Raw genomic sequence first — 121,896 nt, forward strand, 5'->3', positions numbered from 1 at the left:
GTGGCTTAATATGGCTTCTGCTTGGGAGCCAGAGAATATTACTTTATAGCTCTTATTTCAGTGGGAGTTGTTCAAGGGCCATCCATCAACCAAAAAGCAGTTTAGAGAAGTCACCCCTTCATTTTTTTTAGTTACTCATTTTAAAACATATTGTTCAGGAACTGTTATGAATTATTCCGTGACTATATTGAAACAAACAAGAATAGGGAGTCAGTATTTATAAAAGTGAATAAAACAAATAAAGACAATAAATTAGTAAATGAATAAAGTCAAGAGTTTAATTAATGTCTGCCATGCCTAATGTATCACCACTATTTAATTTTTTCATATACAGTTGTGCCCAAAACTTTGCATGCCCCTTGTAGAATCTGCTAAATCTTTTAAATACTGTTAACAAAATAAGAGGGATCATAAAAATCCCATGTTTTTTTTTATTTAGTTCTGTCCTGAATGAGCTATTTCACATAACAGATGTTTGCATATAGTCCACAAGACAAGATAATACCTGGGGACTCTTGAAAAACCATCACAAAACAAAAAAAAACAGTCTTGAATCCTCCAGGTAACAACACACAGTATTAAGAATCAACGGTATGTAAACTTATGAACGGGGTAATTTTTATAAATTCAGCTATTATCTTGTCTTGTGGACTTTATGTAAACATCTGTTATGTGAGATAGCTTATTCAGGACAGTTCTAAATAAAAAAAATAACTTGGGATTTTTATGATCCTCTTATTTTGTTAACAGTATTAAGATTTAGCAGATTCTGCAAGGGGTATGCAAACTTTTGGGCACAACTGTACATCCTGCAGACTCAAAGAATTCCTGGGTGTGTGGAAAAAAGATATATTATACTGTACAGTATAACATAAAGCTCTTTGTGTAAGAATAACTTTTCAAATACTCTGCTAAAAAAGCACAACTGGACCCACTGCTCAAATCCATACAGAGAAATAAACAAAGCCCATAGTGCTTCTATACCAAAGTCATCCTGCTGCATCCTCAGTTTATATTTAGATGCAGCCGTATATTACCTCTGATAATGTGATTTCAGAAACTAGATTGGAATTTCTCACTGTCCTTTATAAAGATGGATTGTTCTGTCAATAGCCAGTGGACAGCTTCCATTAGAGTGTAGCATTGTACACTGTCTATGACTTTCTAGACCCTGAATAGAAATGCTATTTAATGCCCTTCCTAGTGAATCTGTGGGTCCTGGCTGTGACCATTAGCCTGTTAACAGCTCTAAAAGCAGGATTTATCTCCCTAAATTAGCCCAAGTATAACAGGCGTGTACCCTGGATCATAAAATCTAAGTCAATACAAGGCAGGACAGACCGCAGAAAGAGACAATCACCTGACCCTCCTTCACTTAGACACCATTTACAACATGTTCAATAATTATTCGTTTTTCAAATGACATCAACTGATAAAGATATGTTAACAATTAATATTCTACTGTGATGCTTTTTTAACATCTATTTCCAGTGTGGAAGCAGGTAAATGAAGATGCATGATCATTGTGTAAGTAATAACATAAGGAAAATTATTATGGTTTTTTTTTTTCGTTCTTTTTTTTCCCTTTAAAATAGACCAGATTGACTGAGTGGATACGATGATTATTCACCTGACATAATTTATCATCCTATTTATTATACATGACCCCGCTTATTCTACTTGCCAAATTAAGTTTTAAATGATTATCACAACATTCTACATTTCCCTAAATAATCCAACAAATATCCTTATTCTGACAAAAAACCACATGACAACTGCACTGCTTCAAATCATCTCCTAAATCCAATCTAGTCTGCCATATCAGACAGTGAGCCCTCTATTCTAATTTGAACTGCCAAATTAGACTCATATACAGTGTACCATCTGGGGTATTGCACGGTGTTATTTGATAGACTATGGTCATGTTTTCAAAAGACCTAATTCACCATTGATTTTGGCTTCTGTAGCTTGAGCTATTTTGAGAAAATAAATCCAGCAAAGTAGTTTGCAAAAATAAATGTATAAATGTAATGATCAAAAAGATCCCATTGAATCAATGCAACACTTTATTGAGAGAAGATCTTCCTTCCCATAGACACCATTTACATGTTCAATTCTTATCTATTTTTCAAATCACATCAACTGTTACCAAAGATACTTTATAAATTAAAGCACTACTACTACCACTACCACCACCACCACTACTACTACCACCACCACTACCATTACTACTACTACCACCACTACCACTACTACTACCACCACTAGTACTACTACCACTACTACAACTACTACCACTATTACTACTACTACTACTACCACTACTACTACCACTACTACCACTACTACTACCACTACTACAACTACTACCACTATTACTACTACTACTACCACCACCACTACCACTACTATCACTACTACTACCACCACTACTACTACTACTACCACTACTACCAGTACTACTACTACTACTACTACCACTACTATCACTACTACTACCACCACCACTACTACCACCGCTACCACTACTACTACTTCCACCACTAACATTACTACTACTACTACCACTCCCACTCCCACTACTACTACTACTACTACTACTACTACCACTATTACTACTACTACTACCACCACCACTACCATCACTACTACTACCACCACTACTACTACTACCACTACTACTACCACTACTATCACTACTACTACCACCACCACTACTACCACCGCTACCACTACTACTACTTCCACCACTAACATTACTACTACTACTACCACTCCCACTACTACTACTACTACTACTACTACTACTACTACTACTGCTACTACCACTACTACTACTGCTGCTACAACACCAACAAAATATTATACATGAATTTTTTGGCTTGGCAAAAAAATATTAAGCTTATGTATTAATAACAAATTGAGTCTTGGACAATAAACTCTGTTTATTATACTTCAGGAAAGAAAGATAAGCTATATTTAAGTTTTGCAAATTAAATTTATTCATACAAAGAAAATGGAAACATTAAATTTAAGTAAAATTATTTACATGTTGGTTAAAAATACAGGTGCCTGTGGGCAACAGCATTCCTTGGGGAAAGTAAAAACTTGTTGACTCTGTCTTTGATACACTTTCAGTCAGATTTGGTCATGTGGGGGAACCTCTTGGAAACAGTCTTCAAGCTAAAGTACCTTAGGTTCATGGGAAATGCAGTTTTGCCCCTCAAACAATCTCAGTTGGTGGTCAATGGCCACTTTTTAAACCGCTTCTCTGTTAAAATGGTACGGAACAGCAAGTAACCATATCGACCCGGCAGTCCCAGATTCTGCATCATTAGGATCTCTAGCTGCTCTGGTGAGGGGCAAGAAAACCGGAGTTCCAGCTGCTGTTGTTGGCATTAGACCCACGGCGATGACAGAAGATAGGCTTTGCCTATTGTCTGCAACTCCACTCAGGCTAGCAGCGACCTCGGTCGGACGGTCTGATGTTGAAGGGCGGGCACAGTCAAGCGGAGTCCTGCTTTGAGTAATGCTTTTTTATTCCCATCATGGAAGTGACTACATTTTGTAAAGCATATGATAAGCACAATGAATTGTTTTCACAAACTTCACCAGATTCTTTAAGTAGATAAGATGTTATTCATTATTTCAAAAGACCACATTTAGCATGGGTTTTTCCTACAGTAGCTTGAGCTATATTGAGTCATTTTTACAAAAACAAATGCATATATGTACGACTGAATATGTATGATCCCATTGAAGCAATACAGTAATTATTTGAGAACCAGACAAAATGAGAAAAGAACAAAATAATAACTAGCCATTCTCTGCATAGACAAGCTGTGAGGTGAGTGGTAGAACTCAATATTCAGACTTATTATACAAAACTAGTGTTCATTAAAAATGACCACAGGAGGAGCAACGTGTTTTATGCATCTCGTCGTGATGTTCAGTGCTGCCAAAGTGAAATGATGATATTCCATTAAAGAGCTTGTATCTAAAACCCCTGCCCTTCTTCCGAGTGTATTGCTCGCATTAAACAGCATGTGATCTCTGATGTATTTCTCAGAATTATGATCTAGATTGTAAGTTCAATTATTCAGCAGTCACTTCCCGGAGTGATATAAAATCCTTAGGCTTTATTCATTTTTTAACAGCTTTAGGATGACTACATACCACAGAGACCAGTTAAACTGTGTTTTACGCATATAGTGATGCTATTAGGTGAGAAGTAGCACTCATAATACAGCAATCAATATCCAAATATTTTGTCCAGTCAACATTACTATAGGAATATCAGCCTTAAGAGGGCACGAAAGGAGCAGCACAACTTTATTTTACCTTTCTTCCATCCCCCACTGAAATACACATACCAACCCAGTCAGTCCCACAGTAGCCATTTGCTCATTGGCCTATTACTGGGGTGAGGCCTGGCAGTAATTGGCTATTTCACACATGTAAGGGTTGAAGTAGCAGGGGCGAAAGGCCATGCAACCGGTCTGTCATTGTGTAATGCTGTAGTCATCCATCAATTATTATAAGGCACCACAAGACATGACTACATCTTGGAACAGGCGCTTTGTCAAGGCCTCCCATCTCGCCCAGTAGTTAATCCATTACGTGTGTGTGTGTGTGAGAGAGAGAGAGAGAGAGAGAGAGAGAGAGAGAGACTGGGGGTGGGTGATGCTTGCCAGCTACAAGACAAAGACCTGAAAAGCTTTAACCAACACCTCTGTGCACACAAAAGCCTTTTAATTTTTTTAACAACATACAAGGATCTTTTCATTTTCATCTTTTTAAATGAGGCACAGCGTCCTGTAACTCGCCTTTTTTACTCAGGCACAGCAGAAACGGCACACATTGACGGCACAGCTGTTCTTTTTGGACCATGGTCGTGCAAACAATAAGGCACGTTGGCAGGTCTCTAAAACAGACATGAACTGAGCCTTGTGTCTTGGGCACACATGAAAGATTTCATCTGTTGCGGGTTAGCCGAGTGCACATCTACACACATTACTGCTTTCGACTGTTTACATACATGCTCCAATACAGTTGATGAATATGATTAATTATTCACTGTATGTGTAGATCTGTTTTCTGCCAGATGACACAAGATATCGCTAATATTACTAATGCTTCTGATGCAACAACTTGCACAGCTGTTGTAGGCTTTCTGTAGATCCATAGAATATGTGGAGAGGTGCAGAATTGTTGATATTCTCAGTGGTCAATGTGAGCATGCATCAAAGCTCTGTTCCACCGTTTGGGTAAATATGACTGAGACTAATTATTATGGAAGCTATTATAAGCTTAGAATACCTGTGGAGATGCGCACAAACACAAACACACACAGTAATCCTACTACATGCACTATTCTCAACAGTGGCAGATGTTCTGTAACAGCTTGATACAATGCAATTAATGCCAAGTGTACATGCTTCATACACACAACCACACACACACATATACACACACGTATAATGTTACCCAACCACTTTATGTGCCTGTACAAACCCCAACCCAAAAAAAAAAAAAAAAAAAAAAAACACATACACACACACACACACACATAATTTCTTTATTAGTGTAATCAATGATTGCACATCTGTCATGGCAGTATCCACACCCAGTGATTTAAAAAATAAAGAACGCCCAATCCGGCGATATAACAGCAGACTTCGTACATAAACCAAATGCTAACCATTTCATTCAGAAGGTCATAAGCAGAACATGGAGTTATGTGCCAATCAGATAAGGATGGGGACGCTGGCCAAATCTAGAATGAGTTATAGCACTTCCTGCAGCCATGTTGGATGCTGAACACTTTACGAACAGGTGCACAGATCTGAACAAACCATCCCATTATTAACCAGCGCTCAGATGGACTCGTCCAAGAACAGCGCAGGAGGAGCTGGACAGTCCATCACTTCACGCAGGAGGCCCAGCTGCGCTACACAGTGAGAAGAGAAGGAATCACATGTGGACTGGGAATATAGTCTTGGGAAGATACAATACCCTCGACGGATCATATATAGGTGAGTTATGAAGCTGTCTCCGACTGTGGTTTATTAGCAGGACCATATCAGGAAGCTATAAGTCATAAATGAGCAGAGAGTGCAGAATCACGCTGAAGCAGCAGACTTTGACTCCCAGTTCTCCAGTTCACCTGGGATTACTTTTTAATAATATATATATATATATATATATATATATATATATATATATATATATATTTTTTTTTTTTTACGTTGCATCTCATATTAAAATGCATGATGCGTTGTTATTATTAAGTTGGACCCTTGTAACATTTTACTCTTCATTACTTCATAATTAATGCAAAACCCTGGTTGACAAAAAGAAATAAATGAAAGCAAAGAGCAGCCAGCCTTGGCCCGCTGCTGCCCTCACCACTGTACAAAACTGAACAAGTGTGAGGGATTTGGTCACACACTTTAATGGGAATTATGCTACTTGAGTAAGCACCGGAATATCACCTTTTATATGCAAGTTAATAGCTTGCTAGCTCACACACATGAGTGCCTACTTACACTATCATACTCGCAAAACACACCACACAATAATCCCATGATTATTCATGCAAGGCTTCAACGCCAATTAACAAAGAGAATCTGGAAGTTTGGAGGCCTCTGAGTTTGAGGTTGATCAGGGAAATTAGATTCAAATGAATCACCGGGGTACTGTGAACTCAGAAGAGAGAGACACTTGATGATCGAGAGTGATTATGCAGTTCAGTGGATATTGATATCCAAATGACAGACCCAAATACACAACTGTGCACTCACACAAACACACAAACACAAACACACACAAACACACACACAGAAAACTATTCAAACTAAATCCTCTTTTTGTACTCACACAAACAATGGAAGAGAGGACTGTAGTCTATAAAACCCCACAATGACATGAAGTGGAGTTTATATTGTGAACATGCTATAAAATTTGAAATTCTGTAGACGAGGATTGCTGTTATTTTAACTACAGATGCACTCGATCGGCATATGAGCTGATACGCTATGTGGATCAGATACTGACGTCCTCACAGCAACTGAGGCGAATGTGTGAGCTTTTCTTGTTAAATTGTGTGTAACTTGAGACATGTGATGGTGGTGTGCTTTAAGACAAGTTGTGTTTATGTAAACAGCAAGTAGAGCTGAGCTTACATACTACAATATGATGCAAATATAAATCGTATTATAGAATGATGGTGAAAATGACTGTCCTGGTATTCCTGCCTCATGCTGAGTTTCCTCAGGATAGTCTCTGAATACATTGCAACTCTAATACAGCTGTTTTTGCTGATGAAGGAATGATAATGTTATTTATCCATTCATTTTCCATACTGCTTATCCTACATGGGGGAACCTGGAGTCCATCCCAGGGAACTCGGGGCACAAGGCAGGGGACATTCACACACTACTGACAATTTGGAAATGCTAATCAAACACACAATGCATGGCTTTGGAATGGGGGATGAAACTGGAGTACTTGGAGGAAACGCCCGAAGCACGGAAGTGGGATTTGAACCCCCAACCCTGGAGGTGCGAGGCAAATGTGCTACTCACTAAAGCAACATTAATTACTTACTACTTATGGAGCTGCAAAAACATATTTACTGAATCACATGACATTGGTATTCAGAGTTACATATAACACTATAATCAAGTATAAATTGAATGTTATTTAGTCATCCATATTGGAAGTAGAACTTTTTTATCTTCTAAATCGCTATTTCTGTCATCTGCAAAGCCGTGTCAGTCAACAAAATGAACACAAACGTGGAATAAAACATGTCAGCAGTTTAGACTATAGTCCAGTACCCATCCAATGTTTCATGCCAACCTCAGGCCTGTTACTGATACCTATTTCTGAATCAGATTGGCGTATCTTTGATCTTAATGTTTGTTTCTGCTGGTTGCTTCCCTTAATTGCTTAATCTTAATCTTAATGAAAGTGTAGAGCTGTGTGTCAAGAGCTTTCACCCTGAGTGCTGTATATTTCTGTGTGTGTCAGTCTGCTGTGTGGTACAGTGTGCAGGGTAATGAAGCCGTTCACACAATGTGTTAACAGAACTGCTCAGAGGCATGAAGGACAACTCTAATGCTAGGTGGACCAGAGTGTTTCACTTGAGTAGCTTCAGAAACAGTACTTTCATTTCTGTCTTTTTGCTGCAATCATATAGTTGCAATCAAATTATTCAACTCCCATTGCAAACCCCATTATTGTCAATATTTGCAGACTTTCAGCTGTTTGCAATGAACAAATCAAACAAAAGCAATTGAAATAGTTCAAGACAATGAATGCTTCAAGTGGTTTTCCCAAATTCAACTGAAAATGCAACTTACAGTGACTTCTCCTGTCTCAAAATTATTCAACCCCCTGAATAGAATCCCTCACAACAGCACAAATATGCAAAACAGGTTTTGTCTCAAGCACACCTGATGCAACTAATCAAAGGCTTCATAAGTTGCACCATGTGCTTGAGCTGGAACACATGAAATACCTGAACTGGCTAAGGGCAGAAAATATTAAATAACTGGACGGGGCAGAAAAAGGAAGATATCACCAGATGCAACCAGATTTCTAAGAAGGCAGGTTGCAGAAAACACTCAAGTGATTACAAAGACCTGCAGCAAGCCTTGGTGGAAACAGGCACTGAGGTTTCAGTGAGCACAGTAAGGCGTGTACTAAATGCAGAAGGTTTCCATGCCAGAACTCCAAGATGTACACTACTGACCCAAAAGCACAAGAAAAGTCAGCTCAAAATCATTCTTTTCTGTGGAGGGATGAAACAAAAAGTGGAACTTTTTGGCACGATGGATCTGGAGGTAGAAGAATGAAGAAAGAAAACTCTGTCCACAGTCAAGCATGGTGGTGGCTCGGTGATGCTCTGGGGCTGCTTTGCATCCTCTGGCACTGGAAACCTGCAGTGTGTGGAAGACAAGATGGATTCATCGAAGTATCAGGAAATCCTAGGAGAAAACATCACACCGTCTGTGAGGAAGCTGAAGCTTGGGCGTCATCGGACCTTCCAACAGGACAATGATCCCAAGCATACCTCAAATTCCACCAAGGCTTGGTTGCAGAAGAAATCGTGGAAGATTCTACAGGGCCATCACAGTCACCTGACTTGAACCCCAGAGAAAATCTCTGGTGGGTTTTGAAGAAGGCGGTTGAAGCACGCAAAACCAAGAATATTACTGAACTGGAGGCCGTTGCTCATGAGGAATGGGCTAAGATACCTCAGGAACGCTGCCAGTAGCTGGTGTATGGCTATGCATCTCATTTGCAGCAGGTCATAACAGCAAAAGGGTGCTCTACTAAGTACTAAAGATACTTGCCATGAAGGGGTTGAATCAATTGGAAACCGGAGAAGTCATTATAAGTTGCATTTTCAGTTCAATCTGGGGAAACCACTTGAAGCATTCGTTGTGTTGAACTAATTCAATTGCTTTTGTTTGATTTGTTCATTGCAAACAGCTGAAAGTCTGTAAATTTTGACAACAAACCTGATTTGCTATGAGGGTTGAATAATTTTGATTTCAACTGTATGTGCCTTATATCTTCTGAAAAAAATGGTAAATCAGGTGAAAGAGGTTTCTTCAAATGAACCAGTACAACCAATTCTTCCATGGTCTGGGAATGAGAAGGCCAAAGCATTTACCACAAACTACAGGGTATCCCAAAAGTCTCCATACATCGGGGAAAATAACATTTTGTAGCAAAATACCTTCCAAACTTTTTCATAGTTTATATTAATTTAATATAATAGTTTATATTATATATTTTTTCAGTGTAGCCTTTGACAAAAGAAGAATGCATTGAAATCATTCTCATTGGGAGAGATTGGGAAGCTGTTGCAAGGTTGCAATGGACTTTAACAGCAAACATGGCAAACACATCACACAGGACATTGCTGCCAAACTTATTATTCGATTCAAAAATACTGGAAGTGTTACAGACCTACCAAGAAATGGACATCCACAAACATCCACTGGCGTAGGCACAATCAACATGGTGCTGGAATACATAGTCACCTATGTATGGAGACTTTTGGGACACCCTGTACTATTGTGCTTGTCTTAAACATGACATTCAGTGCTGATAACACGAAAAAACAATATTCCTTCTTGGATTCTCAGATCTAAAACTACTGTCCTTTTTAGCCTGTATTCCTCATACGGAACCGCTTGTGATTTCAGAATGACCACAGTTACAACTCCATCGTTAGTTCAATTATTCAGCAGTCATTTCCTGGAGTGATATAAAATCCTTAGGCTTTATTCGTTTATTAACACATTTAGGATCACTACACGCTATAGAGAGGCTAGGACATATCCTGAAGCACCACCGGGTTCAATAAGCGAATCTGACATGCCATTGTGGTGACAAAATAAATTTCAATTACAGCTGTGTGGAATTGGATTTTCCTGTCGCATTAGGGGCTAGAGAAGTGCTGAAAGCCCTTAGCCATCGCTCTTGATGTGAGGTCTGGTCACGAGGTTGCCTCGTTACACCACAGTACTGCGCTAATGGTCTTATGAAATCAATAACTCACCCCTGACAGACATGCTCTCTCAGTGCACCGCTATGGAAGGATGGGATTAATACAGATGATTGTAAGCTTTAGATATTTTGGGGCAATTTTCTCCCACCTGGTGAGCCTGATGGTGATTGGGTCCTGAGTGACCATAAGAGAACCCTGGTGTGTATCTTCAATCAATACACCACAAGGCAGTCAGTGGATGCTATAAATATGTTTTGTAGACTTGATACTGATCTTTGGCACATAAACCCATTTTTTTGTCATGTTCCCATGAGAGGAGAGAATATAATTATCCTCTGTTCAGAGAGAATAAGGAGAGTTATTAGTGTTACAAACAATCTGGAAAACTTTACATGTAATGTCTACTGAGAAATGTATTTTAAAGGTATACCATGTAAGTCAGGGCAGCATGGCGGGGCAGCAGACAGTGTTGGTGCTGCACAGTTCTAGGATCTTGTGACGTTTCTCCTGTGGTCATGTAGGATTCCTTACAACAACATGCCGCTAGGAGGACTGGCTACTCTAAACTGCCACTAGGTGTGAAAGAATGTGTGCGTGTGTGTGTATGTTGTCCCTTTACAATGGTGTATTACTGCCTCGTTCCCAGTACTCCTTTAATAGGCTCTGGATCTACAGTACCACAACCCTTACCAGGAAAGTTACTGAAGATGAATGAACAAATGAACTGTACAATGGTTGAATATAATGCCACAAAATAAATTCAGAATACCTTAAATATTTCTATATGGGGTTGTATACAAATCAGTATTCCAAGCTCCTGGTTCTCAGTTCCAAGCTCTACAGGGTGTCCCAAAAGTCTCTGTTGTGCCTTCGTCAGTGGATGATCGTGGACATCCACTTCTCAGTTGGTCCGCAACACTTTCACTCCATCCATCGAAATCTTGCGACAACTTTCCGATCCAGCCATGAGAATGATCTCGATACTTTCTTTTGTCAAAAGCATTCTTAAAGGCTATCTCAATATATATATATATATATATATATATATATATATATATATATATATATATATATATATATAAACTAACTATGAAAAGTTTTGTAAGACATTTTGCTAAGTGTTAATTTCCACTATGTATAGAAACTTTTGGTACACCCTTTATTTTTAGGTCTCTTTGTGGTTTGTGAACAGTAGTCAGGCTAGAAAGTTTGTTGAAACCTGGCAACCCTATTTAATGATATTACCTTTTCCAAACACAGTTGAACAAAGCTATGTCCAAAACCTCTCAAATCGAGCTGCTAGACTGTATGCTCAGTGACTGTATGTTGTTAAAACTCAACTGCCTATTACAGGGTTACACATTAAAATTTCACTACATAGTAGCCTATAGCATAAGTCAAGTGTTATAGCCTCTTGACTTAATTTTAATTGAAGCTATATCATTATTAAAGTCATCCTGATCTGCCAAAATCTAAGTCTCAAGCTGCAGCTGCACAACACACATAAGGTGCACCATGACATGAGCTGGCTGATAGAATGATTTTTACCATGAGGTGGATTAATTAACAGATCTTTTCTGGTTCAGGAACTGCAAGTATGTGGAAATACTGATGAAACATAGGATAATAAAGCTCATATAACTCTCCTGCTAACACACAGCCACCTCATGGTAAAACATATCTACAGAACGTGAAGAAGCTAGTCAGACTTGAATAAATATTTGTAGATGCAATGTGAAAACAAAACACAAAAGTATATAGCTGAAATATTGGCCATTAGAAACTTGGTTTGAAGATCATTTCAGTTAGTTCAACAAAAGTAACTATCTAACTCATCATATGTTATTACATTACATTAGCTGCCACTTTTTAGCCTACTTTTTAGCCTAACATCTAATTGCCCTTTTGTTTTGCTTTCCCCATTTACAAAATTAGTGTGCAGGAAGTCATACTGAAAAGTAATATATCACTATTGGATTGGCATCAATCTTCTTTTACAGGCTTGAGCAGGTTTATTGCACATCAATGGATTGTTTTGGGGGTCAGCTAACCCCAGTGATACAGTAGACAATAGTGGATACTCATTATATGTCAGCATAGAAAAGCTGCAAATGTCTCGATGGCCTACTAGAGTAATGACTAAAAAATAAAGCTGAAACAGGCAATTTGGAGTCGGATGTATTGATCATGTTATATGAGCAGAGTGTTATAAAAGCATGGAATTGTAAACAAAATATACTGCCGGCTATACAACAAATGCTATCGCTCTAACAACTATTTGATTATTATTGCCATTTTTTTTCAAAAGACATTAAAAAACATCTTTACACATTCTGCATGCAGGAATGGTTTATTATGAGATGTTACTGTCCCAAAGTTGATAATTTTCCAATAAGGACATGCTCCAAAATGTTTCATTTGTCTTATATCTCATCAATCTGCCAACAATTTCATTTATCCATTAAATCCATCCATCGATTTTCCATACCCCTTATCCTACACGGGGTCACGTGGGAGCATGGAGCCTATCCCAGGGAACTTGGGACACAGACAGGAGACACCCTGGTTGGGGTGCCAACTCATCACAGGGCACAATTGCATACATATTCACACATGGACAATTTGGAAATGCCACTCAGCCTAAAACGCATGTCTTAGGGAGTGGTTTGGAGGAAGCTTCCAAAGCATGGGGAGAACATGTAAGCTCCACGCACACAGGACACAGGTGGGATCATGAAGTTAATAAGAAAAATAAAATGCACCTTGTCATGTTACCAAGAAACTGGAAAGCTTCACCATATCGAATTTTGCCTGTTTATATGTAATATGGAATGTCCCTCATACAAGTCCCTGTAAAAGTTATATTAGAATGAATGCATTAATATAAATCTGTGATTTCCTTTGGAGGTGGAACTACTATCAAAGCTGCTGTTAGAGAAAATTAATCAACGCCTTCTGATCAATAAGCATCGAGAATTCAAATGCGCTGTATGATAATATCTCAGCTATCATATGCTGGGCCAGAGGGACATCAGTGCCAATTCTACACATTCAAAATCTCTACACAGAACATTAAGATGCTATAATAACACAAAAATGTACCAATTTTTTTTTTTTTTTTTTACCATTCTAATAGGAAGTTACTAAAAGGTAGAAAACACACACACACACACCACACTTTACAGGCTTGAAAATTGTACACAGACATCTTCCATGCTCCACATTCCTCTCACCTCTCTGCACATCCTCTACAGATACAACTCAAATGCCTCCAACCTTTTAAATCATGCTCCATAGGCCCCACACTTCAACTGATTAATTGAAGGTTCTTGATATCTCCATTATCTAATGACTTTTCATTGCCAGAATTTGCAAAATTGTCAATGCCAAACACTCTGCAAAATGTTAAACATGTAGCACATTCATAATGACAGCAGAGTTCAAGAGCTCTCAGTAGAAGTACTTCAAAAGTGGAGAGAGGGGAATATATAAGGGCCTGTTTTCCAAATGAACATTTGGGTGAAAAACACAGCTTGAGTATTTGCATTGTGACAGAAAACACCTCCACACTACCAGTTTTACATGGTCATAATATTCATTACACTTTACACTCGTAGACAAAAGTGTTCCTCAAGGATTCTTTGGATTCTAGCTTTCCAACAGAGTTCAACTTACAACCTTTTGGTAAGGGAAGACCCTCTGATATAGGGTTCTATATCGAATATTCAAGGGTTCAGATTACCCAAATGGAAATTATGAATTTTCTTCAACCCCAAGCCTTGACCACAGTACATTATTTTAAATTCCATTTTTATAATATAGAATTCCTGTAACATTTGTACATTATATTATTTCAGTAATACATGTATGATGGATTGAGAAATTTGTTTGTGTCGGTTGTTGAATTCCTATGTAAGTCAGGTTAGTGGAAAAAAAAAAAGCACATACACTCCTCATTTAAATGTGGCATGATTGAATGCAACTCCCAGGACCTTTCAAGATGATTTGCAAAATAAATTAATAAAACATGTGCCCTGCGATGGATTGGCACCCTGTCCAGGGTGTACCCCGCCTTGTGCCCGATGCTCCCTGGGATAGGCTCCAGGTTTCCCCGTGACCCTGAAGAGGATAAGCGGTATAGAAGATGGATGGATTAATAAAACAAAAGTCAAGTTTCTCTCACATTTAAATTCATGGCATTTGGCAGACACCCTTATCCAGAGTGACTTACAGAAGTGCTTTGAATCCATCCATCCATCCATCCATTTTCCTTACCATTTAGCCTACACAGGGTCATGGGGGAGCCTAGAGCCTAACCAAGGGAACTCGGGGCACAAGGTGGGGCCCAATCGTGCACACATTCGCACACAATGTGACGAATCCTTCTGATTTTGTAAAGGAGAAAATGTCATGAGCGTGTCAGATTAGCCCAAGGTTACGTGCAGGGGAAGAAAGTGAGATCAGAGAGCTGTCCAGGGAGATCACAAGATCCTGACATGGGGATGAATCACCTGGGATGAAAAGCAGTTCAGTTTTGCTGGGACTGAGTTACAGTTGATGAGCTGCCATCCATGATGAGATGTCTGCCAGACATGCTGAGATCTGATTGGAAACATGAGTGTCTGAGGGAGGGAAGGAGAAGATGAGTTGAGTGTCATCTGCATAACAGTGGTATGAAAGCCCATGTGATGATATGCCCTCATCAAGAGAGCTCACAACCCCATTTGTAAATCAGGTAACCCCGTGCGGGGTCATAACCCCTGGCTTGTGAACCCCTGTTCTAGATTTATATGCTGCAAAAAATATTCTCATGCAAATTGCAGCTTGTGTCCTTATATGATGAATGAGAGGAAAAAGCAATCATGGTGAAGGTGAAGTAGCTCTAAAGTTCCTAAACACCCGACTTGTAAAGAAATTAAACATCTCTGTGAGGCCAATTTGTTCAATAATATGCCGGTGGAAAGTTTGTAGAAGCTCAACTAATCATCCATGCACATGTGTGTCATGCAAGATTTTTCTGATTTTCTCAGGGTAATGATAAATAAAGGGACTTGAAAAAGAGTTGCAGGATGACCTGAAAGCAGTAGGAACAACAATTACACAGATAACAATAAGCAAGAAACTGCACCACAATCATCTATGTTACTATGCAGAGGAGATTTAATAAAATAATATTATTAGAGGAGAATTCAGTCACGTCGGCCAAGAGACTGATTCTTGGGAGAAGATGGATGTTTCACCAGGACAACAAGCTTACAGGCAAAATAACTCAAGAAGGTCTTGAATGACCTCACCAATCCTGACTTGAATCCCACTGAAAATTAATGGAGGATTCTGAAATTGAGAGTCCATCAGAGGAACCCCTCAATACCTTGGGGATTTGAAGACAATTTGCCAACAGGATTGAGCCAAAATTGAACCACGATGCTGCAAAAACTACTTGTTTTACTGTAGATGTCTTGAAGATGTAATTGCCAACAACAGCTTTGAACAAAAGTACATGTACAAATAACTTCCATTAGTTTATCTACTATTATTCATGTTAAACAATCATTTTGTAAGAAAATGATCTTCTATCGAGTGCGATGTAAACAATCAGGGATCAGCAATAAGTCTGTTTCAGCTGTGCATTGTAGTCATGATGGGTTGCTGGTACACTTAGAGAGTTAGTAAGGCTTTAAATGTCAAAAGCAAGTACTCTTTTCCCTTTTGTGAATAAACGTTTTAATTTAGCTGCTGTTCATTTAATAGATTTACACTTTTACTGTGCACTACATCTAGAATTTTAAGATGTTTACCATCTTCATCTCCAATGGCATCCTTAAGTCCACAGAATAACAGAAAGTCAATGTCGACATTGATTAGGCTGTTTACACCCTGTTCAAATGAGTTTTTTGGCCCCATGGTGTGTGTGATTCCTGCAGACAGCCCCTTGTAATTTTTTTCAGGGCAGAAGGGTCAGGAGAGAATTAAGGGCACAGAAAACCCCGTATGCCGGTTTCCAATAAAATATGAGCATTTTCAGGTCAGGCTCATCACATGGGCAGTTTAATGTCTGTGTGCAAACAACCCAATAAAAATATTTAACGAATGGATATCAGGATGGTTAAAAAAAAAAAAGGATTGTACATAATGAACTTTACGTACAATGATTCAAATATTCTACAAATAACAAAAGGAGAAACTATTTACCTTTTCTTGAAGAAAAATCATTCTCATGTGAAATCTTTTTTACAACGATTTTTCTCTAAACATATCTGACTAAATTATTGATGCTTTTAAAGAATATTTAAAATACAGCCGCATTAAAAAATGTTAACACATATGACATTACCACTCTATAACACTCGATATTTACTGCAAACCGTTGCAACATTCATTCTTTACTCCAAACTCAATCTGTTAGCCATTTCAACAAAAAATGAGAACAGTACTGTGAATAAAAGAAAAAAGTATTGCCATTCAGTATTCAAATTTTGTGTATCAGCCTGTAAATGCAAACAAATGGTGTTCCTTTAAAACGAAAATTAATTGCTCTAACTCCCCAGAAACTGTATTGCTGCTTTCAACACAGAAGCATGGTGATATGCACATAACGGTTAAAAAATAAACAAATGAAGTAAAATACAGGAGTAAAAAATATCATGAAGTACAACCAGGATCATAATAAAAAGAAGTCCTTGCCGGGTTTATATATTTTTCTATAATACATTTTTATTATTATTTATGATTTCAACCTATAGCTTAATGAGTTTTCTGTTAAACCAAAATCTACAGTTGACACTGGTTTATTTGCTTTTCTTGTAACTAATATCTATAAAACGGTTTATTATCTTTCGAGAAATATAGCCAATATAATCTCTGAATGCTTTAGCTCCTGTGTTTCTCACTGATCTCCTGAAGCAGTATACTCCACCCCAAGCACTCACTCACATGAGGCAGACAGATTGTTTGTCTTACCGCTAACCCCTAAACTCTGAACAGCACTTTGTAGACCCTTAGGAATTAGTTTTAATTCCTGATTAAAACGTAATTATTTATCCTGGATTATTTTTAGTCTTGGGACTTTTCATAGTCTGTATGTAAAGCACTGTTTTAGGGTATTTATTTATTTGTTTGTTCATTTTTATGCATTTTGAACTAAAATGCTATATAGATTTTTTTAAAGGAATGGTCGTAAAATTAAAACAAACCCGTACAAGGAAAAGTCGTATGCCCACAATGCAATATGGTGGTGGATCATTAATGCTTTGCTGCTGTTTTGCATCTTTTACACCAAAACCTGGTCGCCTCTGCCACTAGGTGACCTCTTAGCCACAGATGGGTTTTTGTCCAAGATAATGACAAACATGTATCCAAATTTACACAGAAATAGTTGTGGGACACCAAATCAATATTTCGCAATGGCCATCTTCGTCTTCAGATTTATTATTAAAACCTTATGGTCTGCATTAAAGAGGGTGTCCACATGCAGTATTGTGGTCAAATAAAACTATACAGTATCCTTATGTGTTTCAGCTCAAAATATCACAAAATTGCATGCATTATTCATTGTTCATTAATTATTGGTCATTGTTATGAGGGGTGCAAATAATTCTGGAGGTGACAGTGAAGGATAATTGTGGACTCTGGGAGCTATGGCCCAAGACAGACCATTGCTAAATCACACAATAACAATGAAATTTGGAGTTATGACTATAATCAGGTCTAAACATCAAAATAACAATATAAATGCATTAGCAAGAATTGGCTGTACAGTATGATTTATCAAAAGCTAATACATTCATTCAAAAATACATGTAATTAAACATATATTTAATGTTTCACAGCATAGGTTGGCATCTAACATGTTATTATATTACTATATATACTAATACACACACACACAGGCTATGTTTCATGGATTGCTCAGAGTCCTCAAACCCTACTTTTCACTAGGTTACATTATTCAAGTCAAAGGTTATACATCTCTACAAGATGTATATCCTACATCTCTACAAATGGCAAAACCTCCAAAACAGTGTACTGGGGATATGCTTATTTGATGCACAGGTTATGCAAAGTTAGTTTGCCTTTGCTCACATGTTAATCACATGGTTAATTTTATTTGGATTTCAATTGAATTGTGATTAATGTGAGTGAGCAATCTACAGTATTCTAGCTCATGCAAAGAGGTTGTGTTGGATTTTCTGCAAATAAGCCTAGATTAACCTAACCCTCGCATTGGTTCAAGCTAAGTGTTCTGAGTTTGCAGTTGGGAAACTGTGATCAGAAAGACACCTTGTGCTGAGTAAAACAGGCTTAGAACTGCAATCTTAGATCATGCGTGTACAACAGATGCACTCTCTCTCCAGGGAGCTGATTTTGGCACATCCTTCTCTTTGATTTCTTTGCGGATAAAAGCAGTAAATCAAATGTTTGGTGTCCCCAGGTCAGTTCGTGAGGTTAGGGGTCACAGAGTGCTAAACAGATACAACTCATTACTCGTTTGCACCAGGCTAATTTTAATCAGGGAAGTAAAGAACACCTCAATTATCACAATCACTCAGAATCACAATCTATCCATTACTGCCTTATCATATGCATATTAAACCATGAATTGGGTTTTGAGGTAGAGAGTAAGGCAAATCATCAGTTACAATTATTTTTAATGGAGACTCCCCAGAGAAGTGCATTTTATTACTGATGACTAAGCTTAATTCTTTGAAATACAACCTGTCTTAAACCACTGCGATCGAGGTTGATCTGGCCATGTTTACTACTTACGTGCGTAGCTGATTTTGACTCCAACAAGGACCCATAGCGTGATCCAGCTTTGTAATTACAAAAAAAAAAAAACACAGTGTTGCCCTGAACTCTATGACCCAATAAATATACTCCCCATACACAATCTCCTTGTTTTATGTAATGGGTTTTATATCCAGCAGGTCGAAATGTATTTTCCTCATCATTTTACGTGATCAATTTACTGCTACATGTCCAGGGTCAAGGCTGTATGAGAAAGCGAAAACAAATTGAGAATGTTGCTGAGTCTTTGCACCCGCTCTCTATCTCAAAACTAAATAATAAATAAATTTCATTGCAGGCTTTCCACATATAAGTTGAATGATCACATTACATGCTGAAGAGCAGAGCAGACATCTGCATAGTGCTAAAGTACCGTTCACAGGAACCGAGACAAAAATATAAGGCCATGTCTTTTGTTGTTCATGAGCAATCTAGACAATAACTTATTAGAAACCATGGTTCAATAGATTGCTAAAGATAAATTCAGCCTTATTAAAATAAAAAAAAATTAAAAATAAGATAGGAAGAGGAGAAGCAGTTTTGGAGGGAGGGGGTGAGACCCTTAGTGAAAGCACAAGAGGGCATTAAAAAGCCATTTATCATAGGCAGGCAGGGAAGAACTGTCGGTTTTCTCCACAGCAGCATTGATGTATCACTAGGGTTTCCTTGAATGCATAGCCAATGATTGTAGTTCCTCTGGAGCAGAAAGCATTCTAACCTTTTCCCCAAGCATCTAGCCCAATTCAAATGAGCTCTATTAGCCGAATTAACCAGGAGGTGGCCGAGTCACATAAGCTCCATTTTGGCAGTCAGGGTTTGGGATTTGGAGTCTATGTGGGGGAGAGAATTGCTCCACCTAATTTGGCTAATGCACCCTACCAAAAGATGGAACCTGGTGCTCAACATTAATTCCCCATCCATCATGAACTTAATAGTCCTCCAGGATCTAATGGGGATTTTCTAAATCCAGCACTGCTGTCTATGCATACAGCTGGCTTCTTTCAGCATTTATGTGTGTGTTGATTTTGTATGTGTGTGTGTACACATTTGCATATGTGCAAGAGAATGGGTATTACTGCATGCATTGGTTTCTATATAGTCTAGCAAGTAAATATTATACCTTATTCTGTTAACATCGCAGCATTTACCGTCTAAAAACAGGAGCGGAAACCACAGATTCAAAGCAGACCATACAATAAGATTTTTTCAGGGTGGGGAAATTCATTAGCAGATTTCTGGTGGTATTGGGGATTAGCAATCCCTTTATGCTGAGATGTAATTGAATAGCACATGCATCTCATTTGCTCCACACACAAATATGATTTGCAACGCTTCCTGTGGCCCCTGCTTAGCACAGTTAAGCCATAATTTGATTTTATACAGCGCAAAAGAGTCCTGTCTCTTTTAATAGAATATATTAATATATTAACATGGCCACAGTGCTGGGCTGTGGATTCTGTATTTTTTATAAGCAAGTTCCCATGTTCTAAACAGCCATCTCATATTAAATGTAGTGTGTAACTGTACACATTATAATTTTTTGCTTTCCTTCTGAAGATCATAAAATGGCTTAAATTGCTTCTTACTACATTTCATTACTTTGGCCATATTAGATAGTAGGCTATAGTTTAGCTAATAAGCATGTATCTTAAGGTCCTACTCACAATGTCCATGAACACTCTAAGTATATTAGAGTGATATATTTCATCAAGTGTTCAGAGATGGTAGAAGTGCACGGCTTCCTAAATTGGTCAAAAGTGCAAATGCACATATAAAAGTTGAATTTCAGGTTTAAATTTCTTATTCAAGTAAATTTTTTTTTTTAACATATAAAAAGTCACAAAAATGTGCCACAACGCATGTTACTGATGATAAATTAGTGAGACTTTAGCCAAAAAAAATCATGGGCAAATATAAACTAAGGCTGTCTAATAAAAAGGTATACACTCACTGTCCACTTTAATAGGAACACCTGTACACCTGCTCATTTATGCAATTATCCAATAAACAGCAGCACAATGTATAAAATCATGCAGATACAGGTCAAGCACTTCAGTTAATGTTCACGTCAAACATCACAAAAAATGTGATCTCTATGACTATACCCATCATATGGTTGTTGGTACCAGATGAACTGGTTTGAGTATTTCAGAAACGGTTGTTCTCCTGGGACTTTCACACGCAACAGTCACTAGAGTTTACACAGAATGGTGCGAAAAACAAAAAACTTCATCACATAATTGTTGCAGATTTGTAAACTGCACATTCATGCTGCAAATGTCCCATTCTACCTCATCCCAAAGGTGATTTACTGGATTTAGATCTGGTGAAAGGAGAGTACTGAAGTACAGGTAAAACAATGCTAGATTGGCATTAAGTGAACTAATGTGTGTAATGGAAACATTCCCATATCATTACACCAACAACAACAACCTGAAGTATTGGCAAAAGGTAGGTTGGGTCCATAGATTCATGGTGTTCATGCCAAATTCTCATCCTACTATCTGCATGTCACACGTTTGAAAATAAATAGTAAATTTAACTTTAACTGAAAGAATAACTCAAGTACATATACTTTGCAAAGTGATTGTACTCAAAGACATTTTTTTTAGTTTCTGTATTGAAGAATTTTTTCTTACTACATTGTATTATATATTACTTACTTTTACTTTCACACAACAGGCAACTGAAGAAGTAATGTAGTGTTTGATGATTAGGCTGCATTCCTGACTGCGCTCCTGACTGCTGTGATTTCACATTTCCTTTTTTTTTTCATATTAAAACGTTACTATCCATCTTATACCCCATTCATCATCTGATATCTGTATTTGCAAGATCTCCCACTCCTTGCAGTACTTTGTTATTTCCCAACTCTGTTAGATTCTGTTCTAAAAACTTTTTCTACATGCCAAAATAGTTTGCCTTCCACTGTTCTCTTTTCCAGAGCAGCAGGCTTTCTAAACTAGAAATATATCCAAATGGAATGTCCTGTACACCCCAATTCCACCCCATTATTTTCCTTACTGACTAATAATGAAATGGACCATTATCCCAAGTAATAGGAACAAATACTTTTATTCTGATGTTCTAATAGTTGAACAAATAGGAATTTAAAATGAAACTGACAAAGACATTTAAATTAAAATAAAAAAATAATTTCAGTATTACTTCAAGAATATATACATTCATATAGTGGGACCCATCTCCCCAGGAACAAAAATAATTGGATGCTTAGTAACAATGCAAGTGGCACACAGATGCACTAAAATCAGCCCACTTGTTTCTTGGCCAGCTGTGCTGTTGCATCATTAATTCATGACAAATAGAGTTAACAAATGATCTACAGCTGATTCTAGATCTAATCGCCTGCTGTTCCTCTTAATATGATCAAATATAACAGTTCAATAGTTCACTAGCCCAGACACAATATCACCATGTATAATACCAATGTCCTGTAATGTCTGTGGATCACAGTATATATGTAGGCTTAGTAGTTAGCACATTTACCTCACACCTCTAATGTTGGGGGTTGGATTCCCACGTCTACCTTGTGTGCAGAGAGTCTGAATGTTCTCCAGTGCTTCAGGGTTACTCCAGTTTCCTCCCCTAGTGCAAAGACATGCATTGTAGGCTGTTCGGCATTTCCAAACTGTCCATAGTGTATGAATGGGTGTGTGAGTGTGCCCTGCAATGGGCTGGCACCTCATCCAGGGTTTCCCCCGCCTAATGTCCCGAGTTCCCTGGGATATGCTCCAAGCTCCCCATGATCCAGTATAGGATAAGCAGTATAGAAAATGGATGGATGGATGGATGGAGTAAATATAATATCTAATATTATACAGTATGGTGCCCTGAAATAAAGGGATGTTATTCATAGAAGGGTCTGGTTTCCATATGGTTTACTGAGAATACATGTAAAGACCCTAAAATCAAAACTGATTTAATTTCAAATGCAATGGCACTTTGCCCAATCCAAGTGATGAGTTCTCACAGCCCCATTACGTAACCGAATTGTGCAAACATATGTGTATCTCTATAATAGTCTGCAAATATCCAAAAGCAACTACACCTAGTTACATCGATTTGGGTTCATCTCAAAGTCAACCAAGTTGAAGACACAAGATATAATGAGCCAACAGTGTAATTCAGAAAGCTGATGATGGTTCACATAACTATTTTGCATATTAAACAGTAGCAGCACACATAACATTCTCATATCTAAGCACTTTAACAGCCGTAAAACAGCACAGCAGTCTCCAGACATTCCGATATCTGTGATCATGACAGAAAGTGTCCCGTTTCAAATGAAGGTCAATATTCCTGCATGCGCTCGTATGCACATCAATAACACTGACACTACAGAGCTAAATCCATTTTTCAGGGGTCAAAGGTCTGGCCTCATGTTTAACCAGAGGCATTTCCTTCATTTGTTCCAGATATACGAAAATCTATGTGAATAAACGTGAAAATGTGAATGATGATGAAAAAAATAGCAAACCAATTCTTATTTCTCTCCCCCCGCCCTTTCTCTGTAAGCAAAAGCTAAATGCATTAAAGCACAGTAGAGCATTATAGAGTACTGTTCTTTAAAACATGCCAATATTTCGTGCTGCACGTCTTATTTTCTAGAAACCAAGAATCTGATAATATAGAGTAATAAATGCTGACACCACTCCATAGTCCCTGTCAAGCTGGTGACATTTCCATCATCCTAGTATAATGATAATGACAGAGAAAATAATAATAACTAAATTTCAGCATTGTTATAATCAATACACAATCCATTCTGGAGCGACAGGTTTTCAGGGGAAGCCGCCAAGAGGCTCAGTTATCTCCAGAGAGCAAGGCCAGACTCACTCATTACTCCAGCTGCCTGAGAGACACCTGATTGGCGGCAGCTGACAGTCAGTGAAGCGATAAGGCTGCATGCTGGGCGCCACATGCATTGTTTCTCCAATCATAACTGGCACAGGGTTGATCCGCCGATAAGGACATCGTCAGTAAGCTGAATAACATGCTAGCAGACTGGGAGAGACCAGTCCAACAGGCTTGCATCTGTATTTATTGGTTAATGAATCAATGCGGCTTTTGGTGGAAGAGAAAGGGGTCTTAGTGTTGCTGCGAGTATCTGTCATTTCCACCTGGTGACTATGGCACTGCAAGGTCGCCACTGATAGCCGAGGAAAGGTAATCACTAAAGAAGCGTGGACAAGGAGACAACAGCGATGTATGGAGCACGTAAATCATTCTCTCAAAGGATACAGCATTGTCCCTGACTGTAAAGGTCTGATTTACAACTCAACTGCAATTTAAAAGCCATAAAACAGAACAAACATGACATGACACATATTACTCCTGGGATTTGGAAAAATTAGTAAATAGATCATCTTTAATGTTGTAACTATTTCAGATAAGAAATTATGATGACTGGTATAGTCTGTGTGGAAACTTTAACCTTCAATTTATTTACTAATAATTAAGTTAGATTAGGATAATTTAGTAAAAAAAATAAAAATAAATAAAAATCTCATGTTTGATGAAACATAATATAGATATTTATTTTTAAAATTACAGACTCAACACAGTGTTTGTACCAATGCCAAGGGATGAACGGCATTTTCTGCATTAAAGAAAACAGATAATATGCAATTACATGAACATTCCAGAGTAAATTCTAGACTGGGATACAGAAGTAGTTTAAGTAGCGAATTACTCTTTATCAGTCAAACGTTCGAGAGAACACGGCCTACTGCATGAAGGATTAAAAACAAACACTCATTTGGAAGCATCTGTGCAACTTGTACATGAGAAGCACTGCTTCATGAGACTAGACTTCACAATTAAACTCAATTCACAGAAGAGCCTGGCAGAGTAAGTAATTAGTAAGCGTAGAGGTGTTCTTAATGAACAAAGCCACTCCACCCTTTCAAAAAGAGATGCCTCGTAGAAACACACTCTCTGATTAGCTTCAATTAAATGCAACAATACAAGATGCTCTTTTTTCATGCAAATGATTTCCTTTTCCTCGCAAACACAAATTCTATTTAGATGTGACACGGTTTTTGTGTCAGTCAAGAAGGTGTGTGAAGATCTAATAAGCTCGGGATGTTTACTTCATTTTCCCTCATCACTGTAGGGAAATGAAATCCTCTCATCTTGATCTGTCATGGGTATCCCATTGTTACAAAAAAGCATCATCAGTGAAATCAAATATTATCTTTTGAAAGCTGTGGTGGAATAAAAGTCTGACTGTTCTCAAGATTAACATATCTCACCCATCCTGGCCAAATTCCATTTTCCCATAACCACGTCTTTGCCCTTTTAAAAATTTATTCTAGCACATAAATAGAGAGGTTGACAGCTTTGGTTTCTCGCTTTAGTAAATTTTGAATACATAAGCCTGCTAAAGTGCTGAAAGTGCTGGGTCGCTATGGTGTATGGGCTTAGCCAGCAAAATAATGCACAGCAATAGGCATATATAAAATTGAATTTGATTTAATGTGAGAGTAAAGCTTTTGGAAGAACCTGTTTTTTCCCATTTGAGTTTCTCAGGATTGGCACAAACCTGTGCGATGAATAAAGAGGAGTTGAGAAGAAGAGATTGCTTTGGGAGGCGAAAAAGATGCGGAATGGGGGTTATCTCAAGTCACAATGCTTTCAGCATGGATGTGCACCAACACTGATCACAGACACAAGGCAATCAAGAACACCTCATCAAACATGGAGGGAAGCTAATCAGCAGGTACAGTGAGTGAGACACTTGCACAATTAGTATACTGAGTTGTACATTTAAACACTTAGAAAAAAAAAACATTTCACCATATTCATTTGGAAAATGATAGTTAGGTTTTATTCAAGCCAGCAGCAACACAATACTAAAAGACAACCAACTCTGTCTTGTTGTAGACATTCGTGAGGTAGGGGACATGAATGGCATAGACGGCTTTTCAACCATAGCAACCAAAGGCAAAGAAAGCGTATCCAATTCCCTTCATCCGCCCACCCACCCATTCTGGTTATAACTTTCTGTTGGTCTGGAGTTTCCACCATGGCAACTAAAAGTAATTAAATTCATAGCTTCTGACCTTACCAGCCAGATATCCTCCCACTCCCTGGCTTTAACACCCCCTTAATCCCAATATTGGAGCTTATCTCACAAATATGGTGATCGCTATGGCACGTGATAAAATCCTTTTCATATGAAGCTCTATGCAAAATTGTGGTTATTATGTTATTGAAAATAGGATGGTATCACACCAGAAGTCATGCTGCTAGCTGCAGGTTTCAGATACGTAAATCGCTGTCTTTTGAGTGCATATGGAGTTAACAAGAGCCTGCCTTTAATCTACAGCAAGGATCTGTTATTAAAACTAAGTGAGTAAATGCTAGGTGACCCTTAAAGCTTATCCAGTCATGACCCAGATGGAGTCACTTATATGATAGGTTAAAGGGCAAGGATTTGGGGGGGATTTGAACAAGGACCTTATAGATTCACACAGAATAATCGAAAATACGCTGTAGTTAACACTATTTTACAACAAGGTCATGCAAAGAGGTTGGAAGCAGTCATAAAGTAAGACAGTGGGAATATGCAAAAAAGAAGAATATAATATATATATTTTTTATTTGTTAATAAAATCAGTGTACTCTATTGTATGGAGTAAAGAAATCATAGTCATGACACGTGGCAAGGGGCAAGGTACAAGCAAGGTACAGGCAGACAGGGTTATCACAGATATATTCAAATACATAGCTCAAATAATCCAGATGAACTAGAAACAATGAAGAAGATAAACTGTAACCCTAGAAACTATGATTTGGTACTGTACTAAACATTCAGAAAGATTTCGCAATGAAACACAGACACTGCAGGTTATAAATAGACTAAATTAATTAAGGGCTCAACACAGAACAGGTGCACACATTTGGGGAACAAACCAGTGACATGACAGGGGTGGAGACAGGACCAAAACCAAAACAAAGGCAAATGGCAAAACTGAAACAAAAAATACATGGGGAAATAAACTCGCACAATACTCACCTCACTGGGAACGATGCCATGTGCTGGGAGGAAGAATTCATGACAGAAAGAACTTAAAACACAAATGACTCCATTTTGTCTGGAGTGTAGGCAAAATTGTACACCCTGTTGTATCATATCTAATAAAATTCAAATCGCCTCTGTGGCAATAAATATTTAGGTCTGTGTTTTATATCAGTGTTAATGTACTATGAGAATTCAAGAAATTATTTTGTTGGCAAACTAAATTGTTGGCAAACTAAGCACATACTTTGTGTTTAAAAATCCGGTCCTATAATCTCTTGGTGGACTAAGACTAGGCACTGATACATAGATCAGTGGGCTACACCTATTTGCAGTTTGAAACCAAAAGTCAACATTATTATGTTCTATTATTATCACTGCAACTCCAACTGAATACAAAATGTTCTTGCTCGACTATTGAAAACAGACATAGACCAGAGAGATGTTTTCTTGACTATCTCTTAAAATAAATAACAATAGTGAAAGTTGGAGATAAATGTCTGACTAAAGGCGAAGCAATTATGTTATATCTTACGTCAATCGTACACATTTTCACAATTAAAAAAATTTTTTTAACGATGCTTAATGCTAGTACACTGTTATACAGGATTTTAATGTAATGAATAATTTTAACTATGTACTAAAAAAAGCTAAATTATGGTTGTGCCAGCCCATTTAGTGCCAACACATCTGTCCCAGTTGCTACCAAATGCCTCAATTAACTGGATCAGGATCCAGTTCAGAATTAGATTTGGACAGGAGATGTACGCTGTGGGAGATGAACTCTGTAGCTTTCCTGAAGCAGGATTGGGAGGTTCTGAGGTTACAACATGGGGGGAAAAGAAATGCATTATCAGTCCCGGCATAAACCAATGCATCATTCCATTACACAGTACATTTCCATATCCAAGCCCACACCTCCACTATTAGCAGTGCAGAGAAGGAAAAACACCATCATTGCAGCAAAAGCCAAATGAAATACAAATATGAACATATAATGTAACCTTCAGCCAGAGGAAGCCTATTAGAGTATCTCTTTCCTTCTCTCTCTGCATTCATTAACTCCTACCATTTACCGGCAAGACAGTGCAAGTCATTAAAAATGAATCCATCTCAATTAGGTGATGCATTAACAATATCCCCAATGAGGTATTTCGGAAGCTCCCTCTCTCTATCTGAGCCTCTGACACACAGAAAAACCTGGCATAGCAACCTAATGATGTGCTCATGCCACAGATGGCGAATGTGTAGGCTCTTAGCACTGATGGAATAATTAAAGAATAAAAACACAATGCCGTTCTCCCTCCCTGGCACTTTTAATTTCTTTTGTGTGTGTAAAATGCAGCAGTAAAGCCTCATCTATAAATAACTTCTGCAACACCACTGATGTCCAGGCTTTCTCAAAAGTATTTACGGGTGGCGTTCTAATTGCGAGGAAAATCGGAGGGAGGGTATGTCCTGAGGCAAGAGTTGGGCCATACAGTCATGTTGGCAGGATCGTTGGTTGTTGCTATAAACCTCATTACTGCCCAGACTGTGCAGGGTCACCAGCCTGAGAGCGAGGCAAGCCATCTAATAGGGCAAAAACAGGCATACTGTCAGCATTGACTTCCCTTCTTCATAAGTGGGAATTTGTAATGGGTGTCAGAGAAAGAATGTGGCAGCTCATAGTAAACTAAAAAGTGGCCAGTACTTTGGTGAAACACCCTGTCTGCGATGCTGTAGGCATTGATTTTGATTTTGATTTGCCCCTGTATGTTTTCTGGTAGCCCTGTAAAAGCACTATCTCTCTCTCCTGCTCAGTGTCTTCATGTCTGGCAGACCCATCAGTCACTGCTCACTATCATGTCTAAAAGGCTGACACTTCTCCTTTAGAGTCCTGGATTGATGTATGATGAGTATAACTGCCCGTCCCCCCTTTTTTTTTAAAAGTAATAGTGGAAACGCACCCACAGTGTTCTTTTAGCAATCAGGTCATGATCCCTGTTGATTCACTGCAACCGCATTGATGCCTTGACACTAATAAGAAATGGTACCAGGATATGATACTGTACTACGTATGAAAAATGAGGGCTTGGTAAAAGGGAAGGTTTCTCTTTTATGGGCTTTGTGATTGATTTGATTGCTTTGTTAACCTTGAAAAAGACAGATCCGTGGGCCCCTTGTGCTATGCTGACATGCTATGGTTGCTCTAACTACTGAATGAGAATACACATCGACTTCAAAGAGAAAAGTCACTTTTTATTAGAGAACAGTGCATACTCAAAACACTGTTGAAAACTACATGGCCAGCTTTATGGTTTTTATGATTATATTAGTGATCTCTAAACAGGGATGGTGCATTTTTGCTGATGAGCTGTTGTAATCTGTATACAAATCCCTCTTGTGGAGATTACAGCACTGGTACATAGATCAGTGGGCTACACCCATTTGCAGTTCTGAAACCAAAACTGCACCACTGTGTATGAGCAATAACATTATGATGATCTATTATCACTGCATTTATATTTATCCAACAAAACACTGTTGTTTCTCTACTAAAGAGAATAGACATAAGCCAGAGAGAGGCATTTCTAGGCTATCTATTAAAGAAAAGAAAAAAATACACTAGAGAAAGGAGTAAACAAAGGCCTTCTTGCTGTTGGGACATGAGCAGACATGAATGTCTGACTAAAGGCTGACTAAATCACTGATCTAATGATCTAATCTTAATCACACTATCACCTCAATAAAACACATTTCCAAAATTTCCAGATCTATGATCATCACTGCAATAATATTCATCCAAAAACACTGGAGACGTTACAACCACACTTTCTATTACCTGGGTTTTTTTGCTTATATACTCAATATGTACCATACTTGAAGGGAAAATCCACCCTCGATGACTTGCATATTAATCATTTAATGTAACGTTATCTTTAATGGTGGGGACCCAGTGGTTTAGTGGTTAGCACGTTTGCCTCGGTTTCATCTCTACCTAAAGACGGACGATGCAGCAATGCTTTAGTCCTTCAGTGTGTCCAGCTCTCTCACCACCTCATCTGTACACTCTGGTTAAACAGACCAGTATTCAAAGCTTCAACTTTCATGCTAATACCTCCATCAACACCATCATGCTCGTTATCTCACGGATCACTGACTAGCCAAGCCAAAAAACATTTTGTCGTAACTCAGTGTAACCTCACTGTATAGCTGCATTGCACTGTGTAACTTTGAGTCCAATGGATGCTGTCTCCACTACATCTACACTGGAATTCTCATTAATATAACATTGAGCATTTCTGAAAAACGCTAATAAACGCTATTTCCTAATAAACGCTATTGTAACTGCATTAGCAATGTTCTCCCTATGATTTCAGCACAGTGACAACAGCTACCTTCTCACAAGAATAACAAAGAACAAATTAGCCCCAGAATCACTATCAACGTCATAAAGATTTCACTGTAAACATAATCAATGTGTTTGTAGGTAGACTTTTCCTTTGTAATTGCTATACACTTTTTAAAAATCTGCTTAACTTATGCACAGGACCATGGATTTGTTGCACTGTTTTTTTTTTCTTACTGTACCAGGTGGTACAATAATGTATAATGAAGACTTTTTAATAAAAATCCTGTGTGAGATTACAGATGGAGCACCATGGAAGCACAGAAACATGAACTCACGAGCTAAAAAATTAGCATGCACACACACAGAAGGATATATTTGACATTATATGGAAAAACTTGTCTTAGAGGCTATGTGAAAAGGGAATTATTTTCCTATGCACATGTCAATTCTGTCCAAGATTCTTAACCAATCTTCTGAATTTCCATTATTAAAGGTTTTCATATGATATTGTACTGAGTTGTACTGTGGAGGTAAATCTGATGTGTGATTTCTCTCATTTTTTTTTTTGGACAGGGTAGTGGTGAGACGATGGTGTTTATGCATGTCATTTCCTCCCATATGCTAATGTAGTATGCTAATCAGTGCCTACAGAGCCTATAATTGGTGATGAGCCTCACTGCTGTGCCTCACTGTTAAGATGTGCATCAGCTTAACTGCATCTTCCTCTACCTATTTGAAGTCAAGAAAAAAAAGCCCAAGACATTTCTTCACAAATTAAGCCTTGTTGGTTTGACTGGATATCACATTATTTTGACAGCATTTCCTGCAGTTAGCCAGAACAAGTAGCCTCTCAGTGGTGATGTGCTCCATAATTAAAACTTAAAACCATCCTTCATAAAATGCATGGCCTCAACTGTTTAATCTTCAGCGCATCACTAAATGTCAGTGGAGAAAAAACTGGCCAGGGATCTATCAAACACAAGTGTAAAATGCTCAATAAAGTGTTATTCTGCCCATGAAATCTCTTTTAATTGCCCGCAACATAGGTTTGACAATGTGTGGTTTATTCCCTACCTCAATATAATGATCGTGTCTTAAATAAAACAAGGCAACATTTAATAAAACAGACTGAGAATCTAACAGTAAAATACACCGAGCCATGAAGAAGCATAATAAATCCTCTTTTTTTTTTCCTGCCACAAGATGGGTCTGTAGCATACATTATCGTTTATTATTGCCTAAAACCTACTCACTATAACACCTACTGTTACATTAAGGCTTAAAGTGCACTTGATGCATTGCTAATTTAATTCTCGACCTTTGCTAAAACAATAAACATAAGGAACACTAATAAAATGCAAATACCTCTACTAAATTGGCTATAAGCTTGCATATTCATATTTCAATCTGCATCGCTATGCATGTTTCCTATAGATGATCAGTACATGCCCATTCCCTTTATCTTACAGTACATGCTGCTCAGAGCAGAGGCTAATACAGAGCCCCACGAGCGCTGTGGTCTTTAAACGACTGTTAACCCGCATCTCACAGTGCAGACATAAGGCATAAAAATCCAGACGTGTGCAGGCAAGAGAGTAAATCATAAGAGCCATCAATAAATAATTACATTCAAATGTCTCTTAATGACCAAACTTTGCTGACAGAGCTGGAGTTTATGGGCTCTGATTAGGGCTCGCACTGGACGCTTTTACAACATGCCGGCCATAAAGAGAGGCTTCTGGCTCACTAATGACACAATGGCTTAAAGATAAAAGCCCCCTCCGATGTGAAAAAGCACAATAACAGCACAACAGCTACTGCAGTGCAGTGTAATATTACAGCTGGTCCTCCATTAGATGGCTCTTATATGAACTAACACGTGCTGCTTATATCACAACAGAAGGGTGATGTGAGTGCTAAATTTTAGTAGCGTGAATAACGAAACAAACGTACAAACAGAAACCTATTAACATCCCAAACCTCCGCTTACCATCCAAAATGTATTGTAATTTTATTTATATAGTGCTTAGAACAATACACATGGTCGCAAAGCAGCTTTACAGACATCCGGATATGGATTTAGATCCCTAATGAGAAAGCAAGAGGTGACTGTGTTGAAGAAAAAACTCCAGACTTATCCTCTTCTGGATGACACCAGACACTGAGATTATAAATCATTACACGTTTACAACAGTATACTATAAAGTCAATCAGTATTAAGTGTGATGAAAGGATGTTCAGTAAGACCATCGTCGTCATTAGTTATTAAAAATTCATGCTGTATATATTAGTCCCTATTTGAATGTTTTTAGCTCATTTGTCTTTTCCAGAAAGGCAAGAAGGATGCAGGTGTTACAATGTGGTTTCAGCACTGTTTAATTATTCAGTATGGGCTTAACCTCAAAGTTATGGTGCTGTCGTAAGAGTTCTACAGACTGAGTGGTGGGTGTGTACTCAAAGCCACTGATCTTTATTTCAGACCCTTGAAACAGATTATGGCGGTATACTGATTATGTACAGTACAGTACAGTACATCATCTTATAGTGTGACACTATAAACAAAGTACCATGCAAACATACACAGATCAAATGTATTTTGATTAGGATGTGCTATAATACAGCATAAGTGACATCACATAGTGGTGGGACAAAACTGCAAGGAGCAGCATGAAATATGAAAAATTAAAGCAGCAAATATCGTTCCTTTACATGTAGAGGATTGGGATGACAGCATGCAGAAGACAGGACTGTATCTGTTTCAGATACGCAGACATACAGACACAGAGACACACATGCACGCACTCACACACTCCAGCATTCATCTGCCAGATGGCTACCTGTGGAGTGTCGTACTGTTCCTCCTGTCACCTGTCTCATAGTAGTCCCAGAGGTACTTCCCTCCCCCAAAAAACACATTTAAGCTCGCTCTCTCTCTCTCTCTCTCTCTCTCTCTCTCACAAACACACACACACACACACACACACCCTTGCCAGCTTTGCACAGCCCACCCTTACTACTTTTTCTGTCACCCACAGAACATAAAGGACAACACTCTACCATGCAACACCTCCTCCTACCAGACCTCCTGTGCCTCGAATATGAATTATTTAAAGCCTCTACTGAAAATAAGAACAAATGTACATTCACCTATTTGGGCCCAACTTCAAATAAAAACAGCAGGTTGTCAAAGTGTTGTGCCTGTTTCTGCAACCAGTAGAATAAGTAGAAACCCAGAAATATTTAAAGCAACAGGAAAAGATAGAGGGGAAGCCAGCTGATTGACATTGAGGCTAGGAATAATACAGGAAAAGAGGAAAGATATAAAAAAAATAATTGAAAAACAAAAGAAGAAAGCGTGGATGTTGCTTTGTATTTTCTCACCCACTCACTCCTCCATTGTTTAGCTTAAGGCCACTGATGAGAGTCGTTCTCTACTGGTACAGATCAGAAACATTCAGCACATGAACACTAAAAGATTAATGTTCTGATATTAAACTCAGAACACTGACTTTAATATGTGTTTTAAAGACAGATAATTACAGCTTGGTGCTACTAAACAGGTCAGTGTATGTCTCAGGGAAAAGATATGCAATCATATGGTTCAACATCCAATACGGACAATACTGTATACAGTCCTCTCCGAAACTATTGGAACGGCAAGTCCAATTCATTTATTTATGTTATACAACAAAGACATTTGGGTTTGAAATAAAAAGATGTATATGAGATGAGAGTTTAGGAGTTCCACTTTTGTTTCCTGGTATTTATATCTAGATGTGTTAAACAACATAAAACATAGAACCTTTTGTATCGGACCACCCAGTTTATAGGCGAGAAAATGTATAGAAACAGATCAGTCTTGAAGTAAATTAAAGTAAATAACACTTAATATTTGGTTGCATATCCTTCGCTTGCAATAAGTGCATCAAACCTGCGATTCATTGACATCACCAAAATTGTTTTGTGATGCTTTTCCAGGGTTTCACCACAGCCTCTTTGAGTTGTTGTTTGTTTCGGGGGTTTGTCCCTTCAGTCTCCTCTTCAGGAGATGAAATGCTGCTCAACTGGCTTAAGGTCTGGTGATTGACTTGGCCAGTCTAAAACCTTCCACTTTTCCCCCCTGATAAAGTCCTTTGTTGAGTCGGCAGTGTGTTTTTGATCATTGTCTTGCTGCATGATGAAGTTCCTCCTGATTACTTTCTATGCATTTCTCTTTAAATTGTCAGACAAAATGTTCCTCTAAACTTCTGAATTCATTCTGCTGCTCCCATCATGAGTTGCATCATAAATAAAGATTAGTGAGTCTGTTCCAGAAGCAGCAATGCAAGCCCAAGCCATGACACTACCGCCACCATGTTTCACAGATGAGCTTGTATGTTTTGGTTCATGAGCAGATCCTTTCTTTCACCACACTTTGGCCTTTCCATCACTTTGGTAGAGGTTAATCTTGGTTCCAGAACTTATGTGGCTCGTCTCATGTATTTCTTTGCGAAGTCCGATCTGGCTTTCCAATTCTTACTGCGGATGAGTGGTTTGTCTGGGAAAACCAAGATTTGCCTACTCACTGTTAGCCTACTTGCCTGGACTATCATCCTGCAAAGATCTCATTAGGAAAGGAGTCAAGTTAACATACAGTAATGTGCAGTAGAAACAGTGAGTCTTCTTAAAGATATCAAAAAACTTGCCAGCTAGAGTAAGTGTGATTTCTGCCACAATGAATGTCAGGCTTTGATCAAGTTGTCAAATAGAGACATGTCGAAGTAAAAGATAATGTGAAAGCATTGCTTCAACACTTGGGAATGAAGTGTAAATAGCCATAAATTGGACATAAAGTGCACACTCCATTGTGCTCCAGCTAAGACTCTGACATGTTGGCATGAGCTACTCCAGCTCTGTTGAATGCAACATGAGACACGAGGCATGAGACACATCATAGAGAAATCATAGAGAATTGTAATCATCAGCCTCTCGTCTGTGATGTGACTGAATCTTTAAATGTAGTTGTTTTCACTTTGAGATATGTGCAAAGTTTTTTTTCTACTAAACGTACATAGTAGGACATGTCAAATTTCATTATATGCAGGGGTTTTCCCAGGCCACCACACATACATATAATAGCAGTAAATATTAAATAGTAAATATTCCTGTGCACTGCTAAACACCGAAATGTACACATTAAATTACGGGTGTAATGATCCAAAAATTTGGAATGATGAATCTATTTAAAAAGGTAAGAAATGAAGTGAATCCATGCAACCATCATAAATCCATGATTATCAAGATAAAAGGACAAACAACTGGTGTGTATAAAATAATTCATATTTCTGAACTGATGGGTAAATAACTTCAAAGGCTAGCAAAATTACCAGTACCCCAGATTAGAACCAAAGCTGGTCACATATCAGTCGAATGCTACATCGAATATTTATTATATCATGGCAGATTTAAGGTCAAATATCGACTCATTGAATTATGAATCAAAGTCATATCATATTGTAACGTATCATACTGTATATATATTATAGGACATTCAGTAGATTCATCGAATATCAATTTGTTGCCTTATGAATCAAAATTGTATTGTATTGTGTGAAAGCCTGGGGTTTACAACCCTAATGACGTATAGAATGTCGTGAGTACAAAACTAAAGTGGGATTTCATTTTTTCTCCCAGAGTTTTCTAAGTGCCAACAAATCCCCTCTGCATACGAATATAAATGTCTAAGGTGGGCAGAAATTGTCTGAGACAGCACCCATCCATCAAAAGAGCAACAGACTGGCCAGCTCACTCATATTCCCCTCAGTCTCAGAGTCTGAACAGGTGGAGGACACTAACATAGCAGCAAATCATTTACCCCACACCACAGTCTTCTCACCAAACAAACCAGAGCGCTTCATAATGGAACCTGAAAAAAAAATCTGCTTCATGAAAAAGATTAATGTGTCCAGCTGTTCATACAATACTAAATATTAAAGAGACTCCCACAATTTGTGATAGTTTAATCTAGATAAGAACAAAAAAACTACCCAGAGAAAACAGAGACACCATACCAAATATACCAAAACAACATAGAAATTAAGATTCTCAAGGAAGTAACCCTGAGGACCAAATATTTATTCTCATTAAGAGAAGATTAATGTGCTAACTCTGTGGCTTGTAATTATCAAAGCATTGCAATGGAATAATGGCCATTCACCAACCTGTTAAAGATGGCAAACACTGTCACTGGCCAAAGTGAAAGCATTGCTTCAACACTTGGCATAAATTGGGCATGAAGTGCACCCTTCATTTTGCTCCAGCTAAGACTCTGACATGTTGGCATGAGTTGCTCTAGCTCTGGGAAGGCATCCCTTCATAACTACAATCTTTCTGTAGCATTATACAATTCATCAGGTCTATTGTTAGCAGACAGGAAAGAAGCAGGCGTGTGTGTGTGTGTGTGTGTGTGTGTGTGTGTGTGTGTGTGCGTGTGCACGCGCACATGTGTGTGACCAAGTGTGAGAAGAAATAGGGAATTTAAATGAATCTTTTTGTATTATGAAACCCAGGCTGTACTGTATGTGTTATTGGCAAACTCACCTTCCAAGTGTTAACACCATCCTAACGTACAGTAATCATATAAAGTGCAATCATTACTTGAATTTCTCAGCTTGGAGACTTTATCACTACAATAGTTATGTTTCTATCCACGTTGTGAATTTAACAAAAAAATTGGAATATTACGTAAACATTTGCAAATAAAGCACAGTTTCCATTCCATATGTTCAAGACGACAAAATCATCACTTCCAGGGAAACTGTTGCAAAGTATCAATACTTTTCTGAGCCAATTATCCAGTCACATGAGTTTTTTTGATGCACATTGAGGAATTTATTGTGTTTCCATCATAGTTTATGTCCAAGTCTTCTTATCAAATAAAAACATGATCCGCCTCAATTGAGCGCAGAAGATTTTCATGTGTATTTTCTAGATTTTATTCGCACCTGGTGTTTCTAACCAGTGTTGCTTGATGCGATATCCCAAAATTCGCTTAAAAAACACGGATGGAAACATAACTACTGTCCACAGCAGGGGTGTCAAACTCCAATTCTGACCAGGCCACATCATTATTTTTAGGCAATAATGTAAGACTATTCGTTTTTAACATATTATCTATTCTACTGATCTGCATCATACCCTAAGGCTCTGAAAGCTGAATAGGGCAATTCTAGGACAAAGAACTAACAGAAACTATTCAACATAACGCACTATTAGGTGAAAACATTTATTAAACTGATTAAATGATTACTTTTTAAACTATACATCTGTTTCCCAATTATTGAGATATAGAACTTTGTGAAAAATGTTTAAGAAGAACTCAATTGTCACTGTTATGATCCGCCATCTCTCTCATCTTTGCACCCCATCAACTCTTCTTTTTCATCACATTTCTAGGTCTCGACACTGGGTGATACTAGGATTGGAGTCAATTATTGAATCACATTAAAGGCCAACACCTGCCAAGTTTTTTTTTAGACACGGGTCTGAATTGCATGAAGGGCAATCGATTCGCACCGATTTTAACCAGCATTTCAGCCCTGTGAGATGTGAGCTGCAAGTTGGTGCAGGCGATCACTATACTATGGCTCTTGTGTGAATTCTAGATAGTGTAAAAAATGGCAGTATCAGTATTATTTTTTGGCAAGCCTGGGCAGGTCAAATGAAACAAGGCAGCGGGGCAGGTTTGGTCAGCAGGCCTTTTTTGACACCTACTGTATGGTCTAGTGGAAATAACCCTGATGCTATTTGTGTGATTCTCTTTAATCTGTTTGAACAATTATAATTTGACTGGTTAAAAAGTCACTTTTTAAAGTGTATGCCTGTTGATGAATACCAATAACAAGTGGATCCCCTAATAGAATATACTCTTGAGCATGAGTTACAGTTTCACATTATACTTCTTTATACAGTACCACAGCATTGTTGAATTCTCCATTCTGTTTACTCAGAAGGTGTTGATTAATTTCCTATAACAGTAGTTCTGACAATAGTTCCAACTGCAAGGCAAATCATGCTTTTATAGTATTCATATGCTCGTTCTCATACATTAATTGTTTCTATTGTCAGTCCTTCCAGGATGTTGCAATTTTGTGATTGCAGAAATTAATGCGAAATCAAGCAAAGTCCATAATATTCATTGGAGCTTGCAGTTTTTCAAAATTACCACAGATTTTTAGACAGATTTGGTCTTGTGGCATCATCATAACACACATTTAGCCAAAGCCCTCTTCAGTTCACATGTGTTGAACATGAATACAGCTAAAAGGTCTCATTTACCAACAAACATCACTGCGAAAGACCATGCCAAACAATTTCATGCAATTGAAATTTTGCCAATTCGAGGAGTTTTCCACAAAAAAAAGCACAAATTTAGAAAAAAGCTGCAGCAAAATCAAGCATTTTTGGCCGCAACAATCACAAAAACCTCTGCGAAATCCTGTACGGACTGTTTAGTAACAACTAACACAGGAACTTGCATGGTGGACTTGCATGGTGGATGCTCCACATAACCATAAATCTAAAAATAAATAAATAAATAAATAAATAAATAATAACATTTTTTAAATGATGTTATTTAACAAAAAAAGCGAAGTGAAGCATTTTGTAAGAAGTTTAAACATTTATGGAAGGAGTCTCCATTGTTAATGCTTTGAAAGTAAGTTTTCCACCAAGTGAGTTTTCAGAACAGAAGACAAGTAGCTTTCTGGCTTCTCATTAAGCTCAAGCTGCATTTTTGTTTCCATATTAGCTATCAAGAGAGACTGTTTATAGCTGTTATAACATAAGTGATAACTGGAACTAAACTGTTTCACAGACGTTACACAGCATTAACTGTAATAATTAACAAAAAAAAAAAAAAGAATGATGTCACACCACCCTGTCATTGATCATGCCCTGTCTTGTTTTATTCCTTATATTTACAATCAAGATGCATGAGGTTACAGAGGATGGTACCACTTAAAAACCATGAAAATGGCTTTGGACTGTAATTGCTATGACAGCTTTAGGACTGCAATTGTCACGAAAAAATTTTGCACTCAAGTCCATGAGTGAACAGTTGATAACTTGAACAAAATAGACTTCATGTGGCAACTATAATGAATTTCCTGCTTTTTGTTTGTTTGTTTGTTTGTTTTACCACATAGTACACAGTGATTTATATTCTCACTATTTTGTGTCACCCAGAAGAGGATAGGTTCCCTTTTGAGTCTGGTTTCTCTCAAGGTTTGTTCCTCATGACTTCTCGGGGAGTTTTTACTTGCCATTGTTACCTCTGGCTTGCTCGTTAGGGATAAATTTATTAATTAAAATTGTATATCCTGAATTTATATATTTATGTAAAGCTGCTCTGTGACACTGTTTATTAACAATATTAAAAGCACTATACAAATAAAATTGAATTGAATTGAACATGAGGCTATCACACATATAGAAGCATGCTCTCTCACATACACTGTTGCACAGTACAGAAATAAAGGCACTACACCTTTGAGGATGTGCTTGGAGGAATATGCATGCTGTGATGTAGTGTGAAGAAAAACAACCACCTGCTACAGTGCCTCAGGATCTGTCAACATCCAATTAACACTTTTTTTTCCCTTTTGTCCGGTATGCAAACCTGTTCCTGTATTTACTTAATGTTGAATATGTCTTCAGCTTCAAAATCACTGAGAAATTAAAAATTGCATTAATACTTTTAGGTTATTCCAGTGGGTTAACACGGAAGAAAAGACAATACGAGAAAGCTTGGTTGTGTACCTCCGAGTTTACAGTGTAGCTAAATACCTCCATCTGCTGTTACAGATCTAACAGCACACACTACCACTATCCTCATTAACGAAAAAATACACTGATTTCTTAGCCTCCTTGTTAGAATTATAAAGGGATATAGTGCACCTTTATATAACACACACCCACACAAACCTATCAAAAGCATTACCACTCGGCAGAGAAAAGTATTTCATTTGCACATGGATATCAATGATTGACACATTATTTCCTTAAAAACACCATCACATTCAGACTACAGTGTGAAAATAGCACACTTGGAATTCAACGTTCGAGCAGAAATATTCATATGAAAAGGAGCTGGGGGTTTTTTTTCTATGCAAAGTGCATACTCGCATTATAAATGTCTACATTTTTCAGTAATGCTTATGAGTTACAGTGCTCCTTTCCACACTGACTCGTAATTCTTTCCAGTGCTGAAAAACCATATTGGCTTAATACACTTTTGCTGACAGTGAAATTGAGAGAGTGTTGACCGTGAAGTTGGGATTTCCGTCTCCACCGGGTTGTTCGCCATATCAATAAATCTTCACCGGAGTTAGGTATTAGCTATGCGCCATGTGCGTAAAATGATTAATGATGAAACTGAGACCAGCATTGCTAATGGTGTGTAAATGCAGATGTAATGCATGTGTGGCTGCAAGAATGTTTGTGTGTGATAACAAGCAGATTGCAATCAGCATACTCACTGTTAATTAGCTGCAGTTAATTAGCAAAACTAAAATATTCAGACCATTATGCATACCTCCTAAAATAAATGACAAGTTCTTCCTCTAGCAAACAGGCTTTTTCATAAGTAAGACCACTATCCTCAGTGTCAATTGAAACATCTGACTATAAAATGTTTTGATTCACATCTGTATGTAATTCACATAGGTCAAGTTGCAGGTCACACACATACTGTATGATCACACATTCTGTGAAATGATTAGTCCTATAGCACCTGCAAATATCCGTACACACTTGGGACCTGTATACTGGCTCTGTTTCTACACATTAACATTGTGGAATTGTGAACCAGGCATGCACATCTGGAAGGATGTCAAGGTGCTCTTTTTTTTTGTCTGAAACATTTTTGCTCTGCTAAGTGCATTTTAATGACACTATTCAATATGCAATCAGCAGAATGGAAGATAATCCTCTGGTTTAGTTCTGTTTGATCTGCAGAACATGGCTAAGCTGCAGGAGGAGACCACAATTTCCCCTAATATCCTTAAGCAGCTGCCATATCTAAACTGCTTATCCTAATCTTTAACATTTAAATTTGAACAAGGGATCTCTGTATGAGCTTGGGCAGGCTACAAAAGTAAAATGCACTTACCAAAACCACTAAAAATACTGGTCTGAAACACTGGACTGGTACCAAATCGGATTTGGTATGTTTTCAAATCTGATCCAGTGATGTTTCTGATGTTCCATACAACTTGGCAGAAGCTGAAGGCCTGCAACACCACTTTTAGATCTACAGAGTGTCCCAAAAGTCTCCATGTACAGGGGAAATGAACACTTTTTAGCAAAATATCTTCCAAAATTCTTCATACTTAGTGTACATTATATATATATTTTTCATATAGTCATATGTTCATTTAAGAATGCCTTTGACGAAAGAAGAACGTATTGAAATCATTCTCATGGCTGGATCAGGAAGCTGTTGCAAGGTTGCGATCACATCACACATGACACTGTTGTCAAACTTATTAGCAGATTCAAAAACACTGGAAGTGTTGCGGACATAATGAGAAGTGGACATCAACGAACATCCAGTGAAAAAAGCATAATCGACCCTAAGTCCCATATGTATGGAGACTTTTGGAACACCCTTTAGTGATGCACAGGATTACAGATCATCTGGTGAGATGACCGCCAAAAATGACCGCAAATGACATATTGAGAAGCACTTCCACAACATTGAGGACATCTAACAAGACCATAACAACTTCAAAGCTAGTACTGATCTGGAAAACTGCAAACCAGCCATCAAAGCAGAACTACCCAGTAAAAACTGGACAGACCCACACAAATCTGCTGGGCCCAATGGCAACTCAGCTGCATACTCTGGGTTTGTGCTGAGAAGCTGGTTGAGCTCTTTACTGACAGTTTCAGCCTGTCACTGGTCCAGGCATTCAAGTCTATGTGCCTTATAACAATTTGTGCAGGTACAGAAACACAACCTCAATGATTTCAGTCCTGTTGCAGGCAGCCCAGTGGACCCCATTCTGTCTGCTTACCAAACAATGACAAACTGGCCCTCAGTGCCAATCAGGACACTGAGAGAAGTCCATCTGCCCCCTCATATTCTGCAACTGCTGGTGAAATCTGCCCAGTGTATCATCTGGACCCCAGATATTGAGTCTATAGAAAATGTGGTGCATTTATGCAATAAACTTCCCAACACACAGGACAAGTTTCCTGTTCTTTCATTGCAAAGACATGTAATCACACAAAGTGGCCCAAGTAACATTTTTCTCTCTATGAATTTGAAGAGAAATTAAGAGCATTATGAGAAACATTGCTCTGCATTTTTGGACTTTCCCTGAGGTCTATTTTTTTTTTAACTAAAAGGGGCTCCTAAAACTAAAAGAATATATTTGCCCCACTTGAGCTTCATACCTGGGTTTATAAGAATACAAGAAATTTTTATATTAGATTAGCACACAGCAACATCAGAGAGAAGCAAGAGCAACATCAAACTCATTGTCAAACAATATATTTTTGTTGATTTTCTAAGAGAAATAAAGTCTGCTCAGAACAACAGTAGACAATATGTTTCTGCAAATTTGTAAAGCACAATTGCTTTAGGAATTCAAGCCAACTGACAAAACTTAAGTCAGACTGCATGAGTCAAATTTATACACCGAGTGATTAAGGTGAATGGGAAGCAGGTGTGTAATTAGAAGGCAGCTGAGTGGAGGGACTTGTGGAAGTGGGTGTGGCTGTTGGCAAGTGATTGTGTCTGTTCATGGCACACATTCATCCTTCCATTTTCCATACCACTTATCCTACACAGGGTCACGGAGGGGCTTGGAGCCGGGGCACAAGATCGCATGCACATTCATACACTTTGGAAATGCCAGTCAGCCTACAACTCTTTAAAGTCTTTAGACTGGGAGAGGAAACCGTAGTACCTGGAGGAAACCTGAAGCAGGGGGAGAATATGCAAACACACAGGGCGGAGTCCCAAACTCCATGGGTGCAAAGCAAGTGTGCTAACCACTAAGCTACTGTGCCCAGCTCATGACACAGAATCACATTCAAATGTACACTATATCTGATCCCCCCCAAAACAAAACAAAAAACATAACTTTCTGTTCAATCATAAGATACCCCTTATCCCACATAGACTCGCAGGGAGCCTAGACACTATCCCAGGGAACTTGGGGCACAAGGTGGGGGACACCCTAGTTGGGATGCCAACCCATCACATGGCACAATTACACACACACACTCACACACCCATTCACACATTATGGACAATTTAGAGATGCTAATCAGCCTCCAATGCATGATTGTGGACTGGGGAGAAAAACCAGAGTACCCAGAGGAAACCCTGAAACACGGGGGAACATGCAAACTCTGCTCACACAGGGCAGAGGTGGAAATTTTGTGTTGTGTAACAACTTCAATTGTGCTGGTTAAGCTGTTTTATTGCTAGCACAAGTTAAACCTACACCTAGGGTTAGAGTTATGGTTAGATTCCCAATCTTGATTCTTCAAGCTTGAATCTTGAAATGTTGTATAACAATTTAGCTTGTGCTGGCAACAAAACAAGTTCAAATCTCATATCACTGTTTGTATGCTCTTGAAGAGTTGTTTCAATCTTCTCTGATGAAAGAACTTAACTTACAACTAGTAAGTTGCTTTTTTTTTAAGCAGAATTAGAATTATTGCTTTGATAAATCGATAAGATATGAGATATGCACTTCAATCATTTGTGTTTGTCAGAGCAGAAAATCTGTTTGCAACCTGATGGAAAAAGAATGTGTTACCCGTCATTTGACAAAAATGTGGCTGCAGAAATCCGCAGCCTGGTTTATCAGCAATCGCTTTTTTCATCCATGCTTCAGAAACCAAATGATCCTGCCAGAGATCAAGGGTCATACATCTTATTTTATTTCTGTCAATGCACACTCTTCTCCTGTCATGTATTGTGATAGGAGCTGAAAACAAGGTGTCTGTGCTCTTTCTAGAGATTAAGACTGTACTGTGTGATCCTGCAGCTCTAAGAAACCTTTTCCATGCTGAAGGCCAGAACACAAGGCGAGACGGAGCAATGCTACAAATGGCATCTGCACTGGGAAATAAAGTTTGTGTGATCTGTATCGTTTTTAAAGGATTTGTTTGTGTACACCCTTACAGAAGTGGAATATACTGGAAAATACTAGGCTATGCAATATATTTGTGTAACTCTAATAAAGTGGTGATTGAATGTTCATGAACCCTTTAGAATTTTCTATATATTTGCATAAATATATTTATATATAATTATTAGATTTTCACAGTCTTAAAAGTAGACAAAGAGAACCCAATTAAACAAATTAGACAAAAATATACTTTTATTGAGGAAAATGATCTAATAGTGCATATCTGTTAGTGGCAAAAGTATCCTTGATAATCCTCTAGGATTAGCAGTTTAATTTGAAGGTGAAATTAGAGTCAGGTGCTTTCAATCAATGGGATGACAATCAGGGGTGAGTGAGTGAGCGCTGTGTTTCACTTAAACAGGCTGATGTTAATGTTCATGAGTCCACCATCAGGAGAACATGGAACAGCAATGGGGTGCATGGCAGGCTTGCAAGGAGAAAACCACTGCTCTCCAAAAAGAACACTGCTGCCCATCTGCAGTTTTCTAAATATCATGTGGACAAGCCAGAAGTCTGTTGAAAAAATGTTTTGTGGACAGACGAGACCAAAATAGAATTTTTTGGTTTAAATGAGACGCATTATGTTTGGAGAAAGGAAACCCTGCATTCCAGTATAAGAACCTTATCCTGTCTGTGAAATATGGTGGTGGTAGTATCATGGTCTGGGCCTGTTTTGCTGAATCTGGCCCAGACGAATTGTCATCACTGGTGGGACAATGAATTCTGAATTATACCAGCAAATTCTACAGGAAAATGTCAGGACATCTGTCTGTGTGCTGAATCTCAAGAGAAAGTGGGTCATGCAGTAAGACAATGATCCTAAGCACACAAGTCATTCTACCCAAAATGGTTAAAGAAAATTAAAGGTAAAGTTTTGGAATGACCAAGTCAAAGTCCTGACCTTAATCCAATAGAAATGTTGTGGAAGGACCTGAAGCAATCGGTTCATGTGAGGAAACCCCTCAACATCCCAGAGTTGAAGCTGTTCTGTACTGAGGAACGGGATAAAATCCCTCCAAGACGATGTGCAGGACTGATCAACAGTTACCGGAAACGTTTAGTTGCAGTTATTGCTGCACAAGGGGTCACACCAGATACTGAAAGCAAAGGTTCACATACTTTTACCACTCACACATATGTAATATTGGATCATTTCATCAATAAATAAATGACCAAGTATAATATTTTTCTCATTTGTCTCATTGTAAGCTCTTTATCTACTTTTAGGACTCCTTTTAGGAAAATCGTTTTAGGTCAACATTTATGCAGAAATATAGAAAAATCTATAAAACTTTTTGAAATGCTACATACATAAGATACATTCAAAGTATACAAATATATTCTAGACAGTTGTGTGCATCCAACTTTGTTGCAACAGTTTGGGGAATGGATAGTGTGATGATCTGGGGTCCATGTAGTGTATATACAGTACACCATCATGAAGAATAATTATGCTGAAGATACAGCAGAGATAATATAATTAGTGTGTAACATTATGGCTCACCTCCAGTAGTCTGTCCTGAACCTGAAATCTATCTGCTGGTCCAGCCTCACAAAATAGACAAGACAAGATACAAACACATACACACACACAAAGGACCCTTTTTAAATGGGTCCATTTAAATAGATCAGGGAAGTGCAGTTTGGTACAAAAGTGCTGGTATTTTACAAATACCTCTGGCATACAGTATTTCCCAGACCTGGTTATTTACAGTTCAGAACCTACAGTTTTGAATCCAGTAAGTTTGCGCTGTGGAGTGGCAAGCTTTGTAGGGAAAAAAGTGGGGAAAAATACTTTTTCCACCTAAAAGCCCATTTAGGTCCATATCATTTTTGACAAATGCTGAGGAGCTCGAGTCTTTATTTTCCGCTGTGTGTGTGTGTGTGCGTGTGTTTGTGTCCTTTGTGTACTGTAAGTTGCCTTTGCCATGGAAATACACAGTTTGCTAATAGAGTTGTGTTGAAAATGTAACTAATGTTGACATAGAGTCAAATTCAGGTCATCTATCTGTCTGATCTATCTGGCTACAAATATGAACCATGTTACTTGTCTCAGTTTAGCTGCTAATTACTATGTGCACTCAGTTGTTTCACTCATTGAGGTTTAAATTTGTGATTTCCTTTTACCTCGTCTTCTCTTCTCTTCCCTTGTCTTCTCTTCCAGCAGCAGTTGTACTCTAGGTTGACCATGTACGGTTAGATATCACTGTGATAAAATAAAGCAAACTCTTATTTATTTAAGTTAATTCTGTCTTGGGAGTATTTCATGCTCTCCATTACAATGCAAAGACAGCAAAATTACAGCCTACATTTTTAATTAGAAAAATTTATTTAAAGTTTTTTTTCATTCATTGCAAGAATCCTCACGCATTAGCTGCTGAGGCACCTCTAATATGCCATCAGGAGGTGGTTTCCCAGTTTTGGCAGAGTGCCCTTTGAATATTTCAAAAATATAACAATTGATTTTCTACTATCAAATTGTATTTTTAGCTAATGTTTATTATTTATTCCTAGTTGGCAAGCTGATTTAACTCTCCATAATTCATTAAACCGGACAATTCAGTTTAATTTCATTGTTCTCACTGCCTATGACAAGTGCATTCTTGTTTAAAATTTAATTTACGCTCCTGTTTTATTGCAAGTGACCATTCATGTCACATACTTCCTAGTCATGTGGAGAAGTTCGTGAAGGTGAGGAATAGAGGGCTCAAAGCCAGAGAATTCACCTAAGATGGGACACCAAACCATCGCTGGACACCATGCACGCACACACACACACACACACACCTACAGGCAATTTAGTGTAAGCAATCTGCATTTTTTGGACAATGGAAGGAAACCGGAGCACCTGGAGGAAACCCACATGAACAGAGACTCCACACAGACTATAACCCGAGTTCAGGACCTAACCAGGGATCCAGGAGTTGGGATCCACCACACCAGTGTTTCCCCTGTTTGTAACAATGAAAAACTCTCTAGTTTAGAGAGAGTTTAGTTAATCTCTAGTTAAAAATAGTGGGCCTAGGTTTCTTGTGGCAGCTATCTTACATTAGCCAATTTCTTCAGATGAGTATATAGGCATTTATTTTATTTTGGATTATTTCTGGTCATTTTTCCTGTGAGGCACTCTGTAGACAGGTTTTGTCAGTATTACAGCGACAGTATAACGTGAAGAAGTAGGGAAAAAAAACCCCACCAACATTAGCTATCGCAACAATATTACAAGATAGATAAACTTATTAAAAATATATATTTAATAACACTTATTATTAAATCTTAAAACTTTTACTGTCGAGAGTTCAGTGAGACACTATGTTCAATGAGAATCATGTCCAGTTTGTCTTTATAAACTTTAATTGAGAAGAATGGCTTCAATGAAGCAGATAATGACTCACGAGTTACATTTCATCTACACAACCTGTCATTCAGCCTGAACACACGTTTTATTGACTGACAGAGGCAGATCAGAAGAAGCTGAGTTACATGAGTCACCTTCATCGCAAATGAGTATGGCGTTCTAATGCAACTGGAATAAACTATTAATTTCCAGACCATGCATCTGAGAGTGTACCATAGCACTCCAAATAATTGCTGATTGCAATAATTAAGTTAAAGGCTTTCATGCATTTGGCTTCTTTTTTTTTCTTTTTCTTTTTTACATTGATGATGCTGTTGCCTGAAGTAAACAGGGAAAGAGAAAGCACTTTGTGGTGGTCTCTGAATATTACAAAAATGATGAAGCAAAGGCTAAAATGCACACAGACAGTCCATCTGAGAGGTCAACATCCAATATACGTTCCACATAATAAAACAAAAAACAAGAAATTACATTAAATTAGCTTGGGACATAAAAAAAAAAAACCTGAAGATATTCTGTTCTCATAGAAGTACAAAGGGTCTATTTATCATGATGTGATGATTTTCTTCTCAGAAAATATTGTCAGATGGAATTACTTTGAATATGTCAAAATGGAAATGCATTTTTTTAGTTAAAGGTAACAAATTTTAAACACATTAATAACTGGACAGGTCGGTGTATCTCTAATGGGTTATATGTGAAAAGACAATAGGTTACAAAAGCATTTAGCAATAAATTTTTTGCTCGTCCAATACGATCACCGTCTACAGAGTCAATGGGTGATTTGACTCATATGACACAAACAAAACAGTTGAAATGATTCAGCAACAACCCTCATCAGAAATTGTTCATTTCAGAGTGGAATGCTTTTTCTTTTCTTTTCTTTTTTAAAAATGTTTTAGGGCTCGAACGTTAATAGCATTAACATTAGCATTTCTAGCCAGTTTTCTCCTTGTTCCAGGCCATACAACTGTTACTTGGAACATGACACAATGTTAAAAGAAACCTGTGTAAAAAAAAAAAAATAAAAAAAAAAATAAAAGTTTTTATTTAATTAATTCATTTGTTTGTTTGTTTTTGATGAACCGTTTCGAAATGACCGAGAATTCCAAGATACAGTCAAAACAAAAAGTTGTCCTAATGCTGCAGAGCCGTTTAGCACTAATGGAGTGACAGAGTTTCATAAATTATGAGTGACGATTAGAGATTATTTTTCCGAATCAACACCTTTATCCAGAGGTGCTGTAAGATTTTGGCCCATGACGTGCCGCAGTGGATTTTCATGCCACAGTTCACTCACAAGCACATGTACACACACTCAAACATAATCATCTGGTTTAGGTTTAAAACCATGGTTTGGACATTTATCCTACACACACAGTTCACATACAAGCACAATTACTCCTCAGTACAGGATTTCAGCAATATTTACATTTTTTTTTTAAACCCTCGATGATCCTCATTCAGTCCACAGAGGCTATAAGCGCACATCTCTCTTACTTCTCGATGTTCCTTTTCTTTTATTTAAGGGCTTCGAAACCATATATTTAAAGTAAAATAATCTTTCTATTAATGATATGTTAATATGACCAAAGAAATCTTGAAATATATTAAGAAATCGATAGCTTATAAATTATTGCATATACATATACTAGCTTGAAATAAAATTGCTATATTTTCTATTCTGCGTAACTTTCTTTAGTTTGTATTGAGTCGGAGTAGCAGAGGAGTTTGCTTTGACTGTATCCATCAAGGAAAGCATTAGCTCAGAAATGGAAAAAAAAAAAAAAAGAGAGCTCCACTGATTTGCAAACTAAGCTAACTATCGGACACTCGTACGCCGATCACTCATCAAATGTCAGTTGCGGGTACAGAGCACACTGCAGAAACCAAATTATGACTTCAGTTGAGAGGATTGTTGGTGCTACAGAATGAGCAACCGATTCAATTCAAATTAAAGCTGAAACAGCCTTTTGATGTTTGTGCTGTAAATTGTGAAATACAGATGTCACTCTACCCACAAGCAGCCACGAGCAGGGTAAGAGATATTATTATAAGGCATACTGAGAGAACAAGAGAGAACTCCTTTGACGCTGCTTCATAGTTAAGTCGATACTGAATAAGACAATCCGTTACATCCTCGTCCTTTCTATATTTCTGTATTGTCTTTTCTTCCAACATAGCTCAGTCCAGGTTGGGAATATTCATTGTTGAGCATAGGAATTTGTAGAATAAGAGTCCTGTAAGGCGTCATCCAGTGAGAGTCCTCTTCACTGTGGGGAGTGAAGGCAGAGGAGAGACGGCGCTACATTCAGAGAGTCAGGCTGAGCAATGCCACCAGCAGCAGGACACAGAGACTCAGGGATGGAACTGACAAGGCCCCTCCAGCTACACACACACACACACACATACACAGAAGTTATAAGACAGAAATGATAAGAGAAATATAGCACCATTAAAACCAGATTATAGGATATACACTATATGGCCAAAAGTATACTATTGTTGACACCTTACTGTTGCAACAAGGCTGGAAGCACACAATACTATAGGATGTCTTTGTATGATGTAGCATTACAATTTCCCTTCACTAGAACTAAGAGGCTCAAATATGTTCCAGCATGACAATGCCACTGTGCACAAAGCGAACTCCATGAAGACATGGTTTGTCAAGGTTAGTGTGGAAAAACTCGAGTGTCCTGCACAGAGCTGTGACCTCAACCCCACTGAACAGCTTTGGGATGAACTGGAACTCTGACTGCACCGCAGGCCTCCTCACCCGACATCACTCAAACTCTTGTGGCTGAATGAGTACAAATCCCCACAGCTATGCTTCAAAATCTAGTGGAAAGCCTTCCAAGAAGAGTGCAACAGCAGAGGGGGGACTAAATCTAGAATGGGATCAACACGCACATAGGGGCGTAATGGTCAGGTGTCCACAAACTTTTGGCCATACAGCGTATGCTGCATTTATGACTAAGTGGAAACTGGGAAGTTTTCAACCTCAGAATAGTAAAGATAAATTTGAATGGCCCTCAGAAAGCAGGAAATTTCCATAAGTTGTAACAATGTTATGTTATTTCAACATTGCAGCTCCTATAAAGTTTTTTTTTTTTTTAATGTTATAATCAATATATACATGTTGACAGTTAAATCATTTAAATGTCAATCCAGTTTGTGCAGGATTTTTAATCACTTTGTACACTTTTATATCATATTGTGCTATTTACAGTGAAAAGCCATAGCCTACATCCTAAATCCACTCCTAAAATAAAGTATTAACCAAAAAATCCTCTTGAACATTATACCTTTTTAAACCTATTTACCAAACAGGTGCAATTGTATTGTTAGTTCATTTTTTCCAACCTCAAAGAGGTAAGGCTCCATACACACTATAAAGGAGGCAGTCGGGAGTTCAAAGTCAGAAAGGATGCCATTTGTTATGCATAATAACACAGCATAATGACCTGTAGTCAATCAAGGCTTATCTTCTTTAAAGAACACAGTGTTATTATACAAACTGTAGCACTTGACAGTACAGTTTAACTTAGCTTTGTGAGAATACATCTACTGTACATTCAGCAATTAGGGTTCTGAGTGCAATATTGCAAGGGGAGAAAACTGCCCTAAAGGTGAGGGTCATCCATCATTACAGGGTACTGCCCCCCCACACCCCTCAGCTTAGTAGCAACTGTTCATACCCACCAGGTGCCTGACACTGATAAATTTCTTCACTCAAACTGCAGGAAGGATACGATCCAACTTGAAATGATCACATGAGAGAAAGCGTGAGAAAAGGCCTGTAAATATTGACTTACCCGGTCTAACGCTGAGCTGGTCTACAACCCCAATTCCGAAGTATGGAAAATGCAAAAAAACAAACAAAAAGAGTCATTTGAAAATTCTGTTCACCCTGTACTGTATTGAAAACACATTATTAACACATTATTTGATGTTTTACTTTGTGAATTTAATTTTTTTTTTATTTTGAAAATATACCCTCATTTCAAATCTGATGACTGCAACACACTCCAAAAAAGTTGGGACAGTCGACTGTTTTCCACTGTGTAACATCACCTTTTCTTTTAATGACACTTATTAAGCGTTTGGACTCTGAGTGAAGACACTAGTCGGTTAAGTTTAGCAAGTGGAATTTTCCCCCATTCATCCATTATGCATTTCTTCAGCTGCACAACTGTACTGGGCCTTCATTGCTTCATAATGTGCCACACATTCTCAATGGGAGACAGGTCAGGACTGCAGGCAGGCCATGCTAGCACCCACACTCTCTGCTTACGCAACCATGCGCTTGTAATCCGGGCAGAATGTGGTTTGGCGTTGTCCTGCTCTGGATGGCAGCATGTGTTACTCTAAAATGTGTACATATCTTTCTGCATTAATGATGCTCTCACAGATGTGCAAGTTACCCATGCCATGAGCACTGACACACTCCCATACCATGACAGATGCTGGCTTTTGGACCGGAAACTGAGAACAGCTTGGATGGTTCTTTTCCTCTTTGGCCCGGAGAACACGACGGCTGTTTTATCCAAAAACTATTTGAAACGTCGACTCGTCGGACCACAAAACACGAGTCCACTGTGCTACTGTCCATCTCCGAGGAGACCGAGTCCAGAGAAGTCGGTGGTGCTTCTGGACAGTGTTGATGTATGGCTTCTGTTTTGCATAGTAAAGCCTTAACTTGCATCTGTGGATGCAGCGGCGAATGGTGTTGACTAACAAATGTTTATCAAAGTATTCCCGAGCCCATGTCAGGATCTCCATTACAGAATCATGACGCTTTTTAAGACAGTGACGTCTGAAGGTTTGGAGATCGCGTGCATTCAGAAGTGATTTCGGCCTTGCCCTTTACGCACCGAGATTTGACCGGATTCCTTGAATCTTTTAATTATATTGTGCACTGTAGAAGGTGAAATTCCCAAATCTTACCGAATTGTCTTTGGGGAATGTCGTTCTCAAAGTGTTGGATTATTCACTGTTGGCAGATTGGCGAGCCTCGACCTATCCTTGCTCTTGAAGGACTAGTCCTTTTTTGGAGGCTCCTTATATACTATGACTAGATGATTGCCTCACCTGTTTCACATCACCTTCTTATTTCAACTTCTCACATCACTATTAGTCTTAAATTGCCCCTGTCCCACCTTTTTTGGAACGTGTTGCATGCATCAATTTCAAAATAAATGTTTACGTTCAAAAAACTATGCAGTTGATTAAGTAAAACATCAAATACCTTGTCGTTATACTTTTATTGTTTAAATACAAGTCAAAGTACATTTACAAATCACTCCTCTTTGTTTTTATTAGCATTTTCCATACTGTCCCAACTTTTTCAGTATTGAGGTTGTAATATAGAGTATTTTGTAAATCATGCAATTTGACGTTGACTTTGATTTTCGTTACCACTATCAACAAAACTTGCACTGCATAAACAAATGTGAGTGAACATGTTCTAGGACTGAATAATATTAAGATAAGACCAGGCAGGCGAAGACCTTGCACACAGAGTACATGTGACACATTAGTGCAGGTGTATTCAGACAGAAAGCTTACCTGAGATGCGCACTCGAGCCAAAGCGCCATCTCCTCCCTTGCTTTGTGCCCTCACCTCCACCAGGTAATCTCCATCTTTGTGAATGGGCAGGTCTATGGACTGCTTATTTGTAGTGTACAGTGTCCCAGTGCTGTGACCCTCCTGTCTATACAGAACCTTCAAGCAACAACAGATAATATATTCAGGTACAACATTAGACCATGTGACATTCAGACACATTTTGCTTTCAAGACAATGTCAGTTATGGGACACATTTATGAAACACATCTGGGACAGAAACTAGAGTTCTAAACAAAAATACCCACATTTATTTATAGAAACATGAAATCATTTTAGACTAGACCCAGCCAAATGGTCTATACCTTATAGCTCTCCACAGCAGACTCATTGGCTAAAGCCTCCACATGCTGCCAGGCGATATTGACTAAGGTTCCACTGGAATTCACCCTTGTGCCGATTATTTTTGGTGGCCGACTTGGAGCTGAAAAGGAGAGCCAAAGTCAAATGTACCACACACCACATGATTGGCTGATTAGATAACTGCATGAACGATTAGGTGTACAATTGTTCCTAATAAAGTGCTCAGTGAGGGTATATTTGTGTCTGTTTAGAACACATTACATGTTCAGTTCAAATTGTGCATTTCACTATTGTTAGCTGAGGCTACAAGTGTGCTAAAGGTGTTTTCTTAATTAAGCTATAGATCTGTATAATTTGTACCATCAGAGATCTTATTCAAAGAGAAGAATTAGTAGTTTTGTGTTATGAAGGTAGCATAAAGTTTTACAGAGAATCCTTGTACCCTCAAATGATTGCCTATGGTAATTTGCGCATGTGAAGCAAGTATGGTGGACAGAGACTAGCTAAAAACATGGGAGTATTTCTATAATGTATCAGTCTGTGCACTGTAACAAAGATTTGGTTGCACTTAAATATAAGCATGATCCTTACGTGCTTTCTTTGTGTGGATCTCATATCTCTGGCTCGCCGGTCCATAACCTGCACCATTGAACGCACGCACTTCTATAACATAATGGGAGTTAGGCTTCATGTTGTCCAGGCGTGTCTGGTTCTCTCTGCTGGAGATGCGATGTGCTGACGCCTCGTTCTCCACAGACTTCCTCCAGTACCTCACCTGTCACAGAGCAAACCGGCCACATTATTCCACCACCCCTTAAACAAAGGGTTATTATTTAACAAGTACACAACTGAAGCTGCATGAAGGGCAAATCATCACTCACTGTACATTTACTGTGCCTGCAGCATTATCAGACTAACCTGATAGCCCTCAACTGTCTGCTGCGTGAGTGTTCGCCACCACACAATGGCCTCCGTCGCTGACAGGGTTCTGGCCTCTACAATGATGGGAGCCTCTGAGGGTGCTGAGAATATACAGCATGTTAGACAGACACATTAATCAAAATAAGAACATCCACACACTGAGTCTGGAGGATAAACTGAAAACTTTTGGCCCACTCATCCAGAAAGCACAGCTGAGCTGCTGTAGAAATAAGTGAATTATCTGCAACTATTGCAACTGCAAGCCTTGTGTTTCTGCATTCCATGTACATGTGGTCCAAAAGTCTAGTGGAAATGTTCAATTTTGCATTATTTTCAAATTCAGTGCATTTTTCTCATTACAAATTATATTATCAGGAACAATTTTGGTGAAAAGTAAATATAAATAGAATATATCTTATACTAAATTAAATAAAAATATATCTTAGAAATATTTACATGAAGTTCAGAATTTCTTAGTATTTCTGCTTTTTGCTTTAGCGTGCAGTCAAGTATGTTACAGACGCCACATGTTTGTGTAAAACCTCCTGACCCGTGCTAGATCAATCCCATCGATGGGTCATCTCAATGCAGGCTTTAATGGATAAAAAGGATCAAATCTGACATTTTGTGCAAAGGAACAGACCTAGAAGTAGTGCAAAATTCTGACTACTGGAAAAGATATTGAACATTTCCTTTGTTGGTTTTCATTTATTCAACCTTCTAAAAAAAATCTGTTTATTTTATTGCTGTTTATTAAATGAAAATCCCAGATTTACAGTGTGGTCTCAGATTTTGAACCCCACTGTATATATTTGATGTGTCCACTTCTCCTCCAAAATATAGGAAAGAATTCTGGATATGTTTTAATTGGTGATCAAATATTTCATGTTTTTGTGTTACAGTGTCTAGAATTTTAACTAATGCAATGAGCAGTTTATGTCTGTACATAGGGAGACACTTTAGGAAGTAAAATGAGATGAGATCTGCATGCCTTTATATAAAAACATTCAAGCCTTGTATTTCTATATTGGCTTCACTGCAACTTCTTGTCCAGGCTTACAACTATGAAAGTTTGAAAACTACACCCATAGTACAACCCCTTAGTACATAGTACTAAAAATGGGACAGTATGGAAAATGCTAATAAAAACAAAGAGGAGTGATTTGTAAATGTACTTTGGCTTGTATTTAAACAAAAAAATGTATAAAGACAAGGTATTTGATGTTTTACCTAATCAACTGCATAGTTTTTTGAAGATAAACGTTTATGTTGAAATTGATGCATGCAACACGTTCCAAAAAAGTTGGGACAGGGGCGATTTAAGACTAATAGTGATGTGACAAGTTGAAATAAGAAGGTGATGTGAAACAGGTGAGGCAATCATCTAATCATAGTATATAAGGAGCCTCCAAAAAAGGACTAGTCCTTCAAGAGCAAGGATGGGTCGAGGCTCTGCAGTCTGCCAACAGATGCGTCAGCAAATAATCCAACACTTTGAGAACAACATTCCCCAAAGAGTAATCGGTAGGATTTTGGGCATTTCATCTTCTACAGTGCACAATATAATTAAAAGATTCAAGGAATCCGGTCAAATCTCGGTGCATAAACGGCAAGGCTGGAAACCACTTCTGAATGCGTGTGATCTCCGATCCATCAGACGTCACTGTCTTAAAAACCGTCATGAGTCTGTAATGGAGATCCTGACATGGGCTCGGGAATACTTTGGTAAACCTTTGTCAGTCAACACCATTCGCCTCTGCATCCACAGATGCAAGTTTACTTTACTATGCAAAGCAGAAGCCATACATCAACACTGTCCAGAAGCACCGCCGACTTCTCTGGACTCGGTCTCATCTGAGATGGACAGTAGCACAGTGGAATCGTGTTTTGTGGTCCGACGAGTCGACATTTCAAATAGTTTTTGGACAAAACAGTCGTCGTGTTCTCCGGGCCAAAGAGGAAAAGGACCATCCAAGCTGTTATCAGCATCAGGTCCAAAAGCCAGCGTCTGTCATGGCATGGGTAACTTGCACATCTGTGAGGGGATCATTAATGCAGAAAGATATGTACACATTTTGGAGGAACACATGCTGCCATCCAGAGCAGGACAACGCCAAACCACATTCTGCCTGGATTACAAGCGCATGGTTGCGTAAGCAGAGAGTGTGGGTGCTAGCATGGTCTGCCTGCAGTCCTGACCTGTCTCCCATTGAGAATGTGTGGCACATTATGAAATGCAATATAAGGCAATGAAGGCCCAGTACAGTTGCACAGCTGAAGAAATGCATAATGGATGAATGGGGGAAAATTCCACTTGCTAAATTTAACCAACTAGTGTCTTCACTCAGCATCCAAACACTTAATAAGTGTTATTAAAAGAAAAAGTAATGTTACACAGTGGTAAACAGTCGACTGTCCCAACTTTTTTGGAGTGTGTTGCAGTCATCAGATTTGACATGAGTGTATATTTTAAAAAATAAATTAAATTCACAAAGTAAAACATCAAATAATGTGTTAATAATGTGTTTTCAATACAGTACAGGGTGAACAGAATTTTCAAATGACTCTTTTTTGTTTGTTTTTTTGCATTTTCCATACTGTTCCAACTTTTTCGGAATTGGGATTGTATATAGTAGTAAGGAATCAGACAGGAATAGATTTATATGACAGTACAGTACTTTGGACCACTCCTTCATGTTGGACCATAGCTCTTTATGCATCCCTAACTCAAAATTTGTTCAATACAATACAGCAAAAATAAACATTGCCTGAATATGTGCCTCAGGTTTTTATTTCCAATTTATTAAAACATTCAACATTATAAAGGGACAATAATTGAAATTTTATAATGACACAATGTAGTTTTTCCTGACCATTCAGGGAAATGCTGCCTGAATGCAGCAGAGATGTTGCTACATGTGTTGCTTTGTGTTGTCAAAGCAGATGTATGCACTTATTTGGCAGATTTGGCACACTGTTACGTTTTGGTCCATCACTTGCTGGCTGTTAATATCGTACCATGTTGGCGGGTTGGTGTATCAGGAAGTCAAAGTGCTCCCATACACAAGACCTTCCAATTACATCAGGAATCTTCCAGTTCTGTCATGTTGCTGACTGTAGCCATTTCTGTTTTTCCTGAGTTAACATGATAGTACACTAGCCAATTATCTAACAGCGAGCCTAGGAGAAGTGCTTTTGTGAAACCCCTGTAGCCTGTCCTGATAAAAAGGAAGCTACTCTCGGAGGTCGGAGTGTGGGCTTGATTACATCTAAATTATTTATATATATATATATATATATATATATATATATTATACTCATCACACTAAATGTCCATCAGTGGTGGAATGAACTTCCAACCTCAATCCCTACTGCAGAATCTGTCTCTATCTTCAAAAAAGAGCTAAAGACCCACCCCTTCTGTGAACACGTAACTAACCCCTAAAATGCCAACCCCATATTATCTAAAGAAAAAAAAGGAAAAAAAACCTGACTCTGACTTACTCTGTACTCTTACATCTCTACTCTGCGCACTTTGCTTCTCTAGAACTCAATTAAAGATCTTGTATAGTAGCGCTACTTGTATTGTTTTCCACTTGATCTATCGCTTTGCTTGTATTTCCTCATTTGTAAGTTGCTTTGGATAAAAGCGTATGCTAAATGAATAAATGTAGGTGGTATTTTATGGCAAATACCCTACTTAATTATGCAGTCTGTTGAATATATTGTTCAGTACCCAGACTATCAAATCGAGAGCGTCCTTTCAAACAAAGCAATATGATACACTGTATTGTTACATCCTTAATACATGGAGCTCTGAGAATTATCAAACAAGATCATTTGATTTGTCCTTTGTTGTAAGAGCAATTGTCCAACACTATTGGGGGCTTCTGATTTCACACAGCAGTATATACAGACATACAGACATACATACATACATACATTTTCTGTACCGCTTATCCTACACAGGTTCATGGGGAGCGTTGAGCCTATCCCAGGGGACGGCGGGCACAAGGCAGGGGACACCTTGGACGGAGTTCCAACCCATCGTAGGGCACAATCTCACACACACACACATTCACACACTACGGACAATTTAGAGATGCCAATCAGCCTACAATGCATGTCTTTGGATTGGGGGAGGAAACCAGAGTACCCGAAGGAAACCCGAAGGAAACCCCCGAAGCACGGGGAGAACATGCAAACATGCACACAGGCGGAGGTGCGAGGCAAAGGTTCTAACCACTAAGCCACCATGCCCCCCGCAGTATATATAGTAAGAGGTAAATAAAAACTGCCTCTGATACTCACCATCCTGAGCAGAGTATACAACTGCAGTGAGACTGTAGGGTCCCTCTCCTGCACTGTTGAAGGCCTTTACTTTCACATCAAACTTTGTGGCAGGGGGAGTAGAGGGGTCTTTGTGGATGTAGTGATTGGCACGAGGGTCAGCTATGGTCACTCTATGCCACTGAGTGTCATTATGAGGCTTAAATGCGATAATGTAGCCAAAGTTCTTGCCATAGTAGTATTGTGGCTGAACAGGCTGAGGACAGAACAGAAATCACACACTCAGGACTTCTTTTGCATAAAAATGTCATACATGACTACAGAAGTAATTAAAAACTTATTCCAAATTTCCACTAGTGAAACATATCTGATGATAGACATTCACAAAACAAAAAAAATACAAAACAAAAAAAATACAAAACAAAAACAAAACAAAAAAACTATCAATACCGTCCATGTGATGGTGAGCTCTCTACTTGTTCCCCCACCTCCTCCTACATCTGAGGGTGCCACCACAGGAGCTAAAATAAGAGAGGAATGTGAGATCTTGCACTCTACAATCACACATAAACAGTGACAAACCACATGGTCAAGTTTGTATTTCAGCCAATGTTGAATTAATAATAACTAATATCTTCTACAGCAATGTTATCAAGAACAGCACCTTACATCTAATACAAGTTTATATAAAATAAAAAGAGACTCAATAATATCCCCAGAATTCCTCTAAACTAAAGTCACTAGCTGAGGTAAATTCAGAGTTGACAAATTCAAATTTGTCTCACCAATAATTTAGCCTATTTAAATAACTTAAGTAAGTAAACAATGATGAAATCCACAGACATACCTGCTTCCTTTGTGATGGTTTTGCTTGAAGGCTCACTCGGTTCTCCTGTACCCAGAGTGTTCGTAGCGATGACCCGAAACTCATATTCAGTCCAAGGATGCAGATCAACTACCATGGCCATCTCTGCATTTCCTTCTACATTGCGAGGAGCTGGAAAAAAAAAAAACAACATAAATGCATCACAGTCACTGGTCACTTCATGCTATTTACACATTATACACTATATACAATTAATAATCAAAACTATTAACCAGAAGTTAATTAAAATCCTTTTTAATGAACACGGGCCTTTGCAGTTAGGTTTAGCCATGTCCTCTCCCCAAGTCTAAAGAATTTCAAACACTGCTGTCTACTTGCACTAAGCCAAACATAAGAAGGGGAACGGTATGAAAAATTGATTGGACAAAAATATCACTGTTCTTAGTATGTCACTGTACTGTAATGTAAAGGATATGGCACTAAAATACACTATATGGCCAAAAGTTTGTGGACACTTGACCAATCACATCCATATGTGAACATCCCATTTAACAAGTTATAATCACTGTTATAATAACTTCCACTCTTCTGGGAAGGGTTTCCACTAGATTTTGGAGCGTGGCTGTGGGGATTTGTGCTCATTCAACCACAAGAGCATTAGTGAGGTCAGACACTGATGTTGGGTGAGGAAGTCTGGGATGCAGGCATACGTTCCAATTTATCCCAAAGGTTTTCAGTGGGTTTGAGGTCAGGGCTCTGTGCAGGACACTCAAGTTCTTCCACTCCAACCTTGGCAAACCATGTCTTCATGGAGCTTGCTTTGTGTACAGGTGGATTGTCATGCTGGAACAGGTTTGGGTCTCTTAGTTCCAGTGAAGGGAAATTGTAATGCTACAGCATACAGTGACATCTTATACAAATGTGTGCTTCCATCTATGTCGCAAAACTTTTGGCTATATACTGTAGTGTATGTAAGGAATACAGTGCCTTGCAAAAGTATTCACCCCCCTTGGCATTTTTACTATTTTGTTGCATTACAGCCTGTTATTTAAATGGATTTTTATTTGGATTTCTTGTAATGGACACACACGAAATAGATCAAATTGGTGAAGTGAAATGAAAAAAATTTCCATGAGCTGTAAGCCGTAATCAAGATTAAAACAAAAAAAGGCTTGAAATATGTCACTTTATGTGTAATGAATCAAGAAGATATGAAAGTTCCACTTTTTGAATTCAGTTACGGGAAAAATAACAACTTTTCCATGATATTCAAATTTTTTGAGATGTACTCGTATATTTAACAAAGTTGTTTGTTTTTTTTTTTGTTTTTTTTTTTGGCTAAACCTGTGTTGCATTTACAATTGTTTGATATCCATGAGAGTACAGTATTTTTGTGAATTTTTTGAACAAAATATCAAAAGGTTAAACAATAAAGACAATTTTTCACAGCCTTCTTTGCTCATATTTACCAAGGCTGCCAATATTAGTGGAGCGCACAGTATATTATTATTGTATACCACACTATATCACTAATATTTAAGTTTTCTTCTCATGGTTTAATATCATACTTATATATTGTCACAGCTATAATTAAATATGGATCACAAAAGCAGGAATTAAGAGGAATTGAACTGGCTGCTCACTAACATTTTTTAAAGGATTTGTAAATGTCAGTACATGTGTTGGAGTACTCACAGGTTACAGCATCTTTCCATTCCTCCTCGGTTCTGGTCTCTCTGTATTGGATGGTGTATTTGGATATGGGGCTGAGATTATCTGTGCCATGACTCCAGAAAAGCTTCACAGACTTTGCCAAAACCTCCTCCACACGCACTCCTCCTGGAGCTCCCGGAGGCCCTGACAATGAAGTAACAGAAACTGCTCAGCACAATAAAGTTACAACTTTATTTCCGTATATCAAAAGCTTTTGGTGTAAGTATATCCTATTACACGGGATACCTCACCTTAAAGTTAATATAGTCAAAACTGTGGAGGGAGTGGAAATATCTAACTCTCAATGGTGCCTCTAACTTTTAAGTGCAAAATGTTAAATAATGAGAGGCTGGAAACCTAAAATACATTATTCATTACATATGTACAGTACATCAGCTTTTCCGACTCAACAGCAGTTAACATTCTGTAAATAAAATGGAACATTTTTGACAACCATTTTTCAATTTCTTTGACACAATTTCACCCAAGTCAAAAAACTGAATAAATCCATCCATCCATCCATCCACCCATCTTCTACTGCTTACTCCTTCTTCAGGTTCACGGGGAACCTGGAGCCTATTCCAGGAAGCATCGGGCACAAGGCGGGGTACACCCTGGACAGGGTGCCAGTCCATCGCAGGGCACACTCACATACACACTCACACACCCAAACTGAATAAATCATACAGTGGAAAAGTCTGTTAATGCTAGCTCTGGAACTCTCAGGGCAGAATGTGATATAGTTACTCATGAGAAACATACAGGGTTTCAGCATTGAAAGAACAACAAAAGCAGTACTTGTTAAGATTATTAAACGTTCTAAGGCCTAATTAATAGAGTCAACATTTAACGTACAATTTAGCCTTTATTCTTGCCTGTGAAAAAGCACAGAAGTGCATTTATTCCTCTCAGTTAGAAATCAAATGAAATGGATGAGAGATAAACAAGTATATTAATACCGTAAAAGCAATATCTTTTATCCATGTGCGCTGCTTCATGATTATTAGCTGTATATTATAGCATTTTCTTTCATGCATCAAAGAATATTTAGCATACTGCTAAGAAATCTCACAAAACAACAGTATGAGTCATAGGTTTACAAATGCAAATGAAAAGCTGGGATGTGTTCGTTAATCCCCGTTGAACTGTTGACCCAGTAAAAACAAATCGTGCAGTTTCATCCATCATCCTAATCGATAAAAGATTTCAACAGAGCATTGTCTAAACCACACACCAAATGAGCACACACTGTACTAGGGTAAGCATCCGACCTGAGTATTATCGCATTGTAAGAGAGATTAAACCTGGAGAGAGGAAGTGGATGACCAAACAAACTCAAAAAACCGACTCGTCTTTCCAAAAGCTGCCACTGCCTTTAGTGGAGCTAATCTTGCAAATAGCTCTAACCTCAAGACATTATGGTCACTGGCACACTAGTTTGTCTTATTAGCAATCGTTAATGTCTGAGGAAAGTTACTGCCTGGCAAGATCAAACGTCTGCATAACTGCTTTGTAACCACGAGAGAATACAGAGAAGAGAAGAACTGCCTCAGACTCCATCATTCGTCGCTTGTTCAGTGCCAAAAACAATGTAGACGCCCTTAATAATTTGCCATGGCGTGTTTTTTTTTGTGATTGTTGCAGCCAAAAATGCTTGGTTTTGCTGTGGTTTTTTTCAAAATTTGCTTTGCAACTTTTTTTTTTTTTTGCAGAGAACCACTTGAATTGGTGAAATTCCAATTGCAAAACTGTTTTTGAGACCATTTAGCTGTACTCATATTCGACGCACATAAATCGAAGAGGACTTTGGCTGAATGTGCGTTGTGTCTTGGCCCAAATCTGCGGAAACTTGCAAGCACCTCCGAATATTGCAGGGTTTGCTTGATTTTGCGTTCATTTCTGTGAGCGCAAAATCTGGAAATCCTGCAGGGACTGCCATGTCACACAACAGAAGCCAAACACACCTTTGCAAACTGTTGCTCATGCTGTGCCACACTCTGAGGAAAGTGCTATCTGCAGTCTTCCACATACAGTACATGAGCTCACAGATGCCCACGTTTGACTAATGTCATTGTGAGTGACAGTGAAGAGAGAGTAACACCATTCCTCCCGAAGAGACAACATGGCCAAATTTGCTGGCTTGGCTCTTTGGATTCAAACTTGCGATTTCCTAAATGCACCTGATAGATCGACTGGCTGTAATTCTGACTCATTGCACCTGGCCTGAGTCAAAAACAAGAGGCTTGTGTGTGTGTGTGTGTGTGTGTGTGTGTCTGTTTACAGCTGTAGTATTGGGTTTCCAGGCTTACAGATCTGTCCAAGTCAAACTAGCACACCCTGCTTATACTGCTTTTATTTACACCTCATTATTCACCTCGTCTTACAGCACTGCAGCCTGCCCCTGAACCCAGACAGGAACATTCCTCTGGCTTCACTGCATCCCACGGCAGACGCATTGTCAGCAGAGTAGTTTAAAATTGAACACTACTTTCTGCTGTAACTTTTCTTTTAATTCCAGGGTATAAAGCAAATTAGTCTATTAACACCAGTGTACTGCTGCTAGACCTTTACACTTGCATGCATCATGTCTCTTCTCTTTCCTGGCACCTAGGTGGTGGAACAGACTTCCTCTAGCTGTCCAAACAGCTAAGTCACTGGCTGTCTTCAAACGGAGATTAAAGATCTTTTTTTTTCACACTATACTAACCTCCCGAACAGGGTTTTTACACTGAGGGTACGTTTAGTCCCTGACCTAGTGAACTAGCATGAGGATGAGTTTTTTAATAGAGAGGAAAAAGCAGTTCTGTAAATCACTCTGGATAAGGGCATCTTCTAAATGCCGTAAATGTTAATGTCTAATCTCTAAATGTAAAGCATAATATTGTATTCACGCTGCAGAATAGTAGCTTGCCTTTATGCTGTATCTAAAATCACGCAAGAGACTTGGCACTTGAATATATTTAAGCAAGGCACGGCTTTAGTCTCATTCTGCCTCCAAGTTCTGAAGTTTTCTGTTGCAGCCAAAACTGCACAGGATAATAAAGCTCTTGTTACTTTCCCACTCAAGGCAGAGAGTGTATATAAGTGTGTGTGTTTGTGTGTGTGTGTGTGTGTGTGAGAGAGAGAGAGAAATGTTTGTAGTACCTCTCACTACCAGGTCAGCAGAGACGGTGACGTTGTCCACAGGTGTCTGGGCCATGCAGGTGTACAGGCCTGCATGCTTCAGCTGAGTTTTCTTAATTAACAGCTCACAGCTAGACATACCTGCCTGACTATCCTACACACACACACACACACACACACACACACACACACACACACACACACACATAAAATATTTCACCACATTACATCAGATATATGTACAACCCCAATTCCGAAAAAGTTGGGACAGTATGGAGAATGCAAAAAAAACAAACAAGAAAGAGTCATTTGAAAATTCTATTCACCCTGTATTATATTGAAAACACATTATTCACAAATTATTTGATGTTTTACTTTGTGAATTTGAATTATTTTTGAAAATATACACTCTTTTCCAATCTGATGACTGCAACACACTCCAAAAAAGTTGGGACAGTCGACTGTTTTCTACTGCGTAACGTCACCTTTTCACCAAAAGATGCTGGCTTTTGGACCTGATGCTGATAACAGCTTGGATGGTCCTTTTCCTCTTTGGCCCGGAGAACACGACGGCTGTTTTGTCCAAAAACTATTTGAAACGTCGACTCCTCGGACCACAAAACACGATTCCACTGTGCTACTGTCCATCTCAGAGGAGACCGAGCCCAGAGAAGTGGGCGGTGCTTCTGGACAGTGTTGATGTATGGCTTCTGCTTTGCATAGTAAAGTAAACTTGCATCTGTGGATGCAGAGGCGAATGGTGTTTACTGACAAAGGTTTACCAAAGTATTCCAGAGCCCATGTCAGGATATCCATTACAGACTCATGACGGTTTTTAAGACAGTGACGTCTGAAGGATCGGAGATCACTCGCATTCAGAAGTGGTTTTCGGCCTTCCCCTTTACGCACCGAGATTTGACCGGATTCCTTGAATCTTTTAATTATATTGTGCACTGTAGAAGGTGAAATTCCCAAATCTTACCGAATTGTCTTTGGGGAATGTCATTCTCAAAGTGTTGGATTATTTGCTGGCGTATCTGTTGGCAGATTGGCAAGCCTCGACCCATCCTTGCTCTTGAAGGTCTTTTTTTGGAGGCTCCTTATATACTATGATTAGACGATTGCCTCACCTGTTTCACATCACCTTCTTATTTCAACTCATCACATCACTATTAGTCTTAAATTGCCCCTGTCCCAACTTTTTTGGAACATGTTGCATGCATCAATTTCAGAATAAACGTTAACCATCAAAAAAAAATAAAAAATGCAGTTGATTAGGTAAGACATCAAATACCTTGTCGTTATACATTTATTGTTTAAATACAAGTCAAAGTACATTTACAAATCATTCCTCTTTGTTTTTATTAGCATTTTCCATACTGTCCCAACTTTTTCTGAATTGGGGTTGTAATATGTATGTGACAAATAAAGAACCTTGAACCTTGAACACTCACATTTATCTTACTATCCTTCTGAGCACCTTCCACTGGGATAATTATTAATGCAGCTTATTAATACTATGCCTACACATCATTCTAACCTTAACCTTAACCTCAATAACCAAAAAGACAAAAAAGCCAAATGCCCCCATATCACCCCCACACAGAGATACACACCAATGTGTACCAATTTATATGTGGCAAGAAAACTGGTTTGTTGTCAGCAGTGGAATGCTAGTTGCACCACCCACTGATAAATGTTACTATGGCAACCAGTAGTAGGAACGCTTACTGGCGACTTCATAGTACAGCAACTGGCAACTGGCAGCGATAAAATCGCTGTACATGTGAACGGATCTTAAGAGTCCAGTCTAAGGTTAGAAATAACTACTCAAACCCAGTAATGCCTCTCAGAAGCTTGGGGTACCTATTTATAAACTGAACTACCATTTTCATTAATAACAGTCCAAGTCAGTGTGATTTTATGACCTTGAGAAAACACAATACAGAACTGCACCATCCATTGTGAAAAATAATAAGCAATGTGCCCCTGCTGGACAATTTACAAAAAAAAAATGAGACTAAGAAAAGGACAAAAAGACACTTAGATGACTTAAAGCTTGGTGCAGCTCAAACATAAATATCTAAAACACATCAAACACTGCTGATCCTGGGATTAATCTGTTGGGTTTGTGCTCTTACAATGGTGTACTGGTAGTACTCTTCCTCCTTGTCAATGGCATGGCCGTTAAGTGACCAGATGAAGGTGATGTCAAGGCTCGAGTCATGTGACGCCGCACACTGCATCCTAGCGTTTTCGCCCACGCTCACGTCAGCGTTAGAGGGAGCCAGCGTGATCTTAGTGGCATCTAAAAAAGCACAACAAGAGGAACTGATTTACATTTCCGGCAACTTAGTAGAGAAAGCATATAATTACAGGAAAAAAGGAATTCATGTTTACAATCCTCATATAATATAATTCTCATGTTATTCTAAAATTTAAATATATCCAAAGAAGCAACAAGGCCAATCAACAGCTGATATTTCTGCTTTCTGTATTAAGTCATTTCGACCGGCAGAGGGCAGAGCAGAGTTACAGATCAAGCATCGTCTTGGGTGTTAACCAAGCAGCGTGGTTCTCTACACTTCATTTCAAATCCCCTCCAACACCCTCGGACTACTGTGTTCATCACTGCATTAATGATTGTTGATATCTCTAATGTACCAGCTCCAGTAAGCAACGCATTATGCAACACTACATTTCCATGACTAATACGGCTTTGAATTTCAACCTCTTACCTGTGACTGAGAGAGATCCAGTGCTGTTGGCTTTGCCTCGGTCGTTCTCAGCAAAGCATGTGTACTTCCCTTCATCTGACTTGGTAACGTTTCGGATCTCCAGACTCCCGTCCTCCCAAATGAAAATCCTGCCACCATTAACATCGGTTTTCAGGTCCTCTTCATTCACTTTACAGTGGGTTAAATACGCTAGCAAATACACAACTCTAGAATTATTGGAAATTTTGAGCTGAATGTATGGGGATGTTTAATAGTTTTATTTCAAGTGATGCAAAACACTGGTTTCAATTTGTATACCTACAAATAATAATAGAAATAACATTTGGCGAAGCCTCTACTATAGAAAAACCAGCACTTCCTGTAATGACTAACAAGGTTAGAGACTCCTCCATGCCAAACATTTAAAGTTGCTTGTCTGGACTGTCTTCTTCGATTTAGCTTAAAGGTTTTTAATGGGGCTCAAATCCGCAGTCTGACATGGCAATTATTTTTCGTGTCAATATGGATGCATGTTTAGAGTTATTATCTTGTTGGCAGATCCATTTACGGAAGTCCTAACATCCTGGTGGAGACTAGCAGGTTCTGAACTAAAATATCCTGTTCCCAATCTAAATATTTAGCAATTTGTGTGTAATATTATTTAGGGGTGCCAATAATTTTATTTTTGAGAGAATCCTAACCACCATGTTTTTAGTTCTGAAATCTTCCGCCGTCTGTGATTGGTCTAAATATCACATGGTTGTTTCTGTCACTGCACAGAGCGTCAGTTTGAGTTTCAGGTCTGATGTTTGCCCAGTTGTTTGTGGTCATGGAAGAAGCACCACAAATGTTTGAGGGAAAAACGCAAATCTGTCACCTCATTCTCTGTCTCTTATCAGAGTTTTGCAGGATTCACCCTTCTGTGTTTGTGCTCCATTCGGCACTGGCACTAGGGATGACATTTTGCGATGCAAAAATGTGACGATGTGCATCGTGGAAATGTGCGATTCACATTGTGGAGCTCGCCATAAATTATGCATACAATGCAATTGCACTGTTTGAACACCAGAGGTCCCAGTCTGTGCATCCCACAGAGCTAAAATATATAGAGCTCATGCTGGTCACATGATCGAATTCTTTTGTGGAGAGCTTGCACAATGACCGATTATCATCTGCACTTGTGAAGTGACCAATAGCTCAGGATCACAATGAACAGCACGCAATAAACACTATATGGTTACACAACAGTATAATCGTTACAAAAAGAGCTCTCCATTAGCTTTCAAATGACACCAGCTGCAATCTAACGTGCCTGAGAAAGACATATTCCTCAATAAAAATTTTGTTCAAAATATTCTGAGAACCGCATCATGAAGCCAGTACTATGGATCGAATCAAATCGTGACTGGAGTGTATCATTAAACCCCTAACTGACATTGCTGTTTTCTTGTTTATTTGTTCATTTTGACAGGGTTGCTACGCCTGCTTTAAAAAGAAGCCCCAAACAATGCTAATATTTCAAATATGCGCCTTCCAAACATCATATGCTGTTTTAAAAAATGTCAATGTTTAAAAGAGATGTCATGCAGTACATTTTAACAAGGCAGAACTAACAATAGCTTCCTGCAGCAGCAGTTCAAAAGTAATCCGCCCAAGTAACACTGCGATGTTGTGAAGTCTGTTCAGCTGAGCAATCTCAAAGCCATTCTGTGCTCCCTAAAGAGTTCTTTTCAGCATAATTACTGGAAGTTTTCTTTTTCGTTTAGTTCTTTCATTGTTTGAAATATACCACCAGCTTCGGTTTTGAAAATGATCCTCTCACAAGACGGTGTTCAACTGAACTTTTCCACAATCTCCATAATTGTCTGATCGAATCTTCTAAGGAGACGAATAGCTCGGTTTCACTAATCCTATGTGAAGGGGCTTATCTCCTACCTGCTGGAATTGGACAGCAGCTCTGTGCCTTTGCTCCAGGAAAACGTGGGTCTGGGTGCTGCTTTTGGTTTGCACTCAATCACAACACGGCCATTCTTTGCTGCAAGCAGCCTCTGCTTAACCGGGTTGAACTCAAATGAAGGAGCGCCCTCTGACAACACAAAACATCAACACTGGGTCTCAGAGCTTACAGTACACATGGAGACAAGCTTCTTCAAGGACAAACTTATTATATCTAACTATATGCTAGATCCTAATCCTCTTTTACTGAACATGTGCAAGCTATCAGCAAAGATGAACAACTTACATCACATTAATAAGGAAGGAAGTACTGTGACTTGCATAAGTATTCACCCCTTTTGAATTTTCCCACATTTTGTAGTGTTACAACCTTGGTTGCTTCTCTGACTAAATCCCTCTTTACCTGCTCACTGACTTTTGGTGGATGCCTTTCTATTGGCAGAGTCGAAGTTGTGCCATAATCTTTTCATTTTTAATAATGGATTTAATGGTGCTCTGATGGATGTTCAATTTTGGGGATTTTTTTAAAATAATCAAACCCTGACTGATACTTTTCCAGAACTTTTTTCCTGGATTTGTTTTGATAGCTCCTTGGTCTTCATGGTGCTGTTTGCTTAGGTATGCTCTCTAACAAACTCTGGGTACTTCCAGGAACAGCTGTACTTATATTGAGATCATGTGACTCCATTAAATGTCAAATGGCACCTGTTTGCACCATAAGTGATTTAGGGGTTTCACACCACTTGGGGGTGACTATTTATGTTATCTTACCAAAGACTCGCAATTCAGCGTTGGCGTGGATCACTCCATGGCGGTTCTCAGCAATGCACTGATACATCCCTGAGTCATCAGATGTCAGGTCTGTGAAGCGCAACTCATGCATGTCATGCTGTTGAAGTAAATGCACAATAATTATTTACTTAATAATTATTTACTTAAGTGAACCCTTGTGAAAGAGGGCATTATTTGTAAGTCGTCACTGAAAGTTTTATTGATAGTGAAGCGGATTTGCATGCAGAGTGTGTTCGGAGGGTAGCTCCTGCTGTCTTATGCCCCCTGCATACACTCTCAGGCTTCTGGAGCAGAACTGACTGTTGCCATGGCTATTTGTGCAACAGTGTCAGCACCCATTTAGCATTGAGATAGGGCCTAGAGTTTGCCTCATTGACTCTGTGCCCTAATTTACAGAGCTGGGTATGCTTAAAACCTGAACTGCACTAATAAACATTTCCCTGGCAGACATCAATTAACAGAGAGATTATGATATGTCTGTGCACATTCGTCATGGTTAGCAAGTTCTACAGCTTCCAAACACACTCAGCGAATGAATGTTGTGGAAAGTTGGAGTGTATTAGGTCTAGGTGTTGGACTTGATGGACAACCAAGGAAAAGCCACTCAAAGCCTTTACACTAATGATCTGAGTATGAAGAGAGGTTTAAGGGCCATACCATTTGGCCGTCTTTCAAGAAATACACATGAGGTTTGGGTTTTCCACTGGCTACGCAGGACATGGTATAGTCACTGCCGATGTTCCTCTCACTGCTGCTGATTTGCTCCACCCATTCCGGAGCAGCTGAAGGAGAAAAAGTGGATCAGCAATATATCAGCAGATATAGCCAGGGCGATTGGAATAAATACCAAATATGGCATTTATGACATTAAGCGGTGTGACACTTCTGAGGTTTAGACTATTAGATTGTAGTAAAACATACACCAATCAGCCATAACATTAAAAACTGAGAGGTGATGTGAATAACATTGATTATTATCATTACAATGGCACCAGTCAAGGGGTGGGATATATTAGGCAGCAAGTGAACAGTCAGTTCTTAAAGTTGATGTGTTGGAAGAAGGAAAAATGGGCAAGCTTAAGGATCTCAGTGGCTGGGACAAATTGTGATGGCTAGCAGACTGGGTCAGAGAATCTACAAAATGGCAGGTAGGTTAGAACCTGTTAAACGTCTGTCTTTAAAGCAAAAAGGGGGCGTACATAATCCATTCTGAAATTCATGTAAATAGTTCTAAGATATTTCTTTTCTCTCAAGCTATTGCTGATAATATCATTTGCAATGAAAACCTTTTGTGAAAAAGAGTGCCGAACAGAAGCATTTTCACTAGTGGTCTCAGACTTTTGGACCCAACTGTATGCAATATTTGTTTTAAAATACTAGGTTTTTAAAAGAGACAGGCTGATATTTAACTGGGGCAGGGAGATATTTAAATGGCTCATATAAATGGCTCAAATATATATCCTTAGCACTGATGTGTCTTCACCTCCTGTGTTTAAAAAGCCTCCCATAGAAGTAAGCAGACGTCCACCTGAATTTAGTCCCTACACCTTTTAGAGAATGCCCCTGAAGGGAAGTGTAACTTCCAGGTTAAGTTTTTTTTACTTTAGATGAAGATTTGAGAACAAGAGTTGCTGAACACAGAAGTGCAATAACAAATCATGATCACAGGAATGCAGTAGCAGTATGTTTTACAGAAGCACACGATAATGTAGCGTATTTGAGCTCTTTATATTGAGTAATTACCCTCAAATAGTACAGGGGGCGATATTGAGAGAATTTTTTTCTAAAGAAAAATAAACACTTTTAGCAGTGGTTTAAATGAAGAATTTGATTATTTAGCTCTTGATAGAATAGAAGTAGATGTCTATTAAAGCTATTGGAGTATTTTCAAGCATCTCATTATGCTTGATGGTTTGAGTGATTAACATTCTATAGGTTATATGTATAGGTGATTGAACACCTTGGTGTAAGACCTAAAGAAGATCCATAGTTATCTGTGACACTAAAACTCAGTGTTTCATCATAAATGAGATTATTTTTCTTATGATTTTTCTTATTCGAGTTTTTTATTTTCATTTTTTATACTGTTACCCAGCACCTGTTTACTTAGATGCATACGCAGTTACTGCTCTTTTTTCATATGGGTAGAATTACCATAAACCCATCTCTACTTTAAATACGAGCCAAGTCTATCTTTTTCTTCCTAGCGTTATTCCCGTGCTATGGCAGGGTCCGCTTCAGCGGATCATTGGTCCGCATATATTTGATTTGGCACAGGTTTTATGCCGGATGCCCTTCCTGATGCAACCCTCCCACTTTAGACCTAAGTCTATAATTTTCACAAATAATTATGTGCTGAAATGCTTCAATCTCTAATGCGAGTCCAGAGAGCCTTCCCTTCACAACAGTCCTACCTTCCACATAGAGGTTTGCTTTGTGCCAGTCTTTGCCTTTAGAGTTGAGTGCCTCACACTCGTATACTCCCTCATCCTCATACTGCACGTTAAAGAGGCGCAGAAGTCCACCTGCCATGCTGATCTCATGATGGACAGGCAGCGCTCCGTCCACCTTCCTCCATTTGATCTGAGGAATGGGACTGGGCCAAACAGTTACACACATTGCTTTCAACAAGAGAAATACAAAAAAAAAAAAAAAAAAAACATCTCATGCAAGATTGATGTTAGAAAGGAAAAAGCAGTATCAACTCCACTTAAACGTGAATAACTTGACTTTCCTACATGTCATGCTCCTAAACTCTCGTATCATCATAAAGTAAACGCACTCACTTTCCTAATGCGAAACACTCCAGGGTGATGTTCTGGCCGACAAGAGCATACGTGTCTGGAAACTGCACTTTTATATCGGCTGCGTATTTCCGAATAGAACCTGTTGGAAGACAGTAAACAGTATTTTTAGAGGCCATTTCCTGCATCAGCTTCTGGCACCAAATGCATTTTACTCATTATACTGAAATGCATGGCACACTCTGTGGTTTTGTATCAGTCTAAATAGCAATTTTGGTTCAGGGCATTTCAACTCAAAATATTTGCCTGTGAGATGGCAGCTGAGGCATGCTGTGCAAACACGCATGAATACGCGTGTTCAAAAATGGCTGTAAATGTGGGACAAGATGGAGCCTAAGGCTTATGTCGTTCTACTGTAATGGAGTCACAGGTGAGGTAATGCACAAAGGAATAGGAGACTGTGTGTAAAGAAATTAATGATTAACTGCTCTGAACTGGGTCCTATAGCAATTTTATCTGTCCAACATCCAACTTCTAGACTATAATAAACACTATAATTTGCACAAGCACAATAATAGTATATATAATGAAACAGGAAGGTATATATGATGGTTGCTTTTTTTCCTTCTGAGTGTATGGTGCTAAACTAATCTGAAATGGCGACAGGCTAGGCCAACAAAAACCTCGCAGACTGTTTTTAGGCTAAATGTTTCTGCTTACTCATGCAAGCCCTGTGTCAGAACACAAATAGGGAATAATTGATGGACCCACAAAAAAAAAAGACCTCCAGGGAACAGAAACAACTGCCTCCAAATGTCTTGCCTTGATTCTTCTCCTTCCAGCTTTATACAAACAGACACACAAAAGACTCTTGACTGCTTAAGCTGTTGTAAGCATAATCAATCACCATTTCCATCCAGTCTGTGCTGCCTTGACAAAGTAGCACTGCAATGACAGCTTAGTGATTTAAATAGGCCATAGCCACACTGTCACACTCTTTTAAATAATGCAACTAAATCATATGCCACGTCGTTTTAAAAGCGGGTGCTTCTGAAATGAAAGTTTTAGACAGACAGAACTGGTCATAGTGATGATGAATATGAATTTCTGTTGTCATATTTGTTGGGTTTTTTGTTTTTGTTTATTCTTTTTGCTGTTGACATTCTTGACAATAAGAAACATTTGAATATTTATCTCAATGAGTTAGATCACTGACTATGTAAGCCCAGGATTTACATACAGTGATACCTATTTCCTGACTATGTATCACTGCCTTGCTTAAAGTCCCCATGAAATCAAAAGTTTTGTGGCTTTTAATATGAATATCTTAACCATAAGGTTCTCTTTAAGCTAGTGTGCTCCAAAACAGTGACAAAATTGGCATTTAGAAGATATAGGTATTCAAAATGTACAATCTCTCTCTACCACCCATACGGATCAACAGTTTTGATGACATCATTCTGCACTTCAGATTTTCTGTCCAATCAAATGCTCTCTAGAATCTGAAGAGTCCCACCCCCAAAAGTTGTAGGTTTCCTGCATGTAACGTAAGTAAAACGCTATTGGCTATTTTAAATGGGGGAGGAGACACATGACATGAACGACCATGACTTCCTGTTTCAGTGGAAATTAACATCAACACGTCGAATAATGCTACACGTTTCAAGGCACTTCACAGGGACTCTAAGACGTGAAACTTTTGTTTCAACCTGGCACTGAAATTGACCTAATTGGGATTTTTTAGCATTTGATATACAAAACATTTAGAGGTGCAAAATATTTTTATTGTGACACAAAGCAGAAATAAGTATTCACCCCCCTGGGTCGAATTTGTTGAACTGCCTTTGGCTGTAATTACAGCTGCATGTTTTCTACTATACAGTATGTCGCTCTCAGCTTTCTTTCCTGATATTTTTGCACACTCATCTTGGCAAAATTACTTAAACTCAGATTGGATGGAGACTTTAGGTGAACTGCAATTTCCTAGTCTTGACACAGATTCTCAGTCAGACTGATGTCTGAGCTTCGACTGATAAATTCAGGTTCTTGGTTTTGACCCACTCCAGTCTAGCTTTGGCAGTATGTTTAGGGTTGTTTTCCTGATGGAATGCAAACCTCCTTTTCCGTTTCATGTTTTCCAGAACTTTGTTCCGGACTTGTTTTGATAGCTGCTTGGGTTTCATGATGCTTTATGCTTAGGTATGTTCTCTAACAAATGTTATTACCTTCGGAACAGGTGTATTCATACTGAGATCATGTGACACTAAAGTGCACACAGGAGAATTACATTCTATTATGTGACTTCTGATGGCAGCTGGTTGCCCTAGAACTAATTAAAGGGTTTCACAGCAATAATGGTGAATATTTATGCAATCAATCGAGCAGCTGAATTACCTCTTAAGAATAATTAATATTATTAGGCTTATTAGTAAGCCCAGCATTCATCTGATCACCCCCAATGTCTGTGTACACCTTTAAGCAAGCCCACATTCTATCACACAAATAGGTCGCTCACAAATACCAATAATTTAACTAACCCAGAAGCAGCACAGAAAGGAATGCAAATACAACTCTCAGGCCTTGCTTTATCAGCTCTCTCAAATGCATATTATAATGGACTCTCTAAGGTATAATGTCTAAATTATCTACATTCTCTCAAACACTAACCTCATTCTTAAAGTGTCATTCACAAGGAAAGCATATGCAAGAGAAACTAACATACAAAACGTCACACGTGTCAAAACAAAGTCAGTGTTCTTCTGAACACACGTCGTACTGTCTAATCACAGGCCAGTTCTTTTCTATAAACACAATGCTCACGGTAAATAGGAATTTGCAGCCCATCATTTACGCAATCTGTGTTAGAGTCAATGTGTGCACTCTGATATGACCACAATGTCATAGACTCCGCCTCCATAATGATAGCTGAGCTTAAGGATTTGCAAAATGTTTTAGCAATTGCATTTTTAAACAAAACTGTGATTAATTAAATAGTGCAGATGCTATAGTTATAGCAATGTGTAATGTCCAGTAAGCACAAAAAGAGTATTTTATTGTACTTGGCCAATCAAACACAATTATGAACTGTGATTCTGAACGTTGTGAGCCTTTAACTCACTGTGTAGAAAATTGTCAGCTATTGAGAATAAATTTCATTGTGTATTTAGTTACTTTATTATTATTATTAGTAGTAGTAGTAGTAGTAGTAGTAGTGTTATCAGAATCATTTTATTTGCCATATACATTGACATGTATTAGGAACTGTTTTTGATGTTTGGTCATCACATAATATTATGAGTTCCAGATTTTACCACTGCTTAAAGTCAAAAAGTTCAAGGAGGGTGAATACTTATGCGAGACACTGTAACATTTGAAATTCAAAGTAAAAATGTAATAAAGGCATACGCTCAGTCTGTGGGACTAAAGGGATAAACTTGCTGAAGACACTCTTAGCGATAGATAAGCTGGAGACGAAGCAGGAGTAGTTCCCGCTGTCAGAAGCCTCTACTTTAGCGATATACAGATTTCCTGTGGTCTGAGAGACGAAGCGTCTCTTATCCAGCGGGATGAAGATGGGAAATTCATTCAGCATCCAGCGGAAGGTAAGATCATCTAAACGGACAAGAAAACACTGTTAAAGATGCCAGGAATCATTAACATTATGAATTATGTATATCTGTGAGTAGAATATTAGGAAGAGATTATAAATAAGGTATTGAATTAACCTGGGGAATGCGGAGGAGGAGCACATAACAGCACCACTCCCTGACCTTCTTTCACACGCACGGCTTCTCTTTCCTCTGTGGAAAACATATCTAAATCTAGGGGTAAGCAGAATGAAATTCGTTTAGGCCGCTTCACAAACGCTGTCATTACGGCTCTTCTCAACCTGGCACGGTGACCTTTATTTAAAAAAATCTCGCTTTCAATAAACAAAAGGACTAAAAAAGCAATTTCACATAATATGCATCATCACTGGAACCTTTGAGTCAGCACAACCCACAGAAGCATTAAAAAAACGTTGACACCAAAAATGAATTCCCAGCTCTCCTCAGCTGAGGTCGTCTAGGTCTAAAAGGCATAAGCTTGGGTTTTTGGAAATGCTACCGAAGTGTTTATGTAAAGCTGAATAAAGGACAAAAAGTCCAAGGTGGATTTATCAGAACAAAAGCAGCATTACATAATGGCGTGTCTTGGCGCCATCACTATCACTCACATCCAAACTGGAGAGACGCCTCTCGACTGATGACGGTGCCGAACTCGTTTGTGGCCAGGCAGGAGTAATTCCCAGCATGACTGGTCTTATCAGGTCTGCTGATGACCAGATTTCCCCCCATCAGGCTGTAGTCTGTGTTACCCTCCTCCAGGTTCTCAATGTCCAAGCCATTCAGCCTCCACCTGCAAACAGGAAGAAGAAGATGGTAAAAAGGGCATGCATGCTGTCATTCCACATGGAGCTGATAAATAAATAAGACATTATATTGAAATCAAACATAATACACTGGCAATTTCTACTAGATTTGTATTAGTCTATCCATAGATGTGCTATGCAGAGGCTTTTTGTACAAATATTTATTTATATCTATCCATCTGTTTTGGCTGCCAACCCTGTGGGTGCTCTTGAAGTGATGCCAGCTCAACAGGAAATGAGCTAAAGATGCTCAATCTCCTTCAGCAAATGGCCTCTGAATTTTAGGGCAGGTCAAGATGGAATGAATGTAACTGAGAGGAGATGAAGGGGAAAATTGAATTAGGGAGGATGGGTGCTGAGAGGGACAGGGGTACAGCAGTGGTTTAATATGAGGTGCAGTAAGGGTCAAGACCCTGATGGAAATTAAGTGTGTAAGAAGATAGTCTACATTGGTGGGTCAAAGGCTAGGAGGTGAAGAGCCATGAGACCAGCTGAGTGAAATGGATGAAGATCACACAGGCATGATTAATGATCTCACACCTAGGTAATGATGTGCCATGTGAAAACTGTAGTAGTACTTTGTGAATCCTACTGCAACTGAGCAGAAATTTAAATGAGCACTAAGTGATGCATGCTCTGCTACGAATAAGAGTGAAGCTCAGCATGAATGGTTAGAAGCATATGTTACTTGTATGTGGCAGGTGGGCTGGCTCGTGCTCGGCAACTCATGATTATCTTGTCCTCTTGAGACTCCTCGGGGTAGATGGTGTCAAAGGGCTGCTCCTCAAACACAGGTCCATAGCCTGAGGAATCGTCTGAGGGAAACACGCATACGCACGCAGACACACAATCAAATAATGATCAATTTGTGTAAAAAGTGGGAAAACTTTAAAACCTTGTCTCAAACCTGTTGGAGACATTAAGACTTCCTCTAAAACAAGGCTTATCCGGTATTCATAGCACCACAGTTGCACACAGAACTAGCATTTACATAAGTAGACAAACATGTAGTCAGGTAACAAACTAAAAACAATCAAATTCTGATCATCTCACACCACAAACTTCTTTTCTAGTAATCCCAAAAAGTTTTACATTAGTATTCAGTGAATGTCTATATTATTCATACCTTAGGACTGAAGCAAATATTCACTTTTTTTCCCTCTAAACAAGAATTTAGAAACGTTTTGAATTGAATACAAGCCAGAAATGCAAACTGTAATTATACACTGCAAAAAAAACCCAACTGTAATCAAAGAACAACATTTAATGTAATATTTGCCATTCTAAGATTAGTCATGATTACAATATTCTTGCATTTACAGTATATCCATCCATCCAGTTTCCATGCCGATTATCCCAGGGAACTTGGGGCACAAGGACACAACACATTGCAGGGCACAATCACACACGCATTACGGACAACTTGGTAATACCAGTCAACCCACGCTGCATGTCTTTGGACTGGTGGAGGAAACAGAAGAAACCCCTGAAGTTTCCATGGGGGAAACATGCAAGCTCCACACATACAGGGCAGAGGCAGGATTCAAACCCCCAACTAAGCCACTCTGTCCCCCTACAGCACATCCATATATTTTAACAGTAACTTATTAGATTAACATTAAATTGTACTGCCCTGGAAGCTATTTTTGCTTCTTTTAATAAATAGGAATAAATACTTGATAAAATAATCTTTAAACATAGTCATTGGTCATAATGAGAGATTTTACTTTTTCTTTTATTTAAAATGATTTTACCTGCTGAGATACTGTAATAGCTGATTTTAGGTTAGATTGTGTATTGGGTTACATATAATAACACTGAATTCACAGTGAACAATGGCACATCTTCAATATGCATTTATTAATGATGGGAAATATTTGAAACCGTTACAGCCTGTCTTGTCTCGGTGTCTAATTGCTAACCTAAACTGATATATACATTTACATGCTTTGGGCCGTTCAATGAAGAGCACTGAACTGCTAGAGGTAGCACACATGACACAGCTTGTTAATTAGTATAAAATTTATCCAAAACACACTGATACGTAGGCCTGTCACGATAACTACTTTTGTTGGAGGATGTGTTGTCCCAGAAATACTTGCAATAAACAATATTATTGTCATTTTAAGACCATTTCATGCCACTGATATAATGATAATACAATAGCATAATATTGCAAGTACATCCTTTCAAAGAGCAATGAACGTTTACCGCTTAAGAATATTCAGTTATTAGAATTGGAATGTTAAAAAATAGTTTTGTCTTCTGTAACACAGAGCAAAGCTTTCAATGTCTCGTGCCATCATTCATGTTCGCTACTGTACTACAAAGTTCATTAGTTATCTAGACAGTTAGCGTCGTTTCAAAAAACTACTGTTTGAAACACTCACTTCAATCAACCTGCTGATTGTACTAGCACCATGCCAGGCTAATTAGCCTCAGCAAGTCATTAGGGAGGCAAACATCAAACGCTAGTCTACACCCAGTCAGACACAAATAAGATGAATAACTAATGAGCCAAAAGGAGCTCCTGCAAATCCTTATATCCAGACAGTGTGTGGATCTGTCTTAAGGTGTGTGTGCACACTCAGAATGCTTTCACTGTCATTAACCTTTAGTGTTTTACACACCAAAAAAAAAGAGCAGACATATAGTACGTCTGTGCATCACAAAAAGGTTTCAACTCTAAATCTCTGTTCTATGTGAAATCATTTATCATTTATATATAATGAAATAATGTTAAGATGAGGAGAAATTATCCTCAAATGGGCATTCAGCACTGACAGGTGGCACAATAGCAAAAAATCAGTCTAATCCTTCTACTGAGAGCAAGTCTTCAAAATGGTGCGTCAGCTGAGGAAGCAGCAGAACTGAAATGAAGTGCAGTGAGGAGATCTTGTTTCATAGAGAGAAATAATAATGATTTGAGAGAGAAAAAAAAGAGACAGATGGCAGGGAGTTGTGTTCAACAGGGCACGGAGAGCAGAGAGTATGAATAGCAGGCAATTTCTGCTCTCCTCCCTCTCTCTCTTATTTTTATATTTCTGTGATTTGGATTGATATACTGTATGCAATGTTCTCGGCTTGTATTTAAAATATTTATTAAAAAAAAAGAAACCAAAACAACCCATTTCAGTAAGTATTAAATGCAGATCTGACCTTCACTGCTGCATTGCTACACCGAGTGATTCCATCAGAGAGCCAAGCAAAGGCCCCTCTCTGTTATCTAAAAGTGTGTCATCTGTTTTTGACTGACTCAATCGAGAGGCACGCAGCCAACTCAACACACAAAAACATAACACACAAAAAGCGCAGGCATTAAGAGTGCTGTTGAAATGTAAATCAACAATATCATATTCCTTAAGTCGACTTCAACTTAAGGTTTCATGGGTTTTGGTCTGCATAATGAAACATACTATATATTTGGGTTATTTATAGAGCGTTGAATTTGGTGGGATTTTCATATAAAGGCACTTACCGTACATCTGCAGTGTGTGATTCTGACTGAAGTAAGATCTGATTATCTAAAAACAAACAGCTAAAGGTGATTACTTTAATCATTGATATGCTCACTTTTCACTTTCAGAATGATGATGTACAGTGATGCTTGATTGACAGCACCTGACTCTAATCTCACCTTCAAATTAAACTGCTAATCCTAGAGGTTCACATACTTTTGCCACTCACCGATATGTAATATTGGATCCTTTTCCTCAATAAATAAGTGACCAAGTATAGTATTTTTGTCTCATTTGTTTAATTGGGTTTGCTTTATCATCTTTTAGTAGACTTGTGTGAAAATCTAATGATGTTTTAGGTCATATTTATGCAGATATATAGAAGATTCTAAAGGGTTCACAAACTTTCGAGCACCACTGTGTACACAATATATTTTTAAATGCGATAATTAGAAAAGATGTGTGTGTGTGTGTGTGTGTGTATATATATATATATATATATATATATATATATATATATATATATATATATATATATATATATATATATATATAATATATTTTCTAGGCTTTCCTGGTTTTAATCTTGTAATAGCAATATTGCTACTTTTTGCCCACTGAGTCTTGTGTACACACAAAATTCTGTAGTTGTGCTCAGAGCTGGGTGACATGACCAAAATATCAGATCACCATACTTGAGGGCATCTCTACAATACATGATGTGTATCACGATATAAATTTAGCCAACAAACCGTCAGCAAAACAGTAGTAAAATAAACAAAAAGAAATTTTAACTGACTTTGACGATACTTTTCTGTTATAAAGATTATTCTTTTTTTAATTAATGGCATTCAGTACCATTTCATTTGTAATTATTAAAAACATTTTAAACAATACATCACCATACCAATGATATCTCAGAAAAGTGTATCGTGTAATCAATTATCAAGATATTGATATGATATTGATATATCACACAGCCCTAGTTGTCCTATGTATTGGTTATCACATTCAGACCAATTGTTATTTTTATAGTAATTGATTATAGAGCCTGTGACAGTCACAGAGACCATTTTTGCCTTCAGAACATCTACTTTATTAATGTCTGGCAAAGTGTAAAGAAGTAGGAGTGGGGCATCATAAATATTTCCTCACCATCAGAGGTCACAATCACCTGACCTAATAAGCCATTCACTGGTTATTTCTTGGTTTTACAGGATGTAAGCAGCTCGTGTTGGCTTAACCAGTCTGAACAGTGGTTCAGTGGGTAGCTTTGCTGCCTCACAAATCCTGGGACCCAGTTTTGAGCCTAAGCTTGGATTACTATATGTTTGGAGTCTCTGTGTCTCTGTTCTCCCCATGTCCGTCTGCGTTTCTTCCAGGTTCCTCGGCTTCTTCCCACCTCCCAAAAACATGGATGGATTTATGGCTGTTTTCTTAGTCGTTGTTTATTTTAGATTACTCTTTTGGAGTAACCTTTGGCTGTGTTTACTGATTCAGATTGTGTTTTGACCTTTTAGAATGAAACCTCACTCCCCTGAATCCTCACTCCTCTTCTAAGTCACCATACCAACTCATCTTCTTAGTCCAGTATGTTACTCATAACATCAAAGCTTCTTCTTCTTCTTTTACTACTACTGCTGCTGCTACTACTACTACTACTACTACTACTACTACTGTATATTCACACGTCACACAAGGTACTGTATATTCCACCACTGGATGGCTCAGTAAAGGAAAAGATTTTATAAGCTCTGATCTGCCAGTATATGCTTAGATCAACCAGCCTGTATTGTGTTTTCCATTTGATAAAGCAGATACATGACAGCATTACCGTTTATTGAAAGATCGTTAATGTGAAAAATGTAAAATGTCATGTGAAAAAATAAGTACACCCCATGGAATTTTTTTTTTTTTTTTTTTTTTTTTTTTTTAACATATTTGGACAAGCAAACATTGGATGCTTATGAATCTGGCAAGGGATTTAAAAAGTTCTCCAAATTTGAAAAACATCATTCCACCGTAAGGTAAATCATCTATAAATGGCTCAGATTTAAAACGACTGCCAATTTTTCCAGGACTGGCATTCCCAGTAAATTCAACCCAAGAGCAAACCGTCTGATGCAAAAAGAAGTCTCCAAGAACCCCAAAATTTCTCAAAGATTGCACTAATATGACCTGCATGGGAGGCATGCCAGAAAAAAAGCCTTTGCTGTCTAAAAATACATTAGAGCAAGACTCCAGTTTGCCAATGAATATACCGTATAGGCAAAGACCAGGCCTTTTGGAATAATGTGCTCTGGACAGACAAATCAAAGATAGAGCTGTTTGGTCACAGTAACAGCAGATATGTTTAGTGCTGACTAAAGACAGCTTTTCAGGAGAAGCACCTCATACCATCTGTGAAGCACGGTGGTGGAAATGTTATGGTTTGGGGTTGCTTTGCTGTCTCAGGGACTGGACAGTTTGCATTCATTGATTCAATTAAGAATTCTGCATCTTATCAAAGAGTGCTTGAAGATAATATGAGGCCATCTGTGCGAAAGGTGAAGTTGAACCAAAAGTGGACCTTTCAACAGGATAATCATCCTAAGCACACTAGCAAATCCACCAAGGAATGTCTCAAAAAGAAGAAATGGAGGGTTATGGAGTGGCCTAGTCAAAGCTTGTATTTGAATCCTATTGAAATGTTGTGGGGGGATTTGAAACAGGCAGTACATGCAAGAAAACCCTCAAACATCTTGCAACTGAAAGAATATTGCATGGAAGAGTGGTCAAAAATTCCAGCAAGCCGATGTCAGAGACTGGTGGACAATTATGCAAAACACCTACAAGAAGTTATTTCTGCTAAAGGGGGCAATACTAGCTTCTGAGGCTAAGGGTGTACTTACTTTTTCCACAGAAGAATATCACATCTATTGGTATTTCTGTTGAATAAATGATTGAAAAAGTTATTTTTCCTTGTGCTTTTGTTCAAGTGTATCAACTTTATTAATAGACACTGTTTCAAAGTCCATCAAATGTTTGCTTGTCCAAATATGTAAAAAAATTTAAAAAATAAAAAAATTTAAAGCCAACAATTTCCATGGGGTATACTTATTTTTTCACATGACTGTATGTGCCAACGGTGAACTACATTATGTGTTACATCATTACAGTGTATATAGCAAAATGATTCCTCTGTGTGTAAAACATATTTGCTGCTAATATGGGCAGCACATCAGGCAGTCCGTCCAGGATTTTGATTGCAGAAATTAATGCAAAATCAAGGAAAAACCACAATATTCGGAGGAGCTTGCAATTGTTCAAAATTACTGCAGATTTGAGCCAAGGCTTGTCATGTGACGTCAGCACATTCTGCCAAATTCACGTGCGTCGAACATGAGTACAGCTAAAAGGTCTCATTTACCAACAAACAATCACTGCGAAAGACCGCAAAACAATTTTGTGCAATTGCGGTTATGCCAATTCATGTAGTTTTCCGTAATAAAAGCATAAAAAAGTGGCACCAAAATCAAGCATTTTTTGATGCAACAATCATAAAAAAAATAAAAAATCTCAGTGAAATATCCTGTACGAACTGATTAGGATATGCAAACAAGACCCTTTAACATGCTTTACAGTTAAAGTCTTATCATTATTATTAGCATTTTATTTTTGAGAAATTTCAGACTCAGTTTGAACTCGTGGTGATTGCAGCAATAAAACATGGTTCTGCATATGAATAGTCCATGTTGAATGAGGCAATTCACTAAGTAATTCAGTTCTCTATTAAATAACAGGCAAATAATGGGCCTGTGTGAATATGAGCATAGTACAGCCTTCAACAATCATCCAGTGACTGACAGTCCTTGGCTGTCAGCCGTGAAAAAGTATTCACTTATCAAGTTGTAATTGCCAGGAACACCAGTAACCACTTGGGATTAGGCAATGAGAATCCAGTAAATGGATATATAAACAAACCTATTGTTTTTGCAGAGCTAGTGAAAGCCAGCAAGATCTAATAAATGTCCCACAATCTGGTTTAAATCCTGTGAGCCAATCCAATGTGAACTCCTTTTCTGGAACCATTAGGTTAAGACTTATTTATGGCAGGCTCTCTCAGAGCCAAGCCACACATGACTAAATCACAATGACAAAAGGCATGATTGTAACAAGAAGAGCACAATATACAGTATATCACAATATAATATAGTATAATACAAATCACTGTAATATGGAAAAAAAATGTACAAAACGGTGTACAAAACTCCTGCGTAACTGGCTATTAAACAAATTATACACTTCTTTTAATTAGATAGAAATTATACAGACTGTACAGTTTGTTCTGTTGCAGATAGGTATATACGAGGGGGGGACCCCAAAAATTCCATTAATCCCCTTCACTTGTCCCAGCGTTTCTCCCATTTCCTGTAGTCACCTTTTGTCATCATGTCTAGAACCTCCTGAGTATTTTTTCTGGATTTCTTCCATGGTGGCAAGACTCTTCAGTCTCATTTTTAAGTTCTGGAATGAAAAGAAGTTGCCACATTCGCCACATTTGAAGACCGGGATTTTTTGGGCCCGCCCTCTTATACACAGATGTTTTTTTTATTTCCCTTTACTCTGATTGGACCATTTAAATCTTACACTGCATGTAAATGTAGTTATTAATACTTAAAGCAGCTAATGAACCATATTAATAAAGAAAAAAATATATATTTACAAAAATATCTATTTACATACTATCATTTTGCACATTCAAAATGAAACCTTCCTGTATTAATGCAACTGTAATTCGCTTAGATTTGCTAAAGCCATAATATGAAAACAACTCTCAGACAAACTCTTCCAAACTTTATCATGCTGACCCTAGATCTAGATCTATAAGTCTTTCTTCACCTAATCTCCCATTCATAATACACTATGACACTTTTACACAAAATAATTAAGGTGCAGTTGTGTGACAAATATCTCACAGAATCATTCCTGTTACTTGACATAGAGCAAACATGAAAAAAATGCAAGTAATACCAAGACCGTAAGAAGGCAGCTATCACACTTGTTCCTCAGGCTTGAAGAGTGTATATATAGCACAAAAGGGATCAAAAGCGAAATGTCTGGCTGTCAAAGAACATGCGACCCTGTCAAGGCTTAGATGGAAAAATAGAGGGGTGTGCGTTTGCATGTGTGTTGGTATGATTGGCGGACAATCCAAATCCAAGGAAAATGGGAAGTAGGGCTGCAACAAATATTCAATGCATCTTAAATAATACAATGCTGAAAAAAATGTCACATTTCAGACTTCAGACTAATTTAATGTGACAGTAACAATTAATGCCAGGTACAATTTGAATAAACATCCTGTACTGCTCCAGTTTGTTAACTAGTATTGCTGCGAGGCTGAAATTGAATGCCAGTAACTAACAGTGTGCTCAGTTTCTGGAGCTGTAGGAAACCCAGCCTACAGCGTTGTTTACGCAGATTGCTGGTTTTGGTACAAATATGAGCCTCATTTTTCACTTATCCCCATGTTCTGTCGTAGATCTTTTATCATTCATACCACAGAGATACCAATAACATGCAAAGTATTCACTGAGACAGAACATGTGAAAATCATGTGAATTAAAACCCTAGCTGGAATTTAGTATGTACTTTGACAATCATCTAACACATTATTATCTACTGTCTAATTCCCCTGCTGGTTTTATTAAATCAGTAGTTTTGAGCTTTTCTTATCCTTATAGAATATTCAAATATTCAGGCCTTTATTCTGCTGAATATTCCATTATTGCAGCCCTTAAATCGTTTGCCTCCATATTACAATCTTTTCTGAACTAATGAAACCTGGACAAATAACAAGCATCATTCTTGCCTCTGCCTCCTGCTAGATTGGCCTTGGATCGTTAAAACCTTAAATTCCTTTTATATCCACATCCCCAAATCAACAAATTGAAGGTTCAAGGTATGCAGAAGTAATACGTTTCAGACACTCGTAGTCTCATATTCATTGTTCATGCTGTTTGATTGTCTTTGCCTTGTGCATTGGGACTGCATCAACTCATACTCTGCTCATGTAAACACAGGATGGTTGGTGGCAATCAGTGACAAACAACTCAGACAGGGGATATCAGACACAGTAAACAGCCACTGAAACACAATATTAATCATACTCACCAAAGATGCCAGCAGCGTCACCATATGCAGCTGGAAGAGGGAAAAAAAAGTGCTAATTTCATATAATATAAAGCTTTTGGAATTTGAGGCTCAAAATCACACTGTAAACATTTGATGTACTCAATGAGAATTGTAAGACTATGATAACCACTTATTTTTACTGTTTTCAATCTGGAAACAGGTTCACTAATAAGCTATATGACCTGCTTTTTGGCATAACAATAGCTACTCTTAAATGTATTTATTTAGCTGATAGGTTTATCCAAAGTGACTTACAATTAAGCTGATCAGTTGAGGCTTACGGGTGTTACAGTATGTCCCTGGATGCATTTTTGGCTTTCTGTGTGGGTGTGTCTCTCTCTGTCCCTTCCTCTCTCTAATATCTGTTTAGGATTTGCAGATCAGGAACAAATCACTTAGTAGAACATAAAAGGTTGATGGCTGGGAACAGTGTTGGCCTCGTTTGATCGAAGCACATCAGTCCTGTTAACAGCTGACGTGAGTTTTTTGTATTTCCAAGCTTTATGCTAGTTTTTGGCATAAGTAGCCTAGGTGTGGCATAATCTCTCTCATGTGTTAGCTAGCCAACTGTGAACTCATGCATGCAGAAGAGGGCAGATAGCGCTTTCCTCAGAGTGCTGCCCTGTGATGCGCTGCCCAGCATGAGAATCATTTTCAAAAGATGCGGATGGCTGGCTTCACGTGCCACTGAGGGAGCATGTGTTATCCTTACCCCGTAACCCTAGCTACCGTATGACAGTAGAAGAGCTGGCTGGTGGAAGGGAATTGGCAGGTGACTAAAATGCCCCAAAAAAGAAAAATTAACCAATTCCCTTTGCTCACTTTGATGTTAGACATTATCTTTGATAAAAACAACTCAGGATATCAAAGTCATACAAAGACAGCGATGCCGTCCTTGTTATTTTAGACTCTGAGAGCAGCTGACAGTAGGTAATACGTTGCAGCTGTATCTCATGAACCCGGGAGATGCCCTCTGCTTGGCATTCTCTCTGATGCTCTGGCTTTGGCCCAGTGAGCCCAGCCTTCTTCTGGCCGGATATGAAATTGCTGCTCCTAATCAGTTGGATCGTCCCTTGATGGAGTAATGTGAGGAGACAGCCACATTCTAATCTCAATGCAATTAACCAGAGTTAGTAGTCTAGGAGCCCACTGCTGTCACGAATATAGAGGGACAATTAGGAAAGGAGCAAGGAATGGGAGCTAGAGGGGAGGGGAAAAGAAGAACGAACAACACTGTGAGGAATACTCACGACTGGAGGAGAGTGCGAGGGACAGAGCGAGCAGGAGAGGCGTGAGATGACACATGGTTCTGGGGTGAAGGCGCTCCAAGACAAGGGCTTACTGTTGTGACATTAGCAGAGTTCCTAAAAGCAAAGAGACAAACATATTAATGTGAGCAAGAAGCAAACTAGAGATATACTGGAGACTAATGTTAAATTCTGAACTAATGCGCCATGCAAGAGTTTCTTGCTCGAAGCATTAAGAGCACAATACTTGTAATGAATAGAACTTTGCAATGAAATGAATCTTATTCTTATGACAAAATGTTTTTATATTCATTTGCTCTAGTTACAACCAGCAGGCAATTTAATACATAAGCAGGAAACAAGACTTTCCTACATACACAAGATTTGCACAGACCACCTCCAGCAAAACAAGAAATTTTTAGAAATCAAAACTGACATTTTGACATGTAGGTGAGTGGCCTGCTGAGGCAATAGTCTCAGATTTTTTGGCAACACATGCTATGGGGAATGTATGGGGAAACAAATGCTCCTGAATCAAACACCAAGACTGACACGCTCAGTAGGCATGGGGGCGAAACATGTATTTTAAAATAGTAAAGCAAGTGAGTCAGAAAACAACCGAAGCCACAGACATTGTTTTAATGGTTAGCCATTTTACTGTGTGAATATAATGTATAAATGTATATAACCATTAACTGCGTAATACTAAGGAGGATACATTTTTGGTAACAAACTCTGTGATTGAACACAAGGTTGCTCAGACTGTAAGTGCACTTGGTACCAGAGAACCTTGGGCCAAGGAGGGTTCTCCTGATTGAGAGGCATAGGATAGCCAGAAGGGTTGTGACAAAAGCAGCTGCAGAAGCAAAAGCTTAGACATGGGTAGAGTTTAGACAGGCCATTGAAAAATAACTTTCAAGTGGCCTCAGAGATCTTCTGGCAAACCATTCAATGCCTCAGTAGAGGGAGGGAGGTGAGACCCTGCACAATATTGCTGAGCAATTCAGGGAGCACTTTGAGAAACTCCTTAACCCAATGGATATGTCTGCCCTTTGCAAAGCCAGTGCCGTAAATCTCTGGTGTTTTGGAGTCTATCTCTGTGGCTGAGATTACTATCGTGCTTAAAAATCTTCATGGTGGCTACAGAGGGGGATAAATTTGAACAGAGATGTCAAATGCACTGGACAAGGTTGGGGTGGTGTGGCTAGCATGACTCTTCAGTATGGCTTGGAGATCTTGGGCAGGGCCTTTGTACTGACAAGCCGGAATGGTGGTCCCTATTTTTTTTTTTTTTTTTTTCAAAAAGAGGACCAGAGGGTGTATTCCAATTATAATGGAATCACCTCAGCATCGCAGTGAAAGTCTGTGCCAGGGTTATGGAGAGGAGACCACGTCCTGTAGTCGAACCTAGGATTCAGGAGTAACTATGCAGGTTCCACCCAGGCAGTGGAACAGTGGACTCTATCACAGCCTTGTGAGGGGACATGGAAAAACACTTATCCAGTCTACACATGCTTGGCAGATATACAGAATATACATTTGATGTGGAAGGTTCTACACTAAGAGCTGCATCCACATTCTTAGTGTTGAGTCAAAACCGGAAGTGACTCTGTGTCTTGTCTCCACTCCTGTTCATGATTTTCATGGATGAGCTATTAAGATGCAGCCAAGTTTTGAGAAGTGTCCAGTATGGGGGGTGTAGAGGTAACATGCCTGTTATTTGCAGATGATCTCTTGGCACATTAGTAGACATCCAACACTCGAATATTTTGCTGCTGAGTCAGAAGCAGCTGGGATGAAAAACATCACTTCCAAGTCCAATTTCATAGTTCTCTCCCAGAAAAGGTTGGGATGCTCCTTTCAGTTGAGGGAAAAGACCTTACTCCCTAGTGGAAAAGTATTTTGCGATCTTGTACATGAGCGAAGTTACAGTCCCCAGCAGTGTTACAGTCATTGTACTGGTCTGTGGTGGTGAATCAGACAAAGCTCTCAGTTTACCAGTCAATCTATGTTCCTATCCTCACCTATGGTTACAGGCAAGTGGGAAGTGACTGAAAGAATAAGGTCACTAGTATTATCATCAAAGAACTTAACATCAACGGAAGTACTATAATCATGGTATATTCCTCTGTGCTATGAAGTACACTTAAATGGACATTTCTTTTGGAAGCTGGATAGTCATGAGACCCATTTAACAAGATTAGAAGCATTTGTGTACAGCTGTTGGACTGAGAAATCCATGTGTCATGGCATTACACATACACACACACGTAATGGCTTAGCTTTGCAGCTGGACCAAGACACACAGTGGGGATTTCATCTGCACACTAATGGTTTCCTAGCAACACCCCTCAAAAGGAGCAGTTGTATTTGCTAGGCCTCTTTCGGTGACAATGAATTAGTCTATACAAATTTACATCTTTCAGCCCACTGACACTACGATCCACAGGGAGCTATGGTCATCTATTCAACGGTTTTAATAAAGCAAACAATACACCAGCATGCAGTCATGAAACTGTGACAATGACATACACACATTCCTGCCTTACACTTGCATATGGACACATGATAAAAGTGCATTAAGATTCAAATCTCTCTGATTATCCCAGAGCATCATCTGTATTCATGGCTTTCCTTTACTAAAGATTGACAGGTGTATTTTGCTTAAACAGCAGTATTCCTAGGAAAAAAAGCAGCTATCAGATTTAAGTACCAGTGTGTAGCCTTGTCACATTGAGTAGTTATGGACCATTGGGCCTATCTCTGAGCCACAGAGGCAAAAAATGGCCTTTATCACATTTTATGAGCAGACTCAGTAATCCTATCACCGGCAAGCTTATGGCCAATCGTCCCCAACAGATCATTTTACATTTTTATATTTAATGGCATTTGGCAGACACCCTTATCCGGAGCTGCTTACATTTATCTCATTTTTATACAACTGAGCAATTTAGGGTTAAGGGCCCAACAGTGGTAGCTTGGCAGTGCTGGAGCTTGAACTCTTGACCCTCTGATCATTAACCCAGAGCCTTTAACCCCTGAGCCACCACTGTCCGTTTCAATATCATTTAATATTACATCAGAGCAAATGGATTGCTTCACTCTCACATTATGTCCAATCAGCATCATTTTACAGATAAACATAATGAAGTAACAATAAGTTAATAAAATTAGTCGCTCAATCTGACACTACTTTTATATAAAATTTACTCCTTGCTTTAATAACACCTGGGGGGTCCACCCAGAGAACCTCCACTTACCACCCCACAGTCAAAGTCACTGAGATCACATTTTCTCCCCATTCTGATGTTTAATGTGAACCTTGACCTGTAACTGCATGACTTTATAGCATGTACTGTCACTGGCTGGAGCAGGGAAACGAAAAGACCTTTGAAGTTCTAAAGAAATATATAAGGAGTAAAAGTTTGTTTTTTATTGGAAATGGAGTATTCAATTTCAATAATACTCAACACCCCAAAATAATACTTAGTATTATTGTACAGTATAGTAATGTAAATCCATACAAATTATTAATCAAGCATTGATCAGTAGCAAAACAAAGCAGCGATAGTCAATACAGACACACACATGATTTTCCAGATTATCTATTTAGAGGAGCCTCCATTCTGTTGAGGAGGATGTGGTGGATGTACTGCTGTGCTGTTTCTTCGTCTAAATAAATCGATTTCCATAGAGTTGAGGAAGGCTAGCATCCCAACAGAGCCACTAAATGATTCCATTACAGAAGAGTGCCTGGCCCTCTTATATCCGACTCTATTAGAGTGAAGACAGCACAGAGGGAACACAACACCTGCAATACAAAAATGCTAACTCAATACTGCTGCACTCAACAAGCCTTCACAAACAGAAATGTAAGGCCAAACCAACCAAGTAACAGCAATCACTCTGAAACCTTGAGCTTTTTGCCGTATTGTGAGATTACGATATAGAAGTGCTATTTTATGATTTGAGGGCTTGTTGACATTTTGACACACTTTACAGAATTGAAACAAACTCTGGCCATAATATAAATATATATATATAGGTTTATTTTCATGACCTCAGTGCATTAGTACGTTAATTTTAGCACTGACTCGACTCTTCTTGTGCTACGACTACAGAATAAACCAATTTCAGTTCAACCAACAATGCTGTTTTAACTGCAAGATATGCAGGTGGGAGTAACTGAAGCATTGCTAAAAAAAAATGCTGGGAGCTAATTATTGAGTGGGTGAAAAGCTGAGGTGCTCAGGACCTCAATATTCAATTCCAAAGCTTGCAGCCAAGGTCCTGGAGAAAGCCATAAATCTGCCACGACAATGACTGCCATCACTGTCCATAAATAAGAGACACTTTAAATGACAGCATGGGCCAGCAGACCACGTCACTATCAGTACGGCCATAAATAAAGCCACGCATTCATGAAGTGTCCATCTAGACAGGAGAGCTAAACACTATTTTCAATGAGGACTGACAGTGCTGCATGTCATAGTGATGTTCATTATTCATTCTGCATGGGCCTCTAGACAAGACAATAGCAACAGGGTGATGGATGCCATGATCTCAACATCAACATACATTTGGCATTTATCTAAACCATTTAAGAGGTTATGGCTCACATATAATGCATACTGACAATAAAATAGATAGATAAGATAGATAGATAGATAGATAGATAGATAGATAGATCAAATGCAAGCATTAATCAAAACAGGCAAATAACAAAGGCATCATCACAGGCACAATGCTGGAGCAAGACTTTGCAAAAGTAGCACTGTAATTATCCTTTATATCTGGCAAACTAAAAAAATGGCAAGAAAATTGTTATTCGTCTAAAATTGAGGTTATATCGGATTAGTTTATCATTATATGTTTTTTACAGTCACAAATTTTGAGTAAAAGCTGAGATAAATCTCAGAGCCATAACTTTCATCTCTTTAAACAGAAAATAAAATGCAAACTAACAAAACTGTGACAGTGTGCAGATTTATTCCCCTTCCTTATATTTCCTAGCAGAATGTGGAATAGTCTGATACTAAAGCTGTTTACTGAACTGTAAAGATAATCGTGTATGTGTGTGTGTGTGTGTGTGAGAGAGAGAGAGAGAGAGAGAGAGAGAGAGAGAGAGACTCTCTTGGTAAAATTAATAGCAAAAGCCCTTCCACTTTGTTTTTATATGTTAGATGCCCAACCCCCTTGCTACCAACATGGAAGATCTATTTTAATAACATTTACCTCAGCCAAATCTACAAAGAACATTCTAGCTGTTTAACTAACCTGTATCTGACAAAATTATGATTTGTATATCATCACATATCGTACATTATATTGTTGTAAATTCATTCATTTTCAGTAAACGCTTTATCCTGGTCAGGGTCACGGTAGATTCAGAGCCTGTCCCAGGAAAACAGGAGAATTCACCCTGGATAAGATGCCAGTGCATCGCAGGACACCATGCACACACAGACTGACACACTAGTGTAGCCAATCCACCTACCTGCATGTTTTTGGGAGGTGGGAGGAAAACTGAGGACTCATGGAGAACATGTGAAACTTCACACAGAGCTCAAAAACAAACCAGGGACCCTGAATCTGTGTAGAGGCAGAGCTACATGCTGCCACTGTGCTGCCCGTTTGTGGTACAATATATAAAATTATACATCCTTGTACATTTTACCACAAGGATAAAACCGATGTCCAGTCCATCAGTAGCACGAATTATTCTCATAGAATTTGTATTATGCAAAAAAAAAAACAACAACAACAACATACAGATACAGGGAACAGGGGAAGCTCAGAGCTCTTACACCTCCTAGAAATGAGTAAGCTGCCAGCTGTCCTAAATCCTCTATCTCCATTGTATCTCGCACAAACGAGCAGTGCAGGATGGAAATACAACCCAAGCTAAGAAGAGAAGAGATGAAGTCCTTGGAGAGAAAGACACTTACACTAATGCTAATCATCTTTATAAGCAGCAACTGTCTTGGTAGAGAGGTAATTTCTAATCTCCTGACCTATAGCTCACGTCCAATTTTTTCTCTTTCACAACATTATTCCGTTCAATCTAGTAATCACATCGGTAGTGAGCCAGGCCATGAGGGACTGCACCGAAAGTGTTAGCGTAGCTTTAGCAATCAGTCTGATGAAGCGTACACATCATCGCTCTGGCACAATTGTAATGCTCCAGTCCCCAAATGCAGTAAATCAGCCAAGCCATATTTTTGCTCTCCAAAGTTTTCTTCTTTATTTTTGTCCATAAGCTAGGAGGCTACTGTTGCTAATAAGCAAGTAGAACTTATGGATATCAGTTTTGCATCATGCGAACTACCATTTGCCACCGTATACTTGTCTCAAATAACTCCTGTCTAAGAAATACTGCTTGCTTATTAACATTAACCCCTTTTGTCCTGGTGTGAGCCTATACCAGGAACACTGGACACAAGGCAAGAACACATTCACACAGACAACTCTAGCACACAAAGAGAACTCTAGCACGGTTCAATTACAGTGTCAGAAACCACATCATAAAATCTGCTTGAGATTAAGTAATATTATAAACCAGACAAATGTTTGGATGCCTGTCCAAGAAGGGTTTTCTCTGGGGGTTTTTTTCTTCTATTTTCTATTATTTTAGACTAGTAATGATGACGCTAAGACTATGAAATGCATATGCAATAAGTCAAACAAATCAAAACTTAATTAGAAACTATATAGTGCTTCACCAGGAGGCTTTACTTCAACTGCTTGTCTGAAATTTTAAACGAAACGTAATTGCATGAAGGGTTAATAGGTAGTTTTTACTTAAAATTGTTTTCCCAAACAGCGTCCAAAATCATGGACAATCCATTTACAATGTAAATCGCCTCCAAATCACTTGAGAGCATTATTGTAAATTAATATAAACCTCTGTAGCTCTCTAGACTATTTGACATTCTCAATCTCAAACTTTCTACATAATTTCTTTTTTTTGTTGTTTTTTTTTGGAAACTATATATTAAAGAAACCGTGCAAATTGGGTATGTTGTTATGCTGATATGCCTGTTATGGAGAGTTATGGTGTTGGCGCTCCTATTGCTTTCATGTCTTGAACTTCACTTTACAGTTGCATCTCACTGAACTTTGTTACTGCTGCTTAACATCTCATTTCATTTCATGCTTTTATTGGTCTTAAATGTCATCAAATTTTTTTGATTCAGTACATCTACATCTGCAAAATTTGTGTTTCTCTTTCATTTTCAGAGGACATAACTGAGTTACTCAGAGAGACAGAGAGACAGAGAGAGAGAGAGAGAGAGAGAGAGAGAGAGAGAGAGAGAGAGGCCAATGCCCTGAGATAAAATGAGGATGCCAGGTGAAAATAAATAGTGCCAGACATTGATTAGGATTATTGGATTTGAGTGGGTGTAATCATGTTCTGTTCACTGACTATAATATAACACTGCATTGTCTCCCTGCTCATTACAATCTCTCTTACTGAAGCAATTCAGGTGCGCAGGGAAATGCGTTTTAATTTAATGAAACTGCTTACTTTTGGCTCCTGAGGATAACGTTTGCTAGCATATATACGACACGCATCTTAATATAATCATTAAATAAAAAAAACAACAGTTTTATATGCCTTGACGTGTTCATACAGACATATTAAGTGTACAGTGAACATGGAGTGGTGTTGAGATTACAAGCAACAGATTGCAGGTTGAACCTCTTGTCAGAAAAGGCCTATTAAATCTCCAAAATGCTGGGAGTGAAATAAACTAGTGTAGAGTCCTCTGATTAAGCCAAATTCTTCAGCTAGAATAATTTGCCTTGTTTGTTAAGCTGGTAATATGGGATACAGCGAAACATTCACTGCCATGCATTGTTATTGAGGCTACTTCACTCGAGCATTTCCTGTAAATGACGCTGGGACTGGATGTTCTCTTGAAATGACATACATGAACAGAAAAGCAAACCTTTTATGGACGAATGGCTTAATTAAACATTTAAGGCTCCATCGCTCAACATTAGTCAATATAATTTACTTTAAAATGGTAAGTCTTCTCGTTAAATGAAATAAATTGAACATAATTGCAATAATATTCTCCGCTTATTGGGTTTGGGCTTTTAAGAACATTAATTATTCCACCGACCAGACACCCTAAGAATCCTCACCAAGGACAAAATAACATGATTTTATTTACCTAAATGCTGCTTTCCATTAAGAATGATGAAGCTCTGTCTGGTAAGCAAAGCTATTAGTATTTTGATTTTGAGTCTGCATGAGAGGAGAAGTGGAAGAGTTTAACCCTAGGCTGCCTCATAAGGCTCTTCTGTTTATATAGAGCAAACAAAACAGCCCTTCAACATTTAATTAACTGCAAAGTCTGAGGCAAAGACAGGACTGTTTAATCGGATTAGAAGCCCTAGAGAAAATCTGTGTTTCACCAAAGTCAAGAAATTATACAACTTTAGAATTAAAATGAGAGTTTACAAAAAAAAGCATGCCTTCAAGTACACACCTAAATAACTAATGACTAATATATAACTAAATAAATGTTCGACAGACCGTTACATACACGAGGAAATGCACAATAGCTGTAATAAACATTTACAACAGCATTATCTGAAGCAGACATTTGATGTTTGAGGGAATACATGTGTTGTTCAGTTCAGTGGAACAGAAGGCTAATCATGTAAATATAAACCACAGCATAGGAAAAAAAAAAATCCTGCTAGTCTCTTGATAGCAGTGTCAAAATGCTAACTCCCATTTTAGGCTATATCTGCTTTACACATGCATGCAGAGCCATTAGAAGGAGGTCGCAGTGAGATGCTGAATAGTAATGCTCTGCACTCTGACATCTATTGTATTCACATACTGTATGTTGTTCAGATGAGTAACTTTATTTGAATAAGGATAAGATAAGATAAGATAAACTTTATTGATCCCACACTGGGGAAATTCCCTCGTTGCAGCAGCTCAATTACACAAAAAAAACATAGGAAAGAATACACATGAAATAGGAATGATGTAACCGAATATGAACTCATTATTTGGACTGAACACTTAATGTTCCCTGTACTGATACAAAATACAGCTAGTAGCCTCAGTTTGATGTTCTATGAAGCAGTAAGAATAAGCAAATGTTGAGTTGTTGAATGTCTTCACTGTGCTTTTGTTTTCAGTTGGTCCACATTTCCAAGATCGGTGGTTAGCTAAACAAACCCTGTGCAAAGCAAAATCGAAGGATGTGGATGTGAAATGAACTGGGTATCACTTTTCAAGTATCGTACTCATCCACTGACATGAACAGGGTTAAAGCGATTAGGAGCAGGGACTTCTGTTGGCTTAGCTCACCCATCAGCATCTTTAGCTGATCACACTAATTCTAAGTGAGGTGTTAAGTCACACCTCACCATGCAGGCAGTGCAGCCAGCTGTAAACATACACACACACACACACACACACACACATACACAAAGAGAGAGAGAGGGAGAGAGACAGACAGGCAGAGAGAGAGAGAGAGAGAGAGAGAGAGAGAGAGAGAGAGAGACAGAGACAGAGAAACAGAGAGAGATAAATGTGGCGGTTTTGTTTAAACGTGTTAAAGCCCACTAGATACCAGTGTTATAAAATCAAAACATCAAAGCATTAAAAGAAACTGGAAACTTTAAGGCCATTTTAAATAATAAAAGATATTCAAGTTAAAGATATCATGTAGTTTTGTTATCAGTGTGTTTAAAAAGCCCACTACATGCCATTGCTACAAAATCAAAACATCAAAATCTTTTGATGCCAAATTGATTCAAAATCAAGATATCATGTTGTTTTGTAATAAAACACATCATTTTTGTTGTTACAGATTGATGTTCCTCTTGCCATGCTCATAGAAAACTACTAGGCCTAATACCAACCCCAACTCCACCTGCTATACAGCCTAATGAGCTGCTATTGCTGTTTTCCCTCAGACACCGTAAACCAACATGCATGATTAATACAGTGCAGAGAAACCACAATGCTCTGCTGATCACAACCACAGCCTATTGATCCTGACATTCCAGGAGTAGAGATATCTTGTTCATACAGGCAAATTCAGCTCACAGTCAGCACCAACTAGAGACAATACAGCTCTGCAGTGATGTGTGAATTTAGCCTATTTTCACTGCAACAGCATACAGAGAGGTTCAATAGCTTGGAGTTAGCTCTCATGGAAGTAAAACACCTGAATGTCAGCAATATCCCCCAAGTATCTGGTCATCAGTTCTGGGCCATCAATTCTCTGCGGTTATATGATTCATTACAAGGATCTTGAAAGGATTATAAATCATCTCCTCTGACCCTGAATGGAGACCTGGTGTTCCAGTTGAGGGTGGATTCGGAGCAGGGTATTGAAGCTGAGGTTAAACCATAGGTAAAAATAAGCGTCTAGATCAGGGCTGCCAGCCTTTATAACAGCACCACAGCTCACAACATTTGTGACAGGTTAGTGTATGTACAGTGAAGAAGAGCTACATGGAGGAAGGATCAGCATCAGAAAGGGCTTTAGTGGACCAATTTTCAAATATCATTAAATATAATTACGTCTATTGACCTTTAGTTTTGGCTTCTTGTTTGCGGAACGATGGCTGTATTTGTGTGTGTCGCTCTGAATTTAAAACATGTTGTACTGACAGTGATAATATATTTAATTATGATTTGTTGCATGGAGATTATGAACGAGATGGTGGCCCTGACAGTGTTGCATCAGTGCATTATGATTCACACAGTATACAGCCAGCATGTGTGAAAGAGGCACAGCATAGATCAAGATCAAGATGCACTGATATGTGTTCGCATGGGTGTGTTGGTTGTGTGATTCTCAGTATACTGAAGCTCTTCTTCACTGATTCATTTGTTGAATGACAATCTTTGTCCCATCCCCACCCCCACCTCCTGTGGGAAGGCTAATGTCCTCACTGCTGCACTGCTGCCGCCCAGTCTCCTAGTGGAAGGAGGGGGGTGGGATGGTGGGGTAAAGGATGAAGAACTAAAACACTGACCTCACCATGTTTCTTTCATATGTACATATTCTAATTTCTTCTTGTTACATCCGATTAAAACCTTACCTGCAAACCATCACATACCAGAGAAATCTCTTTGCTCTTGTGCTATGGCCCATATTCTTTCCAATACGAGGTTTTACACTGCTTGTTAGCGATTGCTTCCTTTTGCTCCAATGATTTTGAATTATAACTGCCTCTGATAAAGAGGCTTTAGATGTAGGTCACTACTTATCAGACTGACGAATGTGTGTCAAAGTCTGCAGTGTGCTTTAACAGAGCAGGAAACCTCTAGGAGTGAAGTGATTTCTTTAACTCGTTATACAGGTACATTGAACTATAGACTATATACATTCACCGAACACTGAAAGAGGAACATCTGTACACCTGCTCATTTATTCAATTATCTAATCAGCCAATCACGTGGCAGCAGTTCAATGCATAAAATCATGGGGATACGGGCCAGAAGCTTCGGGTTATGTTCACGTCGACCATCAGAATGAGGGAAAAATTTGAGTTAGTGATTTTGACCATGGCATGATTGTTGGTGTCAGACAGGCTGGCTTGTGTATAACTGCTGATTTCCTGGGATTTCCACACACAACAGTCTCTAGAGTTTACTCAGAATGGTGCAATAAAGAAAAAAAAAACATCTAGTGAGTGGAAGTTCTGAGGACGGAAAAACACCTTGTTCATGAGATAGGTCAATAGAGAATGGTCAGACTGGGTCGAGTTGACAGAAAGGCTACAGTAACTCAGATAGCCACTCTGTACAATTGTGGTGAGCAGTAAACGATCTCAGAAAGCACAACAGGTCAAACCTTGAGATGGATGGGCTACAAGAGCAGAGGACCACATCGGGTTCCACTTCTGTCAAACAAGAACGGAAAGCTGAGACTGCAGTCGGCATAGGCTCACCAAAACTGGACACTCGAAGACTGAAAAAAAAGGCATAAATCCATGTATACAACCTTGTGTCAACAGTCCAGGCTGGTGGAGGTGGTGAAATGGTGTGGGGAATGTCTTCTTGGCACACTTTGGGCCCATTGATACCAATCAATCATTGCTTTAATGCCACAGCCTATTCGAGTATTGTTGCTGACCATGTGCAGCCCTTCAGAAATTTGGTGCCTTCTTCCAGTGGATTCCAATGCTAACAATGGACTACAATGGATAACAATGGAGTCCAGGTAAATGCATAAAGAATTAAATCATATATACATATATCATATATATCTGTATACGTTAATTTTTGTCTATACCCATTTTAGGTACCATCATAACTGCATAATTTCACATTGTCATCCCAAGTATATTTTACCCTAGCAGAGTATTATCATAGAAAACAAGTTTGAGGAAGCAGTGACAGCCTACTGGGACTCATCAGGACAAGGTCTGGCTGCAGTCAGGACTCTCCAGTAGTATGTGGGTGTAAATCCATTATCAAACCCCAGACGTTAATTGTCAAGACCTGTACAGCTGTTACTATGGCAACTTTTCAAGAGGGTTGTGGGTTCTCTCCACAGTCTATTGTGTGGTGGCAGGAGAGATAGAGAATTAAAAATGTCCCAAAGGAACTCTTTCTTAAATTTGTATGTAGTGCATTCAGTGGTAGATTAAGATGTTCAGGACACCTTAGGCTACAGTTTAAGTATGCTTCCCAATACAAACACATCCAAACCCTCTTTTCACCCAACTCTCGTTATCGCTGTTCTTTTAGGATCCTTGCTTTTCATTTGTGTCGTGCTACTGTACTTCCTTTCAGACATTCATTGTTGGTCATCATTGCACATCTAGGTAAGATTTTCAACCCAGATCAGCTGCTAAATTTGATTTATAATCATGATGTCATGACTGTGCAACCTGTAGGTGCAAGTGTTTGCATGGTAGTGATACTCGTGTATAACCAGAAAAGGGACACATGTGCCGTTTACTGTCCCACTGTCTCATGTTACATTTTGATCAAGTAGTATGCAATTACAGCCAACTTTAGCTGTCCCCATCTGCCATGCATCACTGACACAGCTGTACATTTGTGCATTAGTTATCTTAATAAAAATGAAGCTATGTTGTGACCAATAGTCACTAAATTAATTTAGTGAAACTTAAACTATGAACTCTAGCCCACCATGAAATCATTAATTGTTTGTCTAATACTTAATTGAGTTTATGTACAATTAAAATTTTCTGAACAATCAGGTTTTATGATCATAGTGGGGGGCATTATCCTACAACCTCAGCTGTATTACATGTAATTTGCCCCTCCAATCTGATTAAGTATCATAAAGGTCATAATGTTTGTTTGTGATAGTGATTGTTTTTAAGTTTGTAAATGCAAAAGTATTTAGCAGAAAAATACTTACTAAAGATCTTATCTTGGTTAATTTAGCTATTTCTGTCCAATTGTACCTATTCAGTATGACTGAATGTAGTATGAGTGGTTCCAGAAATCAAAATTCAATCAGTGTATGTGCAGTGGTGCTTGAATGTTTATGAACCCTTTAGAATGTTCTATATATCTGCAAAAATATGACCTAAAACTTTACAAGATTTTCATACAAGTCCTAAAAGTAGACAAAGAGAACACAATTAAACAAATGATCCAATATTACATATGTGTGAGTGGTAAAAGTATGTGAACCTTTGCTTTCAGTATCTGGTGTGAACCCCTTGTGCAGCAATAACTGCAACTAAACGTTTCCGGTAACTGTCGATCAGTCCTGCACATCGGCTTGGAGGAATTTTAACCCGTTCCTCAGTACAGAACAGCTTCAACTTCTGAGGGTTGATGATGGATTTAGTCCCAACAGCAGCCAGATTAGTAATGCTTACCTGAGTATTTAACAGTGCAATTTTGTGATCTGCTAGTGATCCTATAATCAGATGGTTGTATTCATCAAACACACCTATGTGTATAGACAACAAACTAAGTCTTCTGCATGTATAACCACACTCTAGTGATCTCTAGACACACAGGGTAAAGAAACTTGACAAATAGCAAACATGGCCACAGCACCTCAGTCTGCAGGTTACAAGGTTGTGCCCTGAAGCATCACTATTTTCATGGATTATAAATCAGCCGAATTCTAGTATCCCTGCAGCCCAGAAAATTCAAATATGTACCCATGGCACTAAATAATGTAGATGTTTCTATGACAGTCCTGAAACTATACTGAAATCAATATAAATAATATAAAGTTCTCTTAAAATTGTGCACCTTGAAAATAGTTATATAGTGTATATAACCATACACATATAAATGCATGTGCATAGAATTTTTTATATGTGACATTTTCCACTGCATTATTTAATACAGACTTTCAGATGTCTGTCTTGCAGTGTATACCACAATTGTTTCTGGGAACCCCAGAGGTGCCACTTATCACCCACAATCTCCCGATGGTCCACTGAATGTCTCTTGTGTTTTGTTGCTGAGTGTTTGTCAACTGCAGACATCTCCTCAGTTCTAAATAGAGTAGTGCCTTTTGAAAAGGCACTCAGAGGCATACAGTGGAAATATACTGCCTAAATCCCGAATAATAGGGAGCTTCTCGTTTGTCAGGCGCGGTCGTGACTGGTACTGGCCTCTGAGAAGTAGCACAGAGCTGGCTTTGTGGTAAGCTACTGTATCTCTGGATAAGATCCAGTGCAAAAATAGTCAATCATTCTTCCCGGAGTCTGACCTTCTGTGGCCTAGATATAAAGCCACTAATGATCCCTCTTCACCTCAGCATGTTAGAAGATAATAATCTATCTGTAATTGAGTCAGAAACAGAATGTGTACTATTAAAAAATACAGCTGGAAATCGCGGGATGGAGTTAGGACTACAATTCTGACACAAAATGGGCCTCCAATGACACAGCTATCATCTCCCAGTGGATTCCTGTTGTACAGCTTCAGCTTCCATGGGAATTGTGACATGACACATGGTGTACTGTCTGCTTTCGGAACGGTGATCTGAGGGCAGGCTGTGAAACAGCAGGTCCCACGTCTCACCTGTGTACTGACGGTACAGAAAGCTTTCAATGAGAGATTTGTGAAAACTACAGTAGCACAGACCGAATGCAAGAACATTGAGGATGCGGTTGAGAATGCTGAGAATGTTTCAACGTTGCATATATAATAGCTCACATTCATTAGCACGTACTGTAGTTCCAGCTCACTTGCAGGTCAGTATGACACTGCACTCTATCTAGCAACCGATGCTGAGGGTGGCTATTAGATGAGCAAGCAGAAATCGCTGAACACCCAGAAAAAGATGGTGTCATCACAGCAGGGATTATTTATATAAAAACAGAATGGGAAAACAATCTCTTTCAGGCATGGAAGACTCCGATTTAGCCTGTGATTGTGCACATTTGGGCCATATGCCACTCTAATAGATGTATGGGTTGTTTACTTACATCTAATTAACCACACTCTCCACTCCCCATTAATGATTTTCCATCAAAACAGAAAACTATAAAGAAAAAAAAAGGCATTTTTCAATGTTCAGGGAAGTTTCTATGTAAATAGAAGAGGTTGTGGGCAAATTGAAATTCTGAACAAAAAGTTTCTTGTCGTTTGATTGACAGCCGTTAGTAAACTGGAAAAGCTCCCTAAGCTGGTATATATGTCCATAAGCATACCAACATGTTTCCTCACTGTGACACTAATATATCAAAATAAAAACCATTAAAAAAACAAACATATTAAACCAAATCAAAGTTTATTTTATATTTAGCTAAGCAGAAATGGTCGATTAAAATACAGGCTTTGTACTATCTGTTGTTCTACTATCTGATAAACGTTCAGTTTCCCAGACCAGTGGAGTTATTGTTTCATACTCAGTGCATTCAAATCATTATCTATGTCAACAGAGGATGTTTGATGAGCCCTTGTGAAAGTGCTGAAAATAATGGAACACTGGACGCTGTATTGATCTGCTACTTCCTTTTAAAATCCTCACTTTAATTCTTGTTATAAAACACTCTGCCATAACAGGAGCATCTCCTGCATCTCAAGAACACACCCATATTCACAGACCTGGCGAGCATAGTTATGAGTATGACTGAGCATTTTGTTCTAAATGTGGATATAAAAACACAGGCTTAAAAGCTATAATGTACCGTGTACATCACCAAAAACGAGTGAGGAGGAGGAGGCCTCTTCCAGATTTACTGGAAAATAAACCCACTCAACAACCCACTCAATGTAGCATAGGTAAAGGGCTTTATCCTACACTGGGTTTTAATTACAATAACGCTAAAAGGATCGAGTCTGAGGCAAAAAAAAAAGATGCTATCAAAAATGAAATAAATCTTCAGTTAAGACCGGCCAGGTCTGTGAATACTCTTGAACAAAACCAATTTGAATATACCCCAGCTTCAACTGCAATTTTCATCAGTAATTTATTGAACTAGATTGGCTAAGTAATGTAGTTGGTCCCATTCACCTCATCCTGAAGTTGATTATTTTTCTGTAACAGCACGTTCTGAAGTCCACAGCATCTCACCAATGATTAAAACTGTTAATTTATTAATCGAAGATGTTGCTCTTTTTATCCATTTATAGTTAGTTACATATAATAACTATACTATAGATATAGTGTCCACACAAGCCTTTCAATTTTTCTCACTCTTGAAAATAATGAGAGGGGGGGGGAAAAAACGCAGCTTGTCATGTTATTGAGAAACCCCTCTGCCCTTCACAAGACTTGTCTGTGGAGGAAAACGTAAAGTTACAGCTTTACCGCTGGCTGTTACAAACTGCTGACACTGGAGACTCCATCCATCCATCTACTATACCACTTCAGGGTCATGGGGGAACCTGGAGCCTATCCCAGGGAGCATCGGGCACAAGGCAGGGTACACCCTGTACAGGGTGCCAATCCATTGCAGGGCACAATCACACACACACTCACAGACCCATTCATACACTACGGACACTCTGGACATGCCAATCAGCCTACCATGCATGTCTTTGGACTGGGGGAGGAGCTAAATAAACATCTCCTCACGGAGAACCTCACCACACGTTTACGTGGCGTGTCCGCCATACAAGTCTCTTTGTAAGTTGGTAATACTGGCTGTCCCAAAAGTCTCCATACACAGGGGAAATGAACACTTTTTAGCAAAATGTCTTCCAAAATTCTTCATACTTATTTTACATTATAAAATTTTTTCAGATAGCCTTTGAGAACACCTTTGACGAAAGAAGAACGTATTGAAATCATTCTCATGGCTGGATCGGGAAACTTTCGCAAGGTTGCGATGGACTTGAACAGGAAACATGGCGAGCACATCACCGACGACACTGCTGCCAAACTTATTCACAAATTCAAAAAGACTGGAAGTGTTGCGGACCGACCGAGAAGAAGTGGACGTCCACCAACATCCGCTGACGAAGGCACAAGCGACGTGGTGCTGGAATACATAGTCCCTTGTGTATGGAGACTTTTGGGACACCCTGGATAGAAATACTAAGTTATTAAAATGAGTGCATTCATTTAAACCTGTGTAGCCGAGCTACTGTCAAAGACACACAGTACACGCTGTTATAGAAAATGTATCAACACCTTCTGACCAATCAGATTTGAAAATTCAACAGCGCTGGGTCAATGTTCATGTTATACAAGACTATTGACTAGTATTGACTTTCCACAAAAGGCAAGGAAGGAGACCAATAGCCTGAAACACACCTGACAGGCATGAATTGAATGTCTTTCTTCTTTTAAGCATCTTAAAAGGAACATCATCTCTCTCTCCTTCTCCTTATAATAGCCTCGGTTTTTATAACCCCAGGCTTTCTCCTCATGAGGCGAAAAGCGGTCATACAAGCGGAACAATTTCCTTTGCATGGGTTTTCCCCAAAAATCAAAAACCTGTCCAAAGTTCTTAAATTCCAGATTTATTTCAGCATAACCAACTCTCTCTCTCTCTCTGTGTGTGTGTCTGTCCAATTGTGTGGGATGCTTTTAAATATAACGTTTCAGTCACGGTGTAGTGTACCATGCACTCTCCCAGCCTGATCCCTCCTGCGCTCTGTTGAAGCTGTGTGTGAGAGATAAGGCTTTCTGTGCTTACTGTCTCCCTCACACCCACTGCCCTCGTCCTCTTATACAGCCATTACAGACCCTACATAAATATTCCAGCATGTGAAATAGTCCTCTTCTCCTAGTCTCCTCCTACTGCAAGCAGAAAGCAGTTCAATTTTCTGATCTTCTCCAATGCAACAATCAGTAGCCAATCCATTATGGATGAACTGCTCGGAAGTGCAGGAATTTGGTACAGTTGGTTTCTGGACATTGATGATGTAATACCGGCAGGTCTTCTAAAAATAGCTTACTTGTCTGTATGCATTTTGGGTTTTTTTTTTTTATTTGTTTGGTTTTTGTTTTTTTAACATTTTGTGCTAAACACACTGCAAAAAATGGCATATTTACAAATGAAAATATCTTAAACGTGGTCAGATTTATTTAGTATTCCCTATTATAAAATTACCATAAACTAAATACAACATTATAAAACACATTTCTAGACATTTTTACTAATTTCTAGATTTTTTTTTTGTCTATTGGTGGATCATTTTGCTTCTATCTCGAAATAAATGCATAAAATGAGAAACTTTTTTAGACTGTTTCAAGCCTGAAATAGATAAAAGTCTAGCAATAGGTTTAAAAATCTTATATTTGGTTAAAAAAATAATAACAAAAACTGATCCTGCTTTTGGATTCACATTGTAACATGATATCATTTTGCTAAGTGCAGCATGCTAAATTAAAATCGGACGTTTTTTCATAGCAGATTTTTTTTTTCTTTTCCATGTGAAATGGTTTTTATTGAACTTACAGAAAAATTTTTACCTAAATTTTAATTCAGGAAAACATTGCTAACTAGAGTAATTAGTCTTTTTCTCAAGCTGAAAAATCAAGCGTTTTTGGCCTCTGTGAAATCCTGAATGGACTGACAAGTACATTTTCTATAATTATACATTGTTACACAATTAGGAATGGCAGAAAAGAAACAGAAAAGTCAATTAAGTCATCACAATTGTTTGTTTGACTAAAAAGCAGTCAACAGTTAACATTAATAAAGTCACAGATTTGCTCTAGCATTTGGTAAAGTCAGAAGTGGATGCGCTTTAGTGAGGTCACGCTTTCATCGTTAATCGTTCATACAGTAGTTGCAACAGGCATTATTTAACATAACACACGATGCACACACACACACACACACACACACACACACACACACACACACACACACTTTGCAGTCACATTCTGCCCTAAACACTAAAAAAAAAAAGGCAACAATGAATTGAAATTTGATTCTCTGTTCATTTCAAATAGTCACCGTTATCATTTTAGCCCCCAGAGTGCTATCCTTTTTTAAGAAATATAGGACAGCTTTCAGAAAGATTCCCTGCTCCAGGAACTATTTTTGTTAAATTCAGTTCATGAGAACAGTTGAAGTCGAAAAGAAAAAAAAAATCAATGCTGTGCTTTTGTATGGTATGATTTTAAAAATCCTTCTTTGCACATTTACCATAGCTGTGCAAATCAGCGTGATAAATGAAGCCGAAATGAATGAGCAGAATTCAAAAAGCATTTCCATGCACATTTCAGCTGATTACCTTCATCAATCTCTCTGAAAACGAGGGACAGGCACCAGACCAAATACAACACAGCCTGTATAACTAGACATATAATGCCATGGTCTAACTTGTTCTATAGGTTCAGCAACACAGAACCTATTTTCTGACCTGATGAATGAGTTAGTTGAGCATTTGTGTAGGAGGTAATATACAGGTTCTTAGCATCCTTTATCCTCCCTGATTCAGTATTCAGCAGTGTGCAGAGAAAGTGTGGAGCAGCCTGCCGTGGAACAGCAAAGCGACCTGTTTCTTGGGCATGCTCACCACGAATGCTAATGTTCCCACACCAATACAGCGCTCAAAAGCAAATTCTGTCAGGACTGAAGCCAAGAACACAGAAAAAGCCAGCTGAGGACCAAACTGAAAACTCCAAAAACACACACACACACACACACACGCGCGCGCAAACACATTAACGGGATGGACAAATCAGTAGCCCGGGCATACCGGACAAGCACATTTTGTGCCCAGAAGATTTGTTTTATATTCGTATTTTTCAAGTAGGTTCAACAACCAGAAAGAAAAAAAAAATGTTTTACTGACTTTGCAAAACAAAAATTTTCATTTGGTAAGTATGATTAAACTTGATGTGCTTGACAGTCTTCACTTGATGATAATTATAACATACGCATCCTGATCCTGCCACCTGCTGCACAGCATTCCGGTCAATTTGCAATCTGACAGTACAGCGATTTCTACTAGGCAGATTAATTAGACTGCACAGATGACAGACGTTTTTTTTTTTCAGAATGAGGAACACACAGGTATGCAAAAATGAAATCAAAATGAAGCATAATTAAGCTTGTGACTCTCTTGCTTACTAAACTCTGTAACATCGTGGTTAAACATATAAACAGAAAATGAAGATGCTAGCCAGACCTGAATAATCTATTTTAGGTTCAATGCGAGGACAGCACACGAAATCGTGAGCCTAGTTCACACTGCACCGACAGACACCAACCAGATACGCCAACAGACACGTTTGTCAGGTACAACATGGGACTGGGCAGCACATGGAAACTTTGACTTGCCCAGTGGGCTATATAATACATTTATTATTTGTCCACTCTTGCATTTGGGTCACTTTGTCCAAACCCCAGCACACAAACAACATCTGGTCATTCTGAAAACGTGTGATTGTTTCTAGTAATGTCATACATCCATCAGACTAAGTTTCCAGGAGCTGCAGCAACTCCAAAAAAAAAAACCCAAATAAATACATTAATAGCAGTCAGGACTCGGGCATCAAGACCGTTATTAAAAATGACATGAATAAACAGGAGTCGGACGTGGGAGAGACAGAGTGATGAAGCGTTCTTGTTAGGGGAAGAGGAGCATGCCCATTGAAAATCAAATAACACAATGCCTGAGAAAATGCAGCACAGAAATTATCCACTTACAGCACAGCCGTGGATATATAAGGCTCTGAGGGAATTATAGAGGTGAATACATGCACCAATTGTGAAAACAACACCAGAAAATGAGGATGAATTGAATAAGGCTGAGTTTATGTGGATGGGATGGATCCCTGAGTGCTTGGCTAGCGCTGCGTTCCTCCCCTTTTCACCAGTAATGGGATTTCTAGGCTTAAATGTGCTTCCATTCAGCACCGGAGCCACTGGTTAGAGAAAACTATTGATCTATAATTTTAGCCATGCAAGACCAGTAAGCGGAGAGCAGTATGCCCTAAATGTATAATGAGGTCTTTCTAAGAGAAATATGATGCCTAGGATTTCTTGGTGGACTTGGAAAAGCTTTACCCATATTACTACAAGGATTATATTATTACTAGGGCTGCAGTATTTCAGTATAATATTGCAGTATAATTTCATATCACGATTAGCGTGACCAAAACTATCAAGGTTGTCAGTATTATCACGGTATTGTTAAAATGTGCTGAAAATATACAAAAAGTACTGATACACACACTGAAATCATTTAAACAGGTTTTGTATTTGACTATAAAGTGATGGATGGTTGTCACTAGGCTTGCGGTGATAGTCGGTGTTCCCGGTTCAGTTAGAGGACACGGCGGAAGGCATTGACGGCGCTCGGGAGAATTTCCAACCTTCCAAGAGGACCAAATCCGAAGTGCGGTCATATTTTGGATTTTCTAAAAATGCTGAAGGAAACTTAAAAGAAGATGGTAACCCTGTCTGCAGAGCTTGCCAGAAGAAAGTTGCTGTGAAAGAGGGCTTTGGCGCTTTTCCCTCTTTTCCCCCTCGATTTTAAATCGCTTAGGAATGCCTGTGCGGCCGTGCGCACTTCACTTACGCTTCCGAATTAGTGGCAGTTTGGGGGGCAATTGCTTGAACGGTAGGCTCATTATTATTCTGAATGAAAAACACAACAACAACAAAACAATACAATGACAAACTCGCTTATATTAAACCAAATCTTTAGCCATCGTCTTGTCAGTCAGCTCGCCTCACTCTTCCTGTCAGTCGGCTCACCTTCACTCTTCCTGTCAGCCGGCTCACCTTCACTCTTCCTGTCAGTCGGGTCGCCTCACTCTTCCTGTCAGTCGGCTCGCCTCACTCTTCCTGTCAGTCGGCTCGCCACACTCTTCCTGTCAGTCGGGTCGCCTCACGCTCATACTGAATTGGGCAGGCATGTTCAGTTTTTAATTGACTGCGCCTGTGTCAGACTCATGCTGGGTGTGTGTGGATAGCATTTACCACGAGTTTTACAAATCAAGATAATCGCTTGGGTTTATACACAGTGACGTCACAGACCCGACTAATCAACAATGAAATTCGTTGTCCATTATTTTAATTATCAATTATTAGTTGTTGCAGCCCCACAGCAGGCGGCTGTGGCATGGGTGGTAGAGCGGGTTGTCCACTAATCGTAGGGTTGGCGGTTCGATTCCCGGCCTGGGTGACTCCACATGTTGAAGTGTCCTTGGGTAAGATGCTGAACCCCAAGTTGCTCCCGGTGGCAAGTTAGAACCTTGCATGGCAGCTCTGCTACCATTGGTGTGTGGGTGAATGAGACACAGTGTAAAGTGCTTTGGATAAAAGCGCTATATAAGTGTGCCATTTACCATTTTACCATTTAATTATTCCTCTATAAAGCAGCACTTATAATAGGTTAAAGTCAGGAAAAAGTAACCTAAGCAGGGCTAACATCAATTCACCTAACCCAGGTCCAATATAATTATTATGACATAGTTTATTAGTGTGTATCATGGAAACATAATATATTAGGCAGCATTGTGTTTGTCACTAAAGACTTTATAAACTGCAGAGACAGTGTCTGCCATTTTGTTGTCCAGTACATTAAACAGTAACATAAATAAAACAAATTAAAATAAATTAATGAGTGACTGATTTGTTGCTTAAAGAAAAAAACAGGAAGAATTTACAAGATATCTCTGAATATCTGAATGTTATCTCTGAATACCTGAGTCATGTCCTCATGTAATAAATAATGCACTCTTTCTAAATAGTTTTTATTTTCCAGTGTGGGACTCAGTGTGCAGACTGCAGTAATGTGATGTACAACATAGAATATTGTAGCTATATTAGTAAAGTGGAGTGAAGTTTACTAATTCATCATAAACAGTGGCAGATCTCAAAGGGAAAAAAGCAGCATTACTTATTGATCCTTACATGCAGGTCCTTTAACAGTGTCTCATAATAAAAATAGTGTTCAACTTAAACTATGAGAATGGTTAGACCAACCGAGAAGCGGACATCCACGAACATCCACTTAAGAAGGCACAAGCGACATGGTGCTGGCAAACATAGTCCCCTGTGTATGGAGACTTTTGGGACACCCTTTAGTGCGCTAGACACGTTCCAAATCTTACTACCTGTTGCACTACACTCAGGAGAGATGATCTGGTTGATAGATTAATTAGCATGGACAAAGACTACAAATTTCTCAGTTAAAGCCCAAAGGCATTTGTCCACATTTTGTAGCTAACAACTAACCAACACTCTTTTTGCTCTTTTACAGCTTTTCAAATGGAAGGAAGTGGGACTCTTGTCTTCCCAGATGGCAAGGACTCCAAATCTTACATTTGTCCAATATTTTAATGATTTCAATAAATGTCACCAGAATTTCATGCAATTGTTTGTTTATTTCGTGAGCATTTTAGTAGAATTTTAGCATACAAACAGAATAGCATTTTGGGATAATTGTGTTGGATAACTGTGAAAATCTGTTGTCTTTAACTAGACACGCAAGTGTGTTCAAAATTGAGACATCATGTGATATTTTTCACACATCTGTTTGGTAAAAATAGTGTAGAAACAACGACTCAGTTTGATGCAAAGCATCATAACTACACAGGGTCACTTTGCAGTTAAACACTGAGAGAAAATAAAGCCGCTAAAGACGCACTAACGTTTTGTCGAGAGCACAAACATGATATGCTACATTAAAAACTTTGCTGGAAAATGATTGATGATGATTACTATCATCAAAATTCAATTTTCAATTTGTTTCCCTTAGTCTCTAATTATGCACATTTACATTATTACACTGCATTAGCTACCGCTTTTTAGCCTAGGCAATTAAAACAGAGGAATGGGCAGCACACTGGAGCTTCCGATTGCTGGGCTATAAGTATGAAATGATCATTTGTCTACCCTGCAATGCATTATATATGGTCTATATGAGCTTTTATCTGAGACCTGATAGAAGACGATTAGCTTCATCTAAAGAAAGCTATTTAACTGTAAAGAGAAAGTTGAACCTGAATACACTAATATAATCCATTTATGTCAATAGTCTAATTGTAGTTACACAATAAACAAACCTGATGACACTAAAAGTGAAAGATCTGGAGGGCAAATCCTTTGTAATGACTTCTAAATCAGTCACCTGTTTCCCTTAAGACTTCCAGTGAATCATTTGCGCTAAAAATACTAAAATCACTTCCAGCAGCAAAAATGAGCTTTCCGGCATTTTCAATACCAGAGCTCAGATTACTCTGTTAGGTGGCTGCAAAAGAGCACTTGCTCAGGAATCATGACCACAGGCCAAATATAGCCTGAACACCTGAACAGTCACATCATATTAGTCTTAAGGGCTGAAGTGTAAAGGCAAACTTAATATAAGGCATAAGTAAAGTTTATTTCAGTAAACAAATTAGCTTAAGAGTCCTATTCTTAAGTGCATTATCCTTAACAAGACTACAGTAATCTGATTGTTACCATGCCCAAATAACCACAAAGGATGACCCATGTGTCTAAAGAGGACCAGTACTTTTATCAAAGAGGAACATCACAGGGATAACAATCACCTAGACGGTGTCCAGTCACTCCAGCGCGAATGTATTTGATATTTAAAAATTCTTAGCATAATTGTTTATTCAGTCTTGATCTTATTTATTACAAATATGCATTGCAAATCCTTCATTTTGAATAAGAGCAGGTTTTCTCTTCTCTCTAAATGGAATATGAGCTTTTCAGCAGATGCGCTAAATGAGATATTTATGAGTTAAGCATCCGTGAAGCGCTCCTCCTCAGCAGGAAGATACAAATGGTGTTAAATTATAACCTAGAGAGCTTGATGAATTACATATTCCTGAGAGAGAGAAAGGAGGGGGATAGAAAATGTTTTGGAAAAAAGAGCAATCGAAGACAGGTCATTTTTAAAAAAAATTTTAAAAAAATTAAAGGGAAAAAAAAAGCTTTTGTCTTCTTTCCTTCTGAATCAGGTGAAGTGTTTTGAACTATAACATGATATGGTCGCAGTAAAAGGGACAGCTGCACTGTGCTCAGGGTTGGGAGGAGAGAAGAGAAAAGACACAGCGGTCGCTTTATAACATTAGTCTCAGGCGCTCAGAGGGACGGAGCAGAATCAGACTGAAAGGCATGACAGCGTGGGGACAACGTGTTGTGACTGTATATGGATAAAGCATGAAAGATGACCAGAACACTCAATCTTATACATTTATTCCAAGACACCAATACGTATATCCGAGGAACCATATCCTGAATATCCAGAATGCACACACACACACACACACTTTCTCATAAGCACTTCAACTCAGGCTACATGTCACAAATCCCCTCTTACCCTCTCTTACCCTATCTCCAAAGCAAACATAAATGTCAATGAAGAGTAAGCATTTCTTTCAGAACCATTTCATTAGAGTATTGATCACAGATACTGAATCTGACTAATCAATGGAGGCCATCGAGACATCAGGTTCACACATTTAGTGTTTAGGTGTTTACAAGGAACAGACAGCCACTCGAGCTGTCACTATTGAGCAGACAGAGACAGTAAATGAGCACTTGCTGAGAGGATGTGGTAGCACTGCGATCTCTGCAAGAAATTTCCAGGTTCTGATTTTTGACCATGAAAACCTCCAAAATGACACAGTGAATTCACTATTAAATGGAATTTGCTTCCTGTGGCTACGCATTTGGTGAGTTAGTAGTCATAATCATGTTTGAAGCCTGTGGCTTAAATTAGCATGAACAAGTATGTGCCAAACATTAGTGGATTGGATGGAAAAATAAGTCAAATCCAATCCAACACCAATCGTAAGAGCATGTTTTGCATTTTAGTCGTTGGGCTGATGCTTTTACCCAAAGAAACTTACTGTACAATTCAACTCACAACCTTCCAATCACGATGACACGATGCCTTAACCACTTCAGATACGTATCCGCCCCATTAATGATACTAAGTAGAGGTCGACCGTGGTGCTCACCATGTGGTCTGTTTGGGGTCTAATGCCCCAGTATAGTGACGGAGATACTATACTGTAAAACCAACACCGTCTTTCAGATGAAACGTTAAACCGAGGTCCTGACTCTCTGTCATCTTTAAAAAGACACTTCTCGTAAAGAGTAGGGGTACAACCCTGGTGTCCTGGCGAAATTCCCCCATTGGCCCTTCTCGAAAAAATAGTGGTACATATAAAAGTATCTGGCTTAATAATTTATGCATGAAGATTTACGGTCTGTCACTATCAAGGCATCTTTACAATTCAAAGAAACATAAACTGGAATACATACTGTACATAAACAGGAATATGGTCCTTTGATGGTCAAAGTCACACAACATTACTCCAAGCAGAGATACACTGCAGCACTAGGGATCTGGAAAACCACTGAGAATGCTAATGGACCAGAAAAAAAACTTTATATATTTCAGCTTTGACCATTAGTAACACAAGCTAGAACAGCTCCTCAATTTTTTTCGGGTATGTCAGGTGTAATTCAGTTTTCTGTGATATGATGAGAACGCTCATAATGATTGAGATTGCACTGATAACACTAACGCTAAAGCATATGGCAGTAAGAATGCGACAATCTCCCTGCTGGGGTTATAAACGTAATAGAACTTGTCCTATGATAAATATGATTGATAATATACTCACAAACCTGTCATATACTGAACTTAAATTTGACTGTGATATTGAAATTTCTTGTTAGAAATAGCCTGTGATGATGGGCGTCATCACATAGACTGATCATCCATCCATTTTCCATACTGCTTATCCTATACAGGGTCACGGCGAGCCTGGAGCCTATCCCAGGGAGCTGTCCAAGGTAGGGGACACCCTGGACAAGGTGCCAACCCATCGCAGGGCACAATCGCACACATATTCACACACTACGGACAATTTGGAAACGCCAACCAGCCTATGACGCATGTCTTTGAATTGAGGGAGGAAACCAGAGTACCTGGAAGAAACTCCCGAAGAATAGGGAGAACATGCAAACTCCACGCACAGAGGATGGAGACGGGATTCAAACCTCCATCCCCGGAGGTGCGAGGCAAAGGTGCTAACCACTAAGCCACCGTGCCATAGACTGATCATTTAATATGAAATGATCAGTGACACAGTGACACGCTTAACTCAGCAAGAAAACAAAAACATGCAGCTGATGCTACAAAATGAAATGATCTTCACAGTCAAAGTGATGGCGTACTGACCTTTTTGAACAAAAGGGTCATGGTGACCATTATATTATAGATGACAGCAGTGAGCAAGGACTCACTCCTGGTTACATTTACTTATTACAAAAGCACGACAGGTTGCAAATAATGTGATAATTAAGCTACACAGTGTGACATTAAGGCTTAACATGCAATATGCACAGGTGGAAATGCTAACAACATCAGGGTCATATTTACAGGGGTCTAGCTGGTAGGGTCTGATGTGTTCTTCTCCCATATGAGTTTCATAATAAAAGCAGAGGCGTAAACCCCTTCCAATAAACAGTCATAATTAGTGCTTTCTTCTCATGCCTTTTGCATTTACTACAGATCATGTGGACAAGCCAGAAGTCTATTGGAAAAATATTTTGTGGATAGATCAGAGCAAAATAGAACTTTTTGGTTTAAATGAGAAGCGTTATGTTTGGAGAAAGGAAAACACTGCATTTCAGCATAAGAACCTTATCTCATCTGTGAAACATGGTGGTGGTATCATGGTTTGGGCCTGTTTTGCTGCATCTGGGCCAGGACTACTTGCCCTCATTAATGGAGCATTGAATTCCGTTTCATAATAAAAAGCAGATGCATAAACCCCTTCCAATTAACATTCATAATAAGTGCTTTCTTCTCATGTCTTTGGACAGCCGGGCCTGGAAGGCTTGCCATCCTTAATGGAGCACTGAATTCTGAATTATATCAGCAAATTCTTACAGAAAATATCAGGACATCTGTCCATGAACTGAATCTTAAGAGAAAGCGGGTCATGCAGCAAGACAACAACCCTAAGCATAAACACACAAGTCATTCTGCCAAAGAATGTTTATAGAAGAATAATGTTTATGTTTCAAAGCCCGAAGTCCTGACCTTAATCCAATAGAAATGTTGTGGAAGGACCTGAAGCAAGCAGTTCATGTGAGGAAACCCACCCAGAGTTGAAGCTGTTCTGTACTGAGGAACATGCTAAAATTCCTCCAAGACGATGTGCAGGACTGATCAACAGTTACCGGAAACGTTTAGTTGCAGTTATTGCTGCACAAGGGGGTCACACTGGATACTGAATGCAAAGGTTCACATACTTTTACCACTCACACATATGTAATATTGGATCATTTTCCCCAGTGAATAAATGACCAAGTATAATATTTTTGTCTCATTTGTTTAATTGGATTCTTATTATCTAGTTTTAGCACCACTGTAAGTCATTTCACAGCATTATTTAAAGGAAAAGTCCATTCTGGAATATATAAAATATGTTTATATTAAAAGATATTTATATTAAAAGATGTGCTGTGTTTAGTGATTCTGGTGCTAATGTGTGCTGTATTTTAACTATTCCTGTGAGTTAGCGGTGTGTGCCGTGCTGATGTCATAAGGAGACATCGCCAGTGCAGTTCAATAGGAAACAGGAGATAAAAGTAATAACAATCACTCACAAAAGCAGAAGAGCTCAATCAACACTTTCCCGTGAAAATCAATATCATAAAACGAATGAGAAATCCAATGTAAATGTAGCAGAGACAGCAAATGTTGCACTCCATCAGGTCAGAGACTTGGCTTGACAAGTCAGTGATTTACGAGATGTCGAGTGCGATGGCATTGACCGCAGTATTAGCGTGAAAGTTGGACCTCTGGAACCCTTTGTGTGAGGTGGAGTGTACAGATGAGGACGTGAGAGAGCCAGACAGACTAAAAGACTAAAGCGCTGCTGCATCTGTCTCTTTAGGTACAGATGAATTGCCGCTTGGCCAACTATCAGCAGGTCGTCAGATGGCACTGTGGGTAATATCGGAAACTTTTAAGCAAAGTGAAATGTCAATGAAGGAAGTTTAAGCTCAAAAAGATGACGACAATGTTAATCATGAAGTCATTCAGGGTGGATTATTTTCCCTCTCCAACAAGGTAAGATGTAACGTCCATAATGAAGCCACAGGTTTAACAAGAAAACTAGGAGGGTTATAGCCTCCGAACCCCACTGAACCATTTTAATATTTCAGTCAAGTACACTCCGAGCATGCACGAAGAAAACCAGAGCCCTGTGTTATTGTTATTGTTATTGTGATCGAATCGTTTTCTTACATGTCATACTGTATGTAGGATGTGTGCTGTGCACTGACGTCTGTGTGTGACGTATCATGTCCATGAACAGAGCTGTGTAGATATGTGTACACATGGACCAGGACTGAGACTCCTCCTTTAAGATATGGCATTTCACCAAAGGTGACATGTAGTCCATCTTAAAAGCATAGGCATTCAACCTTGTGATTTTAGTCTATAACGGTGGATTTTATTGTTGTTGTTTTTTTACAGAAATGAATGATCCTTTATTAGTGTTGTTGTTATTGTTGTTTATAAAGGAATCAGTTTGTGTTGCTTCAATTTAAACAAAATCAACAGGCTAAATGGTCAGTGGTCCATAATATTTAATTGCATGCCTGCACAGGTGCAAAAGAAAGTGTGTTTTAAAAAAGCAAACAGCCCACACACACACATATGAGGTTGCTCAACAGAGATGCAGACATGCAGCCTACATATCTGCGTTGTAACCTGTTCTAACGACGCAAACCCTACAAGCGTTACGCATAAACCGCATACAGAATCACGACTGACCTCTGACATAAATGCCTACAGAAGCAAAACACGGCTACAAACGAAAACAGCCCCGTATTTGGTCTGCATTGCGGTACATCACCGGCTACATTCCCGCTCACACACACACACACACACACATCATACCGCTTCTCTGGAGCGCGCACAATATCCGCGTCGTGCCATGAAACAGCAATGTGCAGAGCATCCTTACCTGTGACAGCCGTCTGCGCGTCCCCGTAACCTTCACGAGCCGCACCTGAAACCGTGCAGCTCCACAGCGCCGAACGGACGCGCGCGCACACGCACACGCACGGCCCCATCCCGCAGAGCGCGTGCTGTCTCAGGCGCGCTCTGATTGGAGGAGACGGATGGCATTAGGGGGCGCTAAAGTTTCGGGTTGCATGCACGGAGAGCAGCTGGAATGGAGCAGCTCAGTCAGCTGTTACACCATGACCATCCACAGTCTGTTATTTTGAACTAAACCTCGCGCATGCATGCCTCAACATCTGTACAACATCTTCCGTTCGGCTGTTCTTTGAAGAAGTTGCTCTGCTATGCATGAGCATGCAAGGATCATTCGTTCAAAAAGAACCAAACCTTACTCCAAATATAGATAGATAGATAGACAGATAGATAGATAGATAGAGATATATAGTTTCCATTTCATCAGGTAAATCTACTATATAGGCCATGTTTGTTGCTCTATATTTTTTTTTCAGCCCTTTTCATAGCCTACCATTTCCTTCAGAGGGATAGGACCACCACAAGACCACCACTGAACATATTATTTGAGCTTTGTACCATTCTGAAAACAAGTAAATCAGGTGAAGTGGTGTTGCAGAGGGGTTTTTTTACACACCTCAGTGCCACTGCTGAGTTGAGAAAAGTCCATCAGCAAAAAAAGATACACTCTCAAAAAAAAAAAAATAATAATAATAATAAAAAAAAAGGTTAATTAACTATATGTCCTTCCGTGTCACTGGGGTGGTACCATCCAGGGTGAATGTTTAGGTGCATTAGGTGCACATACACCAATAACATTAAAACCACCTGTCTAATATTGTGTAGGTCCCCCATGTGCTGCCAAAACAGCTCTGAAACGTCAAGGCATGATGGGCTCCACAAGACCTCTGAAGGTGTGCTGCTGTGGTATCTGCCACCAAGACGTTCGCAGCGGATCCTTTAAGTCCTGTAGGTTGTGAGGTGGGACCTCCATGGATCAGACTTGTTTATCCAGCACATCCCACAGATACTCGATCGGATTGAGATCTGGGGAATTTGGAGGCCAAGTCAACATCTTTGTCATGTTCCTCAAACCATTCCTGAACATTTTTTGTTGCTGCCTAATGTACCCCACCCCTTGACATGTACGACTGTAACGAGATCATAAATACTATTTACTTTACCTGTCAGTGGTTTTAATGTTATGACTGATCGGTGTAGTGTTCCTTTAAGATATTACTCTATGCGCTACTTAAAGGTACATGAGTGGTCCTTATGGTTTAATATTGAAACTTAATTCAGTTTAAAAGCACACTCTTTTCATATTACCATCCATCCATCCATCTTCTATACCGCTTAATCCTTTTCAGGGTCACGGGGAAACCTGGAGCCTATCCCAGGAGCATCGGGCACAAGGCGGGGTTCATATTACCATGTAAAAGATATACACTGATATACACACGCCCACATGAATGTAGATACACATGAAGGTTGGGTACAAGCTGTACCCAATAAGCTTCCCACTGAGTGTAAGTGTACACTATATGGTCAAAAGTATTTGGACACCTGACCATCACACCTATATGGGGTTCTTCTTCGAACTTTTGCCACAAAGTTGAAAGCACACAATTGTATAGGGTGTCTGTGTATGCTGTAGCATTACGATTTCCCTTCAGTGGAACTAAGGGGCTGAGACAAAACCTGACTAAATCTGGAATGGGATATTCAAAAGGTACATATGGGTGTGATGGCCAGGTGTCTACAAAATGTTTTGGCCATATAGTGTATGTCTTCAACAATCTATATGGATTTCAATTTGGTTTATTAAATGATTCAAATACAGTAGGTTGTAAAACAGGGCTAAAATTTCAGTTAATGATTTACAACCAAAACGTACCAAATGGTTTCTATTTGCTTTTGACTGTATTTTAATATCAAACGATTTTTCTGTTAATGTACTTAGCTGATTTAGTTTCTTTGTTGAATTCAATTTCCAAGGTTCGATCTTGAGCTTGGGTTACTGTCTCTGTGGAATTTCACATATTCTCCCTACGTCCATGTAGGTACCCTCCTCCTTTCCCACCTTCCGAAAAACATGCTGGTAGGTGAATCGGCTACAATAAATACCCCCTATATGGAACAAACCCATCCAGGATGTATTCCTGCCTTGTGCCCAGTGACAGGCTCCAGGCCCACCCTGGCCAGGACAAAGATGTATGTGAATGAAGATGAAGATACATTCATGATCATTGTCCCCATGTGACCTTCATTTGTAAGTGTTATAGTTTAAAATTCCAACGTAATATTAGAAGTTAGTTATACACTGACTGCAGGACCTCCTGAAACCTGCTCCTGCCAGAGGAATAATTACTGTACTTCTGTAACTAAAACACTAATGCTGCAGTTTATTTTGATGTGATGTGGCTTTCAGATTTGTTTGTGGATTTTAAAGCACTTAAACTAATAAGAAAATACCACAGTTTAATATTTGTCCATTTGTTACATTAATAAAGGATTTGTTTTGAGGTTAGAAATGGGGGAAGGGAGACAGAAAAGGATAAAGACTATGATCCTTAGTTTTGTCCTCACATAACAGTGGGGCCTCCATCAAGGGAGAACCCCTCCCTACATTCACACATATACCACCTCCTTCTCGTCCCCCTCTTTGTCCCCAAATCCCATAGGGGACATGATTTGGGAGCAGTAATCCCATCCCTGTCATCGCAGGCTGAGGGGTGGTGGTGGAGGAGTGGGGGATGGTAAGATGGAGAGATGGAAAGAGCAAAGAAGCATGGCAGACATTAGCGTCAGATCAATAGAATAAAGTGCTCACGCTGTGGATCGCACACCTACAGGTGCAGACCCCCAGAGGAAGGATTGAGGAAGTAGAAGAGAGGATGAATACATTACCTCGTTCCTGTCCTCGTCTATGTGCCAGAAACACACTTCCCAGCTCCAGCACAATAGCAATAA

At 38.8% G+C, this 121,896-nt stretch overlaps 1 protein-coding gene across 3 annotated transcripts; it reads right to left on the reverse strand.

The window, feature by feature from the left end:
• Window positions 1–50,489: 50,489 nt before the first annotated feature.
• On the reverse strand, window positions 50,490–118,969 carry cntn1a (contactin 1a). Of its 3 annotated transcripts, XM_053641304.1 has the most exons (25): window positions 118,913–118,969; window positions 88,551–88,664; window positions 87,280–87,309; window positions 78,354–78,480; window positions 77,471–77,652; window positions 76,980–77,075; window positions 76,660–76,866; window positions 73,297–73,396; window positions 72,925–73,106; window positions 71,168–71,292; window positions 70,490–70,607; window positions 69,698–69,848; window positions 67,784–67,911; window positions 67,187–67,353; window positions 65,067–65,199; window positions 61,905–62,066; window positions 60,231–60,380; window positions 59,834–59,904; window positions 59,405–59,639; window positions 55,091–55,194; window positions 54,764–54,947; window positions 54,175–54,293; window positions 53,812–53,968; window positions 52,059–52,079; window positions 50,490–50,628 (listed from the first exon to the last, which is right to left on the reverse strand). In XM_053641304.1, exons 2-25 carry the CDS (start codon window positions 88,603–88,605, stop codon window positions 50,552–50,554), a joined length of 3,081 nt encoding a protein of 1,026 aa, XP_053497279.1. In that variant the 5' UTR covers window positions 88,606–88,664; window positions 118,913–118,969; the 3' UTR covers window positions 50,490–50,551. The 3 variants fall into 3 exon arrangements, with proteins under 3 accessions (XP_053497279.1, XP_053497280.1, XP_053497277.1); XM_053641305.1 differs by lacking the exon at window positions 52,059–52,079; XM_053641302.1 differs by lacking the exon at window positions 50,490–50,628 and having other exon boundaries at window positions 51,599–52,079.
• Between the last annotated feature and the right edge of the window lie 2,927 nt (window positions 118,970–121,896).

This window comes from Ictalurus furcatus, chromosome 14 (assembly GCF_023375685.1).
Source record: "Ictalurus furcatus strain D&B chromosome 14, Billie_1.0, whole genome shotgun sequence".
NCBI lineage: Eukaryota > Metazoa > Chordata > Actinopteri > Siluriformes > Ictaluridae > Ictalurus > Ictalurus furcatus.

Bases quoted from the DNA above. Each gene is read 5' to 3' on its own strand.
- cntn1a (XM_053641302.1), bottom strand. From the start codon at position 88,605: ATGTGTCATCTCACGCCTCTCCTGCTCGCTCTGTCCCTCGCACTCTCC. The intron at 77,653-78,353 runs GTAACATATGCT...TCCTGTTTGCAG, and splicing joins AGCCCACCTGCCACATACAA to GTGGAGGCTGAATGGCTTGG. The intron at 53,969-54,174 runs GTATAGACCATT...TGTTGCTTGAAG, and splicing joins CTGCTGTGGAGAGCTATAAG to GTTCTGTATAGACAGGAGGG.